This window comes from Muntiacus reevesi, chromosome 5 (assembly GCF_963930625.1).
Source record: "Muntiacus reevesi chromosome 5, mMunRee1.1, whole genome shotgun sequence".
NCBI lineage: Eukaryota > Metazoa > Chordata > Mammalia > Artiodactyla > Cervidae > Muntiacus > Muntiacus reevesi.
Window position 1 is genome coordinate 31,507,620 of NC_089253.1, and position 144,179 is coordinate 31,651,798.

General features: G+C 44.0%; 1 protein-coding gene across 1 annotated transcript; it reads left to right on the forward strand.

Annotated features, from left to right (window-relative positions):
* Nucleotides 1-20,286: 20,286 nt before the first annotated feature.
* On the forward strand, nucleotides 20,287-95,584 carry BARX2 (BARX homeobox 2). The gene is made up of 4 exons (XM_065936634.1): nucleotides 20,287-20,810; nucleotides 80,752-81,049; nucleotides 86,424-86,508; nucleotides 94,864-95,584. The coding sequence occupies exons 1-4, from the start codon at nucleotides 20,624-20,626 to the stop codon at nucleotides 95,128-95,130; spliced, it is 837 nt and encodes a 278-aa protein (XP_065792706.1). The 5' UTR covers nucleotides 20,287-20,623; the 3' UTR covers nucleotides 95,131-95,584.
* The last annotated feature ends 48,595 nt before the right edge of the window (nucleotides 95,585-144,179 follow it).

The following is a 144,179-nucleotide window of genomic DNA, read 5'->3' on the forward strand; positions in this document are numbered from 1 at the left end:
CATTGTGTCTCAGTTTTCTCATCTATCAAATGGGGATAATAACAGTGTCTTTCTTCCTCATCTGGTAGGTGTGAGAATTGAATGAGTTAGACATAAAGCATATAGACTTCTGCCTGGCACAAAGTAAGTGCTATGTATGTGTGGGCAACTGTAATTATTTTTACAGCTGAACACATCAAGTGCTGGGGCTTCCCAGGTGGTGCTAGTGGTAAAGAATCCATCTGCCAATGCAGGAGACATAGAGACTCAGGTTCTATCCCCTGGGCTGGGAAGATCTCCTCGAGAAGGGCATGGCAACCCACTCCAGTATTCTTGCCTGGAGAATCCCAAGGACAGAGGAGCCTGGCGGGTTACAGTCCACGGGGTCATAAAGGGTCAGACACAGCTGAAGCAACTTAGCAGGCATGCATACCATGTGCTAGATGAGCAAGGTGGAAGGAGCAGATGATTGTGGAAGGTTTTATGAAAGAGGTAACATTTGACCTGAGCCTTGGTATAGTTTGGCGGCTCAGACAGTAGAGTCTGCCCGCAATGTGGAAGACCTGGTTTTGATCCCCGAGTCGAGAAGATCCCTCAGAGAAGGAAATGGCAACCCACTCCAGTATTCTTGCCTGGAAAATCCCATGGACGGAGGAGCCTGGTGTCTACAGTCCATGGGGTGGCAAAGAGTCATACAGGACTGAGTGACTAACACTTTCACTTGATATAGCTGTTTGCTGGCAGAAATAGGGCAGGATTAGGTACAAGAGAGGGTGATCCATGCAGGGAGAAGATCACTCGCATGAACAAACACTCATGAAAGAGGATGGGGTGACTGGAAAACACAGTCCACGGATTACTTGTAGGTCCTTAACTACATTTCCTTTCTTTTAAAGATGTAGTAAAGGAAAATGACTAACTTACTTGGAGAAAATACATGTTACTGTGTTTTGTGCTGCTGTGGTCTTGAAAGCACTGAATGCTCATGTGCATGGGGAAGATAACTCTCATAAGTTGATGAAAGCTGTCTTTATACCTACAAGAGTAGAGAGGACATCTGTATGCACACACACACCAATGTCTACACACAGAGACAATTGTCCTTTGTGGCTGGTTTGGAAATCATTGTGTTCCCGGTCTTGCAAAGTGCAGACTTGTATTGATTGTCATGATCACAGACTTCTAGACCACAGAGATGACATCATCCAATGACCTCATTTTATAGCCAAAGCCTGAGGCCCAGAGAGTGACTTGCTCAGCATGACTACATCGCCCAGTTACTTAGTGGGAGAACCAGGATGAGAACTGGCATGCTGTTATTGGAGGAGCTGTGTCAAACAAGTCCATATGCAGAAGTCCTGACTCCCAGGACCTTGGAATGTGTCTGTATTTGGAGATACCGTCTTTAAAGAGGTGATCAAATTAAAATAAGGTCATTAGGGTGGGCCCTAATCCAAAATGAGTGGAGTCTCTTTACAAAGAGGATATATACATTTTAAATTTTATTAATCTTTGGAAGTAGAGTTGATTTGCAGTGTTGTGCTAATCTCTGCTCTATAGCAAAGTGACTTAGTTATGCACAAATAGACATTCTTTTTTAAAATATTCTTTTCCATTATAGTTTATCACAGGGTATCAAATATAGTTCCCTGTGCTATATAGTATGTATGTGCTCAGTCTTTCAGTTGTGTCCAACTCTTTGTGACCCCATGGACTATAGCCCTCCAGGCTCCTCTGTCCATGGAATTTTCCAGGCAAGAATACTGGAGTTGTTTGCCATTTCCTCCTCCAGGGAATCTTCCTGACCCAGGGATCGATCCCGTGTCTCCTGCATTGGCAGGTGGATTCTTTACTGGGAAGAATTCTTCACCTGGGAAGCCCTGTGCTATACTGTCAAAACTTGTTGTTTATCCACTCTATGTATAAGAACAGGATCCCACGTGCCACAATGAAGAGTCTGCCCTAAGACCTGGTGCAGCCATATTAAAGAAAAAAAAATAATGGTGATTTAACTTTTGTACAGTGACTATCCATAAATATTACTGATGTATTTGCATGTCTTTATCTTGATTGCATGTCTTATCCTTGGCAAGGACTATAATAATGTACACCTTTTGTGTTCTTAAGAGTCAATAAAAAATCCTCGTTAGATAATAAAAAGAAAATCTATCAGCAATAATTCAAACAAACAGTGCCTCTGCTTTGGCATCAGCACAAGTTCCTGTAGTTGGTACCTCTTGGGCACGCTGTCCGACTCCCTATTGACACACTGCCATCTGGTGGAGCGGGGCCTGTGGACCGTCTTTCACAGTCTGATGTTGCCTGTGTCTTGACATATGTTTGTTTCCCTTTCCTGCTGATTTTCCTGACAGCTGTCCAAATCCAGGGCCGAGACCCAGGCAGGCCCAGGCCTTTGTAAAATACTGCAGGAGGTAAAAACGGTCTTCAATTTTCTCCTGTTTTGCCTTTCAATGATGCTAACAGCCTGGTGTTCCCCGGTTTGGGGATGAAAACTTGAATTCCATTCACCAAATTAACATCTCTCTCCCTTCCTCAAATCCCCTTTATTTGCATAAAGCTCACAGTTTAGAAATTTCTTCTGTAACTACTCTCTCATTCGCTTCAATTTTTTCTGAAGTAGGAATGTCTAGAATATTGCCTTCACGCAACAAAGATTTACTGAGTATTGACTTGCTCAGTGTTAGAACTAGGGGTACAGAGATAGTGGAAAGACCAGGGCCAACTTAATTCATGGATGCAGAAGGCCCAGTACCTGGAGTTTTTCATATTTTTAGGGACCTATGAAAATGTTTCAATTTCTTTTAAAATCAGAACAAAAAATAAACTTTTAAGTGGAACAAATATAATTTGATTAGCTAGTATTTTGTTGAGATTTTTTGCATTCATGTTCATCAGTATGGGGCTTCCCTGGTGTCTCAGATTGTTAGGAATCTGCTTACAGTGTGGGAGACCTGGGTTCAATCCCTGGGTCAAGAAAGTGCCCCTGGAGAAGGGAATGGCTACCCACTCCGGTATTCTTGTCTGGAGAACTCCATGGACAGAGGAACCTGGTGGGCTACAGTCCATGGGGTCACAAAAAGTTGTACACAACTGAGTGACTAATGCTTTTTCACTTCATCAGTATATGGGCCTATGATTTTCTTGTACTGTCCTTTTCTAATTTTGGTACTGGGGAAATACTGGCCTTGTAAAATGAGTTAGAAGTATTCTCTCCTCTTGTATTTTATGGAAGAGTTTGAGAAGATTGGTATTAATTGTTCTTTAAACGTTTGCTAAAATTCAACAGTGAGGCCATCTGGTCATGGTCCTTGTTGGGAAGTTTTTGATTACTAATTCATTCTTCTTATCACCGATTAGTCTGTCTAGATTTTCTACTTTTTCAAAATTCAGTCTTGATAGATTGTGTATTTATAGGATTTTATGCACTTCTGCATTGTTCAATTTGTTCATAGTAGTCTCTTGTGATCATTTCTATTTGTGTGGTATCAGTCGTGATGACGCTTCTTTCATTTTTAAAATGGCATTGGACAGTCGCCCCTCTGCAGACACATAGATTCGGAGATCCAGAGAGCTAGTTGTTCTCATCGATAACTCACTGATTTTTTAAAATATAATTTCGAATTCATAGATTTAAACCTGTTTGAGGAGCTCCGAAGACTTGCAATTATTTTCATTTTGAAGCTCCAGTTGGATTTTCTTTGGCCAGTGACAGTCTCTTTATCTTTGTTCTTGATTCTTTCTGGCAAGATCCTAGGAATATTTGATAGCTTCTTTGTTATCTAGAAAGACAGGATGTTCTAGTCTTACAGCATTTCCTTCCCTAGACCTGAAAGTCAGCCATTTTTTCAAGAAGTACTAGTTTCTTTTATTTTTTTAAAAACTTATTTTATTTTTTGGCCACATGGCATGTGAGATCTCAGTTTCCCAACCAGGGATTGAACCTGTGCCCCCTGCAGGGGAAGCACAGAACCCTAAGCACTGGACCACCAGGGAAGTTCAAGAAGTACTAATTTCTTCAATTAATAGTGCAAATGGTATCAGGTTTCAATTGACAGGTATCATGGGTTTCCTTGGAGGCATGAGTTTGATCCCTGGGTTGAGAAGATCCTCTGGCAGAAGAAATAGCAACCTACTCTAGTAGGAGAAGGGGACAACAGAAGATGAGATGGTTGGATGGCATCACCGACTTGACGGACATGAGTTTGAGCAAGATCTGGGAGTTGGTGATGCCTGGCATGTTGCAGGCCATGGGGTTGCAAATAGCTGAACATGACTGAGTGACAGAACTGAACTGAACTAGTATTCTTGCCTGAAAAATCCCATAGACAGAGGAGCCTGGAGGGCTACAATCCATAGGGTCACAAAGAGTCGGGCACCACTGAAGCTACTGAGCTTGAGCACTAGGTACTATGGTCTGAATTGTGTCCACTTACTTCCCCAAGTTCATGTATCAAAGCCCTAGGCCCCTAATGTGACTGCATTTGGAGCTAGGACCTTTCAAAGGTAACCAACGTTAAATGAGGTTAAAGGAGCGGGCCCTACTCTGATGACCAGGCAGTTCTTTCTCTCTTGTGAGGACACAGCAGGAAGGTGGCCATGTATAAGCTGGGAAGGGGAGTGAACCAGCCAGCACCTGGATCTGGGACTTTTAGCTTCCAGAACTGGGAGAAATAAAAGTCTGTTGTTTAAGCCATACAATCAATGCTTTTTTTTTTTTTTTAATGGCAACCTGAGCTTGGGATTCTCATTGTTACTGGATTGGTGATTACTTTTAGCTTCTTTAGTGGACAAGACCAAGTAAAGTTTATCCCTCATTATAAAGTTTACAGTCCCAGGATAACAACACTGAAACTACCAACTATGTTACATAATGGAATATTTTCATCATATAATCACTAAAAAGGCTGAAAGCTCTTCCTTATACTTTCCTCATATAGCTCTACTATATTTGTATAGAGCATATTACCATTACACAATGTTCTCTCCCTTTTAATTTTCATTTAGCCTTAAATTTACAAGTAAGTATAGGCTTAATGTTCATCATCAGTTTTGGGGTTACTTTTCTGTGTTCATGGTGCTGAGGAGCTTTATTTTTTCCCAGCTTTATTGAGGTATAATTGACAAATGAAACATATTTATTTATTTTTAATTGGAGGATAATTGATTTACAATGCTGTGTTGGTTTCTGTCATATAACAACAAGAACAAGCCATAGGTGTACACATGTCCCTTGCCCCTGAACTATTTATTTTTAATTAATTTATTTTTTGGCTGCTCCATGAAGCATGTGAGATCTGAGTTCCGTGACCAAGGATAGAACCTGTGACCCCTGCAGTGAAAGCATGGAGTCTTAACCACTGAACCTCTAGAGATATCCCCAATACGTGTATTTATTTAAAGTGTATAATAGAATGATTTGATACATATTTATATATAATATCTATATATAAACTGTGAAATGATGATGACCACAGTCAAGCTAATTCACACATCCATCACCTCACGTCGTCATCTTTTGCATATGCATGTTGTGGGAACACTTAAGATTTCCTCTCAAAGGTGGTTGTCTGAAAGCCAGGAAGAGGGTCTCACCGGGAAGTGAATCGGCCAGCACCTTGATCTTGAACTTCCAAGCTCCAGAGTGGTGAGAAATAAATGTCTGTTGTTTAAGCCTGTGGTTAATCTATGGTATTTTGTTATAGCCTCACAAGCAGACTAACATGTGACTGTGTGTGCACACGGGTGCACAAGGTCACGCACACACACACACACACCTATATTTACATTTTCTGCTTATATAGAAACCTGTGAGTGCACATCAACACCCCCAATTCCAATCCAACAGCGAGTATTCCTTTTGCCTTTCCCTCATTTCAAATCTCAGACAATGAAAACTATGACTCCTGCCGTCCTCATGATTTTTGTCCTCAAAATTACTTTATTTGCTCAGTCACCTGAGGCAATCAATCTTTTCACCCCTGACCCGTGGGTCTCACTTGGCCATTTTCCTCACTCTGTCCTAACCCCCTGCTAAGCCACCTCTCTGCCCAATCTCCTTCTTTGCTTGGGTACCCTAATGGCTCTTCCCAGGTGGGGCTAGTGGTAAAGAATATGCGTATAATGCAGGAGACAAGGGCTCAATCCCTGGGTTGGGAAGATTCCCTGGAGTATGAAATGGCAATCCACTCCAGTATTCTTGCCTGGGAAATCTCAAGGGCAGTGGCCCTGGCGGGCTACAGTCTATGGGTCGCAGAGTCAGTCATGACTGAGCACCAGTGACTCTTCTCTTCAATTCTTTTTTTTTTTTTTCCTTCAATTCTTTAAGAAGGAAATAAACTTGTATTATTTTAAAAAATGGATTTAAATTTATGTTGAAATAAGAGATTCACTGTTCTCTGTTGTAAGATTATGCCATGTTCTTATCTGTAAGGGTGATATTTCACTCCTTATTCTTTTTTTTTTCCTTGTAAGAATTTCCAAAAGGTTTGATTTTGATACTTTTCTATTGCTATTTTTCACATGAGGTTAGTTTCTCTGAATTTTTAGAAAGAGGCAGAGTTGAGAGGCCCATCTAACTTCCAAAAGCATTAACAAACATGGTAGCTTGCTTTCTGAGATTTCCCATCTCTCTTCCTCCGCCCCAACTTTGTCTGTGCCTTTTCTTCCATTGTCTTTTTTATCCCTGTCCTGTGAAATCTGATTTCACTCTTAGGACTTTCTCCTTATATAGGTTCTGTTCTGGATGTCAGTCTTTTTTTTTTTTTTTTTAATGGTACAGTCACTTAAAAAGTGCTCCTGCATTGGGAACTTAAGAGTCTTAACCACTGGACCACCAGGGAAGTCCCTGGGAGGGATTCTTGGAGGTCCGTTTTGAGAATTTCAGAGGCTCTGCTCTCTAGACCTTTCTATGTTCACCTTGGACTCCTTGCACTCACCTATTACCCATGTAAATGGTATTACCATGCAGTTAAAACTGTTCAGTGTCAGGTGCTGCTCTCAAGTTAGACGATCACAGATTTTAGGGAATACTAGCTGCTATTTTGGGGCCCACCTTTTGTCAACTTCTCAGATACCCCATTGTTTCCATCTGCACAGGTGGCAATGCCTTACTCATCTGTGCCGTGGGTGGGTTGCCCTCAGGGCTTGCAGTTTGTAGTTCATGGGGACACTTTATCATTTAGTTTCCCTGTAAAGTCGTGGCCAACTTGCACAATCCCATGGACCATAGCCAGCCAGGCTCCTCTGACCATGGGATTTTCTAGACAAGGACACTGGAGTGGTTTGTTATTTCCTTCTCCAGGGATTTTGGCCCCTGGTTGACAACTACCAATCACACCTCCACCTCCACCTCCACTCCTATCAGAAAAGATAAGCAGAAGCAGTCTGCCCTCACCTGGGTGGAACGAAGGAAGACCTTTACAGTCCTGTCTCAGAGCCTCGCCACATCTGCAGCTCTCTGACACATAAAATCCAGAAGGGTTTGACCATCCTGCTCTCCCATGGGACATCATGCTGGCCCCTGACATTGATGATATTTTTTTCTAGTTGAATCTGGAAGAAAGAATTAGGGAGCACTCTGACAAGATGGATGCACGCTAGAGGGGAGCTCAGAAGTGCTTGCTCCATCAGGGACAGTTCCAGGGCTCCTAGGGTCTGGGGCTCAACAGCCACTGCTAAGTGACCTGCACCTTGCATGCTCACTGCAAAGGAAAAGTACCCCATTTGCGGGACTGTTTGGGTTGTGGGGCTTCGCATCTGACATTTGGCTGTGCTACTTTGACCCACGCACTGGGTCCCCCATTAGGCCACTGATTTCTTGGCAGAGCTACAGCCTTCATTTCAAACTGTCCTACCAGTTTCACTGTAAAATCCACTGTAAAAGACCTAAAATTATGGCATCTCTGGCATACAGAGATGCAACCTCTACCCAGCTCCCACGGGAGACCCCAGGGGCAAAGCCATGCCTGTTCTGTGAACAACTACACTGTATTTGCAAATACAGCCACCTCACAGCTTGGTCCTGGCAGAGACGAGATGTCTGATGATGGGATACAAGATGAGTTTGTAACCTGAACTGTTTGACTAAACTACATTTGTCATACAACTAAATGCAACCACAGAGCAGCATGTCAGCATAGGATGGAACCAATATCTATGAGGTCAGGCCTGAACATGTCCAGGAGACACGTTTTCCGTTGCCGCGCAAGAAACTAAGTGGTTCGAAACAATGACTTGTTATTTCTCCTGATTCCGTGGGCTGGGGATTCAGGCAGTACTTGGCAGGGGAGTGCATGAGCTCCCTGCCCATGTCTCCATGCTGCGAGGTCATGGTGGGGCGAGATCATCCGAAAGCATTTCACTCACATGCCTGGCTCCTTGAGACCCATCTGCATGGCCACTCTCCTCCCAGGAGTTTGGGGTTCCTCACAGGTCTGTGGTCTGTCAGGGGAGCTGGATTTCTTGCATAGTATGTGCTTTCCAAGGGACAAAAAGTGGAATCGCCGGTTCTCTGAAGAGCCAGGTCCAGAACCATCACTTCTGCTGCATGTAGTTGTGTCCAATGCTTTGTGACCCTATGAACTGTAGCCCTCCAGGCCCCTCTGTCCGTGGAATTCTCCCGGCAAGAATAGTGGAGCGGGTTGCCATTTCCGTCTCCCAGAAAGGAGGCCTGATCTTCCCTATTTCAGGATGTGATAGCGATCTGTGCTACTTCTGAGACAGCCCTGAGGTCTGGGAGCCCCTGGAGTGGAGGACTGGGGAACTAGTTAGCCAGGGAGGGCATTCCTTAAACGTCCGCATTGAAATACAATAGAATGTTACCTCCTGAGGACCTCGGGCGCTGTTCTGGGCCCAGGTGATGCTCTGAGCCCACCGGCGCCTGCTCCGAAGCCAGTCTTGGGCGCTGGAGATTTTTCTGCCAATAGAGGGAGACGTGGCTCCACAGCACAGACGCAGTTCTGCCTTTCATCCGGGAGGGGGCAGTGCCGGCCACGCCGCCGCCCGAGACCCCGCGGGCTCCGGGACAATCCGCGGCTGACTCCCGGCAGGGTCCCTCCGAAAGCCAAGGCGATTGGGCCCTAAGGCCCCGCCGGGGGCGTCGGGAAGGACTGCTGGGAGGTGAAAAACTTGTGAGAACTCCGAGAAAGCTCGTTGACAGTCTACCTTCTACATGATTATCAACTCATTTTCCTTGCTCATGAAATTTCTGTTAGCTTTCAACAGGTGATTGGGACTGTCTATATTTAGAGTAACCGAAGCTGCAGGACACATGAGATGCTTCGGCTTACCATCCGAGACCAACTTTGCTATTTCCTGACTTTAATATGTTTTCATATCAGCCTCCTTAGTTTTCAGTACATCTCAGTTTTATAAAGTGCTGAGCATTATTCTTAATGTGGAAGATGAAAAACAGATATTTGCATAACTGTAATTATAACTCTTCCCACCCCCTTCCCTCCTGTTTGGAAAAATAAACTGGGATTCTTGAAGAATCATTGTCCAGTGGGAGGTATAGTGAATTTGAACTCAGAAGACCTGGGTCTGGGTTGTTTCGTCGCTAAGCCCTGTCAGACTCTTTTGTGACCCCATGGATTGTAGCCTGCCAGGCTCCTCTGTCCATGAGATTTCCCAGGCCAGAATACTGGAGTGGGTTGCCATTTCCTTCTCCAGGGATCTGCTCAGCCGAGGGATTGAACCCCTGTCTCCTGAACTGGCAGGCGGATTCTTTACCACTGAGCCCCCTGGGGAGCCTGAGGCTCTGAGATTAGGGTCTGCAACATTCTTCGCTGTGGGTGGGGTCCTCAGGTAAAACATGGATTGCTCATACCTGAAATACAAATGATGAGATACGTCTCTTTTCATTCACAGGGCTTTGTAAGCCTCCAATGAAATAAGCTACTTGGAAATTTTCTGTAAATGTTAAGTGTTCTGCACATGTAAGATGTTTTAAAAGTGCACAGTATTTTTGAACTTAAATGAAATGCTTTTGAGGAAAAATGAGAAATGTTATATTGAAAAATAATTCAAACAATATGCAAAACTACAGAAAGGAAAGTAAGTCCCTCAAAATTTCACTATCAAGAAATTATCACTGTTAATATTTGAACATGTTTTCAGACAACTCTGCATGTCCATATTTACGTATGTATGTAAACAGTGTTTCAAAAATTAAATTGTATTCCACATTCTCTTATTTAAATGCCTTTTCCTCCACTCTATTGCATGATATCTAATATTTATTGATCTTCAATAATGTGTCAGGCTTTATCTAAGCCTTTTAAGTGAATCCTTATTTAATCTCAGAGCAGTGGCATTGAGTATCTACTTTTATCGTAAAGATGGGGAACTGAAGTTCAGAGAAGTGAAATAACATATTTTCCAATTTCCTGCCACTTTAAGGAGTCTTACAACTAACATATTTGCTTCTGCTTATGGCTTTTTCTACTTTTATTACTATGTCTTCAGCACCCTGTTTATTGGTAGTCAAATCAAGAGAACTACTTATTTAATACGTCTATTCTCATACCCGCAAATCTCTGGGGAAAGAGACTTAGGGGTTGAGAAGTTTTTAAACAAGCTCTCCTTGGAAGTTGTTATGTGTACAATCATGTTTGAGAACCACAACCTTGGTTTAAATTCCTAGGTTGGGTTTGCTGGATCAGTTTTAAATCTGAGACATAATGCCAAACGGCCCTCCAGAAATGTCAACTAGTTTACATTCCCACAAACCGTGTGACTAATTCAGGCTCTTTTGCTTGGATCTCTTTTTGTATTCCACAATATTATCTTATAAATTGCTTCCTAGTTTGCCATCAGGACAGTAACCTACTTGTTGGCTATTTAGCGTATGTGTGTGTCTGCTAAAGTTTCAATTTAAGGTTGAGCACTTGTATTGAAATATGCTAATTATTTTGAAGTTCAGGAACCTTTGTGCATATTCTGTTCAGTGCTACTTTCTCTTCCTGTCTCATCTCTTCATCACCTTGCCTCATGCTGTTCTCTTTCTGGTCTCCAAGCCATTGTCTTCAGGGCTGTAAAACATATTTTTCTAAATCCTACTGGATAAATGAAAGTATAAACTGCGTAATTAGTACCTCCAGGTGGAAAAAAGTTTCTTGTTATTTTCACAAGAAGTCAACTACAATCTACCTTCCGCCCCGCTGTTTGATCTCTCTCGTTTATCCTATTCTTAACCCAGAGTCCTGCCAAATTCTCCAAAATGTTTTGATCTTACCAACCTCCAGTCTCCCCACGTCAGAACTAAAGTTCTCCCCCTTGGCTACGTGAACATCATTCCTTTACTGGATTCCAGAGTTTCTGAAGCAAGATTCTCCTTGTACTAAAGTTCTAAATAAAACTTCTTTTCTCCTTTCTCCTTTTCAAAAACCATCTTCTTCCTACCTAGGAAACTGTATTTCTTTGAATTTCTTTGTCCTCAAAGTAAAGAGTTATTTTCTCTCCTAAAGACGACAGACTTTTATTTTTTTTACCCATTCATTTACAATTAGCCTTTAACAATTAAGATAGGGACACTTCATAAGTTATACACAGACAGCCTCTAAATGACCATGTACTCTGGAATATTCAGTAGGAGGGTGAGTTCATCTCAGACTTAAAGTTTACATTATTCATTTAAGACAGTAATTGTTTCTGATTATCTGTATCTTAAAAAAAAATTTTGAATCTATGCACAGAGAATAAAGCCCTGTAAAATTAAACATAGGTAGGTTATCTGGATTTCATTGCCCAAAAGAATATAAAAATGTCTTCTTTTTCTAACGCATTTATGCAAGTGAGAGCTTTCATTCTGATACAGTTTTCTGAACCAAATTATTTTATAAACTGTTTCAGATCAGAAGGTTTTTAGTCTGTGAATGAGAACATGAATGTGAAAGGAAGACGGGTTAGTACAAGCAGAATGTTGGGCTGAGGTTCTGACTTTCTCTTCCCTTCTCTGAGCATTTGTTTCTCCTTGGGGCTGTCTCTGTGTGATCTAGAAAGGTAATGATTTGAAATCACAAATATTCATTGACAATTCCATATAGGAGGCTGAAAAAAATAAAAAGATTTCATTGTTTTGATGATTTTACAGAGAAGCATTCTATGCAGCAGTGATTCAAAGAAAAGGCTATATTCTCATATATGTGTCGTTCAAATAACGTATCATATTTCCTTTAAGTGAGGACATAGGCGGACAGGAATGCTAGTAAATTCCTGGGGAATAAACACTATTTGGTGATTTCTAATTCTGCTGCTTTCATTTTCAACATTTAACAAACACCAGTCTGGCTTAATTCTAGCATGATCCCAACCTCGAGAACATCGAATTCAAATCAACACAGAATTGTCTCAGAGACGTGGCTAAGCCATCTTCATACCCATGACATTTTGGACTGAAGATCTGTCAGAACACCTCCCAAACATTAACCGATAAAAATCGCAACCTCCTTCAGGAACCGGTTTCAGAAGAGAAAATTAAAACCTTTTGAGCTGTATCCACTTACTGTCTACTCTGAGAAAACAACCCATTGTTCTGCTGTACAAATGACTAATTTGACTAATTTTTTCCCCTGACTTGGCAGAATCTTTTATTGAACTGATTGAAATGACCAGATGTTTTGGCAGCTTATGTAGACATAATCTAAGAAACTCAGTAATTGACTTAAGTAAACGTATCAGGATGTGGACTGGCAATAGAATTGGGGATTCTCTGTTCTGTGATGACTTCAAATCCCTCTTTAAAAGGAAAGCTGCTAAAAAAAAAAAAAAAAAAAAAAAAAAAGGAAAGCTGCTTGTGTAATTGAAATGCACAACAGAGATTGGCACCAACTCATTCATTTACTTTAGTAATTTATAGCCTATGTAGATCTGAGCATCTCTGTAACTTTCAGAAAAAAACCAAGGAAAAGCTTCAGCATTAGAGAGTTATAAAAATTGTCTGTGAGTCTGTCTGCGCAAATGAAATGAAATACTTCTTTGTATAAAAATCCCCAGATGAAAAGATTGAAGCAGAATTTCATTTGACTCAAATTATCTAGAAAATGATACAATTGCATTGCCTTAACTTTTTGAGTGTTTTTTTTAGAAAATATTTAATACCAGAATTTTCCATGTTATTTTTTGATTCTCCATTTTGCTTTGAGCACACTTCTGTGTTATAATCTCTACTGGTAATAAAAATATTCATCATAAATAACTCATTAAAGTCAACTTTCTCTTAAAAGCCTATAACCAAAAGAAAAATTTTAAATTGTGGTTTATTCCTTAGAAAAGGAAACAGTCTAATGAAAAAAAAAAAGTAAACAGTCTACATGTCTTTCTGTGTCCAAAAGCCTGCCAAGGAAGAGCAGAGGGCAGAAGGAAAACAAACGTCAAATTTTGGGCTGGACAATTCACTTGGCCTCAGTTTTTTTTTTTTTTTTAAAGCCTGTTTTTTCCCTTTCCTCTAAGATTAAGGATTCCTCTTGAATTTATTTAGGAAACAAGGTTTTTGAGTATCTCTTATTTCCTCCTTTTCCTGTTGTTTCCTACTCACTCATTCATTCCTATATTTTACAAAATGTATCAAACCTGGGCTCTGGCAGGTTTGCACACCCACCTCCTCTGCACTTAGAACTAAGTAGGTGATTAGCACCTGTGACCAGGAGTCTGAGCAAACTTCCTCTTCCTTACCAGCTTGGAGAGCAGAGGCCATTACGTTCTGACTGGCACTCTGTACCCAGTGTTCTTGGTAAATATTGGTCTGTAAGAGCATAATAACCATCCCACCAGAAAGTTAATCATTCGAGCCTTGTTTTCTCTTCATGTGGTCAGAGGCAGACTGGCTCCACAAGTCTTTCCCCTGCACTGGCTGACACAGGAACCTTCCTGTCCTTGATAACAGCCCATGCCAACAACCAAACGACTGATCGCTCTCTTTGAAATCTGGCCTCTCTGGGTTGGTTGCTGGCCGGCCCTGTGTTAGGGCAGATTATGGAGAATTCACATGAAACCTAACTGAGGCCTGCTTGAAGCAGAGGAGAGAATAAAAATACTTTATGAGATGATTTGGGTGAGCTGTCACCCAGTGGGTGCAGGATCCTAGCAGGATCCTATGTTTCTGCAGACAGAAAACATAACAACGATAAATGAGCCAGTCTCTTGTGAAGTGCTGGTTAGGATGATTGACACCTACAGATGTGCTGAGTCTGGGCTGCAGGTGCCAGATGTTGAGTAGCACTCAGGGACACTTGGTGGCCAGCGCCATTCCCCTCAGTTAACGATAGTCCCTTACTTTTATACTGGTTCCTCCCACTCTTCATTTCTTGGTTGATCCTAGGTTCTGAACATCGAACAAAAGCCTAAACCAGACATATATGAAACTGCAGTGGCTCTGACGCTTTTTAAAATATGCAGTTGTATTTTGTGATGGTTTCTTACCCTAATCTTTGTTGTTTATCTATAAAAAAAATTTTTTTTGGCCACTTCACAAGGCGTGTGGGATCTTACTTCCCTGACCAGGGATCGAACTTGTACTCCCCCTGAATTGGAAGCTTGGAGTCTTAAGCACTGGACTGCCAGGGAAGTCCCTTTGTGATTTCTTTATATATATATATATTAGTTCATTTATTTATTTTTGGTTGCACTGGGTCTTCACTGATGCACAAAAGCTTTAATCTAGCTGCAGTGAGTGGGGGCTACTCTTCACTAGGGTGGGCGGGCTGCTTATTGCAGTGGCTTCTCTTGTTGCTGGTCACAAGCTGTAGGGTGCATGGGCTTCAGTAGTTGCAGCTCCCAGGCTCTCGAGCACAGGCTCAATATTTCTGGCACATGGGCTTAGTTGCCCTGAGGCCTGTGGGATCTTTCCAGATCAGGAATCAAACCCACATCTCCTGTATCAGCAGGAGGATTCTTTACCACTCACTGAGCTTCCAGGGAAGCCCTGTGATGGTTTTTGAAAGCAAATTGCTTCCTAGGTTCTGAACATTGAACAAAAAACCAACCAACTCCCCATACACATGAAACAGCAGTGGCTTGGATGCTTTTTGAAAAATGCAGTTGTATGTGTGATGGTTTTTGAAAGTGAATAGCTTATTTTATTGAACTCACAGTAAAGGCAGTGGGAACACCGGCTTCTCATGAATTAGTGCAATGCATACAGTCCTCCATGGAACCCTCCAGCAAACCTGAGTTGGCTACCATCATCCCACGTTGCGGGTGAAGACAAGAGGTCAGGGAGATTACTAACTAATTGGGCTGTGAATGGAACACATATTTGCCTGATTCAAAAGTTCTTTCCACTTACCCCAGGCTCAGCGCACTGCTCCCTGACATATTGAAAAATGATTCTCCTCTCTTGTGGCAGCTTCCTCATGAGTGAGGGGTATCATTTACAAAAAAGAACAAATCAAAACCAGTGCTGTCCCAAACATCAGTATCCATTTCTACAACATTGTGAAAAACATAGGAGTGCTTAAATTTTATTTTCCTGGCTATATCCAATGGGATAATTGAGAAAAATAGGCAGAAACAAGACTGTTTAGCCTGGATGGAAGGGAAGGTTGAGGAAGAATGGATACATGTATATGAATGACTGGATCCCTTTCCTGTCCATCTAAAATTTATAACAACATTGCTAGGTGGATATACTCCAATATAAAATAAAAAGTAAAAAGAAAAGAAAAGAAAAAAGAAGACTGTTTAATGTTAGGATAGAGCAATTTAAAAAAGGAAATAATCAGCAAAACAAATGTTTTTTGAACTTTTTATTTTATATTGGTGTATAGCTGATTCACAATGTTGTTTGTTTCAGGCGGACAGTAAAGGGACCCAGTCATACATATACATGCATCCATTTTCCCCCATACTTCCCTCCCATCCAGGTTCCCACATAACATTGAGCAGAGTTCCCTGTGCTATACAGTAGGTCCTCAAAACAAATTTGTGTGTGTGTGTTTTAATTTTTAAATCTGTATACCAAGCTTCTAAAAATTTGGAAACATTTGGATGATTCACTGCATTTTCACTTTTCACATAAATGTTAGGTGCCCTGTAGATACAGCAATCGTCTTTTTTTTTTTTTCAGTTTTAACTTTTCCACCAGAAAGATGTTTCGAGAAAGAAGGACCTATTCAGACATTTCCAAGCCCATTTGTCAAGTGGATTGCATTTGTACCTCTCTGAAAAAGATGCTTTACAGAGTATGAGAGCAGTTTTTGTAAATTAATATCATCATTAAAAATAAGCTGGCTTTCTTGTCTGCCTCCTTTGACTTCTTGTGCAAGACTGCTGAGCCGGGCTCTGCAGGCAGCAGTTTTGGCATGGCCCTGGAGCCCAGGGGAATATTAACTTACAAGGCTTTCCCTATTTTGCTTTTACATGTCTGAAACTATTTCAAAACTTAGCGACTGAAATACAAGTTATTAAACACACTTTACTGGAGTGTAAGGAGTGCTTTCGCTCCCCTCCCCCTACTTGGAGAAAAGATGATGGGGAATGAATTCGTTTACTCAGAAGACTTACTTATGTACTGGCCACTTCTGTATCTACCTTGACACATTGCCCAAGGTTATAAGATGATAGTTACACAAAAAATGAAGCTGAGTTCATTTACCTAGGGTTAGCTCCTAGAGGCAATTAAAATGCCACCCTAGGATTTTAAAATACTGTTTTGTTTTGTTAAATTTTCATGTATTCTAGTTGAGTAGAGACACTGGGTGTCAGCTGAAATGGGAAAGAGCAGGTCTTTGGTTTCTAATTGTCAAAACCTTAAACTTTACACAGGTGTCTTGGCCCCTTATTTCTGGCTGGGCCCTATCCCCAGGAATTAGGCGCCAGATGGAGGAGGGGAGTCGAGCTCCTGAAGCCTCCTGGGGGTGTGCATTTTTATCCTTTTCCCTGCCTGCCTGAGCAAGAATGGCTGGGTACAGACGGGTCTGTTTCTCTCCGTGTGTGTTCCTCCCGGTAGAGGGGCAGACACCGCCGGGGCACCGTCGTCACAGGAGGCTGGGAAGTGTCTGTGGGTCTCCAGCAGCTGGAAAAGGTTTGAGGCTCTTTGGCAGATGTTTGCTGTTCCAGCCACTTCATTAATGTTGGAAACTAAACCCCGGACTATTCCTGACCAAAGCCCCACTTTGTGATTGACAGCTGGGGTGTGCTTCCTTCTACGGAAGCCCTTTACAGTCTGATCAGGAGAAAGGGAGTGAAAAGAGAGAGATGAGAGCAAAATGGGAGCTGGGCTGGATGCTGTTCCTGAAAAATCAAAACTACAAAGGAAGGAGAGATGGATTTAAGGAGAAAGACAAATTCAGTACAACTAGTTATGATCTGAAGTCCTACCAAGTTCTTGAGTCTTACACACATTATATAATGATCCAAACTTTCATGCATTAACTTATTCATGACATGTACTGAGAACCTACTATGTGCCAGGTACTACGCTGGTCTTGGTGATACAAGATGAATTGTTCAGTGGGTGAAATTAACACACAGAAAACAGTAACTTGGTAAAGAAACCCCTAAGATAGCAACAGCAACCACAGTCTTGAGAAGTGGGGGATATTTTTTGAGAGGTGACATATGAGATGGGCCCTGAATTGCTTTTTCAGGCAAAGAAGGAGGGAGGGGATGGGGTGCCTTGGGCATTCTCACTGAAGTCAAGAGCTGTAAAAAAAGGGCACGGATCATGAAATGCCAACCTTGTGAAATAGATATTATGATGGTCATGTACAAATGAGAAAACAGGCTTGTCTTTGATTATAAACAACACAGAGCTGGAGGCTCCAGACTCCAAGATCGGGCATCCCTCTCCACTCAACCTGGAGACTTGTGCTGTCAGACCCCTTCTGAGATTTCTTGCGTCTGTGGTAGAAAATAGAAAAGACGGAAAGTCCAAGAATTATTACTTAATTTATTATGTAGCTATTTGGATACGCTGCAGATTTCCAGTGGCAGGACCAGTTGCGGGAGAGTCGGAGCGAACGTTGTGCAGTGGTCGAGTGCACGCCGGGAGGAACGCGGGCTGGAGGGCGCGGCGGGTAGAGGCGAGGCCGGTTCCCCCAGACCGGGCGGCTGGGGCTTTGGGGCAGTCCAGTCCCGCGAGCCACCCGCAGCCGTCCGGGTGGCAGAGCGGCGATGCAGGGGCACAGGAGCGCGGCTGCAGATGCGGGTCTGAAGAGAGGACAAGAAGGAGCAAGGAAAGGAAGAGAGGAAAGAAAGAAAGAAATCAGGCTGACAGATGGGGAGAAGGGGAGAAGCGGGAGTTCGCTCGAGCAGAGGAGGCCCGAAGGGCTGGGAACCGTGGGGGAAGGAGAAATGGGCGCAAGCGGGGGAAAGGGACGGTGGCGGTGGAAGGGCCAGGAAGAGCCGGCCAGGGGAGGACGAGGCAAGAGGTGGACGAAAAGACAGGGGCCAAAGGGCGCGCGCGTTCCGTGAAAGCCCGACAGGGGGTCCAAGCGGTTAACGCTCGATCCCTCGCCAGGGTCGCTGGGTGCGATGCAGAGCCCCCCACCGCCCCCCCACGCCGCGCCCTCCGCTCCCACCGTACAGTTTCTCGTCGCCGCAGACAGCGCTGCACTTTACAGCAGGAAATTTAGCTCCGCACCCAAAAATGTCCTCTGCTTCAACGCCGCACCCCTGGGACGGTCCCCAGCTCGTGGCGCAGCGTGTCCTTGCTCCGCCAGCGTTCAGAAGGCGCCCGGCGGCGCTGCCCAGACTGAGCCCGGAGCATCCTCGGCCCGGTTCCCGGCAGCGGACAGGCCGTGGAACCCGCCACCACGGCCGGGGGCGCACCGGGACCCAGCAGGGCGACCTTCAGGCCTTGGGGCGGGACGCGCGCCGCCACCCGGACACGTGGCCGCAGCTCCCACGGGCCCTCGAGCTGTCTCTCCGGGGGCGGGGGGGAGAAGAATGAGCATAAGGAGATATGAGAATAAACGAAAATTGTATTAAATTGGAGGGGAGGGGCGGAGGGGAGCCAGGGTGCACGCAAACACTTTGGGAATGAAGTTCCTCAAAGGCGCGTAGCGGGCCACGTCTAATGTAAGGCTATAATTCGGTTTATTACTACTTTTTTTCTAAGTGCTTCGTTATTAGTTCTCCAGTCGTGGCGCTTCCCTCGGAGTCGAACCACTCGCCCAGGCGCGCGCGTTCACTTGCTTCGCGGCGACTTGGGCCCCGGAACAAGCAGCTCCGCGGGGAGCCCGCCGCGATAGAGACCGCGAGATGTCACCAGCCACAAACTCGGTCTCTGCGAAGGCCATCCGCATCTGTAATTCTTAATACCCCTTCCGGCCCCACACAAACCTTTTCCCAGACAAAATCGCGCGGAACTGGCAGCACCGACAGTTTCTGCCGAGCGCGGGCGCGCGGGGAGGATGCCGGCAGAAGGACTGTCAGTCTGGGTGCCTAGGCTGGGTGGGGTCCCCTCGCCCAACAATTTCAACTGAAAAGAAAAGTTCGTTCAGCTACTAACTGGAATAGACTCGGAAGTTAGGCATCCAGGAGGGAAAAGACAAAACACTTCATGAACGCGTGTCCTCGAGACTGCCCGATCCCTGCGCGTCTCCAGGGACCTGGGGGAGAAACGCTGCGGTGCCCGAGTATTCGGCTCCAGGAGCCACCACCGGGCCGGCTGCCCGAGGACCAGCCGCACCGGTAGTCACGCTCCGCTGGCCCTCCTGGAGGCGAAAAAAGGTTTATAAACAGAGTTAAAGAATAAAAAAAGAACACATGTTTTTACTGATTCCTTTTTTTTTTAAGTTTACTGGTGGGATAACGGACAGCACTAGGGTCATTGATGGCTTGGGATTTCCGCGGAACCATTAACTTCGCGATCCCAGCGCACACTCCGGGTGCTGGAGCGCGCGGGCTGGGCGCGGGCTGCGAGCCTAAGGAACGCGAGGGATGCCCTGGTCCTCGGGAAACGGCCTCCGGAAGTCCAGATGGGGAGGGAACCAGATGCTGGGGGACGCCGGTTCTGGGGTCCGCAGTCTCAGGAGCCACGGCGAGGTCTCCCCTTCTTTCTACTAACAGACCAGGACGTGCCGGCCGGCTGGGTGTTGGCGATGGGAGCCGGACCCGGAGCGCAGCATGCCCGGAGCGCGGGACTCGGCGGGGGCAGCGGCCAGCCGAGGCCTGGCCGGCAGGCGGGGGCGGCGCGCGCTCCCCGCACCGCGCGCACACACAGGCGCGCACACTGCACTCACACACACACCTGGAGCTCGTCCCGGGAGGGGGGCGGGGAGGACAGCCAAAGAGAATGTCTTAAAATAGGCAGGCAGAAGAGCGCTAGACGCTGAGAGGCGGGAGGAGGCGATCGCGAGCGGCAGGCACTAGGCGCCCGGTTGCACAGGCGGGCTGGGCGGGGTGGGCGCCGACGCCCCTCGGCGGCCAGCCCTCGGCGCAGCTCGGCACCCGACCCCGCAGGAAGCGCGCGCTGATTGACAGCTGCGATGTCCCCAAAAGGCTCCGCGAAGATGCTGATCCGCGGGTGGGTCTAGACGCGCGGCCGGCGCGCCCGGTGCCGCCTCCCCTCCGCACCCCTCCTGAGCCCCGCCGCCTCCCGGCCGCGGAGTAGCCGGGCCGAGGCCCCCGCCGGCGCGCCAGCCCCACGGCCCCGGCTGGCGGGCGCTCGACCGGGCTCACCATGCACTGCCACGCGGAGCTGAGGCTGAGCTCGCCCGGCCAACTCAAAGCAGCCAGGCGGCGCTACAAGACTTTCATGATCGACGAGATCCTCTCCAAGGAGACCTGCGATTACTTTGAGAAACTTTCGCTGTACTCCGTGTGCCCGTCGTTGATCGTGCGACCGAAGCCCCTGCATTCCTGTACCGGTAAGACGGCCCGCGGGGGCGCCATGGGGTGCGGCAGCTTTGGCACCGGGGTCGGGCGCTTGACCACTCTGTTCTCCCACCCGAGGGCGAGAGGAAGCAAGCCGGGAACTCTGGGCCCCTGCAAGGGACTAGGCTTCTCCGCGGCTAGCATGGCAGAGGCCTCTGCAGCTTGGGGAAAGGCCCCGCAAGGTGTCGATGGCCAGGTTGGAAACGCAGTCACCGGTAGCGCGCCCCGGAGAAACAGCGGCTCCGCAGCGCCTGGGATCCGCCGGCAGGAGAACCTTCCTTCTTCCCCGCGCCGCTGTGGTTTTCCGGCAGAAAAGGCTTGTTTTCGGGCACAAAAGGCTGACCTGGTTCAGCGCCTAAATCATTGTTTCAGGAAGTGGTGGTGTTCTCACCTGAGTTAACTCGTCCAACCGCCTCCTGTCTCCAGTGAGAATTTTACGTGTAAATCAGTAGTATCCTGAGGTTCCCAGAAAAATCGTGGATCCACTGAAGTTTGCTTTAAAGGATCGCCTTCTGGGGAAGTAGTACTGGAAAGTGTGGCGTTGTGCGGCAAGCTGAGGTCAGCCCCCTGAGTTCTAAGCGAGTGGGAAACAATGCTCACAATAAAAACAGCCCTCAGGTCTGGTTTCCTTTCTCCATAAGAGCTAAGACCCTTGGGAAAGATAAAGAGCACTTAATAAATATATTTTAGAAGTCGTAGGTTTATGTAGAAAATAAATCCAAAGGTATTTAAAAAAAAAAAACTTTACTTTTTAAGAGAAGCTCCAAGTTTCATAGTGCCCTGGTATTATAATTATGAAATCATTATAATTTGGATTTAGACTATCCAAACGTGGGTATAGCAAAAAAAAAAAAATTTTTTTTTTTTAATCAAAGAAACCTGTTGACTGTGCCTTCAACTGAAGGCAAAAAGTTCAGTATTTCCAAACTGAAAGACCCTTTGAGGTTATGTTTGTTGCATGGGTGATATGAAATAAATGAATTTAATTGTACTAACATTGAAAAAGTAAAGGGAAGTGTTAGCAGTGGTTTTTAAAGACAATTTTGTAATACTCGGGCCAACTGCTGGTACACAATGCTTGGAATACTACATTTTCTGTTGGCTCCATTGATGGGCTCTTTAGGGAAATCAGTAAATAAGTGTGTGAATAGATACAGTAAAGTTCTTTCACAACCAAGTTGTTCCTACATGTGTTTGGTAATAAATGAGTATTCTATTCAGTTACTCCTTTGTAAAATACAATTTGTCTGTAAGGTGGAGTTAGGTCTGATAGCCCAGAGCAAGACTTGAAATACTGAATTTCAAAAGCCAAGAAATTTATGAAATAAGAAATGAAGAAGAAATTTTAGAAACAAGACAGATATGGTTGATGTTGTTTTTACTTTTGTGTGTCTGTTGTGCATTAACCCTGGGATGAATTGTTCACATAGATCTTGAAGAGAGGAGGTAGGCTGAACCTTGTTTTGAGCATGTGGAATCATTTCCTGAAAAAACTCAAATCCCTTAAAGGAAAAAGAGAGGATCTGTTTTAATCATAAATCTCCGTGAACCCTGCAAAGACTTTGCATCCTGGGGTTCCCTAGGACAAAGCAGAATAGCTTCTCCTAAGCACCTTGGCATAGATAGACTGATGCCTGCAAACTTTTTAGTGACTTTGTACCATGCGTTGACTTGAAGGCAGCTTTTCCTGGCTTTTAGCAGTCACAGAGTTGGACCAGAGAAGAAATCATGCCAGAAAAAGAGTAATAAATAGCCTCCAAAAACAATGATCCAGTCTTCAGTTGAGGCTGAGTAAGTTCTGTGTTTTATTGAACCTTGTGCGGGACATAAATCAGAGGAAAATACAATGATTCATATGTACTTTTATGAGTGTTAAGAGTGAATTGCACATATTTCACAAACTAAAAGTTTTGCTCAGTCTTGTGCTCTTGATGTTCTTTGATGGTTTGTCGGGAAGCATGGTTGTTGGCACTGACGTTTGTTCCCTATCATTCCCGCTCTTGATTTCTTTAGGTTGTTGTTTTGAAAAGTGTGTTATGATTTTGCTTTAGTTGAGATTTAAAATACAGAAACTGGGATTGGCCAGTGGAATTAAACCCAAGAAAACTGGCTACAATAGTCCATCCTTTCAGATCATAAGCTTTCAGTGGGTTTACGATTACAGTTAAAGCCTTACATGTATTAGATCATGGGAATACCATTAACGACTTCTCAAAGGCTTTGCAAATACCACGCTTTGAAAGTTTTGCTTTTAACAGTAATATTCAGGTTCACAAATCTTAGATTGGATGAACTTAATTTTTATTGAAAAAAACAGCAGTAAGTTGCTGGCATCCATAGTGAAACTATATATACATATGTATATATAGGATAGAAATAAATACCTTAGCACTTTTGGTGGAACCAATGAATAAAATGTTCAAATCAAGTGAAAGGCATAAATTGGAATTAAAGTTACTGAACTGTCTCATCCTTTGGTTTTGCTGTTTTAAGATTTAAATAACTAAGAGAAGTGAACTTTGTCAGATAAAATAATGAAAACTAAGATAGTAAAGTGACCACCCTCCACAGTAAGTACATAAAATTGTAGAGAAAAAGTTACAGCATTTTAAAAGCCTCTACATAATTAAGCAATCTGTGTTGTTTAGATTTAGCAATCCAAATGTCAATTTATGATACCGATCTCCTAGGCAGAAGAGCATGTATTCAAGTAAAATGAGAAATGGAAACGTTTTTCATCAGGCAGATAATCGCTTGACAGTAATTTATTATTAGATACCCTAACCTTGACGGAATACTCATCTTCAAAAAAACTGTTTGAACAGGTCTTTTCTTATTAAAATATAGTAAGTTTAGTTTTAGAAAGCAATCTCTAAATGGATTTAAGTTTCCTAATAGATCTCTTACATCATATAATAGATACTGAGTGAAGCAATCCTTTTCTTAAAGCCAAACTAAAGGAACATTTGTTATTAAATTTAAAATTATATAACTCAGTCTCCATTTGAAAAAAAAATTGTTATTCCGACCATTGATGAATGTGGAACATGTTTAGAATTGAGTTTATAGCATGTTGTTCGTATTTTAAAATCTGATAACAGTAATCTTTATTCAGAGGGGAACGATATTGTCATTTAGAAACCAGTGATATCTCTTATGAATATTAGAATGTTGACAGTGATTGAAGCGAAATATGACTTGTAGTGTATGATATCATATTTAACTCTCTGGTGCCTTGTTTTATTTTTCTGGTTGTGATGACTGTTTCTTGGTGGGAGAGTCGCTTGAACTGGCTTCTCAGGACAGAACATTGCAGAGGTATCGTCACGGTTCCTTTGGAAGAATCTCTGTTTCAGTTTGATCTTTAGAAATGGGCAGAGTTTCTAAATTTGAGGAGTGTTTGGAAAAAATGAGTAACTTTTATCACAAAAATGAGTTGTTGCAATTTATCCTAAGAGTTTTCATATGAGGATACTGAGAAACCAGTGTACTGTGCATAATTACATATAGCATTATAATTATTGATATTTATAATTAGAATTACCCTAGGTCTTGGACACTCACATTTAGGGGGAGCTGACTATGATATTTGAACATTTTACAACTCGTGACCACTATATGACTTTTAGTGATCTTACTGAAACCTGTAGTTTAATTCCTTTTCTCTTCTCTGGGTTCTGTTGACTATCTCCGGGACCTTCAGTGGTCAGTCTTATAGAGCTGCCTGGTGAGTTTTAGAGCTGGAAGGAAACATATCAATCACAGACCAAGCTTCCCAAGTAGACATACTTTTATTTTTTGCAAAGTCCCCAAACTCCCCTCCCATCCAGGCTGCTACATAATATGGAGAAGAGTTTCATGTATTATATGGCTGAGACCCTTCATTTCACCTGAAGCTATCACAACATTGTCTGCTAATTGACTATACCCAGTACAAAATTAAAAGTTAAAAAAAAAGTGCTGTGGTCACATCAGTGACATAAGACAGCTTAAACGTACTTTCAGCCTGCACCGTACATTGCTGTCTTTCATATTAGGGTACTCAGAACTCAGGAAGATTTTTCCAACTCAGTTACACACCCGGGATAAATCCGCACAGTCGCACCCAAGAGACAGTCAACCAGTCAATTAAAGGGGCATGTGGGGAAGGGTGTTTATCTTAGGAGGTGGCTTTGAGAACATTTTATTCTTTGGTGGGTCTAAGAGAAACAAGTTCTTTTGGGTGGTGTCCTTGGGTTCATTTTTTTATCATAAAGATTGAGTGTCATCCTGGTTAAGAATGAAATGAGGTGTGGACATGTTGATGACTTCTTTGGGAGTTAGGGAGCTGGCTGCTGCTTCATGAGTTGGCTCTAGTGAGTCCCCAAATTGTAGCTCAGTTTTTTAAAATTAGAGCCCAAGCCCGTTGGATCTTGGGAGCCTGGCTGCTGGGCCCTGAGATGTTGATGGAGAAATTTAAACTGTGGGTTTGTAAAATGGTCTTTATCAACAGGCATTTGTATTTCTGCCAGAGGCAAATGGGCTTTTATTAGCAATTACTCATCTCTGTCTTTCCTGTTCCCATTCTCAGGGTAAATAAACTGAGGAATGCATGTGGTAGAGGACTCAGGGTCAGAATATATTTGGAGCGGAGCTCTTTTGGGATATCGAGCTCTTTTGGGATCCTCAGCTGTCGTCTCTTTTCTCTTTAAATTTTATAACACCTCTGCTAAATAGAGAGGCTAAAGGGATTCCTTAGGAGTCAGTTTTAAGGAGTTTATTAGCAGTTTCTTCTCTGGTTCTGCTTTTTCTAATAGGAAATGGGAAAGTGATTCCAAATTTAGCAAGTTAAAAATGCCTTTCCAAAAGTCTATAATCTTCAGTGTCATTTAACTCAGTAATTTAATTCAACAAATATTTACACTTGGTTGGTGAGGGCAGTTCCATTATTTTTAAGTTTATTTTAAGTCTTGACTAACAGTGGGGATATGTTAAACCTTTCTCTGAAGAACCTGTAGAGCCACTGCCTAGCTTTCTTTGTGGTCCTCTGAAGTCTGTTCGGGCACTTTAGAGTTGTGGACATTAAGGGCATAGTAACCCACTCCAATATTCTTGCCTGGAGAATCTCATGGACAGGGGAGCTGGCAGGGTTGCAGAGAGTCGGAGATGACTGAACTTCATGACTGAAGCGACTGAGCACGCACACATGACAATTAAATCCTTTTGCTTACCATCAGGAATTTTCTCTTTGAGCTCCACCTGAAGGGTATTATCAGCACCAAAATTGTCACATTAACCTCCTTAAATGCAGCTCAACTGACCCTGTATGTATAATAAATCTTTTATGAAATCAGTTTCCTACAGTGTCAGTTGTACCTCTGGGTTGAAAATAGAATTTGTGATCCCAGCATAGCATACAGTTGCTAGTTTTAACATACCTCGGAAATCTAAATGAAAAGATTGTTACATTTTTACATCCAAGAAATCTATGTAAAAAGCAGTAAGGGTGGTAAGATGTTGTTGAGATTGTAAAGAGAGATGAAAATGAGAAAAGAGATGGAATAGGGACAAAGAAAAAGAGTAGGTTTCTTTGAAACTCTTGAAGCCACTTGATTCTGTCTTGTATGTAGCACAGTGTCCTTCAGGATGACCGTAGGGGTGACCCAAAGGTGGCTTCTAAGAATCTTCTGTCCCTGTGTGGAGAGGAAATGACCAATGCGGATTTTACTTAGACACTTCCCTGGGGACCCGTCGGGGAAGAGCTTGGCGACAGTACCCTGCCTGGCATTTAGGCCTCACAGTGCAGGACTGAGCCCGTGTGAACCAGGGCATTTTAGGTGCTGTTTGCACTTGGTTTTGAGGTCAGGAGGAGGAGGATCAGGGGTGGCAGCTAGGCGGGGCACGGACCAGAATCACCCTTCTTTGTAGGAGCCTGGGGACTTTGGTGTTGGAGCCTACAGGCCGCACTCACCACTCATCCATGCAGAGTGAAGACACTTTGGGTCCCCTGGTGACACCGTTGCTGACCTCTTAGCTGGAATATGATTAGAGGCCGTGGGGCTTTGGATAGATGGATAGATAGAGGCCTCATTCTGCATTCTCTTGGGGAGTCTCAGTGTCCATTCTGATCTTGAGATGGTGGAGTTTTTCTCATGGACCCCCGACTCTGCTAGATTCACCCCCTTCTAACCCAGAACTTGCCAAAACCAACAGGTGCTCTCTGGCCTGTTGCAAATCTCTGGGCTGCAGGTCTTTTGGGAACAGTACAACAAAGAGGAGGAAAGAGAGAAAGAAAAATAGAGAACCTTCGGGTATAGACTTCCCATGTGAGGCAAAGGCCCTCCGTCCCACCCGGCATGCCTGCCTCCGTTTCAGCTGCTGTGATGTTGGAGTGGTTGTTTCTCCTTCTGTAACACAGATGACAGGATTAGAACTGGCCTTAGGATTGATCAAGAGTGGGGTTCAGACCAGGACCGTGCATCAACTTAGTGACATTAATAAAATCAGAAATATTCTTGGTCCAGGAGGAGAGCTGTTTGTTTGTTTTTCGCCAGAAATGCCTTGCAAACCCTCAGAATTTAATTTATTTTTATTGCAGTTTAATAACAGTTAGAAAAAGAAATGTCTTGTTAAAATGAATGCTCTAAATAAAAACACAGTTAATTTTCCATTACAGTGTCTAATTACTTATCATCACCAGGGCATTTTTATATGGCGATTTAACTTCTTGGAAGCGGAAACTTGGCACACATTTAAGGAAGAAAGCAGTACACCCAGATAGATATCCGAAGAGGGTCTAATTATATTTGGGCTGGAGTTGACGCTTACACATGATTGCTCTGCAGAAGGCAGGAATAGGGTCACTGAGGAAAGTCTCTGGTTTCTTGAGTGCCGGTTGAAACTGAATCTGGAGGGAGAGATGAGGTGCCAGTCACCGGTTGAAGCTGATGTCAGGACTTCTTGATCGGCCTGGAGGTCAGCTGTAAACGCTTCCTGACTCCCCTGGCAGAATTCATGAAGATGAACATGGCTCTTCTCCAAGGAGAAGCCAAGATGCAACTGAGTAGAAGCCAACCTGGGCACAAAATTAAATATGTTAAGAGTCTGAGCAGAGAGGCTTACGTGATTCCTTTTTATTGCATCTCTATAGCTCACCACCATGCCTTTAGAAACATGTGCTTCTGGATAGCAGGGATAGATAAGTATTTTCATAGAGTGCTTGCCAACCGAGGTAATATCAGTGTAGTTTTGGTCACTATTGAAAAAAAAAAAAACACTTCTGTGTTTGATACGTGATAGGATGATTGTCTTTTTGCTGTTCTTATGTGAGGAACATGCAGAGGCCTTGGGCTTGGTGGCATCTCATGAAGTCAAGGTGTGCTTCCATCCCAGGAACACCAATAGGTCTCTAGCACTGCCTTACCTTCCAGCTTCTACCACCTCCTGCCCTCCTCCCTTTTCATGCAGGTACTTGAAATTCAGGATCATGGTCCTTTTGCAGACAAGATCACAGTCACTTGTAGATTGGAGGATGTGTCACTTTGATGTTTCGTTTAAGCTCTGTCTGGGAGAATCAGCACTGCACACGTTCCTCATAGAAACTTGTAAACAACAGAATCCTGATATGTTCTTGTATCTAGGGGAAGTTGGAGTAAGAGATGCTCAGAGTCCCCTTCCCGAGTCCTACAGCATTTATCCCAAAGGAGCTGTGAACTGGGGAGGAAGGCTACAAATGCACACTCTAAACCTCATTCTTCATCTTCATCACAGTAATGGAAATAGTGACTTGTTTTGAGGCTCTACTTGTAACAGGCACTGGACTCAGTGCTTTTTGATCTGCTTCCGATTGTTCCTAAGAGATGTTATCTCTACTTTTCTAATGGGAAGCTGAGAAATAAGTAACTTTCCCAAAGTCACAGAATATATAAACATTTCTTCCAGACCAACTAAGTAGGACTTCCCTGGTGGCACAGTGGATAAGAATCTGCCTACCAATGCTGGGGACTGGGTTCATCCCTGGCCTGGGAAGATCCCACATGTCAGGTAACAACTAAGCCCATGTGCCACAACTACTGAAGGCCAAGCTCTAGACCTATGCTCCGCAACAAGAGAAGCCACTGCAATGAGAAGCCCTTGCACAACTAGAGAGTAGCCCCTGCTTGCTGCGACTAGAGAAAAGCCCACGAAAAGTAACAAAGACCCAGCTCAGCCCAAAATAAATTTTAAAAGACAGCTTAAAAAAAAAGGAAAAAATGCAAGTAGAAAAATTGGCAGTTCATAGAAATGAAGATCTATGTCCAGTGAACATGAAAAGGACTTTTCTTCCTGGTAATCAGGAAAACACAAATGAAAACGAGGTACCGTTTCATACCCATCAGACAAGCAAGCATGAAAGAGTCTGATGCTATCGCTTGATGACAAGGGTGCGAACAGTAGGCACTCTCGTCCCCTGACAGTGGGACTGTTGTTTGGTACAATTACTTTGGGAGCCATGTGGCAGCACCTGAAACTGCACATACACACAGAAGCCCTCAATCTGGCGCTTCCACCTCTGTTTATGCCCCGAGAAATCACTGCATGTGGGCAACGGGACCCTGGGAGAGGAATGTTCATGTCTCCGTTGTTTATGCTAGTGAAAAATCTCAAACAGTCTTAACTGCCTTCAGAGGAAAAAAACATGTGCATTATAGTCATGCAGCTAAATTCATGCAATAATGAAAATGAACGTGTGTGTGTGTGTGCACGTGTGTGCTCAGTCGTGTCCAGCTCCTTTCGACCCCATGGACTGTGGCCCACCAGGCTCCTCTGTCCATGGAATTTTCCCGGCAAGAATACTGGAGTGGGTTGCCATTTCCTTCTCCAGGGGGTCTTCCCGACCTAGGAATCGAAACCTCGTCTCCTGTCTCCTGCATTTCTGGGCAGATTTTTTCCTACTGCGTCACTAAGGAATCGTGAAAATGGATGTCCCAGACCTAACTGTATTAAGATAGATAAGATTTAGAAATACAAGGCTGAGGAAAAACAAGTTGTAGATTGATACCATGTGTATAATGCTGGAGAACCTGCAGACTGATACTGTTATATTGTTTAGGAAAGCAGGTGCATGGAATTGGGAGGGTTGCACAGAGATTTTTTACTTTCCTGTGTAGTTATTTATTTATTAAGGAAAAGAAAAGGCCTAATGTCAGTATAGCCAGGCATAAATATTGGACAAAGCTTGGTCACGGGCACAAAAACGTTCCTTACATTATTTTCTGGACTTTTCTGCATGTTTGAAATTTTCTATAGTATAAACTTTGAAAATGATAGTAGAGGAGACTCCACATATTCATACACCTCTTGATCTTGGGGACTTTTGATGGTTTTCTTAATAGCTTTCTATCCTGAAACAGAAACTTTTAAATACAAGCTTCCTGTATTCAGACTCACAGTAGGGAAAGAAGAACTTTATAATTAGACATGTATGTACTGCTCATCCTGAAACAACCAAAGCAGCTTCTAAAATTGGGTTTTGGATCTCACTCACCTACCCTGGCTGGATGGGGATGTCGTTTATCACCAAGATAACTGCTGTTCCCCCAAGTAATTCTTTGGCATCTGAATAAATGGGCTCTGAGTTGGGCTTGGAGGCAGGAGGGAATTGCTGATAAACTGTGTGTTTATTTTCTCTAAATACCCGTCATTGATCATGCAAGCAAGAGTCGTGAGGTTCTTTCCTCTCTTTCTTAATGATGTTTTCAAAATCCCAGTAAATTGCCTTTGATTGCATCCTGCTTTGCTATTTATCTGCTCAAATGATATGCCACCCTTGGCTTTTGACCAGTGGTCATTGCTATTAACAGTTTAACTTAAAATTTGTCTAGGGACATTGGTGAATGTCCAAAGAATCCAAAACTGTATTAAAAAACGTATCTTCTTAGCTGGGAAGAATCATGTGGATGTTGGCACATAAGCTGGTGAGTTCTCTTTATGATTTGATTTTAAACCATTTTTAACCATGATTTGATTTTAAAACTTTGATGTGTGGTGTCAGGGATGGTTAGGAAGGAATGAGACCTGTTACCATGGTAATCACACAGCGCGCTGTCTGTTAGGGGTGATGGATGGTCGTCCTGTGGTTTGGAGAGGTTAACCTGGACCGCATTACTCTCCAGTGACAACTGTGGTGGCAGGTGCTTTGTTCAGCCTCTCTTAACAGCCCACACATTCTTCTTTTCTCTGCAGAATAGTTGCAATGTATAAATGTTGCTTTCAGGTACTGTGACAAAAACCTGACACTTTGGGAGCTCTATCTTTCTATGTCCCTTCAGAGGGAATGCACTCCTTGGTGTGAATGAAACAGTTTGTACAGTCAAGAGTTTGGCAAAGCATTTCTCCTTCCAAAACCACCCCTCTGTCCAAAGGAAGGTACAGGGTGCATGAGTGCTCAGTCATGTTCGACTCTTTGCGACCCCGTGGACTGTAGCTGGCCAGGCTCCTCTGTCCATGGGATTCTTCAGGCAATAATATTGGAGTGGGTTGCCATTTCCTCTTCCAGGAGATCTTCCAGCCCTAGGGATCGTACCTGGGTTTCCCTACATCTCCTCCATTGGCAGCAGATTCTTTACCAACTGCACTAGCTGGGAAGCCTCTCTCTAAAATCCATGTATAAATGGAGAAGCAAATAGATTAAAGCACCCAGAGCCCACATCCCATCCCTACCGTCCATAGCCAGGGTCGCTGTGCTATCTTTGGTTCTTGGCAGTGTGGCGAGGTCTGCAGGAATTAGTGACCGCATCTGGAGGGTGGTGGCCAAATTGGACATGACTGAAAGGCCGGTGGATCTGGCAGACCTACTGCCAGTGGACAGACTTTCAGGGCTATAGGAGCGAGGCCTTCTGCATTTGATCTTATCTGTATGGAAGCACAGAACAGCCGCGGTGAGAAGAATAGATTGAAACTTTATTTGTGCCACACTCTGTCCCCTTCCTGAGTCTCTCCAGTGAAATGTTATTCTTTTAAAATGGACTTACCAGGCTCGAGGCTCTGAACGGAGTGAATGCTATCGAGAAACACACTCCACGGGCTGTATGGGGCTGTCCAAGGAAGATAAAATGCAAGTCTTGCTCCTGCTGCCCTGACTGCCCACTTAGTGGCAGCAAATCTAACAGCTCCACCTTTGTTCTTCTCTTTGGAATGACTTGGGAAAGGATGAGCAAGGATTTGGGGTATTTATGGTAACTTTGAACAAGTTTCACTGACAGAAGAGGGATGTATCTTACTAAGGTTCCAACCCAAGTCCTTTCTTTGTCACCACTGAACATTTGATTGAAATAATTGGTAACTCACCCCAGAGGAGATTTTTTTGGGAGGGAATGTTGTTAATTTTGTTATTCCTGGATATCATGGCAACTCATTATTGCTCTTAGCATGTTAGACAGCTGTGTGTCTTGGAAGCATGCTCTCAGCCCTTAATTTGAAGGACGGCAGAAAGGAATGTCCTATTGGAGGGCTGGAGTTTTACTTTTTTTTTTTTTTTAAATGGGACATTGAGCCCGGGCAGTTAGCTGCATAAACAAAATGTGTTTCACTTTTCAGAGAATGGGAAAGTAAAAATAATGACAATTATAAATGGTAACTGTAAGTCATTTGTAGAGAAGCCAATGGTGCTCCTCTATACTGAGGAATTTAAACTTATATGGAGACCCTATAGGAAGTAGTTATGGTTATCACTGTTTTTCAGAGAACAGTATTAATAAAACTCAGAGAGGTTAAGAAAATCATAACACGATTCTGTGAGGAAGTGGCAGAGTTGAGACTGGAAGTCAGGTCTGTCTCTTTCAATATCAGGTTTCATCCTGTGATCATATGTTGATGTTGTTCAGTCACTAACTTGTTTCTGACTCTTTGAGACCCCATGGACTGCAGCATGCCAGGCTTACCTGTCCTTCACTATTTCCTGGAGTTTGCTCAGACTCCTGTCCACTGAGTCAGTGATGCTATCTAACCATCTCGTTGTCTGTCGCCCCCTTCCCCTTTTGCCTTCAATCTCTCTCAGCATCAGGGTCTTTTCCAATGAGTCTGCTCTTTGTATCAGGTGGTCAGCTTTAGCATCAGTCCTTCTGGTGAATATTCAGGGTTGATTTCCTTTAGGACTGACTGGTTTGATCTCCTTGCAGTCCAAGGGACTCTCAACAGTCTTCTCTAGCGCCACAATTTAAAAGCATCAGTTCTTTGGCACTCTGCCTTCTTTATGGTCCAACTCTCACATACATACATGACTACTGGAAAAATCGTAGCTTTGCTTGTATAGACATTTGTCAACATAATGATGTCTCTGCTTTTTAATATGCTGTCTAGGTGTGTCATAGCTTTCCTTCCAAGGAGCAAGCGCCTTTTAATTTCTTGGCTGCAGTCACCGTCTGCAGTGATTTTGGAGCCCAAGAAAATAAAACCCAACACCTTTTTCATGATCATATGAAGATGTGTCAATTAGGAGTCAAGTATGCCTTCTTGTGTGGAGGCACCATGCTCTGTGTAAGGAAAGGTCCGGTGAGTGCCAACTCCCTAAGGATTTATTTTGAATGTATTAACTCCTTTACACATGTATTATACAAATGTATTTATGATCATGTCACATGTTTCTGAACAATTCCAGATGAATCTTAAACAGCAGTGCCGTCTTTGGAGGAAGTGGGCGGTGGGCAGATTTTGGGCCTGCTGCCATCTGGTTGGGTTACCCTGAACTCATCTCTCACTGTTTCTGGACATCAGTGTTCCCTGACCAGGGACCAGACTGACACCCCCTGCATCAGAAGTGCACAGTCTTAACCACTGAACACCAGGGAAGCCCCTGGAAGCTTCTTCTTCTGGATAAAGCTTTTCTGTGGGAGTCCAGAGTGGAATTCCCAGCCATGCCTGTGTTCATTCATTTATTCATTCTTGTGAACCAGAGAGAAAGTACTGAACAATGGAATGCTAGCCAATTGCCTTGAGAGTTAAGATTTGGAATATTTTTCATGAAATACTCATTATTAAGTTCAATGAAAAAAAAAAATCTAGGACTTCCCTGGTGGTCCAGTGGCATCTGTCTTGGAATGCAGGAGACCTGGGTTTGATCCCTGGTTGAGGAACTAACATCCTATGTGTCAAAGGGCAACTAAGCCTGGGCAGTATTACTGAGCCAAGAGAAATTCAAAGTGAGAGAAAAAAAAATCTGGCTATTTTTTTTGGCCTTGCTGAAAACAAAAGAATAAGAGATTAAGTTCTTTAATATTCTATCCAGTTGGGTTGGGGTGAGTTCTGGGAATCTCTATTTTGAAAAAGAGATTGTAATGAAAAGTCAAGTTTGGGAATCACTGTAGTAGATGGCAGCTTAAGGATGAGATTGAGGTAATTTATATCCATGACTCAAATATATGAAGCTGTTGAGCAGAATGATCCTGCTGGGTGGATTTTGAGTCAGATGGTCCTGGATTTATTTGTGTTTTATTATTGGTGTGACCTTAGGCAAGTCATTTAGCCTTTCTGACACTCAATTTCCTCATCTGTAAAAGGAAGATAGTAATAACTACTTAATAGGGTTAGTCATATAGGTTAAATGAGATAATGTGTATAAAGCACTTAGCATTAATTCCTGGCACGTAAGTACTTGGTAATTGATAGCTTCTATTACAAATAATTATCTTATAATAATAACCTCATCTTGGTTGGCTGAAGCACAACCGTTTAGAGAATGATTACTATTCCTGGTGAATGAAACTCAAGAAAAATTAAATATCCTTTAAAAACCACTTCACTCTAGGGCATTCTTATGGGTTATGTCATTGCACTGGCTGCCTCGTAAGTCCTCTGCAACCAGGGTGGTCTGTGAGCTGTTGAAGTCTTCATGAGTAGGTATGTTTCATTCTTTCCACCATTCTGGTTTATAGTGTGAATTCAGAATTTTGTGAATTCATACATGAGTGGCACAAACAAGTCAAACACTACGGCATCACAAAATGTGCTTTGTTACTTTACTTTTTACAAGAATTGCTCGGGATTCATTTACCCCTAGGAAATGTTTCATCATACAACTGTGCATCTCAAGAACTGTTTTAGAAAAGTGGCAGAATTTCTCAGCATGTTTTTTTTTTTTTTTCCTTTGAAGAATAGAGTTAGGAAAAGTCTTTTCTTTTGAAAGAGAATATGAGTGTTTTTATTTTCTTATCTCAGAGTACTAAGAGAAGGAAAGAAATGCAATTGATACCTTTCTTTCTAATTGGTGGTGTGGAAAGAGGTGGCAGGTTGGAGGGTAATCCTTGTCTTCCTATATTATTGAGTCTGTGATTCAGGGGGAGTTCTAAAGGAAACCCTTATATTACAGCTTTCAGTTGCTCATGGGGATCTTTTATGATTGCCTTCTGATCAGTAATGATGACTACTGTATAGAAGGGGCTGAATGCACAGGGTTCTGTATGGATTTTTCCTGGAATTGTGTTTCTTAACTAGTCACTGGTTTCTTAGGAAGCCAAGTATCTGCCAATGAAACTAACTGGTGGATCCCCTTCATAGGGGTTCCCATGGACTGAAGAAAGTCACAGTGACCAGGGCAGCAGCTCTGTCCAGCTGTTTATAGTGGTGATTCCTGTAGGCAGTTTCTAGTGACATCATCCAGGTTCAGAGCGGGTGGGGGCTGGCTGGCAGCAGGTGGATAGGAAGGAGGAGGTATCGTCCTGGTGCCTTGGGGTGGTGTTAATTTGCGGAGAGAATGCCAAAGTGGTCCCTTAAGCTCCTCAGAACCATTGTAGAAATAGGACTCAGTTGGAGATACGGATCTTTCTCCCCTCTCTTTATGTTTACTTTTTAAGACCATTATTTATTTATTTATTTGACTGCGCTGTGCCTTAGTTGTGGCGTGTGGGATGTAGTTCCCCAAACAGGGATCGAACCTATGCCTCCTGCTTTGGGAACGAGGAGTCTTAACCATTGGACTACCAGGGAAGTCCCTATTTTCATTATTTTTTTAAACCTTTTATTTTGTATTGGAGGATAGCCGATCAACAATATTGTGATGGTTTCAGGTGGACACCAAAGAGATATGGATCTGTGGCAGCTTGCTGAGAATACCCTGTTCCCGGTGAATTCGGAGAAGCAAAGTGTTTCTACACTGGCGGGAGGGAAGCGGGTAGGGATGGGTGGCGGGGTGAGAAAGAATGAGGGGGGTGGGGAGAGAGGAGTCAGTGGAAGGCTTAAACAGGCTATTCTCCTGACTCGTGGATCCTTATGTGCTTGTTCAGCACTTGTTGTCCAGATTTGAAAATGAGAATGGAACATTTCATTTGGGAAATTGCCCTGTGAGTACGTGCTGCTTCTCAGAGGCGTAACTCAGAACTGACAGCAGTGATGACTTGGGGTTGGGCCAGGACTTGCTCAGCCACGTAGGTTGCCTCATTATCATATATATTATGATAATATATATTAATGATGCATTAAAGAGTTTCACCATCCTGGGTCATGGAAGATACTATTATCCCATTAGGATGCAGTAATAGCGCTCTTGCAGTGCTCTGCAGATGTGTGCACTCAAGATAAGCAGGCAACGGGGGCACAGAGTTCGAGATGGAATTGCTCTCAGAAAGCCTCCCCCGGGACTTCCCTGGTGGTTGAGTGGGTAAGCCTCCGCTCCCAATGCAGGAGGCCAGGGTTTGATCCCTGGTCAGGGAACTAGATCCCAAGTGCAAAAACTAAAAGTTCACGTGCCGCAACTACAAGATCCTGCATGTTGCAACGAAGACCAAAGAGCCTGCATGCCATAACTAAGACCCAATAAACATAAAATTTTTTAAAAAAGAAAACTTCCTCTGGGGCCCTCTTTCTCCGGGCTCATTCTGGGTCGGCTCAGTGCCTCAGTTTCTGCATTGATAAGACAGACCTGCCTCCCCGGTGTGTGGGCAAGAGTGGTTAATTAAGGATTATTAACTTAATGCCCTGAGAAGATCAAGGTGTAGTGAACAAGCACAGTCTCCACGTGAGGACAGCTGTTCGGTGTCAGGATCATTCTGTTTTTCTAAATGGCTGGACCCCAGGGAGGCCAAACCTGGACCAACACCTGTCTTCCTGTTGCCATGAGCTCACGATGGCTTTTACATCTGTGCACAGAAGTCAGAACAATATTCCATGATGTGTGAAAGTTATATCAGGCCCAGGTATCAGTGTCTATGCAGTTTTACTGGGGATAGCCATTCCCCTTTGTGTACATACGGAGTCCTTTCGACGGAGAGAGTGTGGTCCACAGGATCTAAAATATTTACTATCCTGGCCTTCATGGGAAGAGTTTGCAGACCCTTGAATGAGACTGTTGAAAACAGGGTCCCTCGGTTGTGAAATGAGGTTGTTACTGATCCACACGTGGGATGTCCTTCTAGGCTACAATCTGATGCCTCACACACCGGGCTTGTGTAGTCATCTTGAAATGTGTGGAGGTCAGAAAGTGGGAGCTTAGTGGGGAATTTTACACAGACTCTCTGAACTTGGGATCAGGCTCTTAGCTCTACGGAGACATTTCCATGCCTTTATAGAAATAACACTAGATTATTTTCTGCAGAGAGACAGGGGTCAAAAATATTTACAGGAAAGTGGTTGGGATTCCACTGAACTGGGGGTACTTTTCTTTATAGTTCTAAAGAGGAAATCTTTAGATTTCCCAGAGGAAATATGAGGATGACAACTGATGAGAGGCTTGGAGCAGCAAAATTACTGGCCTTTTTCCGTTTGAGGTTTGGGTGACTTTCATATGCTTCTTCTCTGACTTTAATTTGTTGCCTGGCCCTTGAAGTAATAATAATAATAATAAACATTGTGCAATCACGGTAGCACAGCCCCACCTGGAAGGGTGTGTATCGCTGGATGATGTGCTTAATTGCTGTGGTCCTTTCTGCTATGGTTTCCACACACATCTGTGTGTGTCTGTCAGAACCATCAGCTCACCAGGCTCAGGGCCACCAGGCCTCTGCAGGGACCAGTGGTGATTCTCTCGGTGACTTGTTCCATCCTTGCTTTTGTCTGGGCACTTGAGTTCTGGTGAGGCTTCTGGGTTCCAAAGCAGCCTTGAAGTGTTAGGGGAATGGGAGGCTGAAATTAACCTGATGAGGTGCTAAATTCCTATTTGTGTTGGGTTTCTCTAGCCACCAGCCTGAGAATCCTTTAGGTTTAACCCTTCCCACTGGGATGGAGTGGAGAGTGTGAGGACAAGTGGAAAGCAGAGTAACTTCGAGGAGGAAGTGGTTGATGTTGCAGGTAAAATTCTATCTGGAAGAGAAGTATGTGTGGGACGCGCTTCATCTGATTTTCTTACACCAAATCAGAGGTGAAGTCAGAAAGCAACAATAATAACAATAATAAACAAAAGAACTATAAAAACAAATACACATGATAGCAGACACTTATGTAATTGTTCCTATGTACCAGGAACTGCTCTGGATGACTTACCTGAATTAACTTATTTAATTCCTAATACAATCATATGAGACTATTTTTTTTTCTTTTTTAAATTTTTTTTTGAAGTGAAGTTGAATTGCAGTGTTGTTTTAATTACTGCTGTAGAGCAAAGTGATCAGTTATACATACACATATACTGTTTTTCATAGTCTTTTACATTATGGTTTATCACAGGATATTGAATGTAATTTCCTGTGCAAACTAGTTCTCTTATCATCCATGTTTCACTTGCAGCTGAGAAATGAAGCTTAGAATGTGGGAGAGGGTAGAATCAATGACTCTCCTAATTGCTGTTATCCAGCCTCCTTGCATTTGAAACACTATTATTCTTCCTATTTAATAGTAGTATCTGACTCTTGGGACCCCGTGGACTGTAGCCCACCAGGCTTCTCTGTGCTTGGGATTTCTAGGCAAGAGTACTGAAGTGGGCTGCCATTTCCTTCTCCAGGGGATCTTCCCAACCTGGGGATAGTTACCTTGTCTCCTGCATCGCAGGCAGATTCTTTACCAACTGAGCCACCAGGGAAGCTCCTAATAGAGGAGGAAGCAGATAGAAAGAAGTAGGGAGATAGACCTCTTCTTGGGTGGGAGATTATGGAGAGAAGAGGAGAGACAGCAGGATTCTAGGTTGTATAGAGATTTACTACATTAAGGGATAATCTCCGAGCTCTATGATGCTAATACAGAAAGACAAAAACTCTACTGAAAAAATATGTGAGGGAAGGCAGAGGAGAAATCGAAACCTTGTCATGCATTGGGAACTGTGTTGCCTCATTTGGAGCTTAAACATCTGAAGAAGAGCTTATTTTCAAAATCATGGTGCTGGGTACAAAGTCGGTCTTCAGCAATATTTAAATTTATTTTTCTTTTATTACAACTGATTTGACTTTCCTTACCTTGTTCTTTATTTCTGGACTATCAAAACACCCCTAGAGTGATGAGGACATGTTCCCCCCCCCCCCCCCCCCAAGGATCAGTAAAGTTCTTACATAGCTGGAGTGCCCTAGGCAATGTCTAGATGTCCAAATTTGCCAGGTGTGCTAGTGATGGACGAGGTTCACTATTTTGTCCATTATGCTTCACTTCCTTAGGTGTTGTTCCAGGGTGGGTATGATTTAAATAAATTTTACCGGATTTTTGGACACCAAGGGGGGAATGGAGGGGTGGGATGGGTTGGGAGATATATACACCACTATGCATAAAGCAGATAACTAGTGAGAACCTGCACTATACCACAAGGAGCTCTACACCATGCTCTGTGGTGACCTAAATGGGAAGGAAATCCAAAAAAAGGAGGCTATATGTGTATGTATAACTGATTCTCTTTACTGTCCAGCAGAAAATAACACATTTTAAAGTGACTATACCCCAATAAAATTTTTAAATAAATAAATGTCACCTGATTATTAATGTTGTTAATATAAATATCAGGTAGATAAAAATATTTATATAAGATATGTAGGATAGAAAAAAATAACAATACAGAGGATTGGAAGAGGGAGGGACTGGAAATTTGGAATTAACAGATGCAAATTATTAGATAGAGAATGGATAAACAAGGTCCTACTGTATAGCATAGGGAACTCTATTTAGTATCCTGTGGTAAACCATCATAGAAAAGAGTATGAAAAAGAATATGTATTTATACACATAACTGAATCACTGCTGCTCAGCATAAATTAATGCAACATTTAAATCAACTACACTTTGATAAAAAAGTAACAGTGAATAGCTGAGTACCCGCCACTCAGTTTAACAAAAAGGGCATTTTGTCTCAGGCTCCTTATTCCCTTCCCTGACGCTGTCCTCAGCCCTTTGCCCATTAAGGAACCCGTATCTCAGTTCTCTATGCACACCATGTGGTTTTCTGTAGTTTTACCATGTATTTGATGGCTCAGCTAGTAGAGAACCAGCCTGCCAATGCAGGAGATGCAAGAGATGAAAGTTCTCTTTTCTGGATTTGGAAAAGGAGATGGCAACACGATCCAGTATTCTTGCCTGAGAAATCCCATAGACAGAGGAGCCTGGTGGGCTACAGATCATGGGATCCCAAGAGTTGGACACAACTCAGTGTATACACATGCACATCATATATTTATATCTCTTAATCACTTTAGTTTTACTGTATATTTATCTTTTTTTTTTTTTCTTGGACGAATTCCTTCTTCCCTTTTTATTTAAATGTGAACTGCAAAACAAAATCACTGAGTCAGTTGATTGATTATTCATCAGAGACTTGTGACAGGTCAAGAAATCAATTACTTATTTTAATTGTGAGAGAATGGTCCATGGAAAGAATAAAATAAAATTGTTAAGGGAAATAGTGTTGGGTTTCATACCCACTATTCCCTTTCAAATTACAAATTTTGCAGTTAAACCACAGTGCAATTAAAATGTGAATGGACTGATTGCAGAAAGAGTCATCATCTCTTAGTCACATATTGTTTAGCTCTGCTGGTTTTTGAACTTGTTATAAGTGTATTTTTGTGACTTGTTTTCTCACATAACATCCAAGATTTGGAATCATATAGATTCCAAGAATTACCTATGCTGTGTGTAGCTGCAGTTCACTCGTGTTCGTTACTGTATAGAATCCGGCATATAAATGTTATACAATATGTTTATCCACTCCATTGACTTTTGCATTGTTTCCAGTTCTTATTACCGATATTGCTATTTGAATATTCTTGCTAAAGTCTTTTTTAAAAAACAATGACCAGGAGGACTCATTTCATTTTTTTTTTATTAAAAAAACAGTCTTAGAGCTTAATGAAAATTATAATGTCTGTTCTTTGCACAGATAAATGTAACTTTCATTTGGGGGCACATATTACATGGGTTTATTTTTAGTTGCTTTTTGGGTTAATTTTTTTCCCGAATTGACAATGATCTGTGTGTTTTATTTGATAAACAAATTGAAGCATTGATTGTAAAAAACTCTGCCCAATTTTAGAGGAAAGGCTTTGTAAATATTTTGATAAACAAGTTTGAAAATAGTAGTTAAATTAGAATGTGAAGGACTTTCTTCTCTAAATTAAACATGAAATAAACTTTTGTCATCCAGAGCAACAAACAAACAATGTTCCATTATGTAGCTCAGAGGGTCATTGCCCCCTTCTTTTATTTGGAGACTAGAAAAGAAATTTTTAACATTTTCCAACTTAAAAAGATAGGACTGAAAAAACTTGTGAAATCACTGGTAGAATTGTGCACAGGCACAGAGATTTAATCAGAGAAGGATTTAGAGTTCACTCTGCTTTTTTTTTTTTTTTGACTGGAAGGAAAACCAAAGCTCCGAATAATTAGATGACTTCACCACCATCACAGCAAGCCCTTCTAGCCTTTTAGACACAGTTTCTCTAAAACAGCATTGTAAGCTATAATTTCATTTCTAAATTAGAAGCCACAGCTTCTTCTTTTTTTTTTTTTCCTTTTTAAATTTGTTGACCATCTTCTGTGCTTTTTTTTTTTTTTTTTTTTTAACTTTTGGCTGTGCAGCATGGCACACGGGCTCTTACTTCCCTCACCAGGGATTGAACCTGCACCGCCTGGATTGGCAGCAAGATCATCTGAATCAGGCTGCGATCGCAGGCAGTGGATACCGGGTGTTTGGGGCTGGATGTGAGGCTTTTTGTGTTTCTGGAATCGCCTGGCCCTCCTGTCACTCCCTCCAGCGCCCCACACAGCTCCGCCCTCTGCCCCATGGTGAAATAGCCTAATTCAGTGGGAGGTGGGGGAATTACCAGTAAGCCCTGCATTTGCCCTGGGGTGGCTTTTGACTTTCTTTTCCTTTCAGGAGAATCTGAAAGCTTAAAAGCTGTTTATAAAGACCTGATAGGAATGTAACAGAGCCTGGCGGCCCACCGTGGAGACTGAGGGGCCAGCCCAGTTCCTCTCTTGGTGACTCTGGGCCAGCCACCAGCCTTTCCTGGGTCTCTCCTTTTCGATTGTGAAGCAGGTATAATAGCACCAATCCTGCTTTTTTGAGCTGAATCTCCATCACTTTACACAAATAATTTCACCTCTGAAATACATCTGAGGGGAAAAAAAAAAAAAGCCCCTACATATTTCCTTATGTTTCTACATCAGAACCAGGAACACATTTGCAAGAGGCCAGAGGGCTAGTGGTTGGTTGCTGGGCTCACGGCCGGTCCAGCCCTGTCACACACCAGTGCCCCCCTCCTGCATTCCAGCAGCAGTGACTCAGTGGGGATATTATATTGAAACTGTCAGACTGTCCCTCCTGTGGGGCTCTGAGCTTCCATCAGGCAAGGTCTGTGCTTCATTCTTCTTTGTGCTTCTAGCATCTAACATATTAGTGGTGCGTGGTAGGTACTCAGCTTCCCAGCTAGTGAGAAAGAATTAGCCTGCCAGTGCAGGAGATGTAAGAATTGAGGGTTCGATCCCTAGGTCGGGAAGATCCCCTGGAGAAGGAAATAGCAACCCATTCCAGTATTCTTGCTTGGGAAATCCCATGGACACAGGAGCTGGACCATGGGATTGCAAAGAGCCGGACACGACTGGGCAACTGAACAACAGCAACAAACTCTTGAGAATTGCCTGTCCCTGGTGTTTCTTTACAGGAACTTGTTTTTTTCCTTAATATTTTCTTGTCCACACCTTAGGGCATGTGAGATCTTAGTTCCCTGGCCAGGAATCAAACCCATATCCCCTGCGTTGGAAGTGCAGAATTCTTAACCACTGAGCTTCCAGGGAAGCCCCTTCAGAAATCTTTCTTATGGTACTTAATGGGTTTCTCTCTCAGCCTTCCCTGCTTCCTCCACACAATTGACTTTTTTCCCCAGTCTGGGGACCACCCAGATCCTGGTTTTCACACATTACTGCTCCTTTGTACACCCCCTTTTATGGGGGTGGGGTCTAAAAATTTATAATATGTAGGTTGCCACACTTAGCTAATTGACTTTATTATCTGGAATGGTCTGCTTCAGCGTGAGAATCCTTAAGTTGAAGGCTTTGTTTGTCTATTTTACAGTGTCTGCTGTTTTTTTAATTCTCTTAGTTTACCCTAATTGTACTTCACCATGAGGGATAACGGTTCCTTTCCAGTTAATCTACGAGACTAAAGTGTAGCCTATTTGATGGTAGACCGGAGTTAAATAGCAGCTGTTAAACAGTGCATAGCAACTCCTCACAAGGGCTTAAACATGAAAAAGGAATCGGAGTAATAGAATATGCTGGAATTTGAGGAGGACACTGGGTGCTACAGGACGGGGGACGTGAACTTGCAGTTGCAGACAATGACCATGCTTCCAAAAGCTCCTGAGCCCTTCAGCACCCCCCCGCCCCGGCGCCCCCAAGAAGGGTTGCTGGGGTTACCAGCGAGTTTCTGGTGTAGCTCCCTGATCCTTTAGGCTCTGTCCTCACACACCACCCGTTCCTTTCTTCCTTCAAGTTCCCTGTGATGGAGACATACAGACTTGCTCCCTTCCTGAACCATAAGGCTGATGATCAAACCAACTGCAAAACCTTTTAAAACTTTCAGAGGTGAAAAGTGATAAGAAATGGAAAGAAGTCACCCAGTGCACGTAACTGGCATTCAACGTTTTTTTCTTGGAAGAATCTAGTCTAAGTTAGTGGCTATCGAAAAATGCCCTAAAAATGTTGAAAGCATCATTTTAAGAGTGTGGACGCCCTGGGGGTGGGGGGTGGGAGGCAGACCCAAGAGGGAGGGGATATATATATACTTATAGCTGATTCACATTGTTGTACGGCAGAAAGTAACAGCCTTGTAAAGCAGTTATACTCCAATTTAAAAATAGATTTAAATAAAGAGTGTAGACCTATTTGGAAATAAAAATTATTAATAAGCTTGCTTGCCTATTTTTTTGTGCACAGGAAATTTTGCTGATGGCTGTTATTCTTTGGATTTTATACAAACTTAGGTTCTAAACAAGTTTATCAAAAACTTAGTGTCTACATTGAAAACCTTAGTGAATTCAATCTAACCCTTAATTGATGGAGTGATCCATACTTAACTTTCTGGCTAAAACAAAGAAAATAGCACTTGTTGTTTCAACTAGAGTTCATTAAAAACAAAACAGGTGTTGTGCTAAGACTGTGGTTATGTTGGGGACAGAACCTCAGAGCTCTGCCCTTGTGGTTGTGGGAGAAATATGCAGAGGAATAAATGTGGAGTCACCTCACCAACACAACAAGACATGACACGTTCCATGATGGGGAAGGTCGGTGTGCGGAGGGGCGTCTAACCCAGGCTGGGATGGCATAGCAGTTACGGAAGGTAGCATTAAGATGAAACTGTAGGATGAAGAAGCAGGCTGAAAGCAGTGCCCCGACAGAGGCAGAACATTGCTAAACTGAGTTCATGTTCCTGAATGCTCTAATGAATGTAATTGAATTTTTTTTTTTTTTGATGGTTGAAGATTTTATGACCTTCAGGGTAATTATTATTATTTTTTTTTAGTATTTTTAAAATTGAAGTATAGTTCATTTACAATGCTGTGTTAATTTCTGCTGCATAGTAAAGTGATTCAGTTACACATGTTTACACTTTCTTTTTTGTTACAGTTTATCACATGTTATTGAATATAATTTCCTGTGTTGTACAGTAGGACCTTGTTGTTTATCTAAATATACTCGTTTGCATCTGCTAAACCCAAGAATAATATTTTTATCATCAGTATTTATATAATATTGCAGATGAAATTATATCAAATGTAGTATTATTAATGATAACATGGTCTGAAATGCATCTTTAGAAGTTGTATTTTAAAAATAAATCTCAACTTAATACTAGTGTGGTAAGACAGTGAAAACCATTAGGGTGAATTGTGTGTTTTTGAATCATGACTTATTGTTGCTTCATAAATCTATTTTTCCCCCCTTTTCATCATTTTCCCCTTGGAAGGTCAGAATATTTTTCATGTCTCTTGATGAAGTTAGGACTTTGTGTTTTACCAGGAATGAAGGTTCATTGATGTACTGGGTTTACTTTTAATTTTATAATTAAATTTATAATTACCCATGGAGTGACACTGGTAAGCTGTTTCACTTCTTTTGAACTCTTTTCTTTTAGAACAGACACAGTATGCTCATTAGTCAAGTGCTTGGAGGTTCTTAAATATCAAACAGGAAACTTAGGAAAATGTAAAGTATGATTCTCTACATACAAATGGGTTTGTCTGTTCCAAGCAGATGTATGATAAATGTGTCCTGAAGTAAGTCTGATAGAGAATTTAACCATTCATAGTTCATTGTAAAGCATTGGAATCCTAGTTGCAGCAGGTGAAAAAAAAATCTCACTGATATGCCTAATAGACTTTGAGAGCATCTTGTGAGAGTATTTCTTGGGCATACTACACAGCTTGTGGGATCTTAGTTGCCCGATCAGGAATTGAACCCTGACCCTTGGCAGTGAAAGCATAGGTGTATGAATATTTTTTATTCTGGTTCATTCATCATTTGGTTAGCTCAGTTCATCAAAATCTGCATGGGAGGTCAGGAAATATGTTAGCTCGGTTTGTGCAGGACACAGCTCAGCACCATTTGCAAAAGTTGAGTTTGAGTTCTAATACTTGCTTTATGGAACCTCAGGAGATCCCAGTGACCATGCTGGGGTTTGTGAGAGAAGGAGCTGTGTAGCCACAAGTTTCCTTATCCTCAGAGGCTTAGGATAATTGTTTTGTTCCTTGGTAATATAGTGGCTCGGAGAAAACCGTTTCTGACTACTTTACCTCCCTAATTTACTTTGGGAATTACAGTTCAACTCTTGGGATATTTTCAGAAAGAGAAAACATATAGCCACTTTTCCCCATAACTCTTCTTTTTTTTTTTTAAATCATTTTGAAAGTATAGTAACATTTCCTCATACTCATTTCAAGCCATTACCAGTTTCTTTCTCTTCTATTCTGTCCTTTTAAAAAAAAATTATCTTTAATTGGAGTATAGTTGCTTTACAGTGTTCAGTAGCTCTTCAAGGAACATCATACAGACCACTTGGCAGTCTGTGGATCAGCTCATGTCCACCTAAATGGAGTAGTCCATCAATATTGCATTTATAGGGGCTTCCCTGGCAGCTCAGACAGTAAAGAATCTGCCTGCAATTCTGGAGACTTAGGTTCAGTCCCAGGGTCAGGAAGATCCCCTGGAGAAGGGAATGACTACCCACTCTAATAAACTTGCCTGGAGAATTCCAGGGACAGAAGAGCCTGGTGGGCTACCGTCTGTGGGGTCACAAAAGAGTCAGACACGACTGAGTGACTGACACTTTCTCCTTTTTCTTGATTGCATTCATAACACATAGGGCTTTGGTGCCATAGGCGCTCCTGAAGTAGAGTTAATTAGGCAGCTTATTTTTGAGATTACCGTTCTCATGGGAAGACTTGCAGATTGACTGGAGGGGCAGAGTGGGAGGACTGGCTCTAGAAAGCCAGGAGAACAGATTAGACTGTAAGCCAGCTGCTGCTTGTCCCAATCATGGAGAGTCTGTGGCTCTTTGATTAGAACTGTAGACCTATAGACTTAAAAGGTACTGAGGCTGCTCATCTTAAGGACCTTTGTTTGGCGTAGGAGAAACAGGTGTGTGTCAGCTCAGAAGACATTCTTGGAGCGCCCACTCTTTGCCAGGTTGAGGGAGCAGCTACAATGATGAATTATTCCCTCATAGAGCTTCCTGAGCAGTAAAGGGCTGCAAACATAAGTCAATTTAAATGCTCTTTGGAGGTGCCATGGGAGCACAAAGGAAGAGATTCAGCCCCGTCCATGTAGGAGGCAGCGGGAAGGGCTGGGGGAGGCTTTATGGATGAGAAAACCTAAGCTGAATCTTAAAGGATGAAAAGAATTAGCCAGGGGTATGAGAGTCCTGGGGTGAGGCTAACAGCATCCTGGGAAGAGGGGAAATAGAACCAAAGATGCGGCTTGGGATAGTATGTGTCTGGGAGCTGCGGGCAGCTCAATAGTAATAGGAAGTGAAGTGCAGAGAGCAAGTGCTGAGACGCAGGGTGGGAAAGGACCACACCAAAGAGGTTTTGTTTTGTAGGCTCTGGGGAGTCCCTGCCTGGCTCTAAGCAAGGGAAGAGCAATTGAGTTTGGGTTTGGGGAGAATCACTATGGGAGATGACTTTGCAGGAACAAGACTGAACATAGGAGGACTAGTTAGGAGGTTCTTGCCATCATCCAGGGAAAAGATGATGGACTAGCACAGTGGTACCTTCCCATTGTCAGGTGGCTCAAGTGGTAAGAAATCTGCCTGCCTATGCAGGAGACGCAGGTTCAGTTCCTTGGATGGAAAGAGCCCCTGGAGGAGGAAATGGCAACCCACTGTGGCAACCCACAGTATTCTTGCCTGGAGAATGCCATGGACAGAGGAGCCTGGTGGGCTGCAGTTCATGGGGTTGCAGAGAGTCAGACACGGCTGAGCACACATGAACGCACACAGGACAGTGGTAGCATTGGGCCAAGGATGGAGCCTTCATGGGCAGGAGAAAATTAGGAGCCTAAGCAAAACCCCAGAGAGATAAAAGAAAAAATCAGCAAAGAATGTCATGAAGAGGATTTCAGAAGCAATGGGTGATTGGAGGTGTTAAATGTAGCTGAGGGATCCAGTTGGCTAAAGACTGAGAAGTGTCCAAAGTGGTGGTCTGGGGCCCAGCAGTGCCAGTAGTATCGGGGGCTGGCTACAAGAGCAAACTCGTGACCCACACTTGAGAGAAATAGTGTGGCTGTTGATGATCTGGACAGATCATCTTCATTGGAGTGGCTGGGACAGGATCAACACTGCAGACAATCTGGGAGTTAATATAAAATGAGAAATGAGACAAGTGCTCAGGGCTGGTGCACTGGGATGACCCAGAGGGATGGGATGGGGAGGGAGGTGGGAGGGGGGGTTCAGGATGGGGAACACATGTAAATCCACGGATGATTCATGTCAATGTATGGCAAAAACCACTATAATAGTGTAATTAGCCTCCAACTAATAAAAATAAATTTAAAAAAAATGAGAAAGTGGAACTAATATTGCCTTGAAAGAAACTTGACCTAGACAGGAAAGTGACTTTGTTAGAGATAGATATAAGTCAACAAGGCACATTTCTGGAGCTTCCCTGGTCCAGTGGTCAAGACTGAGCTTTCAGTGCAGGGGGAATGGGTTTGATACCTGGTTGGGGAACTAAGATCCCACATGCCACACAGCATGGCCAAAATAAAATAAAATAAAAATTAAATGTTAAAAAAAAGAAGACACATTTCTTAGCATGGCTGAGACTTGAGCACCTGTTTTTTTTTTTTTTTTTGGTCTAAAGTAGGAAGATTGAGGTTTATGGTAAGGAGGTGGCTAAAGAAAAAAATATGTAGAAGACATACATATCCTTTCATAGCAGTGTAAAAACAAATGTAAATTACTGTACAGTGGGATTGAGAGAAATGGCTCTTGCCTTGGGGTTGTGAGGCATGGGGTTTAATTCTGGCTCTTGTTTTCAAGGTTTCTTTGAGAAATCTTGGGTATGAATAATAATACATTGCAGGAGCCTCCCTGGCAGTCTAGTGGCTAAGACTCTGAGCTCCCAATTTGTGAGGCCTGGGTTCAATCCCTGCTCAGGGAACTAGATCCCACATGCTGCAGCTAAGAGTTCAAATGCTGCAACTAAGACCTGGTGCAGTCAAAGGAATAAATAGATAATAATAAATATTTAAAAATGCCATATGTTTAAAAAAATAGTACATTGTGTATTAATAATAGCTCATAGCTATTTATGGCACAGACCTGGTTTGAATTCCAAGTCCCTAACCATTAAGTGTATAAATCATCTAGATACTCTTAGCATTTGTATCCTCATTTCTAGAAAAGGCATAATAATATCCACTATAGTGAGTTAATGTGGTGATTAAATGAGAAAGTGTGTATGTAAACTCTAGGGTGTCCCGTATTAGCATAGACAGGATAAGCACTCAGCAACTGTTTGAAGGAATGACTAAGAGAATTGATGTAAAAATCAGCACGTGACTAGGCAGGCTGTTTAATATTGGAATGTTGCACTTTCCCCATCTGTGGAAAAGGGCTAATAATAGCACCTTTTCATTTATAGAATTTTATTAAGAGAAAAAGGAGCTATTTATGAAACAGTTGTATGAAATTTAATACTTCAGAAGTTAAAGGAAATGTTTCACAGTACTGACGATTAACTGGTTGGTTATCTTTTTCTGTGTCAGTTTCCTTGTAAATCCTCTACAGGAGAAATCAGTCAAGCATCAGTCAATCAGCGATCGTTCACGCGTATGTGCATAGTCACTAAGTCATGTCTGACTCTTTGCAGCCCCGTGGACTGTAGCCCGCCAGGCTCCTCTGTTCGTAGGATCTTCCAGGCAAAAAATACTGGAGTGGGTTGGCATTTCCTTCTCCAGGCAGCAATGACTCATTGAATGTCTAACGTATGTAAGAGAACATTCTAGACACTGAAGGAGAGCCACAATAAACAAACAACAACAAAAGTCCATGAGGAGCTTCAAGTCTAACAAAAGACGTGATGTTCCAGGGTAGAAGTGATTCTAGTCATGTCAGGAGCTCCAACAGTTCACGGTCAGGAACTTGTTCAGAAGAGGAGGAGAGCATTTGCATCCTTTTGCAGATGTGCTATGTTTGGAGAAAGGGCAGCTGCTAAGACCAGCGGTGCCCTTGGAATAATCCCAGTCCTTGAGCTGCAGTAGTCTCCCTGGCAGCTTTGCGACTTCAAGGCACTCTGACCCCAGCGGCTTCCTTGGCCTCTTTACATTTCTTACTCAGGAACGAGCTCGTTTGGAATGGTGGTCACTGGTTACTCTGAAACTTCTTCCTTTCCACTGCTTTTTATATACAGACTAGGTAGTGGGAGAAATAGAAGAGGATTGTAACAGGGCGGGGTTGTGAACTTCATTTTCATCATGGAAACTGGATGACTGCTGCTTTGTCTTCTTGGACACCCTTGAAGGCTGTGTGAAATTTGCATCTGCCTGGAGATGTTATGCCCAGTTCACCTGTGAGGCTGCTCCTGGTTTCTCAAGCGTCGGCTTCCCAGTGGCAGCCTCCACTCTTGGACGACCATGTCTCAGTATACTCCCCACCCTGCGCCTTTGGTCACGGTGCTCGCTCAGCATGCGTATTTCCCAAGCTGGTGGTGACTGTGGAGTGCACAGTACGACTACCACATGAGGTTCCATCGTATGTTTCCTGTATGAACAGTTGCCATGTTGTGTTGTAGAGCTGATGTGGAGTGGTGGGTGCCTGGATGTGAAAGCAGTAATAGAGCCTCCACATGTTTGTTGCTGAGATCTATCTGGATTGCTTCCATTGCAAGTGGATTTGGATCCAATGGAAATTTGTACTTTTCTGTAGGCAAAGAAAGGTCAGTAGGAGTAAGGACTGCATCAGAACAAGTGACGGGATGCTGAACCAAGGATCATTTCTTTTCTGGAGGTTTCCCTTGTGACTGAGTGGTAAAGAATCTACCTGCAATGAAGGAGACTCGGGTTTGACCCCTGGGTCCTGAAGATCTCCTGGAGACGAGAATGGTAACCCGCTCCAGTATTCTTCCCTGGGAAATCCCATGGACAGAAGAGCTGCAGTCCATGGGGTTGCAAAGAGTTGGACATGACTAAGTGACAAACGCTGATTTACAATGTGTTAATTTCTCCTGTCCAGCAAAGTGACTCAGTTATACACATATATACATTATTTTTCAAATTCTTTTCCATTATGATATATCACAAGATATTGAATATAGTTCCCGTACTATATAGTAGGACTTTATTGTTTATCCATCCTATGTATACTAGTCTGCACCTGCTAATCCCAAACTCCCACTCCATCCTTGGCAGCTACATATCTGCAGGAACCTGTTCTAAATAAGGATTTGATCAAAACTTCCATGAGAGAGAATCCAGTGTCCATTTCACCCTGAGATTTTCCAGAAGGAGCATTATTGAGACCCACAAGCACACCTGCCAACACAGCCAGTTTTGTTACAGTTCTGACTGCTATTGCCACATCCTTAAGTAAACCCAGATCGGAGAGGTCATCATGAGAGGCTACAGGCTGATGTGGGAACAATGCCCCATTCACAGGTTACAAGGGCGGGCCTATCTCCTGCGCCAAGCAAAATGGTGCCCGAGATAGATGTCACTCTTCTGATCTTGCTTCAGGTGATTAGAACCAATTAAGAGGGTGACACATAGCAGAGATGGAGAAGGAAAACACAGAGTGTCAGTTGGTTTCTCTTGGCCCAAGAGAGAGAGCAAGCATTTGCATCTGCCTGCTTCACAAGTGCCCTTGTAAACTGTTGGACACCTTTAGCTTGTCTGCTGACCTTTCCGGGTTCTTTTCCCCCTTGGTTCTTAAAACAGCAGAGTTACTACTTGCTCAGTGAGAGTCATTTAGTCCTAAAGAATCTGGTGGGAAATGCTTTTCTCTTTGGAGAGAGTACTGTTATTGCATGCTTCCCTCCCAGGAGCACACAGAGCCTGTCCATTTGGTGCGAGCAGTGGAGGGAGGAGGCCAACAGGTGCCATTGGGGGAGCATTCTGGTCCATTCGGGGGGCACCAGGCTTGTTTTGATCTTCACTCAGATGGGAGCTTTAGTGGGATCCCTTCTTGGGCTGGGAAGGGGACTCTTTGATCTCGCTTCGCCTAATAGGCAGAACCCTCTTCTCTCTTTCCTCTAAGGACAAAAATAAACAGAGAAGCTGAGTTTGTGGACAGCTGCATAAACAATGCAATTTGGAAGTATGCAAAAAATATGTGGGTTATATATACATTCGTACACATATCCTCTTGATCTGGTCTTGCATCCTTGTGACCATCGCTGGATCTGAGAGAGATTTCCATCGGATGCAGTAAAATCCAGTCCCTTAATGCTTCGAGGAGTTTAAGGACTCAGAGCACTTGGGCAGAAGCATTTCTCTCCCTTGGACATGCAGCAGTTCTGAGACATTCCAACTGTAATCATTTCAAGTGTAATAAGATAGCCCTCCTTAATATGCCAAAAGCAGGCTACTCACACTGTAGACGGCAGGTAACTTGATTGAGTAGCAGAGGTGATGAGTTTACACTTAGACAACAGAGTCTGCAAGTCTGAGGCCAAATTCATCTTCTTTTCTGTGCCCCTCCCTCCCAAGGAGATCTTTCTTCTGACACTTACCACTTTTTTAATGGGACCACCATTTGCCTGCTCACAGGCACAAAACCCTGGGTGACCTAGTCTCCTTTGCTCTCAACCTCCAATCAGTCTCCATAAATGTTCTCTATTAGTCTCTGTCTTCATTGACACTGAGTTCAGGCCTTTGACCTGATCAGAACTAATGCAACAGTTTCCTAACTGATAGTATAACTTTACGTTTAACGACATACATAAAATATTTTGGATAATAATAGGATAGGATGTGGAAAGCTCATACACTTTAGACGCTCGGGAGAACAGAGAAGAGACAATGACATTCAAAAGACGGCAGTGGTTAAATGTTTAGAAGCGTTCCACTCCTGAATGCTGGTCTCTAGTTATTTTCCATGGCTTTTCCTCCCTGACCAGTCCTGCAAGTTTTTGCCTTCGTACCTGTGTCACAATGCTCCCTCTGCCTAGAATGCCGGCATTCATTGGTTCCTTCTGCTGATCAAAATCCTCTCTGTTAATCAGAGTGGCTCATAGCGTGTCCTTCCTGAACATTCCAGGCAGAAATCTTCACTCCCTTGACTGAATTTCCAGAACTCTTATATGCTTTATTCCACATTTAATTGAACACCTTGCTTTCTAGTTTCCTGTATATATTTCTTACCTGTCTCCTTACTAGATTATGGATTCCTGGACCAAAGAGGGGTTTATTTTATTTACTGTGCTTTTTCTTAATTGAAGTTTAGTTGATTTGCAACATTGTGTTAGTTTCAGGCATAGGGCAAAGTAATTTGATATTTTTTCAAGTTATTTTCCACTATAGGCTATTATAAGATACTGAATATAGTTCCCTGTGCTAGACAGTATATCCTTGTTGCTTATCTATTTTATGTATAGCAGTGTGTATTAGTGGTATTCCGTATTCCTAATATATGCCTCCTCTCCCTCCCTTTTCCCTTTGGTAACCATGTTTGTTTTGTATGTCTGTGAGTCCCTCTCTGTTTCGTATAATGTATAGGTTCATTTATATTATTTTTTTAGATTCCACATGTAAGTGATATTATATAATATTTATCTTTCTCTTTCTGGCTTACTTCACTTAGAATGATAATCTCTAGGTCCATCCATGTTGCTGCAGATGGCATTACTTCATTCTTTCTATGGCTCAGTAATATCCCATTGTACCACACCTTAAATTGGTCATCTGTTGTTGGATGTTTTTACCCTTAAACATATTTGCTACCTGCAGAGCATAGCTTGGTGCCCTGCATAAGGTAACCCCTAAACAAATACTTTAAAAAGCAGAGGGATGGTACCAACCATCATATCCACACATTTATCTAATATTCCTTGGGAGGGGGGAAGGGATAAATTAGAAGACTGGGGTTGACATATACACAGTACTATATATAAAATAGATAACTGTTAATAATAAGACCTACTGTATTCACGGAGAACTCTGCTCAGTATTCTGTAATGACCTATGTGGGGAAAGAATCTAAAAAAGAATGGTTATATGTATATGTATAACTGATTCACTTTTTTGTATAGCAGAAACTCACACAAAGTTGTAAACCAACTATAATCCAATAAGAATTAATTTAAAATTAAGATAAAAAATAATATTTTTATGCCCATCATTTTGTGCCTTTGTGCCCATGATTTCTTTTCCTAACCTTATTGAGACCAGGCTTTTTCTCCAGGAGCTCATAGCCTGATTCAATTAGCAATTCTTGACAGAACATTATTTCTAATTACCCTGATCCCATCACCCTCTCCTGGAGAGTCAAGTCTCATTTAAAGGATGCTTTCAACAGTTGGGCCCAATGCTCTGTGAGATCGGTCTTTAGTGATTCAAATTGTGATCAACTCACATCCCCCCTTTCACCCATACCTGCTCCACAGACAGCTGTTAAATCGTGTTTTCCGTGTTATATCTGTTTAATTCATTTATTCATTCTGTAAACTTTGCTCCTGCTCAGTTGCTTCAGTCGTGTCCAATTCTTTGCAACCCCGTGGACTGTAGCCCACCAGGTTCCTCTGTCCGTGGGATCCCCCAGGCAAGAATACTGGAGTGGGTTGCCATGCCCTCCTCCAGGAGATCTTCCCGACCCAGGGATCGAACTCTCGAATCTGTGTCTCCTGCACTGGCAGGTGGATTTTTTACCCGCTGAGTCACCAGGAAGCCCAGTAAACTTTGAGTATCTACTAAATGCTCAGTACTCTACCAGATGCTGTCTCTAAGATTTAATTCTGGACTAAGATGCAGTTTTGAAATTGAGCTCAGGGACTTTCCTGTGTGGTTCAGTGGTGAAGAATCCATCTCCCAATGCAGGGGACACAGGTTTGACCCCTGATCTGAGAAGAGCTCACATGCTGCAAGACCTGAAGCCCATGTGCCACAGCTACGGAAGCCCTCGCTCTAGATCCCGTGCTCTGCAACAGGAGAAACCACTGCAACAAGAAGTCTGTGCATTGCAACTCGAGAGTAGCCCCCTGCACCACACCTAGGGAAAATCAGCCTGCGTGCACCAATGAAGACCCGGAGCAGCCAAAAATACAAAATAAAAATATTGATAAATAAATAAAATTTCTTTACAAAGAAATTGAACTCAGTCTAGTAGGAAAGACATACATAAATAGAAATTACCCACAGAGTGTGACAGTGCTGTGACAGAAATGTGTTTGGAAGGTGTTATATAGTCATAGGCCCCTTCCCTGGTGGCTCAGTGGTAAAGACTGCCTGCGGTGCAGGAATCTTGGGTTCGATCTCTGAGGTGGGAAGATCCCCTGCAGGAGGGCATGGCGACCCACTCCAGTATTCTTGCCTGGAGAACCCCATGGACAGAGGAGCCTGGCGGGCTACAGTCCACGGGGTCGCAAAGAGTTGGACACAACTGAGTGACTGACACACACATACGGTCACAGAGGAGGGATATTCCCTGGAAGGGAAGAAGGTGGGGAGAGTGCAGAGAAGGATTCCTGGGGATTTGGTAATTCTGTGAAAGCTTGGAGCAGTAAAATAGAAAAAAAAAAGTAACTTTACCAGGGGAAGGAGGAGAACCGGGCAAATAGGACAACCTTTGTAAGAGTGTGTGTGGGGGTGGCTGAGAAAGCCTGAGGGTGTTTGGAGGACTGACCAGAACAGGTTCTGTGATGAGTGAAGAAGCTGCAGAGGTGGGCAGGTTTTGCATGCTTTGCTAGAGAGATTGGATTTTATCTGAAAAGCTACTGAAGGATTTATTTATGTCTGTGGAATTTAGCCTATGCCAAGCTTTACAAATTCTGATAACATCATGCAGCTTGTTACTTTTTTGTGGCATGAGAGGATGGTTTGGTAAGAATACCTTTTCTATTTCCATATAAATTTTGGATAAAAATATTGGAAAAGGAATAATAAAACATGGACAGAGGCCCCTGACATGAAGGTAGCCAGTCAACAGCATTGAATATGGGTGGTCAGCGAGCAGCTGCAGGTCTTACAAAACCTGCTCATTCTCCTGACCTGGCCCTTCTTGTCTCCCCAGACACCTGCTCTGCTTCATACACATCCTCTCAGCTGTCCCTGGGACGTGCTAAGCTTTTCCCTGTTTCTGGTCCTGTTCCTCAGTCATTCCACATCCTGACACACTCATTCTTTCTATGGCTGGTTCTCCTCAACCTTGAAATTTCTTCTAAAAGCTCTCCCCAGACACTATCTCAGACTTCTTAATCCCAAACCCCACCTGGATATTCTCCATCATTCCACCTGAACATTTCTTGCGTATACTTATTACGAGTATGCTTATATATTTGTTAACTTTTTACCGTATTATTTATTCATCTTCTGTCTCTTTCTCTAGATGTAAGCTTTCTTTTTAAATTTATTTATTTTTAATGGGAGGGTAATTGCTTTACAATATTGTACTGGTTTCTGCCATTCATCAACATGAATCAGACATAGGTGTACATATGTCCCCTCCCTCTTGAGGCTCCTTCCCACCTCCCACGCCTTCCCACCCCTCTTGGTTGTTACAGAGCCCAGTTTGAGTTCCCTGAGTCATGCAGCAAATAGGCTGTAATCTTTCTGAGAGGAGAGACCAGGTCTCTCTGTCTACCACTGGTGCTCAGGAAATATTTAGGTGCTTTTAAATGTGGAGGTTTCTATGTGAACACCCATCAAATATGGTGGAACATGAACCCTAGGATATGGGCAATGACCTTTGCTGACCTCAGGCTGACCAAAGAGGAGTCTAATCACTATCCAAAATCCATAGTGATGGCCATGCTATAGATGAGGCTAAATTATAGCAAGATTCTTTCCAAGTATATTCTTGGACAGTCTTGAAATAGATCTGTGATTCAGGGGATGTCACAACCTTTCTGGTTATGCTGTGGTGACCCTCCCTGTAAAAGTGAGTCTATAAAGAGAGGCAGGGGGACTTCCCTAGTGGTTCAATGGTAAAGAATCCTTCTGCCAATGCAGGAGACAAGGGTTCAATCCCTGGTCTGGGAAGATCCCACATGCTGCTGGAGCAACTAAGTCCATGCACTAGAACCATTGAGCCTGTGCTCTGGAGTCCATGAATTGCTACTACAGAAGCCTGTGCACTCTAAAGCCCATGCTTCATAACAAAGAGAAGCCACTGCAGTAAGCCCACACGCCACAATTAGAGAATAACCGCTGCTCACTGCAACTATAGAAAGCCAGTGCAAAGCAAAAAGCCAGTGCAAAGCCACTGCAGCCAAAATAAATAAATATGATTTTTAAAAAAAGGCAGAGAGTAGATATAAATGAGAATAATATGGACATGATGGAATTATGCTCAATAACTTGCCTTTTAAATATGGCAGAGCCATGTTTACATGGAGATTCAGTAATGGAATTATGGGGTGATGAGCTACGTGAAATCAGGAGTGGAATTGCCATGAGGCTCCTGTAAGGCAGAATTCAGAGAAAAGACTTAGAGACAGGAAGACTGGGAGGCTTCATGATAGTTTGTAAGCGTGTCAATCAGTAAATCAACAAGCATTTGTTGACTTACAGTTTGAACTTGGTGATAAGTTGCTTTTCAACCCTGGCTGTACAACAGACTCCTCAGGGCCCACCTCAGGCCATTTAAATCAGAACTTCTAGGGGTGGGGCCTGGGAATGAATATTTTTAAAAGCTCCCAAGATCGTTTTAATTTGCAACTGGGATTGAGATTTACAGGCACGGAGTCTTTGGAAGATAATCAGATGTGTAATAGGACTCCTGTCCTTAAGGGGCTTGATTGGAGCTTGAAATTTAACAATGACAACTCAAGTGATAACACAAAGCTTGTGCCAAGTGAGTAGTTTGTAACATGTATAGATGAGGTTAGAGTAGGGACATATTTTTGTCCTTGGGATACTTAGGGACAATTAAATGTCAGTTATGTACCCAGCCTTGGATAAATTCTGAAGGAGCTACAGAGGAGAATAACACACAAGAAACATCTGTTTTATATAGAGGAAAACAGAATTAACAACTTTGAAAAAACCAGAATGTTATTTGCTATGCTAAATTATGGTTGGGAATTTAAGTGCATTAAGATATTGAAAAGGAATTCCCTGGTGGTTCAGTGGTTAGGACTTGGGCCTTCACTGTGTGATGCAGGTTCAATCCCTGGTTAGGGAACTAAGATCCTGCAAGTTGTGCCTTGTACCCCACTGACCACCCCCCCGCCCCGAAAAGTACTGAAGAGATACCATTAAATATATTTGGAGAAAGTTTCTAGTTGGAGGTAGAATTTGAGCTTTGCCTTAGAGAACTGCAAATAATTTAATTTTACAATTTAAAGAGCAAACAGGGAGGACATACTTCTTCCCAGGCAGCATGCTAAGCACTTTGCAGGAATTATCTCATTCAGTGATCACAGTATACTTATGAACTATGTTATTATTATCTCTCTTTTCTGGGTGGCAAAACCAAGGCTTATTGAGGAAGACATTTGTCAAAGGCCGCACAAGGTATAAAGAGTTAAATTCAAAACCAGGGCTATGTGGCCCTTGGCCTGGGCTTGAACTCATGTCTGTAGGACCAGCATGAGCAGAGAGGGGAGGCCAGGGTAGGCAAAGTACATTTCTTGCATGTTGAGTAAGTAGCAGGTGAGGTTGAGTAGACCTTTGATTGGAAAAGTGAGTTGGGGCCCAGTTCAGTTTATCAGGGATTTTGATGTCCGTTTTATGGAATGTAACTTTATATAGATCTCTCAGCTGGTGAATGGATAAAGAAGATGAGGTACATTTACACAATGGAGTACTACTCAGTCATAAAAAAGAATGAAATAGGAATTGCCCTGGCGATCCAGTGGTTGACTCTGCTTCCCAATATAGGGTGTGTGCGTTCAAACTCTGGTTGGGGAGCCACATGCCCCGTGGCTAAAAAACCAAAACCATAAATCAGAAGCAATACCGTAACAAATTCAATAACGGGTTTAAAAATGGTCCACGTCAAAAAATATCTTGAAAAAAAAGAATAAAGTAATTCCATTTGCAACAATGTGGGTGAACCTAGAGATTATCATACTAAGTGAAATAAGTCAGAAGGAGAAAGGCAAATACCATATGATATCACTTATATGTAGAATCTAAAATATGATACAGATGAACTGTTTTACAAAACAGAAACTGACTCACGGACAGAGAAAACTGACTTGTGGTTGCCTGGGAGAAGGGGGCAGAAGAGGGTTGGATTGGGAATTTGAGATCAGCAGATGCAACTATTATATACAGGATAGACAAAAAACAAGGTCCTACTATACAACACAGGGAACTATTTTCAGTATTTTATATATATTTTATATATATAACTATTTTCATATATATATATATATATATATATCTGAATCACTTTGCTATACAACAGAAATTAACACAACATTTTAAATCAACTGTACTTCAATAAGGGCTTCCCAGGTGGCACAGTGGTGAAGAATCCACCTGCCAAAGCAGGAGACACAAGAGATGCTGGTTCAATTCCTGGGTTGGGAATATTCCCTAGAGTAGGAAATGGCAACCCTCTCCAATATTCTTATCTGGGAAATCCCGTGGACAGAGGAGCCTGGTAATCTTATACAGTCCATGGGGTTGCAAAAGAGCTGGACATGACTGAGCTACTGAGCACACACACAGGTACATACTTCAATAAAATACATTTTAAAAAATGTCTCAGAAGTCAAGACATGAAGGCCAAAGGGCCTGAACAAGGTCAGTGACAGAGGGACAAGGAAGCATTCAATTTGGGGCACCTTGGAGAAGAATATCTGTTCTTCATGTCCAAAGATGGCAGGGCATGTGGGATTGGACAGTAAGTACCTGGGGGCTTATTTTGGTTCGATTTGAGTTTGAATTTCCTTACATTATGTTAAGGAAAGGTGGGATTCCCTGGTGGCTCAGATAGTAAAGCATCTGCCCGCAATGCGGGAGACCCGGGTTCCATCCTTGAGTTGGGAAGATACCCTGGAGAAGGAAAAGGCAACCCACTCCAGTACTCTTGCCTAGAAAATTCCATGGATGGAGGAGCCTGGTGGGCTACAGTTCATGGGGTCACAAAGAGTTGGACACTACTGAATGACTTCACTTTAAGGAAAGGTAGGGAGATTTTGGAGTTGAGCATGTTTCTGCTTTTAAGAAAAAGGCCAATGGCAATTTTTCTGAAATTGTTTAACTTTTATCTAAATTAGCTCTAGGCTTGTAAGGATTGAATGACCTTTGATTCAATTCAGTCCTGGATATTATTTAATTTAGGTCCTGAGACTAAGCTACTTCACATGGCTTATCTTAGAGTTTCTGAGATAAAGGAATTACGTAAGTTCAACCTTTCATTCTGATGTAAGACTGGTAATATTTTCTCAGCGAGCCAATAAGCCTTAGTTCTCGTTTCCCCTGTTTTCTTTAGTATTAATTACAGCTCTGGGTTGTATACAGATCTTTCTTTAATATCCTAAGACTTTACCAAATAAGATCTTCTCCAAGTCTTGGATGGGAAGCCTTTCCAGATCTTATCTTGGGCTTCCCTAATGCTGTGCTGACACCTGTGTCTCCAGGTATTGTGCTCGCACTACCTGGGGTGACAGCAGGGAGAAGCAGGGGACAGTTCAGAGTCTGCCTGGAGCTCTCTGCTATTGCTGCCCTGTGCTGGTGTAAGAAAGACCCTGTGCCTTGATTACTGGGATCCTGGTTGTGAGAAAATACTAGGTGAGCCAGGAGCGTTATTACTAATGATTTTCACAAGGGCCCAAGTGTTTGGGCCAAAAATAATTAGAGTGAACAATAGAGCTACCAGAAGAGCAACCAAATAATGAGATGGCAATTAATGAACCGGCTCATTCTTCTTTTTGGCTCCAGGGCATTAAGCCTTTCATTCTGTCATGATGATTAGTAGTAATATTGCTCATTTATACCTTTATTTAATAATTATTGTATACCTTTATTTGATAGTTATTTTACTTTTATTTCTTTTAGTTTTAATTTTAATTTAATATCAAGTCTTTTATTTTATTAATTTATTTGGCTGCACCAGGTCTTAGTTGCAGTATTCGGATTCTTACTTGGACCATGTGGGATTGAGTTCCCTGACCAGGGATCGAACCCAGGCCCCCTGCATTGGGAGCATGGAGTCTTAACCACTGGACTACCAGGGAAGTCCCAAGTCTTTTATTTTAATTAAAAAGTTAGATTCCATCCCTCATACCCATCCCATCATACACCTTATGAGCAAGAATGCTTTTGGTACTTTGTAACTTTCTGATTTCCTTCCCTGTGATAGGCCCCATAATAAAGGTCCTATAGGTGTTTTAGTGTGTTGATGATGATCCACTCCAGTATTCTTGCTTTGGGCAAGAGATCCCATGGGCAGAGAAGCCTGGCGGGCTACAGACCATGGAATCACAAACGAGTCAGGCACGACTCAGCAACTGAGCATGCTGTATGCTGGACCTGCCTTTATTTATTTATTTATTTATTTTTGGACCTGCCTTTAGATATCCATTTCCTCCTCCCTTTAGATCCAGAAGTATTGGGAAAAGCCTTTCACCTTACTTTCATAGCCAGCCCTCCAGGATGTCATGGGAACTGCGGGCACACAACTGACCCAGGAAGCAAGCTTCCCTTCCTACAACTGACCAGAGATTCCAGACAAGCAATGCTGGCTGCTGCCTGGAGCCCATTTCTCCTAATTTGTCTATTAAGTGCCTCTCCCTTCACCTTCAGCATCTAACCTTTCTCCTCAAGAAAGACCAGATTGCTTGCAAACCTTTTCTCAGGCCACAGAGTACTGAGTCCTGGAAACTTTGGGCTCCTTTCCGTAACTAACGTGTTCAAAGAGTCGTAAGCTGAGGACTGATTGTGTCCTTTGTTGCCCAAGTTATGTTTGCACAAGACATTTATCAAGATTTGGTTGAACAAATTCCTTTCCCCCCACCCTAACTTTTTTTTGTTCTCCTCCTTCTGAAGAAAAGAGGTTAATAGGCCAGTTTAGGTCTTCTCTGAAGCCTTAGCTGACCTTCGCTGGTTCTGAAGTAAAAGTGTGGCTGAAGACCCACTAATTTCCCTGAATCTTTCAAAGATTCTGTTTCTGGAGGCCCCTTCTTCCAAGGTCCAACCTCCTCTGGGCTCTTCTCTCCTTTTTTGGCTTCTCAGAGTTCACACCCAGAGAGACCCTTTGGTTTCAGAGATGTGGATTTTTTTTAGAAATCTCCTGTCCCTCCCCCTTTAAAAAAAAGATTTATTTATTTAGCTAGATCCCCTGGAGGAGGGCATGACAACCCACTCCAGTATTCTTGCCTGGAGAATCCAACGGAAAGAGGAGTCTGGCGGGCTATAGTCCATGGGGTTGCAAAGAATTGGACCCCATTGAGCGACTAAGCACGCATATCTATTTATTTATTGGCTGTGTTGGGTTTTCGTTGCTGTGCAGGCTTTTCTCTAGTTGCAGATAGTAGGGGCTACTCTCTAGTTGTGGTTCGTAGGCTTCTCATTGTGGTGGTTTCTTTTGTTGCAGAGCATGTGGCCTTCAGTAGTTGTGGCTCCTAGGCTCTAGAGCACAGGCTCAATGACTGGCACGTGGGCTTAGTTCCCGAGGAATGTGGGATCTTCCTGGACCCAGGGATTGAACGTGTGTCCCCTGCATTGGCAGACAGATTCTTTACCACTGAGCCACCAGGGAAGCCCAGAAATCTCCTGTCCTCTGTTTCATCTTTGTCTTGTGTGGGAAAGGTTGGATTAGATGGGCTGGCTGACCTCCATGTAGACACTCTGTTTGGTCTGCAGGTGGCTTCAGGGCCGAGGTCGGCATGGAGGGTAAGGCTGGGGCGTGCTTTTTTGAAATTTCATTTGTTTTTTATTTTTTGGCCACAGCTCTCATCAAACCCTCATCCCCTGTATTGAAAGCAGAGAGCCTTAACTACTGGACCACCAGGAAAGTCCTGGAGCTGCTTTTTTGATCCTTATGCCTGACTCTGGGTTGGGTCTCTTGTCTCTCATGCTTGGGATCACGCTGTGTGTGGATTCTGAGATTGCTTACCGGCCTTGACAAGAGGTGACAATGGTGGCGGCTGTGGGGAGAGTAGGGTGTGACTGGGGTGGAGGTGGGAATGCTGGTTATGAAAGACTAGCAAACATTAGTGTGTGGACAGTGGGAGGAGCCACGTGGGGGATGGAGAAGTTTGGCAGGACAGGCTCTTCCTACATGAACTTTCTCAGAAATTCCTTAGCAGAAACGAGCTGGCTTGGTGCTTCTGAAGGAAGCTATAATAGCTTCTTATCTTTGACTGTAATGCCCAAAGAGTTTTGAAACTCAGAATTATAGCGATCCTTGCTGGTTGTGGCTCCCATGACCTGCACTGGAGTTGGTGTGTTCGCGCTGATTATTTCCCCTTTGAACTCTGACGAGCCAGGCGCCCTCATCAGTTAAGTGAGCAGGATAACAGATGTCACCACGAGTCTGTATTTAATTGCTACCTTAGAAAAGTGACAGCCTGAGCGTGACTCTAATAGCTTCACTATAGGCCTAAAAATATAAAAGACTAACTGTGCTTCTTCATCTTCTCTGTGGATGGATGTTTGCCACTGAGATCCTTGTGGGGTGTAGATTGGCATGAGGCTATTTTGGGAGGCTTTTGCAGTGTCCAAGGAGTTCATCCAACCAGGGTCTTTATCTGTACTTTAAACGACGTGACCACACTCCTGCCTCTGCCAGCCCTCTAATGAGCTGTGGGGTAATGATATGGATGCAATGGACCAGTGAGGGACCCCGCTGTGTTCTGACTCTTTCAGCTCCGTTCCCAGGACTGAGAAGATGCTTCCTGGGGCAGCTCTCAGCATAGCTCTCAGATGTGTGATGAGGGAGGGGAGGCGGGTTCTGGCCTGAAATAAGGGATGCTGGGCGCAGGGCCTGCGGGGTTGGGCCACTGGAAGAGCGCTCGTGTCTACAGGGTACACTGTGTGTTCAGCTCTTCTCATTGGGGCCAGAGTTGCTTTGGTCAAAAACTCTCTTTTCTGTGTTGAATCTAAAGAGTGGAGATGAATCTTTTTTGACTGTCGAACCTACTGCAGAGTCCCGTTGAGTCTGAGCTAGTAGTTAGTTATGCTTCATGTGGGAACTGGTTTCTGTCATGTTGACTGCAGGAAGGGAGAAGTTCTGGGGAGGACTGTGCCTGTCTGGGGGTCCCTGTCAGATGATAACTCTCAGTCTATAGGTGTATTGCCTTTTCAGTTTAGAATAGTACATATAGTAGTATAATAGTATAAAATAGTATATGTAAGTGAAGTACATCAATTATTACATTGACATTTGTATGATTTTCCATTTTCTGATTAAATTTCAAAATCTTATTCTAATATTCATCTTATAGGCAGAAGAGACCCTAAATTAGTATATATTTAGCCTTATTTTATTTATTAATTTATTTTGTTGAAATATAGTGGATTTTCAATGTTGTTTTAATTTCAGCTATACAACAAAGTGATTCAGTTATACATACATACATATGTGTATATATATAGCCATTCTTTTTAAAAAACATTCTTTTCCATTGTGGTTTATCTCAGGATATTGAATTATATATCTTTATTTTAAAAATTTGTGCCTTTGTAAATCAACTCTACTTCAATTTAAAAAATTCTGTGCTTTGAGATATCTTGGTAGAATTCTACACTGCAGTTTATTGACCTTATTTTTTTTTCTGTTAATAATTGACAATTTTTGAACCAGTAGTCCTGAGCTTAGAATCTAGTGAGAAGTAGTGTTTATCTGTGCTTGTACAACTTTTCTACAGCAATTGTTAACTCGTTCCCAGCTCTGGAAATAAATTTGACTAATCGGGAGAGGCAGTGTTGATGTGTATCTCTAGGAATAAGAGTTGCAAGTTCTATAAAAATGCCTGTCTGCTTCTCACATGGTCAGTGGAGAAATGGCTCATGGAAAATGAGAAAATACCTGGGCATCTGGCTACAAATCTGAGTTCCTTGCATGCGTGTGGCTTGGCTCAGTTCTTTGGTCTTGGTAATAGGCTCATTATTGCTGTTAGATGGATTTCAGAATGTCATACTTTGTTTCCATCCAAGCCGTTCCCCAGGAAACACAACTGTTTGCCCTCTTTTTCTTGTTGAACTAAAACCATGGCACCATCTTTCTTCCAGGCAGACCAGAGTCTATCCAAATAGGACCTCCTGTGTCTTTCAGAAATCTGTGAGCTTTGCTGGTTTTTCTGTATGAGGGAATGTACACAGCTTTCTTTTGGTGTCTGTGTCTCTGTAGATTTAAATTTTCTACACTGAAACATGTTGCTTCCTACTGGAAAAAATTAATGTGATTTAAGATGAAACAAAAGGTATCCTGTGCCTTTTTCTTTTGGAGAAGGGTAATAGGGCACTGAGTCATGAAAATTATGGAGCCTTGAGATAAGAATAAACTATTTGGATGTCATGTAAGCCAACATGTGTGCCCCATGCTAAGTCGCTTCAGTTGTTTCTGACCCTTTGAGACCTAATGAACTGTAGCCCTCCAGGCTCCTCTGACTATGCAATTTTCCAGGCAAGAATACTGGAGTGGGTGGCCATGCCCTTCTCCAGGAGATTTTCCCCATTCAGGGATCGAACCCACGTCTCTTACGTCTTCTGCACTGGCAGGTGTGTTCTTTACCATAGTGTTACCCGAGAAGCCCATGTGAGTCAACATTAGTGCCGAATTCACAAGCACACCCTTGAAAAGGCAGAGGTTTAACTGTGCTGGAATGTGCATCAACTGTGTGGAACAATAAAATGCCATAAGGGAAAGTCCCTGGTGAGATGTATTTTAGGATTTTGAAAGGTAGCATGATATAATAACGAGCATGGACATGAATCAAACAAATTTCTGTACAGATTGCAGATATTTGCCCTCATCATCAGATAATCTTTGTGAGAAGTAAAAGAGATATGTATGTGCGAAGTTTAGCCCATGGTAGTGGTGCCAATAAACTCTCCTTCTTTTGTCCCCTCCATCTGTCCATCACCTTGAGGTTATGGGTGGGATTTAAGGGATGTGAGGTTGACTTAGCATCTTTTGGGCCTCTCTTCTTTTGGAGAGATTGGGTTATTATTTTTTTCTTATGAACAAATCGATGTCAATGTTTCGGGCCATTGAGCTCTAATATAGTCAGAGATCTACACTTATTTCCACCTTTCTCCTAAACATCTACTAGCCCAGTTTAGGAAAAATTACCAAGCAGAAGTCTTTCAGACTGGTTGATAAAATATCAGATTATTAGCTGTTAATATCTAATATGTTCAAACTTCCTAAAAACTGAACCACATGATTATAGCCATTACAGAAAACAGTATGAAAGTTCCTAAAAAATGAAAGATAGATCATATGATGTGATAATTTCACTTCTGGATGTGTATCCAAAGAAAGTAAAATCACTATCTTAAAGAGACAAGTGTACCCTCATGTTCAGTGCTGCATTATTCACGACAGCCAAGACATGGAAACAACCTAAGTATTCGTTGACATATAAGTAAAGAAAATGTGAGATACACATTCTCTATGCAGTGAATTATTAGTCTTGAAAAAGGAGGAAATCCTGCTATTGTGACAACATAGATGAACCTGGAGGACATCATGCTAAGTGAAATGTCAGACAAAGACAAATACAGCATGATCTCCTTTATAGGAGACGTCTAAAATAAGTAGGGCTGAGAATTTCCTGGTGGTCTAGTGGTTAGTTTCCACTGCAGGGGTACAGTTTCCATCCCTGCTCTGGGAGCTAAGATCCCACCCACATGCTGCACTGTGTGGCCCCCAATTTTTTTTTTAAAAACACTGTATAACTCATTGAAACAGAGAAAAAAAAGAGTGGTTGTAGGGAGCTAATGGGTGGGGGAAATGGGGAGATGTTGGTCGAAGGGTACAAACTTCAGTTATGAGATGAATACCTTCTGGAGACCTAATGTGCAGCAAGGTGACTAAGATAATCATAATGTATTATATACTTGACATTTGTTAACAGAGTAGCTCTTAAGGGTTCTTACCACGCACCCGAAAGAAAACAGTATGAGGTGATGGATGTGTTAATTAGCTAGATTGCAGTGATCATTTCATAATGTGTACATATACAAAACTATATAAAATCATGTCATATACTTTCAGTAGATACAGTTTTTATCTGTCAATCATAATTCAGTAAAACTTGAAAAAAAGAAGTGAAATGGCAAAACCTTAGTAACTTCCAAGGTAATATTTACCATGTCTTCTCAGATTATTAAAACCATAGTGCTCTTAACACTAGATTACAGAATAAAAGCATTAACTGTTAAAATAAATAGACTACATGAAAGAGGAAGAATAAGTATCTGAAGCCAAACAGTACTCAGCACTTTGGCAGGCTCTTGGCTAGAAAGGCAATACGTGACGTGAAAAAAGTGGCATTAACCAAACATTTGTCTCTTCAATGGACATGAGTCTGAGGAAACTCTGGGAGATAGTGAAGGACAGGGAAGTCTGGCGTGCTGCAGTCCATGGAGTTATATAGAGTCAGACACAACTTAGCGACTAGACAACAATAACAAACTGGAGGTCTGGGCTCTGGTCCTAGTTCAGACATCGACTTTGTGTGACTTTATCCCATCCAAGGCCGGGTTAGAAAAAACCACTCTCTGTGTTTTGTTACTCAGCATGTCATTCCCTATAAATCAAATAGCGTCGAAGTCTTAATTGTGCGTGGTGAGATTTATTCAAAGATAGTCTTTTGCCTTTATAGTTAAAATCTGGATCACCTATGAGGATATCAGATGAGTAAATAGTTCATCACTCCACTCCCTTGTGAACTGACAAGATTTAGTGGTTCTGGGGAAGTTTACAGGCATTAATACTCTGGCTCTTAGCTCACTCATTAATTGCAGCTAATATTTATTTAGTTGATACCATTTGCAAAGCTTGGGAAGTACATCGTGGGAAAGGAAGTATAAGACAAAGACTTTACAATCGAGTTGACAAATGTGAGAGACTCCATGTGCCTGAGTGTGGTTATTGCTCATAAAGTCATTGTATCTTGGTACCGAAAAGGACCCTAGAAACCAACCAACTCCCCCAACTACTGATGAGGAAAACTCAGAGAAAGAGAGACCTCATCATGGACTGAGGCTAAGGCAAGGGGAATGGCATTGTTGACAGTAGAGTTGGATCTTAGACAGGATGGGGCTCAGTGCAGGGAGCATCTTGCTGTAGGATACAGCTCTCTTTGATCCCAGTTGACCAGTTAGTTACCATGGTCCACATGATTCACAGTCAGTGTGTTGCAGAATTTTATTACTGTTTTCCCTTATTACCTACAAGAGCAAGACTCAAGCATGAGTAAATATTGATATCTGTTGTATAATTTTCCCACTACTGTCTGGGGGTATGCTGGCTGCCATTTGATCTTAACTCCTTGAACAAAAGAGAAAAGGAGAGGAATTATTTCATTCTAACAGGAGCCTTCCACTAAATAACATAACTCTATCCCTCTCTTTTCAATTAGTAGATTCCTCCAAAGTTTGAGTGCATTTTGCAACACAGTTCTGTATCTGCATAAACTTCAAGAGTACACTTTCATCAGAAAACAATGGGGCACCAGGAAGAGGAGATTTAACCATTGAAATCACATGACTATTTGCATGTCATTGAGAAATCTTGATGGAAAGGCCTGCGTTAATGCTCCTCATCACAGCAGAGAGAGATGTGCTGGTCATTCACTGTACTGGGGGCTTACTGGGCACTGGATTGAGAGGCCTCCAGTTTAATGGTTTGCCTTCATGTTCCAGGGTTTCCCAGGTGACACAGTGGTAAAGTATTCATCTGCCAATGTAGGAGACATGGGTTCGATCCCTGGGGTAGGAAATGGCAACCCACTCCAATATTCTTGCCTGGAAAATCCCATGGATAGAGGAGCCTGGTGGGCTACAGTCCAGGGGGTTGAAAAGAGTCAGACAGGACTGAGTGCACACACAGAGAATGTATAAGGAGAGGAGGAAAACTAAATTGGACTTAGAAATTCACATTTTGGCATGAGATGCTCAGTGTTTGGCGGCTGCTTCTCCTCCTGGGTAAGCAAGAGCTTGCCTGGGCCCCACGGGACCCCTGGCAGAAAGCAATCTTCAGTGGCTTCTCCTTGACACTGCCCAGGGTCCTAGCACAACGCGTATTTTCCCAGTCTGCCGGGTGGAGATTCCTATACCATGAAGATAGATCTGAAGTATCAGAGAAGGGGAGAAATTTTAAGGTCAAAAGATTTCCTAGTGAGTAACCTTATTGAAAGTGGATCCTTCTTGAAATTCTCTGGCCATTTCCACTGACCCTGTCCTCCTGCTTGCGCTGCTTGCTTCTGGTTTATTGGTCCTATTTCCTTTCCCAGCTCCATTGATGAAGATGTACCCCAAGGCCCAGTCCTTCACCCCCTGCTAGTCTTAAATCTTTCTTCTTGGGAGATGAATTCTACTTTCAACCCTTCAGATATGTGCTGACCAAAGGTCAATGCCTTGTTGAGGAAAACCTCAGGGTCTTTGAGGAACTGACTAAAAGCTAGTGAGACCAAAGCACAGGAGTGAGAAGAATGTCCCACGATTCAGAAAGCAGGCAAGGTCCAGATCCTGCAGGGCCCTCACAGGCCTTGGTGAATAGTTTGGGTTTAGTTTTAAATTCAGTGGAAATCTGCGGAACAGTTTTAACCATGAAAGTAACATGTTTAAATTTGCATTTTACATCATTCTGGCAGTTGCTACCACAATGGCCCAGGTACAGCAGCTTGGGTTATAGTTTGGTAATAACAGAGCTGGAAAGAGTTGCTGTCATTCACTTGCTAAGTCATGGTTTAGGGGGTCTTTGCGACCCCATGGACTGCAACCTGCCAGGCTTCCCTGTCCTTCACAATCTCTTGGAGTTTGCTCAGATTCATGTCCGTTGTGTTGGTGATGCTATCTAAACCATTTCATCCTCTGCCACTCCGTTCTCCTTTTGCCTTCATTGCTTCCCGGTATCAGGGTCTTTTCCAATGAGTCAGCTCTTCAACTCTTATTCTATGTAAAATCCACAGACTCATCGCTGAGTCCTTCAGCAAAAATGAGTTTGTGACCATGCATGCCTGCCAGGAATCATATGTCAAAATCAGTGTATGATTTTACCACAAACTAAATAAACCTCTGCAAGCCATATCTCTTCTAATGAAACACTGTCATGTGACAAAGGTGGAAGCTCTCTGATCCCAGCAGTTCTGCTGCAGTATTGAATCTTCCAGCATCTTCTCTGTTTGCCCTCCTCTCTCTTCCCAATCTAGTGCTTCTCCAGGTCCTGTGGGTTCTTCCTAGACAGTGACTCTGGAATCTGTTCCTTCCGGCCCTCTCAGAACCCTAGCTCCTTCTTTTTTCATGACCAGCCACTGTACACTCTGGAGCGCAGAGATCCGTCCTGAATTCCCATGAGTCTTCTGCCATCCAGCATTTGCCATACGCTTCTTTGTCTACTTATTAACTTTTACTGTAATACCTCATGTCTCCAGTGGGATAATTAGCTTCTGGAGGCAGAGCTGTTCGGTGGGCTTCACGGATGATGGTGACAGTGAACCAGAGGGCCCCTCCTGGTCAGTTTTGTGTAGCCTCTATCCCTGTGGCAATAGGGCCGTAACCAGAAATGACAGCATACGAGAGACAAGACAAAGAGGGGATTAGGTTGACAACGAAAGCTGGATTAACATTTGTTTTTTCGATTGTTTTCTGGGCCACATCACACGGCCTGTGGGATTCTAGTTCCTTTACCAGGGATTGAACTAATGCTCGCTGCAGTGGAAGCACAGAGTCTTAACCACTGGACTGCCTGTGAAGTCCCAGGATTATGATTTCTTTGGAAATAGAGGCATCTCTGAAATTTGGAAAGCTAGTGCTTTTTTGACTGTTGGGGAAAAAAAAATGGCTGCCTTTTTTTGGTGTAGTTCTTTGTTGTTTACCAAATTGTTTTATACTCATTATCCATTGCTATCTTTCAACAAGCTTGGGAGAAGTATTATTAGTGTCATTTTTAGGAAAGAAAGTTGAAGGTTGGAAGGATGGTTTGACCAAGGCCACAGACCCCAAATGTGTAAGAACCATGCCTCCAGCCCCAGTCTTCTGATACCAGGCAAAACCAGTTCAAGTCAGGCATGGCATTTTCACTGGGAAGATGCACTTAAAAAAATTATTTTTATTTGAAGGATAATTGCTGTATAATATTGCTTTGGTTTTTGCCATACATCAACCTGAATTAGCCATAGGTATACCTATGTCCCACCCTCTTAATCCTCCCTTTTACCTCTCACCCTTTCCCACTCCTCTTGGTTGTTACAGAACCTCGGTTTGAGTTTCCTGAGTACATTTCCGTTGGTTGTCTATTTTACATATAGCAGTGTATATGCTTCCATGCTACTGTCTCCATTCATCTCACCCTCTCCTTTCTTCCCCCGCCCCAACCCGTGTCCATAAAAGGATGCACTTTTTAATTCTGTCCTGAAGAAGTTTGCAATCTAGTGAGCAATGGATGGGTAAACACATTAACTCTTGCTCCAAGGTTTGAATTAAGTGAGGGTGAATAAGGACATATACAAAAAGCTGGGGTGGGGGTGCCTGGAGGTGGGAGTGATGAATTCAATCTCTGTACTAAACAACAGCTGCTCTGGGAAGCTTTCCATCCGTGAGTGGTTACGAGGAATGGCTGAAAGCAGGTGTGGGTGTATGGAGATAACAGACTGGCCAGGAGGAGAAAGACAATGTCATTTCGTATGTATGCTTTGGTGCCGGAGGTCGTGGAGCAGTGACGGCTAGAGGGTGGTTGATGACCACATCTGGGTGGGTCACTTTAGGCAGGATGGGAAGGTCCACACACCTATCTTCCAGCTTAATTGATTTCATGGAGCTCCCTGTGAAGCCCTGCGGTTTTGTGGGCGTTTGTCGTTTTGATGATGATGCAGGTTGAATGTGGTAAGACTGAGCTTGTCTCTTTGTGAAATCAAGAATCTGAAAAGATGGCGTGATGCAGTCCAGCCTGCTGGGGTTGCTCTCATGTCTCCTCTTTGTTTCCCAAATCTTCATTGCTCTAAATACCCAAAATGTCTTCTCACTCCATCCCTTTGTCAATCTTTGTGAACCTTCTTCAGTTTTTAATTTAACTAGATGCTTATTTCAGAATCGACATTATGGCAGTTGCATGTGGATGGTGGAATAAATTTATCCCACATGTTTCTAATTCGTTTACACTTAACTCATCAAAATGCCCACCCGCTTTTTTTTTTTTATGAGGTAGTTAATGGCTAAGATGTTTTGTTAGCCTTTGAGTTGGCCTCTTAAAACATTTTCTTTTTTCTTTAGTAATACAAAGCCATAGCCTGTAAAGGGAGCATGTATTCCATTAACTCTTACTGAGCTAAAAGCTTAGTGTGTCAAGGAGTTAAATGGCCATTCAGCCTCATTATATCCCATTTCCTCCCTTCCTTGCTATTCTTTCTCTACAGCCAAAGAAATAGATAAGCACATATTTAAATAAAATTCACATGCCATTTGGTCCAGAAACTTACATTTAAAAATGTACCCAGCAGGGATAGATTTTCATTGCAGCATTACATGTAGTAGCAGAAACAACTATCCTAAATGTCCACAAAGGGAGGAATGACTGAATAAGCATCAGGTGCAATCACAGTGTAGACGGCTGTATTTAAAATGTTTACATAAGTGTGTCTTTAGGTATTGGGATGAATTACATCAATTATCAACAGAGACAGAGAATGATTTTTAACATATGATACTATTTTAATAGATATAAACTCACTTTCACCTGCTGTAAACAATTTGAAAATCTTTATGTGTGTTTTTATTAAGAAAAATAATTTAAAAAATTATTTATTGGCGGCATGGGCTCTTCTCTAGTTGCAGTGAGCAGGGGCTACTCTTTGGTTGAGGTGCCTGGGATTCTTATTGCAGTGGTTTCTCTTGTGGAGCTCAGGCTCTAGGTTGACCTGCTTCAGTAGTTGTGGTGCATGGGCTCAGTTGCCCCACGGCATGTGGGATCCTCTAAGACCAGGGATCTAACCGGTGTCCCCTGCGGTGTCAGGCAGACTCATAACCACTGGAACACCAAGGAAGTCCCTATATGGATAATCTTCAAGAATGGTAAGGGAGGAGGCTTCCCTGGTGGTCCAGTGGTTAAGACTTCACCTTCCAACATAGAGGATTCGGTTCGATCCCTGGTTAGGGAGCTAAGATTCCATATGCCTCAGGGCCAAAAAGCTAAAGCATGAAACAGAAGCAAAATTGTAACAAATTCAATAAAGACTTTAAATAATGGTCCACATTAAAAAGAATCTTAAAAAAAGATTATTCTTATAGACAAACAAGCACTGAGCTTTCATGTCTGGTTGCCACTTACCCTCAGCTCAGCCTTTTCAACATAAGACGAGGCACATTAATTTTAACCACGGATCTGTTTGCTCTGCAATTTTTAGAAATTGGTACAGTCCTGTGTGCCACCACCTTCATCCTTCACCTGCAGCTAACCTTGGAAAGGGCTGTGACTTGTTTATCCAGGTGTGCAAAACCACAGTAGTTATTCCTTGATGGTTTTAGGGGGATTCAGTGGCACTAGTGGTAGAGAACCCACTTGCCAATGCAGAGACATAAAAGACCTGGGTTCAGTCCCTGGGTTGGGAAGATCCCCTGGAGGAGGGCCGGGCAACCTGCTCCAGTATCCTTGCTTGGAGAATTGCATGGACAGAGGAGCCTGGTGGGCTACAGTCACAGGGTCGCAGAGTCAGACATAACTGAAGCAACTTAGCACGCATGCACTGGCTAGATTAGCCCTCTCACTGATTTACTCTAGCTGCCTTGTTTTGCTGTTAGGGCATTTGAAGACCACCATTTGGCAAAGAGAAGCTGACATATTGTTGCTGAATCTTGCTTTTCATGTAAATGTGCAGAGGATAAGAAGATAACACATGCGTAGCTCACAAGTAAGTCTGCTTTCTTGATTAAGTCCAACTTCCACTGAGCTCATTCATGGAGCATCAAACCCCTGAAGTGAAAAGAGGAAAGAAAGAAAGCTAATGGCAATTAAATGCATTTCATCTTTACAGTAATCTACATGGGGAAACTATTATTAGTCCTGCTTTACAGAAGAGGAAATTGAAACTAAGAGTTTTGCTAACCTGCTCAAGGTCCCTCCAGGAATCAGTGAGGTCCCGTTCTTTCCATTGTCCTAGATTACCAGCCAATGTGTAGGTATGTGAGTCCATGGGAGCCATTTGGTGTGGGTGGTTTTATGATTTTTCCCAGGAAACTCAGCCAGAGCTTCCCAGTTGTTCCATCAAGTCTGTCTTTTAGGTTAACTGAATACATCTCTACCCATGCCTCTGTGTATGCTGCCTCTGTTCCTCGGAAGCTTTCTGCGGGTATATAGGTCACACATTCCCAGGACATAAATCAGTCAAGCAGGCAGCTTAGAGATCCTTATCCACTCAGACCTTTGACCTTCGCTTGTGTCAACCAGAATGTGGGTGTAGAGAGCCAATGTGGGGACGTGGTGTCTTGGAGGAACGGAAGAAGAGCCCCCAGGAGGTGTATGGGTGCTGGCATGGTGCTCTGGGGTTCAAGTCCTGCTGTAGCTAGGGGTAGACTAGTCTTTGTGGGGAAGGAGGAATTATGTTGGGGAGCCATGCCTGGAATTGGCCATTCTGAACTGTGCCCACACTTCACCTAGTTGCATTCACATGTGTCACGTCCTCTCAGTTTTCAGAATCCACTTGGACTCCCCAGGTGGCTCAGCAGTAAAGAATTCAATTGCCAATGCAGGAGATGAGGGTTCGATCCCTGGGTGGAGAAGATCCCCTGGAGGAGGAAATGGCAACCCACTACAGTATTCTTGCCTGGGCAATCCCACAGACAGAGAAGCCTCAGCTACAGTCTGTGGGGTCACAAAAGAGCTGGCCAGGACTGAGCAGCTAAACAACCACTTGTGGAATCCATGCGATGGAACATTCTGTGAAGCCTCCTGAATGTTCCACTTCTCCCCAGGCTGCCGGGGATGTCCCTGAGCATCAGTCTATCACAAATGTGCTCAGGTTTTCTAATCCCAAAGCAGATTCTCAAAACAGTCCAACACTTGGCAGGCAGCTATTTCTAGGTCGACAGTACACGCAGTTACGTGATACCCATCTTACAGCCTTATTGGTCAGGGAGCTGGGTTGAAGAAAACAGCTATTAGAAGATGCATTCACTGTGGTCATGTTTATACTCCTTTTGTCAACTAAAATGTGTTTGTTTAAACAAAGTCTTTGGTTTATGACAGTCATTACTCCCTCTCAGTAGCAGATAATGTGCTCGAATTTCACAAGTGTATGTAAATGATCCAGGGTGGCTGGGCAGCTGTCTTCCGTCAACATTTCCACATAGCGATAATTCTCAGGAAAAGAGAAAGGCATACTTAATACATAGTGTTGTACATCATCTGCCTTCTCAGCAACCCAGGTGGCCCCTCTCCATTGTATGTGCTCATTTATTATTTCCCCTCTATTTTTAAAACCTAAATTTGACTTTTTTAGCCAAAATATAAATAGGGGACTGGATGATTTCACAGAACTTCTGTGAGAATGTGAAATGGGAGTGTGTAAATGCTTTGTGGAATGAAAGCTCTGGGTACTGTTTTGTTGGAAATCAGGTCATATATTAAAACAAGGAAAGAAAGGGAGCAGCTGGCTGGAGTATATTTGGTCTCACTTTTCTGCTCCCATTGGTTTACCTCTCAGGAGACGCACCGCTTTGCTGCACACACAGAACCCACCCTGTGTCCCGGTGCAGCCACGCTGTTCTTTCCTTAGGGACACACATCAAATACTAAAAACACAACGTGGTGCCTCACTGCGATTGTGTTTATTTACAATGACGGCTTCCTTGAACCCCCCAAACATTTGTCAGCATCCCAGAGGCCTCGTGGGTATCTCCAACATCAGAAAGTGCTCTTTCCACTGAGTGAAACTGTTAGTTGCTCAGTCATATCTGTCTCTTTGCAACCTCATGGACTGTACCCCCCCCCCCCCCCCCCCCGTCTTCTCTGTCCATGGAATTCTCCAGGCAAGAATCCTGGAGTGGGTAGCTATTCCCTTCTCCAGGGGATCTTCCCAACCCAGGGATCGAACCTGCACCTCCTGTGTCTCCTGCATTGGCAGGGGGGTTCTTTACTGTCTGAATCACCAGGGAAGCCTAGTGGGGGAGTACAATTTTGTCACTGAATCTGCATCAGAGTGTTGGGTAAAGATTCCTGAAATTATAAACTTTGGTGATTAGAATGTTGCCTTAAATCTCTACCATTCTTCTGAAGTTTTTTTATTTTGTTTGTGTTTTTTAATGTGAGGTTTTCATTGGGTTTAAGCTTTGTGGAACCAAATATTATAAATCTCCAAAAGCCATTGTTAAATACCCACAATTGCTTTCAGACAAAATGATTGTCAAAAGAATCATTTTTCCCTATAGTAATCTATAAGGTCAGTGGAAGTCTAATACATCTTTAGTAGGATTTGCTTTTTTAGAGACTAACAAGGTGATTCTAAAATTCAATTGAAAAAATTAATTAATGACAATAGCCAAAAAAGTTTTGTAGAAAGAATAAAAAGGGGAAATTTGTTCTATAATAAAACTTCCCAACACCCCACAATAATAAAAGTGGAATGGTCTTATAACAGGATCATATATTAGTTCAGTAGATAGAGTCCAGAAACAGATACATGTATATATAAAGTAATCCATCTATATCTAAGGCTCCATATGACCCAATGTATCTGTAGAATTCTACTCAATGACAACTGAAATCTGATTATAGAAGCCTTGAACATGAAGATCTTTAGTTTTTTTTAAAGGAATATTTTCAAGGATTTTATGCAGTACACCTCTAAAATGTTTTTCAGAAATCCTCTCAAAGTAGTCTTCACTCTCCCCAAAGTGCAGACTCTTGGAAGCCCCCTCAAAACCTGCCCCTTTCTGTTCCACCTGGTTTCCTAACTCTAACCTCCCCAAACCCTTCTCCTGCACACCCACCGCCCTCATATAGCAGCTCTACACCTATTTATAACCATACTAATAGAGGACAGCCCTTGAGAAGGGTGGTTCTTGTCCTAGTTTGGCTGCTTTTCTACAAAGCAGGAAGTTCTCATACTTATGGTGACTAAAATTCCCCAGTAGACTCTCAGAATTCTGATAAACAGTAATTCCCAACTTCATTTCTTTAGGAACTTATTGTCTCAAAGCTGACATTTTAAGTAATGGACTAGTCAGTAAAGGATTTGGGGAATTGTTGTCTATCTGCTTAGAAAAAAATAAACCAATAAAAATACCAAAAGAATTTGGTATATTTTACCAAATAAACACTTTGTAACTATGGGTTGCAGTAGATTAGAATATATATTATTAGATTTGGAACTTATGTATGTTTGTGAATATGTGCGTGCTAAGTCGCTTCAGTCATGACTGACTCTGTGCAGCCCTATCTCTGGACTGTAGCCTGCCAGGCTTCGCTGTCCATGGAATTCTCCAGGCAAGAATAATGGAGTGCCAGGCCTTCCTTCAGGGGATCTTCCTGACTCGGGTTCCCCGTGTCTCTTAAAGTCTCCCGCATTGGCAGGTGGGTCTTTACCACCAGCGCCACCTGGGAAGCCCATGTTTGTGTATATATAGGAGCAGTTATAGAAGTTTACCTCTAAGATTTGGGGTTGAAAACTGAGAGAGGAGACTTGTATTTTATATATTTCCGATTGTTTTAAAGTTATTTTATAACAAATTGTGTTACATTGGTAATGAGAAATAAAGTAGTGGATTTTGCTGGTGGTCCAGTGGTTAAGAATCCTCTTGCCAATGGAGGGGACACGGGCTTGATTCCTGGTCCAGGAAGATTCCACATGCCTCGAAGCGACTAAGCCCATGTTCCACAGCTATTGAAGTTCATGCATCTAGAGCTTTTGCTTAGCAATAGGAGAAGCCACTGCAATGAGAAGCCTGCCCGCTACCAGAAAAAGTAGCCCCTGCTCCCTGCAACGAGAGGAAGTCTTCGAAGTAGCAAAGACTCAGTGCAGCCATAAATAAAGAAAAGAAATAATTTAAAAAATGGTGGTATAAGAAGCTTTTAGATAGTCTGTTTTTGAAAAAGCATCATTTCATAATGTATACAGATGCAAAACCACTGTACTAGGTATCCTACTTTTATTATAAAATATCACTCCCAGATTTTGTTTTCATTAAAAGAAAGAAGAAAACCTTAAGTGTTAGCCTTGCCTGGATAGTTATTGGAAGTAGTAGCCCTTGATGATTTATTGTTTAACAACTTTGTGGTTTCTACTGGGTCTTAGATCAGACATGTGGTCAAAGAACAGGAGAAGTTACCTGTTTTCATAGCTGTGACTGTGGTCCAAAACAGAAGCATGGAAATGAGCAAGAAGAGAAATGCCAGCCTAGAGGAGAGAGTATACACATAACACCCAGGAGCTTTTGTGATGTTCGTTTTTAACCCTAAATGAGTATGAGTGTTATCTGGCTCAGATATTCGCCTTGCTCTTGTAGTGAGTTGTCGGGGCTGGGCTGAGTCCCAAAGGGCACCCCAGAACTTCCTCTGTTTTCATCACATGTCAAGATTGGCTTGGGATGAAAGGTGCTTTCATGACATCAGCATGAAAGTGTAAAAGTGGAAGTATTAGTCGCTCAGTCTTGTATCCTCTGTCCATGGGATTCTCCAGGCAAGAATACTGGAGTGGGTAACCATTCCCTTCTCCAGCGGATCTTCCCAACCCAGGGATCGAACCTGGGTCTCCTGCATTGCAGGCAGATATTTTACCATTTGAGCCATCGAGGAAGTCCCATGCAGGGACTTCCATGGAGGAAGAGTTTGAAGAATTCTTTGAAATTATCTCCTTTTACTCACTTGTACAGCTGAGGCCCAGAGGGATAAAATGATTGTCATAGGTAATGATAGTGACATTTTAAATGCAATTCTATGGAATAGTGGAAAGGAAGAACTTTTTCACTTGAGTCTTAAAAGTATCAGCAAACAAAAAAAGGTGCAGCCCTCAAGCCACTCAGCCCTCAGCCACTACTCCTGCCCCTTGGCGAGCCTGAGGGAACTCGAGAGGGGGACCAGCAGGCTGCAGGCTGCCACTGCCCTTGACCACTGCAGCTGCCCCCAGAGGTGCACCCTGAGGGGACTCGGGAGAAGAAGGAACCAGATACTGGTCCCAGACAGCTAAAGTGCATATCAAAGGAATGACTTCAGTGAGTCCAGATTTGTTTTTTCCTTGTGTGGAAAAGTGCTAAATCCATTACCTTGAGATGTCTGTGTTTTCTCTCTCCCTCTCTTTTTAAAAACTTTTATTGGAGTATAGTTGCTTTACAATGTTGTGTTAGTTTTGGCTGTATAGCAAAAAGAATCACCCATACGTAGACATATATTCCCTCTTTTTTGGATTTCCTTCCCCTTTAGGGCGTCATGAAAGACTGAGTGGAGTTCCCTGTAGTATACAGTCGGTTCTCATTAGTTGCGTATTTTATACATAGAAGTGTATGTATATCAATCCCAATATCCCAGTACATCCCACCAACCCTTCCCCTTTGTCATCCATACATTTATTCTCTATGTCTGTGTCTCCATTCATACTCTGGAAATTTAAGTTCATCTGTACCATTTTTCAAGATTCCACATATAAGTGATCTTATAGGATATTTGTTTCTCTCTTTCTGCCTTACTTCACACTGTATGACAGCCTCTAGGTCTGTCCATGGTTTTCTTTAGTTAATAGGAATCCTTTGATGTTGTGACCACCTAGACTTTGTTGCAAAAATTCCTGTATATCCTGGCTCCTCCCTTACCTCTTCAGAGCAGTCCCTTGGTGCTATCTGCAAGGATGCTCCTGGGCTTCATGTCTTAAAGTCCCTAAAATATAAAACATAACTCTCAACTTTTAGGTTGTGCAATTCTTTTCAGTCAACAAAAGAGAGAACATACTTTTGGACAGGAAAGGTCTCCTCTCTTAAAATTCAGAAGAGGCACGGAACTGTAGTGGGAACTACCACACCCGCTACCCCCGCCCACATCGGGCCAGACATTGCTAATCAACCCCAGCTCGCTTCCATCAGCTGGACTCTGACCCAGCCTGAGATTCCTCGGCATCCACTATAACAGATCTGAATTTTCATGTGAATTAAAATATTTTGGGCCCCTCTTCTAAATGATGCATCTGTGTGATTCATGGTGTGGTAACTGCCCCGTAGTTCAAGCCAGAGGAACCTAGTTTGACTCCTAAATGTGCTTGTTTCTAGCTCTGTGACACCATCTAAGTCCTTTAGTCTTTCTGGCTGGAACTGTTTTCTTGTCTCTTAACTTTTAAGCATCTTTCTACCTCTGAAAAATGTTCTGATTCAAGGTTTGTAGACATCCCAGGAAGAATTTACAGTTACCATCATGTATTTTTTATAAGGACCGGAGCTGGTTCTCAGGTACTTTGTATATTACGAATCTATTTTGGATTCCTTAAGTCTTCAGTTCCTTGCTTTATCTGACCACTTCCTTCCATCTGCTGTGTCATTGACCCATATCTGTGAAACCAGAATTTAGATATTCAACTGGAAGAGATGAGGAAAGAGTCACTTAAAACCAGAGGAATTTTAGGACCCTCTTCTTTGTCGTGGAAGACTTGAATGTTTTCACTCATCAGGCTGATCTAACCTGCATGTGTCCTGCCCACTCAGCCTCCCCCATTTATACCTGCATGTGAACAGGAGGCTCTGCCAGGCAGACGGGCCTCAGTGTGGGTCCTCTGAGATCTCTGGTCCCCTTCCTCTCCCCTGCTCCTATGTGACCCACCTCCGTTTGTCTTCCAGGCCCCGCTTCCCTCCGGGCATATCCTCTCCTCTCGGTGATCACCCGACAGCCCACGGTCATCTCCCATCTGGTCCCCACCACCCCGGGAATCGCCCAGGCTCTGTCCCGCCACCCGGCCGCCGAAGCTGCCTCTGCGGAGACCCCAGGTGAGAACCACGGCAGCAGTGAGTCTGAGACGGAGCAGCCCACGCCCCGGCAGAAAAAGCCCCGCCGGAGTCGCACCATCTTCACCGAGCTGCAGCTCATGGGCCTGGAGAAGAAGTTTCAGAAGCAGAAGTACTTGTCAACCCCAGACAGGTGAGGACACGGGGAAGGGACTGTTCCCAGTCCTTGAGAAGGGAGACTTCTCCCTTGAGAAGGGAGACTTTTTTGCTGTCAGTGTGGCACAGAGAGCCACAAGGACTGTTCTAGGGTTTGTGCAGGGCACTAGGGCAGGAGTCTGTCCATGTCTTGGCTCATGTAATCTCAGCCTTGGTTAAACAAAATCCAGCCCACCTGAGGGCTTCCCAGGTGGTGCAGTGGTAAAGAATCCGCCTGCCAATTCAGGAGATGCAAGAGACCCAGGTTTGATCCCTGGGTGGGGGAAATCCCCTCGAGTAGGAAATGGTCAATTCATTCCAGCATTCTTGCCTAGAAAATTCCACAGACAGAGGAGCCTGGTGGGCTACTTATAGTCCATGGGGTTTCAGAAGAGTCAGACACGACTGAGCCATTAAGCACACACATAGCTCACCTGAATTCATCATACTTAGCCCCAGAAGCCTGCCTGATGCTGCAGTTTTACTCCTCACTGCATCTCTGTATGTTAACTGCTACAGTACAACAAGCATGGTGAAAGTGAAAGTCTCTCAGTTGTGTCTGACTCTTTGTGACCCCATGGACTATACAGTCCTATCCAGGCCAGAATACTGGAGTGGGTAGTCCTTCCCTTCTCCAGGGGATCTTCCCAACCCAGGGATCGAACCCAGGTCTTCCACATTGCAGGTAGATTCTTTACCAGCTGAGCCACAGGGGAAGCCCAGCAAGCTTGTTTACCATACAACAAGCGTGGTAGAGCTTAGCAAATGGTTGCCCAGGCGCTCAGAGGGGCAACAGGTTTGGCATTTAAAACCACTGACACTTAGGATCAGATGCACTGGGACTAGACCTGGAGTTGAGGTCCATGATCTTCCTAGGCTTCTCCCCACCCTCTAACCCCCAACTGGCTCAGCAGGCGCATCTGGCTCCTGCATGGCAGCCTGGATTAATGGGGCTGCGGAGCTGTCAGATGGCCTGATGGACTTGACAGGTAACAAGTCAGAACCATTTGGCTGAGACCAAGGAGTACCTGGATGAAGGTCTCTTCTCTAAGCTCTTTTGAGATCTCAGTGAAGGTGGCTGTGACCCCTGCTTTACTCAGAGGCTTCTGTACCTCCCCACTTTCTTTAATTTGGCATCTTAGCAAAGAAATATGCTGTAAGAGTGTGTGTTCTAATTTGTTCTTTCAAACTCATGCTGGAATGACTGGCCTAATGTGTGACCCTGTTTATTGGAAGGATTTTCCAGGTACTTTTTCTCTTTCTTTGCTTACTGCTTTGTCCATTTCAGGTCTGACCCTATTAAAGAGAAGGAAAGGAAACTCAAAGGCATCTCAAGCTGTTTATTAGCTGCTCAATAAAAATTTGAGAGAGAAGACTGCAAGTCATTGACTAAAAGGGAATTTGTTTACTGATTCAGTTAGTTGAGCTCCCAGCAGCTGTGTGTAAGGCACTGTGGCAGGGATTATGGGTCCAGAAGATAGAGGAAAAGAGACCTGCTCTAAAGGAGGTCACAGGGAAGGATGTAGCTGTGGTAACCACATCACGACTTGGGGTGTGGATACCAACATGTTCCCGAGGGCTGCAGGAGCACAGAGATATTGCTGAGTGTGTCCGGTGGCAGCCGGAAAGCCTTCTCAGAGGAGGCAGCACTTCAGAAGCACTTTGATCCCAGGAGGGAGAAGGCATCTCACAGAGGGAAACAACATGCAAAAGGCACAGAGGTGCTGCTGGGCATGCTGAGCCCTGCAGGTGGTCGGGCGTCTCCAGCTTTCAGGGGGGAGGGGGTGTGGGGGGAGATGAGGCTGCAGAGATGGGAAGGACCCTGTATGTCTGACCAAAAGATGTGAACTTTGTCGTGCAGGCTGTGCGTCAGCAGCCGTGAAGAGCTGCAAGTGCTGTGGCCAGATTTACGTTTTATTTTTTTTAATTTTTGTTTATTAAAAAAATTTAGGCCATGCCCTATAGCATGTGGGATTTTAGTTCCTTGATCAGGAAGCAAACTTGGGCCCCCTGCATTGGGAGCATGGAGTCTTAACCACTGGACTAGCAGGGAAGTTCTGAGATTTACATCTCGGAACCCTCATATTGGTAGCCCCATAAGTAACAGAGAGAGAAGAGTGAGAAGAGATGGAGCAGGGAAAGCAGAGTCCAAGGAGGGTCATTGAAGACGTGAATTAAGGTGGAGACGGTGGGAACAGAGACGAGAGAATAGGTCGGAGACCTGTTCTGAAGCTGGAACAGACAGAGTTTCCATTGGCATGAGGCAGAGAGTGGAGAATTCTGTGGCTTCTACATGGGCCACCAGGGAAAGAGGGACAAGCTGGAAGGCAGAGGGCAGAGTGAGTTTGGTGAGGAAAGAGCATGTTGTTTTGGACATGTGTAATTTGGGGCACCTTCAGGCAGAGGATGTAGGCAGGTCTGTGATTTGGGGGTTAACAGATGAGATCTCTGGGCTTCCCTGGTGGCTCAGATGGTAAAGAATCCGCCTGCAATGATGGAGACCTGGATTCTATCCCTGGGTCAAGAAGATGCCCTGGAGAAGGGAATGGGTACCCACTCCAGTATTCTTGCCTGGAAAATCCCACAGACAGAGGGGCCTGGTGGGCTACAGTCCATAGGGTTGCAAAGAGTCGGATACAATTAAGTGTCTAAGCACACACACATGGTGTTCTGCTAGTCTAATGCTCCCCAGTGTAACGAAGTGCCTCCTGTACTCAACACACATGGAGTAGAGGAGGTGGAGTGGGCATCTGGGTTTATGAATCAGCACACTCAAGATGACATTCTAGGCTTATTTTAGAAGAGAATTTTTTTTAGCAGAAACGTTACTTCTAAATCAACCTCCCAGGGCTTCCTGCTACCTGCCCAGGCACCTCTCAGGTGAGCTTGATTCACTTGCCTGCAGAGGAGGACCATCTGGCTGGCGTGGAGGCTGCCGCCCGAGCTGCCCCGCCAGCTGTTCCTCACCTCGTACGTGACCGGGGCCATGAGCACGCCTCCTCCCACGGCGCACACCCTCTTCCCCTGTGTTTGTTTCTCCAGTCTCCTAGGTGACCCCATTGAAGCGAATTTGCGCAGGGAAGTGAGAATCTGTAACCGCGACAGGTAATGAGAGAGAGCTGATGACAGCGAAGTGTGTTTCTGGGGCCAGCATGAGTCAGGAGTGCATTTTTCCCAAGTGAGCTCATCCTGGTTGGCCAGTGCCGTGGCAGAGCTGTGAACTGATCCTTCCATTCACTGATGCACCTGATGGCCTTAGGTGAACTGGCCGGGAAGGCTGTGGGGAGGGGGGAAGCCCTCTGCCTCCAGGGAGATCTGGGAGACCCGTGGGATGGCCCTCCTGGGCTCTTGGTGTTTAAATGAATAGCTATCTGGGATGCCAAATTATGGCCAAAAAGGTTATGGTGCAGAATTTACCTATACCCCCCAAAGAGCTATCTAGAGATACCATGAACTGCTATATGGTTGTTAATAACACTGTTGCTTATAGTGTACCCACTGGGTGACAGACACTGTTAGATACTTTACATTAGCAGTTCTCAAAGGGTTTGATCTTGGGACCCTTTTACATTCCTAAAAGTTTTTGAGCCCCACCCCCCCAGAGAACTTTTGTTGGTTAAACTATTGATATTTACCAAATTAAGTATTAAAGTTGAGAAAGTTCAAAAATATTTAGTTATTCATTATGGGATAACAATATTAGGCCTATCGCATTAACATAAATATCAATTTTTAAATTAAAAAACATTTCCAAAAGAGTGAGAAAAAAATGGTCTTATTTTCACTTTTTCAATTTTATGTCTACCTTAATAGAAAAATTTGAGATTCTCATATGTGCTTCTTGGGCTTCCCAAGTTGTGCCAGTGGTAAAGAATCTATCTGCTAATGCAGGAGACCCAAAGGGCGCGGGTTCAATCCCTGGATCAGGAAGTTCCCCCGGAGAAGGAAATGGCAACCCACTCCAGTACTTCTTGCCTGGAAAATTCTATGGACAGAGGAGCTTGGTGGGCTACAGTCCATGGGGTCGCTGAGTTGGACACGACTGAGCACGCACACACACCTGGGATGCAGGGCTTCATTAGTGGGGAGGGTGAGGACTGCTAGCACTAGGAATTTATTGGCTTCAGTCTGTTAATGACTTTCAATAAAACTGTCAGCTTACAGTAGCCCTTTTACTAGGCAGCAGATAGGTGTGAATGGGGATTGAAGCCAGGAGCTGAAGTCCTTGACGGAAAATGGTTTTTATTATTGGAGATTGAATTGGGCACTCTGGTCCAAGCAGGGGGTCTGAGAAGTGTGCCTGGCACGCCAGGAGCCACACCTGGAACCTTCACTCCTGTACCACTGGTCTTCCTGATGGTGAGGTGTCGCTTGTTACTCCTCAGGTAGAGAAAGTTGAAGCTGAGGTGCTGTGCTTGGTCGCTCTATCATGTCCAACTCTTTGTGACCCTGTGGACTGTAGCCGGCCAGGTTCCTCTGTCCATGGGGATTCTCCAGGCAAGAGTACTGGGGTGGATTGCCATGCCCTCCTCCATGGGATCTTCCAACCCAGGGATCGAACCCAGGTCTCCTGCATTGTAGGCGGATTCTTTACCAGATGAGCTACCAGGGAAACCCCAGGGAAGCTTGGGTGCAGCTGAGGATGTGTACCCAAGTCCCCGTGGCCCAGGCTGGCGGCTCTGCAGGCTACAGAGAAATGTCGGACCATCCTTAGCCGTGGAATGGGGAGCAGGAGGGGTACGGGTGTAATGTTCCTTTTGGAATCTGGCATCATAACAGTTGAGGGCAGGGATGGAGGATGAGTCAACCTGTCAAAACGTATTTTTGAGCCTTTGTTCTTAATGTAGAATGCGGTAAACACGGTGATTGTGAAAGAAGCAAGCAGTGGAGTTAGGGAGGCAGAAATAACCCATGAGAAGTAGAGACCAATGAGAACTCAGAGCCCCCGGGGTGAGAGGTGACATGTGCAGAGGAAGCGACCTTTAAGGGGGTGTGGCGAGATAGCAGGGCCGGGGGAGAGGGTGGTGGGGGACTCACCCCCCTGAAAAATGCGACTTTACCTTTCCTCCCCAATTTGGATTTGGGGTCAGAGCGTTCATTTTATGCAGGTTCAGAGAAAAGAGTGTCGGGTCAGGGAGAGGACTTTGCAGTGAAGGCTCAGAAATTCTTTTCAGGTTCAATGTAGATAGTTCTTAGGTTTGGGCATCTATTTCATAGCTTCACAGAGTTTCCTCCATAGGATTCTGGGAAGGAAATCAGAGCTCTTTGGGAGGAACTGTTTTAAGGGGAGGTCCACGTGTTGGTAACAGGCCCCCACCTCTGCTGCCCCTTCCCCTCTTCCTCATCCTCCCCCTGTCTCTCGTGCCTTCTAGGTTGGACTTGGCCCAGTCTCTGGGACTCACTCAACTGCAGGTGAAGACCTGGTACCAGAACCGCAGGATGAAATGGAAAAAAATGGTAAGAAAGAGAGTAAGTCCTAACCACGGGCCCATCGTGATGGGGACAATTCTTACTACAGGGCTGGTGAAGAAGGCAGGAAGGACCCTTTGTTGGGTTGAGCTTCAGAGATTGGAAGGCCTTTTACGACGCTGGCTGGGAGGGAGGCCGTTTGAACAAAAGGATAAGCAATTCTTTCTGACCCGGATTTCCTGACCAGAAGGATATTCTTTTTCACAGTTTCATTGGAAATAAAAGAAAAAGAAAGGCTCCAGGCTTGTCAGTTGCTGCTTTTAACCCCACCTGCTAGCCTTTTCAAAGAACTTCCTTCCCACACCCACCAATAGCTAAGAATAGAAGTCAGTCCTCTGTGTTTTTAGAGGACTCGCAGGGTGCACCTGCTTTTATAGCTGTGTATCTCCTGACACAGGGATTCTCGACTCCAGTGGGCATCAGAGGAACCTGGGTTTGCTGGCCCAAGGCAGGGCGTGTTAACTAGCACCCAGGTTCCTCTGATGCACATGGTATAGTGACTCTGGTATCCCAAATACCACTCTAGTGCCTTACAGATGAGCCGTTCGCTATTTGGTTTTTAAATGAACTTATATAGCAATAGAAGGGGAAAACGTGGAAGCAGTGACAGATTTTATTTTCTTGGGCTCCAAAATCACTGTGCACAGTGGCTGTAGCCATGAAATTAAAAGATGCTTGCTCCTTGGAAGGAAAGCTATGGAAAACCTAGACAGCATATTAAAAAGCAGAGATAACCCTTTGCTGACAAAGGTCCATATAGTCAAAGCTATGTTTTTTTCATTAGTCATGTACAGATATAAGAGCTGAACCATAAAGAAGGCAGAGCGCCGAAGAACTGATGCTTTAGAATTGTGGTGTTGGAGAAGACTCTTGAAAGTCCCTTGGACTGCAAGGGGATCAAACTAGTCAGTCCTAAAGGAAATCAGTCTTGAATATTCACTGGAAGGACTGATGCTGAAGCTGAAACTCCCAATACTTCGGCCACCTGATGTGAAGAGCTGGCTCTTTGGAAAAGACCCTGATGCTGGAAAGACTGAAGGCAAGCGGAGAAAGGGCAGCTGAAGATGAGATAGTTAGATAGCATCACCGACTCAATGGATATGAATTTGATCAAACTCTGTGAGATGCTGAAGGAAGGAGAAGCCTGGCACACTGCAGTCCATGGTGTTGCACAAAGTTGGACATGACTTAGTGACTGAACAACAACAATAAATTGCTGTAAACATCTCTTTAAAAAAGAAACATCTCTACATTTTAAGGAACTCATTTCATAATTGTTTAGCCCGCTCTCTTTTTCTTATTAAAAAAAAAGCAACAGTTAAATTCAGATTTTCCAAAGTAGTTGTCTCACTTCCAGTTTTGAAAACTCCAAGGGTCAAAGTCAAAGCCCAGAGAAAATAGAAGGGTTGAGAAGAGAGTGGGAAGAAACCTTTGACCCAGGCCTTTCCATGTTCTTGGTGGGTTTTCTGGGCCCCTCTCCTGTCCTGTGGACCGAACATCTCAGACCTGCCTGCCTGCATGATGTCCTAATTGCTAAGACATCTGATCACAAGCCTTGGTGTCTCAAGGGCTGGAGTATGAATTTTCTACAATGACCAAATAACCAAGACCCCCTTCCCCTGCACCAGCCACCGAGTTTTTAGAAACAGAAAAAGTCAATAGGCACTTTTTGATAATGCGTAATAGATTTTGAGTTTTCTCCATTTTGTGTTTTTATCCAATATATGTATCTTTTTCTCTGAAAACTTTGGTTCTTGCTATTGCCTGCTAACAGGCTTCCAGATGGCGCTAGTGGTAAAGAACCAGCCTGCCAGTGCAGGAGACATAAGAGATGTAGGTTTGATCCCAGGGTCAGGAAGGTACCCTGGAGGAGGAAATGGAAACCAAGTCCAGTATTCTTGCCTGGAAAATTCCATGGACAGAAGAGCCTGGTGGGCTGCGGTCCATGGGGTCACAAAGAGTCAGACATGACTGAGCACCCACAAGCAAGAGTCCAGAGGAGAAGTGAAATATTGGGACAGCTTGCAGGGAGAAGTTGAAATGGAAAGATAAATAAGATTCAATTAAACATGTTGTTGCTCCCCAGTTCTAGAATGCTCAGACACCCATGGAGCCTTTCAGGGGACTGATCTCTAAGGGAACCAGATCTGGGACCTGGAAACACTGGGCTGTGTTTTCAGGCGTGCCCCTCCCCGGTTGGCTTTGGGCAAGTCTCTTCACTGCTTTCTGTGCAAGTTCCACCACCCACCTCCTTCCCCGTCCCATCATCATCATCAAAATTGATGTCTCCTGAGTGGCAGAGGCATTGTTTGAGTTGGTTATCAGCGATCTTTTCGTGAGTCACACGATGGAGGCACTGACAGCCCGCTGGCTCTGCCAGCACCGCCCAGTGCCCGTGGGGAACACATGTGCCCCTGCCGCTGACGTCAGCTGTTTTCCACCAGCCTCTGCACTGCTGGCACAGCTGCAGGCCGCGTGTTGATGGTTATCAATGTCATAGAAAACAAAATGGAAGTAACTGCACAGATTTAAATCTCCAAGCAGTCCACAAGTCAACTGAATGCAGGCCCCTTCCGGAAATTCGAGTCCACTTCATTTCACCTTATGAGCAATAAGGTGAACTTTTCACCAGGCAATAGAGATGTGGCTATAAGACACCAGTTGTTGTTGTTCAGTTGCCAAGTTGTGTCCTACTCTTTGCGACGCTGTGGACTGCAGCACATCAGGCTTCCCTGTCCTTCACTATCTCCCATAGTTTGCTCAAATTCATGCCCATTGTGTTGGTGATACCATTCAACCATCTCATCCTCTGTTGCCCCCTTATGTTGCCTCCTACCCTCAATCTTTCCCAGCATTAAGGTCTTTTCCAATGAGTAAGATACCAGGCCATCCATTAAAAAAAATTCAAAAAAGGTACTCAGTCAGTGGGGGTAGCTGACTTGTAAGTCGCTCATTATTCAGAGTGATCAGGGCAACAGTGGAAGGAAATAAAAGGTTCAGCATCAGTAGGAGAGGGGAGGGCTTCCTGGAAGAGGTGCCATCTAAGTTGGGTTTAATGGATGAATAGACGCCTGCCAGATGAAGTTGAAAGGGTGTCACAGGCTCAAGGAAGGAGCAGAAGTACGTGGGGGCACTGCAAGGACCTCAGAACGGCTGGAGTCAAGAGGAGAGGATGGTAGCTCAGGTGTGGGTCACGTTCTGACTCTCCCCAAACAGCGAGGCATTGTTGGGATCCTGATTGCTTCATAGTTTCCCCTGGTAAAACTTTCAAGGCTGTCTCCTCAAGGACTGGGGAAGAAAAGAATAATTGAGCAATAAAGATGTCTCAAGGCAAGTAACCTCAGTGGAACTGGAAAAAGATTAGCGTTCGCTTCTCAGAGTTACTCGCATGCTGCCAGAACTGAGATAGCATCTCTGACTAGTTTTTACCAGTCAGCGTGTAGAACCTTTAGCAGGTTGAGTAAATGTGGTCTCCCACATTCGGTGGGATGCTCACCCTCCCTTCTGTGTCTGCTTGGCTTGGGTTCCAGTAGGGTCCAGTGGGCTTTGTAGCGGGCCAGAAGTACCTCATCATTCAGGGGTACTTTTCATCTCCAGAGTAGGGTTCTGTTCTGTGAGAGGGTCCAGACGGTTGGTATCGTCCTCTCCCAGTCACAGAACTGGGTGGGCCACATACCACGCACAGCGGTCATCTTGTGCACTGAAAGTCTCCAGCTGGTCAACAATTCTGTGAAACGGCTACCGGTTTCTACCTATGTAATCGTGGGCAAGCGCCTGTTTCCTCATCAGTAAATGTCTGATGTCCACCTTACAGGGATGCAGATGAGGTCAGTGAGCCAATCTGAGCCAGTCCCTATAGGACTCAGAACAGTGTCTGCCCCATAGGATACAGTCAAGTAGCGTTAGCTGCTGTTTGTCTCGGTGTTGTTGTTGTTGTTGTTTTTTAATTTCTTTACCCATCCCCAAAATTCATGTCTCTAGAAAATCTAAACTTTTGGAGGCCAGGAGAGATAATCTGAAAATGAATTCTGCAAGCTTCCGGGATGCTGGTTAAGACAGTCAGGTGTTTTTCTGTATCCTCCCCACTTCCAAGCCTTCCCCAGTCTGTTGGTGCTTTAGCATTCAGGCTTGAGTTGAGTGGAACATCCCATCTTCTGGCAGAAACTCTGCTAAACAGTGAGCTGGGGAAATATCTGTGCTGGAAATGGTGAACGTCTCAGTTTCAGAGAAATAGCATCAGGTACATGGCTCTCCAGACTTCCTTGGTGGCTCCGTGATAAAGAATTCACCTGCCAATGCAAGAGATGCAGGTTCGATCCCTGGTTCAGGAATATCCCCTGGAGAAGGAAATGGCAACCCACACCAGTATTCTTGCCTGGGAAATCCCATGGATAGAGGCGCCTGGTGGGCTACAATCCACGGGGTTACAAAGAGTCAGACACGACTGAAGCAACTAGTCAACAACATGGCTCTCATTATTCCCATAGAGCTGCAGGTAGAGAAAGAGAGCAAAGAGGCAGTGGGTAAATGAGTCCATGGTCTAGGATCTCTTGGGAGGTTAGGAGGTCGGTAAGATAAATGTGGTAGAAATATCAGTTGAACCCTTCCCTTGCACATTACGTGCAATGAAATACTGATATGAGTGTTAGGTTCAGACAATTGAGGTTTTGTGTTCAAATCCCAGCTCTGCCTTGGGTTGCCTTTTCACAATGACAAACCACTTCTGCCTGAAAAGTGAGGGAGGTAGAAGGTTCCTCTCTGCACTGACAGCTGGGCCCTCCCGTCAATGTGCCCATCACCCGCCCACCTGTGCAGGTTGAGAAGGAAGGTCCTGACATCCCCAGCAGGAGGGCACGGGAAAATCTAGTTTTAGAGTTTGGAGGAAGGCTGCCAGCGGGCCAGGTTAATAAAAGTAGGTGGTGTGCTGGGTGTTTTTGCCAGAGGCATGTGACCTCACGTGCAACCGATTGCCTGGCCTCTCTGGACGAAGGAAAGTAAATTGGCTCCAGAGATGCCTAGGGAGGAGGGGTCCTGAGAGAAGGGCCGCAGGGTGCATGTGAGTGTGTAGTCCTAGCGTGGGGTGGTTGTGAGATAATTGCATGTCTCAGGTGTGCTGGGAGGCAGGGGCCAGAGGTCAGGTGCAGAAAGCAGCCAAGAGTGTAGTTATATCCTAATTATTGCTTGTGCTGGAATGTTTTATTCCATTTAGAAAATGGTCTGATTGTTTTGATTTTTTTTTTTCTTCATGCTGTAGGAAAACAGCCAGGTGGGGTCTAGCCAAGCTGTGTGGGTGGTGTTCCCTAATTGCTGGGCTGGACTTTTCTTTTGCCAATTAGGTGGCTTCCTTAGACCTGCTCTTTTATAACTTGATTACTACATGGGGCAACTCGATTTTGTATAACCTCTTTCATACCCAGTGGAGCTGCTTTCAACATGTCAATTTCATCTTGGCACATTTGGGTGCTTTCAACAGCCTGTGCTCACATTGAAACCAAAATCAGATACTGACACATGAAAAGGAATATAGAGACGTCTTTTCCCCAGAGATTGATTCTGTCAGCATCTCTATCTTTTTAGAACTCCCCTTCACATCTCTGTGTTAGCTGTTTGGGTTGAAAGTACAGTGGCTGAGTAGATGCCCAGCTAAATGGAGGTGTTTAGTGCAAATTTATGGTTTTCCTTATACCATAAGCAAAAGTTAACTCAAAAGGAATCATAAGCCTAACTGTAAACATTAAAACTATGAAACTCCTATGGCTGATTCATGATGAGGTTTGACAGAAAACAACAAAATTCTGTAAAGCAATTATCCTTCAATAAAAAAATAGATTAAAAAAAAGTTATGAAACTCAGAGGGAGGGGACATACATATACCTGTTGCTGATTTATGCTGATATGTGGCAGAAACAACACAATATTCTAAAGCAATTTTCCTCCAATTAAATTTAAATATTAAAAAAGGAAAAAAGAACTATGAAATCCTTAGAAGAAAATATTTTCTTTCAGAGTAAATGCTTATGACCCTGGGTTAAGGCAAAACCTTTTTAGATAAGATACCAAAAGCACAAGCAATAGCAACAAAATTGGACTTCATGAAAACTAAAAACTTTTGTTCTGTTGAAGGACATCATCAACAAAGTGAAAAGGTGGGACTTCACTTCTTATTTTCCAGGGGTTAATAATCTGCCATGCAGCGTAAGGGATATGGGTTCAATCCTTAGTCAGGGAACTAAGATCCCACATGCCAAGGAGCAATGCAGCCAATAAATAAATAAATATTTTTAGAAAGGATGTGAAAAGGCAACACAGAACTAGAGAATATATTTGTAAATCTCCTATCTGATAAGGGGCATTCATCCAATGTATTAGTATTAATAGAGAACTTATGACTCAGTAATTAAAAAAGACAACCACATTTTTAAATAGGCAAAGGATTTGAATAGACACTTCTGCAAGGAAGATATACAACTGGCCCATAAACACATGAGAAGATGCTCAGCTTCAGTAATTATCAGGGATGTACAAATCAAAACCACAGTGAAATACAACTTTACAACCGTTAGGATGGCTGGAATCAAAAAGACAGGTAATAACAAGTATTGGGACTTCCCTCTGGTCCAGTGGTTAAGATCTAACCCTCCAATGCAAGGAGTGCAGGTTCGATCCCTGGCTGGAGAACTAAAATCCTACTTGCCTTGAGGTCAAACCAAAACAAAACATAAAACAAAAACAATATCTTAACAAATTCAATGAAGACTTTAAAAATGGTCCACATAAAAAAAAAATGAGTTTTGCAGAGGATGTGGAGCACTGGAGCCCTTACATACTGCTGATTGGAATGTAACATGGTGCTTCTGCTTTAAGGGAACAGTCTGGAAATTCCTCAGTCTTGGACTTCTCCTGTGGCTCAGATGGTAAAGAATCTGCCAGCAATGCAGGAGACCCAGTTTCTATCCTTGGGTCTGGAAGATTCCCTGGAGAAGGGAATGGCAACCCACTCCAGTATTCTTGCCTGGAGAATCCCAAGGACAGAGGAGCTGCTGGGCTACAGTCCATAGAATTGCAAACAGTTGGACACAGCTAAAGTGACTTACCACACACGTATGCATTGCTGTTTTACAGAATAGGAAACTGAGTCCCAGAGTCTTCAAAGGACTCTCCCAAAAACAAAGTAGACAAGGGACACAGTTGGTATTTAATCTAGTTATTCTACTTTCAAAACAAGAACACACTCTCTCCTATGCGTTACTGCTTCTTCAAACAACATAAAACTGTATGTTTCATGATATCTCCTTTTCTGATTACAGAAATACTTATACATGATCATTATTGAAAAATTAAGAAATACATAAAAAAAGAAAAAGAATTGAAATTATCCTTGATCTTGAGACTACAAGCAGGGTAGTGTGTAGCTGTCTAGCCACCAAATTAAATTATGCTGGTTTAGAACCCATTTTCACAAAAATGTATTAATAATATTTCCCATGTTATTATATGTTCTCCTATATAATGATTATAATGGTTGTTAAGCTTTATCTCTCTGACGTATACTATAATTATGTACTCAATTATATGGTGGAAAGTTTAGAGTATGTTTTTTTTGCTGTTGTTGCCAATTTTGTGATGAACATTTTTGCACATCAATCACTGTCCCAATCTTTGATGACTTCCTTAGGCTAAATTGTTAGAAGTAGAATTTCTGTGTCAAACATTATGCACATTATTTTTTTTTAAGACTTTTGATTTGCATCCTCAGGTTGTCTTTTGAAAAAGCTGTACCAATTACACTTTTACACAGGCATATGAGTGTTTATTTTCCTGTTTGTGACAAATACTGTCTTTTTCTTTTAACTTATCAACTTGCTGTCACATACATATTTTAATTTTCGTTTATTTCCTTAATTTTGAAGTTGGATTTTTAATGTATTTATGATCATTGTATTTAATAGAAATGATATTGACTAAAAGTGCATTGAACCTTTCATGAATGAAACTGTCTTTGTAGACTGCAGGTGACTCTTGGAGAATATTTTTTGCCAAACTTTGCAACTTCACTGCTGGGAAGGAATGGTTTAGAGCAGGGGTTCCTAGCCTCTGTGATCTAATGCTTGATGATCTGAAGTGAAGCTGATGCAATAAAAATAGAAATAAAGTACACAATAAAATGTAATGTGCTTTTATCATCCTGAAACCCTCCCCTCCCCGGTCTGTGGAAAAACCGTCTTCCACAAAACCAATCCCTGGTGCCAAAATGTTGGAGACCACTGGTTTAGAGGTGGGGGAGTGGGAAAGTGGAGGGAAGAAGTTATTTCTTAGATATGATCTCGTTTGTCTCCCACATAGGTTCTTAAAGGTGGACAGGAAGCACCCACAAAACCCAAAGGTCGTCCCAAGAAGAACTCCATCCCCACATCAGAAGAGATTGAAGCTGAAGAGAAGCTGAACAGTCAGGTTCAGACCCAGGAGCTCCGGGAGCCCTCCCAGGGCCTGGAGGGGTTCTGTGATACACTGGAACCAAAGGCACGCGGTGTCCCCGTGGAGGTGGCCAAGTCCCCAGGCCAGGCCCAGGAGTTGCCAGTAGCCTCTCCGGAACCCCCACCATCAAGCTAAGATAAAACTCTTGGTGGGGGGGAAGGGGGAGACTGGGAAGAAGGGAAAGAGAGAGGGCAGGGAGACCAGGGAGAAGAAAGCTGCCGAGAGCCCGAGACCTGGGGGAGAAGACCACGGCTGGCTCCCTCCCTCCTGCCCGTGGCTCTCAGCTCCAGCTTTTGAGGAAGACTTGCTCACCTTGGCCTGCTCTTCCTGAAAGGCTGTCTAAGCCACACAAGCCCTTGACTAAGGGACATAGTGCCTTGGAACTGCCGGCCCCAGTGGGGGTGACGCCGTGGAACTGCCCGGGTCCAAGCTCCCCCTGGCATGATGGGGGACACTGCGACCAGCCTCGGAGCAGCTAGCCATCAAAGCAGAGAGAGATGGAGGAGTGGGCAGCATGCCCAGGTTCCTTGCTGACTCAGCACTTATTTCTGTAGTTTTAAAAGAGAATTTAATGTTTTTGATTGTTGTTTTTTTTTGGGGGGAGGGGTGGTCGGTGAGGGTGGGCAGATAAGAGTTGGGGGAAGGGAGTTTTGAGTTAATAGAATAAAGTTTGTTTGTTTGAAGACATGTGTGCCTTTATGCCCATTATATGGTAGTCAGGTGACCCAGGAACTGATAAACCTTGTTTTTCTCGCTTCATTCAGTTGCCATCCCTGAAGCTGCAATGCAGATATGTTAAGATAACTTTTATTTTTTAATTAAAAATAAATCTTTCAAAAAGGATGGGGTGTGTTGTTTCTTCCGGGGAGTGTATTTAGATCTTCTTGAATACATCCTATGCAAAGAGGGTGGTGCTGGTAGTAAAGAACCCACCTGCCAATGCAGGAGACACAAGAGACTCAGGTTCGATCCCAGGTCTGGGAAGATCCCACATGCCGAGGGACAACTCAGCCCGTGTGCCACAGCTGCTGAGCCTGAGCTCCCTAGAGCCCGTGCTCCGTAACAAGAGAAGCCAGTGGTGTGAGAAACCCGTGCACCACGACTCGAGAAAGCCCACACACAGCACCAGAGCCTCGGCACAGCCAAAAAATAAAGTTAAGAAAAAAAATAAAAACTCATAAGCCTGAGAGCTTGTAGTACACAGCTCCTTCGACAGGACTGGATTCAAGCGACGTGATGGCCACTTTGACTTTGCTAAGGCCGTGCCTTCCCCTGGCCTTTGAGATCAACAAAGAGAAAGAAGTCTCTCTCTTAGCACGGAGGTAAGGACTTGGCCTCCGAGAACCAGTTCGTGCAGCCCACACCCAGCTGTCAGGCACTGCCTCCCTCACCTGAGGCTCCCCACCCCCCCGCCACCGCCCGGGGCTTTAGGATCTGCCCACCAGGCAGTGTCCCCACGGCCAAAGTAAGCAGGTGAGTCCTGCCAGCTGGGTCTCCCGCTTGAGGAATCCTTCTGTCCCGTTCTCCTGCCCCGGGAAGGCCCTCATTAGGACGCAGCTTTCTTAGGCTGGTTTTCGGTCTCTGGTCTGGGCTCTCACGCTGTCCTTCTCGTAGGTGTCTGACCGTTCAAGGTCTGAACCACCAGAGTTCAAGGAGAGGAGTGTGCACATGCTCTGGGTTTCCCCCAGCCTGGCTCTGGGCACTGTTTCTGACTTCCAGCCCTGGGTTCCTGGCCCGTCATCTTTGGTATTGTTTCTTGGCCCTATGTAAGAGACAGGGGTTTGATTCCTGTATTGGGAGGTTCCGCTGGAGGAGGAAATGGCAACCCACTCCAGTATTCTTGCCTGGAGAATCCCATGGACAGAGGAGCCTGGTGGGCTACAGTCCATGGGGTCGCAAAGAGTTGGACATGGCTGAAGCCACGTAGCACAACACAGCACGTGGCCCTGCAGGTTGGAGGGGGTGAGCGGACAGTCTTAAGAGCTTGGGTTATCTTCCCTCCTGTTTTCGAGGCCCCGAGCTCAATGTCACCTCCACTGACCAGCCTTGAGCTTGTCTTCCAGCCTTCAACTTGTCCTCCAGCCTTCAGCTTGTCCTCCAGCCTCAGCTCTGTGGAGTTCAGCCCCATGATCCAGAGGTGGGTCTGGGCTGGGCCTTTCCAAAGCCGGTGGGCACAGATTCAGGTGCCAAGTCAAGCTCCTTCTCCACATCCATCCTTCCCTTTTCCTTCCAGGTCTCGAGCCTCATGACTGGCACCCAGAAACCAGCTCCACAAGTCCCTGTGGGGGACTGCCTCCTCTCTTTATCAGCAGCCGCTGGATGTCTACATTTGAGAACACTGCTGGGAAAAAAGCATTCTCTCCTCCAGCATCCAGAGTGGTGACCCCTGAGGGTTCAGGGTCTTATTTCGGGGTTTGCTCACCTGCTGCCTTTTGCTTTTCAAAGGATGGAAGAGGGCTGAGTAAACTCCCTTCCACGGAGGGAAGCTGACCACACGAGATTCCTGCATCTCTGTGAGGATGGAGGAGTCTCTCACAAACACTTGTAGCTGATGCTGCCCCTTGGGCTGCAATGTGGACTGTTTTTTTCCAGTTTTACCGGAAGCTTATTCATTGGAGTGAGGTTGATCATCTAACCCTGGTCATGCAGCTAGTGGGGAGCCACACTGAGAACCAAGCCTGGTGGGCTTCGTCTTTGCAGAGGGTCTCCGTGGCTGGCCTACCCTCTTTCCCCGCTTGGAAACCACCTGCGCCTTCTCGGGGTGGTGGTGGGGAAATTGCTTCCAGCAGCAGTCCTCTCCTGCACACAGCTTCGTCCTAATGCAGGGTTGGGAGGCGGCCTCCCTGCCTCTGCTCCCACCACCTGGATTCCCAGGGCAGGTCTCAGCCTCCCAGGGTGCCCAGGCCTGCTTGCCGAGCTCTGCATTCATGTTCTGGGGCATGGCACCCCCTGAATGGCTTCTCCACGGTCTACAAAGTCTCACCCAGCTTGACTCACACAGTCTCCCAATGGGTCACGCTGTGAGCTCTGAGCCCTCACACTAGCCCAGGCAGATCTATCAGAAACCAACCTTAACTGGGCTGGAATCCAGTCTGTCTCAGAGACTGGTCAGTTCTAGAGCCATCTTAGAGAAGGGAGTCTGTGGACCTCAGTGATCTGCCCTTCAAGCTGAGTATAGGTTCCCCTGCACTTGTCACCATATTTCAACTTCATCGCCCGGCCTTGCCCCATGGCCTGAGCCGGGCTGGGGCTGGCACTGGACTGCAGCGCAGGAAGCCCTTTCCTCAAGAAGCTGTGATCTGTCAGCCTGCTTGCATGTTGTCCACTCAGCAGAAAATAACCAGGGACTTTACAGGACTGGGTTAAAGACTATCCCTGGGGGCTCACCCTAGGGAGCTCCTGCCCGAGTCACCCGCTGGATGATTGCCTGAGCCCCTGGTGATTTTCTGTAGGTGCCACAGAAATCTTACCCCATCGCATTTGAAGACCAGGAAGTACTGGGGTTAGACAGCTGAAATGTGCTTTACACCCCCTCCGACACACACCCCACACCTGTTTCTCAGGATTTCTATACACTCAATGCCTGTTTGTCTAAAGCTCAGGGGTCTGCTGCTCTCTGTCCACACAGACTCCTGGTGGTCCTCTCTCTGCTCCCTTCGTGGAGGGAGGAGCTGCATCGTCCAGGCTTCTCCAGAGGCTTCTCCCTCCTCTTTGGACCCTTCCAGTCCCGCTCCTCGAGGCTGCGCCCCTCCCTACCCAGGAGACAATATCCTCCTCACCGCTGGCTCCCTCTCCCTTCCCCTCCTCCAGCGTAAGAGTTTGAAGCCACGTCTTCGCGTTCTTTCATTAAGCTCTCCTCTACGCCAGTCTAACCTGTTCCTTCCTCTCTCCCTGCTTCCTTTTAATGCATCTTTTGTCATCATCGTTGTGGTCCTGCCATTCTTCCAAAGAGCACACGGATTTGTTTGGTTTCCCTGTTAGAGCATGAATTCCTCCAGGCTGTTTTCCAGTTGATACGTTCAGTTTCTGCACGGAGGCTCCCAAGAACCACACACAGGCGCTGGAAGATCAGGACCTGCTTACAGCGCTCCTGGCCCAGGGCTTCTGTGTTCTCAGCAGGAGGGTCGGTCTGGCTTTGCTCCACGCACCGCCTCTCCCATCACTGACCCCTGTTAGCACCTAGCTCACTTGTGGCAGGGCAGGGGGCTGCCAGCACTTTTCAGAGACGAGAGAGAAGGCCGAGCAAAACATCTATTGTCTGCAAAAAGAGTCCCACCAGCCAAGGGACGTGGTGCTCGGCTGCTTCCCCAGGGACAGAGGCACTGGGGAGGGTGATGGGGAGCCCCCACTTGCTGGCCTGCAGGGCCAAGGGTCAGCTCACCTCCATTTGGCTAACCCTTTGAGGGGAAAAGCATTGAAACGGCTTTGAAGAAGAAACACTTGGAAGATTCTCCAGATCACAGGCTAGGATGCAGCCAGCAGCCTGCGAAAAGGATGCATACAGAGGTGTTTGTCTAAAACAGAATTAAAATCCTATTTAGGGCTTCCCTGGTGGCTCAGTGATAATGAATCTGCCTGCCAGTCCTGGAGACACAGGTTCGATCCCTAGCTGGGGAAGATCACACAGGCTGAGAAGCAACTTAGCCCATGAGCCACAAATACAGAACCCACATGCTGCCAACTATGGAAGCCCACATGCCCTAGAGCCTGTGCTCCACAACAAGAGAAGCTCCTGCAATGAGAAGCTAAAGCACTGCAACTAGAGAGTAGCCCCCATTCACCGCCACTCAAGAAAAGCCCATGCAGCATTGAAGACCCAGTACAGCCAAAAATAAATAAATAAATAAATAATTTTTTAATCTCCTGCTGCTGCTAAGTCACTTCAGTCGTGTCCAACTCTGTGTGACCCCACAGACTGCAGCCCACCAGGCTCCCCCGTCCCTGGGATTCTCCAGGCAAGAAGAACACTGGAGTGGGTTGCCATTTCCTTCTCCAATTCGTGAAAGTGAAGTCGCTCAGTCGTATTCGACTTTTAGCGACTCCATGGACCGCAGCCTACTCCATCTGTGGAGTAGCCTCCTCCATCCATGGGATTTTCCAGGCAACAGTACTGGAGTGGGGTGCCATAGCCTTCTCCCTTTAATCTCCTATTTAGACGCAAATCGTATTTGTAGCTAGTGGTGGGTGGGTGAGGCAGTCTGATCTGGCTCCGGAGGCGATGTGGGAGGTGGCTGAAGGGAAGGCATTGGTCCTGGAGGATTGGGGGGACAGGGAAAGGGGAGATGGCAGCTGTGCCTAGGGCTCAAGTCTAAAGCCTTGGGGCTGGCAGCACTTGCAGGTTGTGGGAAGGGAGGGCTGGGGGAGACAACAGAGAGAGGCCTGACACTCAGGCGGGAAGCCAACAGCGACCTCTGCCCTCAGAAAGCGGGGTGTCCTGGCCTCTGGGCCCAGCAGCAGTGTCAGCCCCATTGAAGTCAGCAGGCGCTTCCCGTGCCTGCCCAGGGCTGGTGCCAAGGGCAGGGGAGCTGCAAGGGGGCCAAGGAACATGTCTCTGTCCTCAGTAAGCTTGCCAGAGACACACCTGAGTGAGTGTTGGAGCAAAGGTGGGGATTCCAGCTAGAGCTCTGTGTTTCTACCCTGCCCCTACCCAGGAACTGGTGTTCTTTGTGGACAAGGAAGGTGATTCATGGAGGGCACATCCCCACCATGTTCTTACCAGGCTAGGTCGCTAAGGTAGCATTTAGTCCTTAGGTTGGACCCTTGTGCACCTGGGAGGGTGATTAACACTGGAACAACAGGTGTGCGATAAGTCACCTGAACCTGCCTCTAATCCCAGATTGTTGCCCAAATCCTGGGCGGAGGGTGGTTTGGGAGGCAGAAAGGTCCTGGTAACACCGCCTCTAATCCGGGTGCAGATGCTGAAAAGAACGGAGCTCTGCACCAGCCTGCTTCGGCCTCCCTGCCTCCTGTGGACAGGAGGACGCCTGGTCCTCCCCCCCCTCCTCCCCATCCAGCTGTGTGTGCCCCTGCAGATGTGTGAGCCCATCTAGGTGTGTGTGTCCGTGCAGGTGTGCGTGCTCATCCAGCCATGCGCACTCTCAGCCCCTGACTGCTCCAGGTCAGTGGTGGCCAGGAGGGCACAGGTGGACGCTGTGGTTGCTGAGGGCTGGTAAGTCACCGTGACAGGCCCTTTTCATACTGACCTCCTTTCCTTCCCAAACTCTCTTCCCTCTGTTTACTCTGGGTGCAGATTTATTAGACACACAGTTAAGTGCCCATTTAGCTCTGCAAACTGTCAGCACCCCTGCTTTATGAATAAGATTATTCACTGACAAAACCTTTTAACATTTTTTTAAACAAGAAGGTGGGGAGAGGAGAGAAGCAGGAAGTAACGCCCCGGGTCAGTGAGGAGGCCAGGAGCGACCGAAACCAGTGTGGCCTCTCAGCTCAAGAATGCAGCCAGTGCCTGGAGCCGCCTCGCACTCACCCTGTCCGTCAAGACAGGTGTCATTGTGCCCGCGGGGCTTCGGGGTCTAGAGTTCACTCCTTTGTCTCGGCTGTGTGCGCCTGCTCTGAGTGGTCCCGAGAACCCTGAGGCCTGCTGGGTGAGTCGGTACCCCTTGGGCGTCCTCGGTGGATGGGCCGGTTCTGCCAGGGCTCCTCTCTTCCATCCAGTTGGCATCTCTTCCCAAGCACCCGCTCCTTGAACACACAGAGGGTAGCAGACCCTGGTCTGTGTCTCTCGATGCCCTCTGACCAGACACCAGGCCCTGCAGTGGGGACCACTTACATCATCACCCCTAACATCTCAGCAACCCTGTGATGGCGGCATCATTAGCATCTCGGCTCAGAGACGGGGAAGCGAGGCCAACATGGTAAGCTCTCCCCAACACAGCTGTGGGTCTGTCTCCCCCACAAACCACGCCTGGGCTTACTTCTAAGAAGGCTGAGGTTACCGAGTTTGATCTGAGGGCAGTAGCACCCTGTAGGTGCCCTTGCCCACAGCTGTCACTGGGGTTCCCGTCATGGCATGCTGTTACAGTGTGAGGTACGGAGAGCAGACCACAGTCCTCCCCTCGGTGTGAATGATCAAGTTCTCCATCTACCCACCTGTGATGGAGAAAACCCGCTTTCCTCTCCCACTTCTTCTATTGTGTTTTCAGAGGCTTGGAAAGAGTCAGAGTTTGGGGGTGTGTTGTCCTTGGCAGTGACCTTGGAAAGGCGTGCTGGCATCTGGAGGAAGCTCGGTGGGAGGGATCACGTCTGAAGCAGAGAGGCAGCATAAGTCCTCGCTACCGAGTGGCAGGCAGTTCTCCCGGGACACCGGCTTCCATCCCGGAGTGGGGGGGGGGGCACAGAGAAGCTGGGAGACCCCCGGGAGGATCCGCGTGGAGACCCGAGACTTCCATTCTGGCTCCGGACGTGGACTCTGTGCCTTCTTGGCGGTCTTGGGTGCCCTCTGAGGTTTAGGCCAGCCTTGGAGATTGCCTTCTGGACCCAGAAATCCCAAAGCTAGTGTTCCTTTTCCTGCTCCTCCCTGTCCTCCCCCTCTTGGTTTCTCCCTCAGTCATTTATTTCTCTTTATTTGTAGTATGTGTTTAAGACATAAACACATACTAATATGTGTTTATTTCTTTATTTCTTCTTTCTCCCTAATATGAGAAAGTCACTGAATCAGAGCATCGTTACACAGATACAAGGATGATCCAAGCAGATGTTCCACACGTGAATATAAAGCAACAAGAGGAGTATTATGAGGCATACAAAAGCTTGAGATGTGTTGGAGACGCTTGTTTCATACTGTTTTCTAAGAATGGCAAATATTTGCTTTTGTTATCAAGGCTATACGCCTGTCTGGACCCTGGAACACCAGAGTATGGTCAAGGTAACCAGAGAATTCAATGAGTGCATATTTCTAAAAACAGGCTTCTGCACACACAGGCTTTCCAGAATCAAGCTGGTTTTAGACCGGGTGTCAGGTTCTAACCATTTAAAACACTGGCTGACAGAGTGTGCTTCAAAGCTAGCCTTATTCATAAAGGTGGAAAAAGTATTTATAAAAATAGCGTAAAAGAATTTTTATGAGCTCAATTCAGGTAAGTTTCCAATGTTCAATTTACCTCAGTTTTTTTTTTTTTTTAATTTCTTTCAAGATTTACAAAAAATGCTCACTGGATGTTTTAAATTTTTATATATACTGAAACAAAGGCACTAATTTAAAGTTATTTGGGACTTCCCTGGTGGTTCACTGGTAAAGACTTCACTTTCCGTGTGAGGGGTGTGGGTTTGATTCCTGGTCAGGGAACTAAGCTTCCATAAGCCTCAGGGCCAAAAGACATAAAACAGAAGCAATATTGTAACAAATTCAATAAAGTCTTTAAAAATAGTCAAAAAATTCTTAAAAATAAATAAATTTATTTGGGGTCATATTCTCTCAGCCAAAAGAATCTGACTCTTTTGGTGAATGGGAATATGTGAAGGGAAATGCCCAGTTTTCAACCTTTTTGGCTTAAATGCAAGATTTAGTAATTATCTTCCCTTTGGGGTAGTTTCCAATCTATAACTACTCTGGCACACGCCAGTTACTTTCAGCAAGTCAAGTGCAAAACCCTGGAGGAAACAACTTAGTTCCCAACAGAACAGTGAAGGCTTATCAATGGAAACCTTTATCCAGAGTAAGTCAGCATTAAATCAGTGCTGCTGAAATAATACAAAGATGCTTCAAGGTAGAACCTGGAGGTTCCCTCCACTGTGCACAAACATAAGAACCTGGAAGTTTTCATACTACCTAGTTACTTTACAACTGTATAGATTTCACCAAAGTGAAAACTGAGTCTCCATTCTACATACTGTTCTTTTATTCTAGATCAAGGTAAAGTCTTTTCATTTCCACCGTGGGGTTTTGGGTATCCACATTTTCTAAGCCATATTATTATACTTGCATCTCTTTGATTTTGTATGAGAAATCGCATTTTCCAGGTTTTTAGCATTAGCGTCTACCATAAAATTAAATCCCTCAGATGTTCTTCAAACCAATCACATTTAGAAGTCTCAATAACTAAGTCACTGCTCTATAGCAGAAACTAATACAACATTGTAAATCAATTATTCTCAGTAATTTTTTTTAAAAAGCCCCAAAACACCCCCAACCCACCCTTCAAAAGAGAGAGTAAGTGCTAAATAATGTTTGATATGTGGGACATGGACAACAGTGAGACCCTGTAATGATTAACTTTATGTGTCAAAATTAGCTAAGCTATAGCTCTGTTGTTTGGTCAAACATCAGTTTAAATTGAGCTGTGCAGATAGACATGATTGCCATTTATAATCACTGGAAAACTGTATGAAGTTTCCTCAAAAAAATAAAAATAGAACTACCATAGGATCCAGAAACTCTACTTCTGGTATTTATCTGAAGAAACCAAAACAACAAAAATGATAGCTATACCCCCATATTCATTGCAGCATTATACATGCTAGCCAAGACATGGAAGCAACCTAAGTGAATACTGATAGATGGATGAATAAAGAAAATGTGGTATGTATATATATGTATAATAATATAACGAAATATGATTCAACCATAAAAAAGAATGAGAGATTGTCATTTGTGACAACATGGATGAACCTTGAGAGCGTTGCTTTAAGTGAAATAAATCAGACAAAAATCAAGTATCATATAACCTCACTTATGTATGAAATCTAAAAAAAAAAAAAAAAAACCACACATACACCCCCTTCAAAAAAAAAAAAAAAAGAAAAACAAACTGAGCTCATGGATACAAAGAACAAACTGGTAGTTTCCAGAGGTAGGAGTGAGCAAAAAGGTAACCAAAATGTACAAATATCCAATTATAAGATAAATAACTCCTGGGGGTGTAGTGTGCAGCATGGTTACTACAGTTAACAATTCTGTGTTGCGTATTTCAAAGTTGCTATATGCAGAGTACATCATGAGAAATGCTGGGCTGGAGGAAGCACAAGCTGGAATTAAGATTGCCGGGAGAAATAACAATAACCTCAGATATGCAGATGACACAACCCTTATGGCAGAAAGTAAAGAAGAACTAAAGAGCCTCTTGATGAAAGTGAAAAAGGAGAGTGAAAAAGTTGGCTTAAAGCTGAACATTCAGAAAACTAATATCATGACATCCGGTCCCATCACTTCACGGCAAATAGATGGGAAAACAGTGGAAACAGTGGCTGACTTAATTTTTCTGGGCTCCAAAATCACTGCAGATGGTGATTGCAGCCATGAAATTAAAAGACACTTACTCCTTGGAAGGAAAGTTATAACCAACCTAGATAGCATATTAAAAAGCAGAGACATTACTTTGTCAAGTTCCGTCTAGTCAAGGCTATGGTTTTTCCAGTGGTCATGTATGGATGTGAGAGTTGGACTATAAAGAAAGCTGAGCACTGAAGAATTGATGTTTTTGAACTCTAGTGTTGGAGAAGACTCTTGAGAGTCCCTTGGACTGCAAGGAGATCCAACCAGTCCATCCTAACGGAGATCAGTCCTGGGTGTTCTTTGTAAGGACTGATGTTGAACTTGAAACTCCAATACTTTGGCCACTTGATGCGAAGAGCTGACTCATTTGAAAAGACACTGATGCTGGGAAAGATTGAGGGCGGGAGGAGAAGGGGACGACAGAGGATGAGATGGTTGGATGGCATCACCGACTCAATGGACATGGGTTTGGGTGGACTCGGGGAATTGGTGATGGACAGGGAGACCTGGCGTGCTGTGGTTCATGGGGTCACAAAGAGTCACGGACATGACTAAATGACTGAACTGAACTGCAAAAGAGTAGATCTAAAAGGTTCTCATTACAAGAAAAAAAGTTTGTGACTATATATGATGACAGTTGCTAAGAAGATTTTCGATAGTGATCATTTTGCAATATACACAAATATCAGATCATTATGCTTTACACCTGAAACCAATACAATGTTACATGTCAGTTCTATCTGAAAAAAAATTGTTAAAATAGTCAAACTAAAAAATGTTCTACAATCAGCAGCAGACTTTGAGTGAGGCAGATAATATTCCATAATGTGGGTGGGCTTCTTTTAATCAGTTGAAAGCTGCAAGTAAAAACATTGAGGCTGCCAAAAGAAAGAAATTCTGCCTCCATGCTTCCTGAAGACTCAAAACTGCAATCAACTCCTGCTGGAATTTTCAGCCCACCAGTCTGCCTCACAGATTTAAGACTTGCCAGTCTCACAATTGCATAAGCCAATACATATCTATCTTTTTCCTTTTTTTTTTTTTAGTTCTACCACTTTATTGCTACCAACCCATCTCCCTCCACCCTCGTTGCACACATGCTCAGTCATGTAACCCCATGGACTGCAGTCCGCCAGGCTCCTCTGTCCATGGACTTTTCCAGGCAAGAGTACTGGAGTGGGTTGCCATTTCCTTTTCCTATCTTTCTCTTTATCATGTCTATCCATAGATGATCTCTATCTTCCACTGGCTCTATTTCTTTGGAGATCCTTGAGTAACTCCCACCCCAAGTCCCAAATGCAGCTCCTAATTCAGAGGCTGCAGAGGAAGAACTTTCTTTCCTGCCCCGCACTATCTCTTCCCTCTGCCTTTTCTTTGATTTGTCTGTCTTTCATATTGGCAGCTTTTCTCATCCATGATCCTTGCCCAACTATATAAATGATGCATGAAGTAGTTGATGGAGACCACAGGTAGAATTATCAATTGGTGGGCTTTGTTTACCATAGGGCTTTCAGGCTTGGACCTGGCGTCTTTTGGGGGCAGGGGGTACCTATGTTTGTAAGTTGTTTGCAGTGAAGGCATTTATCAAAGAAATAAATGTGATAATAGTTCCAAGAATTTGAGTGTGTTCATTTCTAGATGAAGAAAGTCTACTTTATGCTTAGTGTGAATGAGAAAAGACCCACATCAAGGCAACTGTCATGAAAATTTGGAACACAAGGAATATGAGAAAGATGCTTATATACATCTCCTGGGGCATGTTTGCAAGCATCTCTAGAATAGACACCTAACTCTTCTAGCGTCTGCTAGGGTGCACATGGCCAACATAATAGATGTTGCCAAATCACTCTCCTACATGTCCCAACTGAAAGCAGTGAATGACAGTGTGATCAGACTTAATGTTTTGCAATCTAATTGGGGTGAAATGGTATTTAATTATCATTTTAATTTGCATTTTCTGTTTATTAGATAGGTGTGGCATATTTCCACATATTTATTGTTCAGATCTATTCCTCTGTGAATTGTGTATATATATCCTTCATTCATTTTTCTTACTAATTTGAGTAGTTGTTTAGATATTATAGATATTAATTCTTTTTCAGTTATAAAGTGTTACAAAAGTCTTTTCCCATTTTGTACTGTTCACTTTGTGTTTTTAATGTTTTCTTCTATAAATTTGAAATGTTTCTTTTCAAAAAATTGACATCTTTAGACTATATCTTTTTTATATATCATGTAGGGTGTTGTTATTTTTGTTTAGTTGTTAAGTCATCTCTGACTCTTTGCGATGCCATGGACTATGGCAGGCTCCTCTGCCCATGGGATTCTCCAGGCAAGAATACTAGAGTGGGTTGCCATTTCCTTCTCCAAGACATCTTCCTGACCAGGGATTAAACTCGAGTCTTCTGCATTGCAGGCAGATTCTTTTACCGCTGACTCACTGTAGGGTAGGAACACATTTTTCCTCCCATGTAGACAGGTATCATGCCTTAGATAGCCGTCTTCTACTGACTTTTAATGACACCAAACTTATGGATAAATTGATATATTCTTAGATCTATGTCTAGGGGGGTCTCTTCTCTCTCAATTTGCCTTTTGTCTATCCATGTTATAATACTGTGCTCACTTTATTTTACTTTATAGTGAGTTACTTTAATTTCTAGTGAGTCTTACTGGTAAGTTTAATTCGTCTCCATAGACTCTTCATCTACACAATTGTTTTGCCTATTTTTAAATGTCAAATTTGGAATTAGATGATCAATTATGTGGGAAAAACTCTACCAGTAATTTTATATTTTGCACTGAATTTGTACTTTAATTTGGAAGATATATTGGCCATTTAAAGTTGTTTTTAAGTTCTTTAAGTTCCTTTTCATAATTAAAAAATAGTTTTCTCCACAAAAGTCTTATGCATCATTGTTAGAATTATTCCTAGGTACTTTATAGTTTTTGTTGGTATTGCAAATGGTGTGTCTGTGTTAGTCACTCAGTCGTGTCCAACTCTTTGTGATTCCATGGACTGTAGCCTGTCAGGTTCCTCTGTCCATGGAATTCTCCAGACAAGAATACTAGAGTGAGTAGCTATTCCCTTCTCCAGGGGATCTTCCTGACCCAGGGTTCAAACCCAGGTCTACCAAATTGCAGACCGATTCTTTACTGTCTGAGCCACTAGGGAAGCCCCATTGCAAATGACATCATTTTTCAAAATTTATATTTTCCATTTGATAACTGTTGGTCTGTAAGAACACTGATGATTTTATATACTGATTTTATGTAGAACTTTGTTAAAATTTTAATATTAGGATTATAGACATTCTCAAGTATTCTAAATAATTATATCCTCTGAGAACAATAGCAGTTTTATTTTATTCTTTTCAATCTCCTTTCTTCCTACTCAATCAATTTTAATTACTCTAGGTTGATTCATGTTCTCTTTTTTCTTGAATTAGTTTTAAAAATTATTTTCCTGGAAAATTGCCTATTTGGTCAACCTTTTAAAATTATTTCATTTGTTTATTTATTTAGGTATAATTGACATATATTGGTTTCAGGTGTACAACATAGTGATTAGATATGTGTATACACTTCCAAATGATCACCCCATAAGTCTTGTTAACAACAATTCATCACCATACATAGTTAACAGATTTTTTTCTTCTGATGAGAACTTTTAAGATCAATTTTCTTAACAGCTTTCAAATGTGCAATATAGTATTGTTACCTATAGTACCATGTTATACATTATGTTCCCAGGACTTATTTATTTTATAACTGGGAGTTTGTACATTTTGACCATTTTCACCCATTTTGCCCCTCCCCCCACCTCCCCACTCTGGGAATCAACAATCTGTCTCCCATATCTGTTAATATTTATAAGGTTGTTTGTTGTGTGGTTTTGTTTTGTTGGCTATTACTTATGAGATCATACAGCATTTGTCTTTGTCTGACTTATTCCACTTTAGCCTGATGCCCTCAAGTCATATGACAAGACTTCATTTTGTTTTATGGCTGGATAATATTTCATTGCATATATATAAACCACACCTTATTTATCCATTCATCCATCAACGGGCACCTAAGTTGTTTTCATATCTTGGTTATTGTAAAGAATGCTGCAATGAACAGGGTGACACATATATCTTTTTTTCCCCTTACCATAGTAATCTACCGTAATCTACCTTTTTTTAATTTTTTACTTTAAAAAGCATATATCTTAAAAAGCATTTATCTTTTGGAGTTAGTGTTTTCATTTTCTTTGGATAAATATCCAAAAATGGAATTTCTGGTTCACATGTTAGCTCTATTTTTATTTATTTATTTTTATTTTCTATTTTTAATTTTTTGAGGACCCTCCATATTGTTTTCCATAGTAGTTGAGCCAACTGACATTCCCATCAATACTGCACAAGGGTTCTCTTTTCTCACATCCTCAACAGTTCCTGTTATTTCTTGTCTTTTTGATAGTAACAGGGATGAGGTGATACTTCATTGAGACTTTGATTTGCATTTCCCTGATGATTAAAGATGCTGAGCCCCTTTTGAGTACCTGCAGGTCACCTGTATGTCTTCTCTGGAAAAAAAATGTCTGTTCAGATACTCTGTCCACATTTTGTTTGGATTGCTTTTTTTGCTATTGAGTTGTATTGTTCTTTGTGTATTTTGTGTATTAACTCCTTGTCAGATAGATGATTTGCAAACATACTCTCCCATTCAGTAGGTTGCCTTTTCATTTCATTGGTGGTTTCCTTTGCCTTTTAGCTTGGTGTAGTTTCATTTGTTTAGGCTTCCTTTTTGTTGCCTTTAGTTTTGATGTCAGATCCCCAAAGTCTTCACCAATGTCAAGAATGACTGGTTTAAAAAAACTGGTTGACCTATTGTTTCCATAGAATTTTCCTAAATTTAAAAAGAAATCTTATTTTATTTGTATTTATTTCACTTTTAAAATTCATGGTATTACTTACTGTATTTAAACTTTTTTTCAAGTTCTGCTCTTTCTTTTATTATACTTTCTTCTTTTTTTCCCTCTATATGCCTATGTGTGTATGTTTAGTCCCCTGCATTATTTCTAACTTATTTGTCTATTTATCTTATTAATGTTTAGACTGTCTTTCACTATTTTATACATACATGTATACAAATATATAAGCTAGGCAATGGGTTTTCCTGTTCTTATCCTGTTTTTCTTATGATTTACTTTTAATTATTTTATAATTTCAATCTTTGCTTTTTCTTTGACCTATGAAACAAAAACATACTTTAAATATTAAGAAATACTTTTACTATTGTCAGAGAACATGGTTTGTGATATCAATTCTTTTGATATTGGTTAAGATTTGTTCAGGAATACAGAAGTAGTCAATTTTTATAAATATTATATGTGTAATTAATAAGAAAGTATTTATCTAATATAGATTTTTCAGTCAAATGTTAATTTCACTTTTTTGTGTCCTTATGATTCTGGTGTGTTTTTATGATGACTATATAATAATTTAAATTACTATATATATATATAAGTAATTTAAAAGTATTATTCAGGGGTTTTTCTTTAACATCAATATATCTCTGATTATCAAACTAATTTAAGAAGTTCCTCCGGGAAGAATATGCTTTATTTTTTATCTGATGCTAGCACTTCAGGTTGATATTATTCAACAGAACACAATTAGAGCAGTGTGGGAAAATGTCAAATTTTTCATTCAATAAAACAAAGCTGGTTATTTTTGTGGGCTTGGAATTCTAAAGATGTTTATGATTGTGCCGTAAAGTTAGTTTTAAATTTTGAGCATAAATAGTTAAATATGAGAGCTTCTATAGTTGTATGTTAGATATTATTCATTTATTATGATATTTATTTTTATGCTGGGCTTTATGTTATTGCATCAAAAGTAGGAATACTTGCTCTATGTACTGCAGAAATGTTCTTGGAGGGTAGTTAGCAAGTAGATGTGGTGTTTTGGTCATTAATATCATCTAACTCAATAAGTTGGACTATTAATGTTCAAAAACAATTTTCTAGGTAGTGAAGTATAGACTGTGAACTTCCAGATGTTCAAGCTGGTTTTAGAAAAGGCAGAGGAACCAGTGATCAAATTGTCAACATCCGTTGGCTTATCGAAAAAGCAACAGAGTTCCAGAAAAACATCTATTTCTGCTTTATTGACTACGCCAAAGCCTTTGACTGTGTGGATCACAACAAACTGTGGAAAATTCTTAAAGAGATGGGAATACCAGATCACCTGATCTGCTTCTTGAGAAATCTGTATGCAGGTCAGAAAGCAACAGTTAGAACTGGATGTGGAACAACAGACTGGTTCCAAACAGGGAAAGAAGTACGTCAAGGGTTCTTTGTATTGTCTGTGTATTGTCACCCTGCTTATTTAACTTATATGCTGAGTACATCATGAGAAACTGATGGGCTGGATGAGGCACAAGCTGGAATCAAGATTGCCAGGAGAAATATCAATAACTTCAGATATGCAGATGACACAACCCTTATGGCAGAAAGTGAAGAACTAAAGAGGCTCTTGATGAAAGTAAAAGAGGAGAGTGAAAAAGTTGGCTTAAAGCTCAACATTCAGAAAACTAAGATCATGGCATCTGGTCCCATCATTTCATGGCAAATAGATGGGGAAACAGTGGAAACAGCGTCAGACTTAATTTTTCTGGGCTCCAAAATCACTGCAGATGGTGATTGCAGCCATGAAATTAAAAGATGCTTGTTCCTTGGAAGAAAAGTTATGACCAACTTAGACCCATATTAAAAAGCAGAGACATTACTTTGCCAACAAAGGTTTGTTCTAGTCAAGGCTATGGTTTTTCCAGTGGTTGCGTATGGATGTGAGAGTTGAACTATAAGGAAAGCTGAGCACTGAAGAATCAATGCTTTTGAAATGTGGTGTTGGAGAAGACTCTTGAGAGTCCCTTGGACAGCAAGGAGATCCAACCAGTCCGTCCTAAAGGAAATCAGTCCTGAAAATTCATTGGAAGGACTGATGCTGAACCTGAAACTCCAATACTTTGGCTACCTGATGTGAAGAACTGACTCATTGGAAAAGACCCTGATGCTGGGAAAGATTGAAGGTGGAAGGAGAAGGGGACAACAGAGGATGAGATGGTTGGATGGCATCACTGACTCAACGGACATGAGTTTGAGTAAACTCTGGGAGTTGGTGATGGACAGGGAGGCCTGGCGTGCTGCGGTGCATGGGGTTGCAAAGAGTTGGACATGACTGAGCGACTGAACTGAACTGAAATTATAGATACACGGCAGAGTTAGAGCACAGGTTTGGAATTCAGCTTATACCTGCCTTTAGTTCCCTCCTTACTGAGTTAGCTCTTTGGGGAGACAGCTAGTTAAGTTCACGCTTGAGGAGACAGGCTTTGGGGGCTAGTGATGCTTGTCCAGGCTGCTTCCTCACCCTTATATCACCCTCTCCTCCCAGCTCTGGGGTTCCCATTCAGGGGCCTCAGCTGCGAAGTCCTGCTCTGTGACCCTGGCCTGGCAGAGCCTCTTCCTGCTTGGACCTTCCCTGGCACTGAAGTAGACATGAGCTGTTCTTTAGCCAATGACTCTTACCCCGTGCCCCCCACCTTTCCCAGGCTGTTGACCTCTTCAACAGGGGTTGTCCTGCAGAGCCCGTCACCCCCAGGACCTGGGCTAGGGTTGAGCCCACACTCAATAAGTAACAGTGATGGATGGGGTGATAGCTTCATCCAAGAGAAAGAAATGACAATGTCCTTTTCTCCTGATGTTTTATAATATCCTTATTGAGCAAAATATATATGACACCAACACTGAGTCCCTTGATTGTATGTGTACCTATGTCAACCTCGTTGCCCTGTGAAATCCAAAAGTCTTGGATCTGTAGCTCTAGTGGATGAAGCCTAAGTCTGTGGGACTTACGAATCATTTAGGGCAATAAAAAATAGATTCCTGGACCTTGTCCTGACCCAAGGAACTGGAAAATGAGAGCCCAGGAAAGCTGTTTTTAAAAAGACATGCAGATTATTCTGATGTGGGTGGTATTTAAATTAGGCCTCAAACACTGGGGAGAGTTTGGACATGGGGTGTTGGAGGGGGTTACTGGCAGGAAGAGGCCTCTAGAGTGAGTGTGTGAGCAAAGGCAGAAAAGAGGAGAAGCAAGTTTTGGAGTGGCCAGTGGACCACACGGACCAGAGAGATGGCCTGTACAAGGGAGCAGACGAGGTGCTGGCCAAAATGTAGGTGGTGGTTCAATTGTGACAAACTGAACCTTTACCAAGAATTTAGAACCTCCTCCAAGGGAGAAGAAAGAAAAATTACTGAATTCCTTACACGCAACAGTCATTGTCTTTGGGCAGAACAGATAATGTCCCCTGCATTATTTTAAACGGATATTGTTTGGATTAACGAAATATAAGTTACTAATATATAGAAAAGCTTTGCTGAATTCTAGGTAGTGTTTGCTTATTTTTAGCAGATCTTAGAGTACAATTTTCATGATGTGAGATGCTATGAGTTATTTTAACCAAAAGATTGAGAGGGGCTTGTGGACTCAGGGGGACCCTCTGTTTGTTTGTTTGGTGGTGGTTGTTGCTCAGTCACTAAATCGTATTTGACTCTTCTGTGACCCCATGGACTGTAGCCCGCCAGGCTCCTCTGTCCATGGGATTTCCCAGGCAAGAATACTGGAGTGGGTTGCCATTTCCTTCTCCATTGTTTGGGTGGTATCATTCTTTTATTAATTTTTTGAATTGAAATATATTTTACATATCAATATGTGCAGCATGTTAATTTGATATGTTTATACACTGTAATGTGATTGCCATTGTAGCAATAATTAACACTGTATCAATTTACATAATTAACCTCTCTTTTGATGGTTAGAATAATTAAGTTCTACCCTTAGCAAGTTTGATGATTATAGTACATTATTATTGTCTATGTTAACTACACTGTGCATTTGATCTCTAGGGCTTATATCCTAACTTGTTGTAGATTTGTACTCTTAACCTTTATCATATCCCTTCACCCCTCATCTACTGGTAACCATAATCTTACTCTCTGCTTTACAAGTTTGGCTTTTTTAGATTCCACATGTAGTAGTATCATACCGTTCTTGTCTTTCTCTAACTAATCTCACTTAGCATAATGTACTTTTAAGGTCCATTCATGTTGTGGCAAGTGGCAGGATGTCCTTCTTTCTCAGACTGAGTAGTATTCTGTTATACATACCAGAATATACAATACACAATCAAGGGACTCAATGTAGATGTTATACATATATATGCACATATATATAAAATGGGCAGTTAAGTTATTTCCATGTCTTAGCTACTATAAATAATACAGCCATGAACATGGGGGTACAGATACCTCTTGAATAACCAAAGAAACCCTGAGAAAAAAGAACAAAACTTGAGGTATCCTGCTTCTTGATTTCAAACTATATGCCAAAGCTATAGTAATAAAAACAGTAAGTGCTGACATAAAAACAGACACAGAGACCAATGGAACAGAATATAGAGCCCTCAAATTAAACTTCTATGTATAGAGTCAGCTAATGTTCACCAGGAGAAGCAAGAATACCCAGTGGGGAAAGTATATTCTCTTCAACAAATGGTGTTAGGAAAACTGAATAACCACATGTAGAGCATTGAACTTGGACCCTTATCTTATACCACTCACAAAGAGTAAATCAAAATAGATCAAAGACTTAAACCTAAGACCTGATACATTAATACTCCTAGAAGGAAACAAAGGGAAGAAACTCCTTGCCTTTGGTCTTAGCAATGCTTTTTTGCAGATGAGACCAAAAGCACAAACAAGAAAAATGAAAAACAACAAATGGGACTTCAAACTTAAAAGCTTTGGTACAACAATATGAAACAATATGGAAAGGCAATCCTGGGGGTTTGAGCAGAAGACTAATGGATGCTCAGGGTGAAGTAAGGAAGGGCACTACTGAAGATGGAGACACCAGGGAGAAGGTCACTCAGATATCCGGAAGGAGGTAATGAGGACCCGCAGGACATGAACAGCAGTAGGTTTCAGGACAGCATCATATCTTGTGGCCTGGCTAGGAGTCAGCTGCTCTCTTCTTCTTTTTTTTTTTTTTTTTAAGATTTTTTTGATGTGGACTTTTTTCTTTTTTTGGCTTTTATTTAATTTGTTACAATATTGCTTCTATTTTTTTAAAATGTTTCTTTTTGGCCATGGGGCATGTGGGATCTTACCTCTGCAACCAGGGATCAAACCTGCACCCCCTCCATTGGAAGGAGAACTCTTCTCCACTGGATTGCCAGGGAAGTTCCTCCCTGCTCTTCTCATCACAGGTCTGTCCTTTACAGACCTGCCCAAGCCCCCATGTCTGCACCAAGCTATATGTCTCTGAGGCAGGAGATGTGCCTTATGCTTCTCTGTATGCAGAGGCCTGGCAGACCAGCTAGTAATAAGGTATTTGATTTATCTTGCTAATAATGATCATTCCACATAACCCTTCTGGCTTGAAAAGACCCTCCTGAACCCAGAAATGTATTTCTCTGGATCAAAGTATAGTCCTGGGTGAATGAAGGTAGGAGAAAATGGGCCAGAGAACAGTCTACTAATAACTCTAAGAGATCAGATTTAAAGAAGCAGCAATCCTTTAATCCCACGCGATATTGCTTCTGCTGCAAACCCTGGAGTCCACATCATCATACAGATGAGCCCTGGCTGCAGTCTTCAGCCACCTGATCCTCAGAAGGGTCAGGGAACATTAGCTGTTCCAGAAGGGGGTACAACGGGCTGGTCGGGTGGGGCTGGACACTGTCATTTAAGCCACAGCATGCCTCTGTCTCTCTAGGAGCAATTGGTGTGATGGAGATGTAGAGAATCTTAACCCTAGCTTGGCACAGAGGAAGCCTGATATTCCCCAAGGCTCTTCTACCCAGAAATTCTGCCTTATAAACAGAGGAACCAGTTTGCAAGCCTGCGGTGAGGAAGGGCCACTGAGGCATGTGGCATGGTGACAGAGCAATGGAATTTTCTGGAGGAGGGACATTTTTTGTATCAGATCTAGACTTCCTGTCTCAGGAAAGACTGCACTGTGGTCTTATTTCGCCTCTTTATGTCACCTGTATTTCCATTTTTCTGGAGGAAAGTAATGCATGCATGTTCAGTGGCTCAGTCGCATCTAACTCTTTGTGAACCCCCGGACTTCAGCCAGTCAGGCTCCTCTGTCCATGCAACTTTTCAGGCAAGAATACTGAAGTGGGTCACCGTTTCCTCCTCCAAGAGATCTTCCCAGCCCAGGGACCAAACCCGTGTCTCCTGTGATCCCTGCATTGGCAGGCAGATTCTTTACCACTGAGCCACCTGGGAATCCCATACATAGAAAAATGCTAAATTCCTTAACTTGGGATATCTGGTTTTCTTTAATTAACAACAATCATTTTGACATTCAGACTACCTCCCCTTTGTTGCAAAACTTCTGTATAACCTGGTTCCTCCCCTCACGTCCTTGGAGTCATTCTCTCAGAGTTACTTAGATGCTGTCTCCTGGGCTTAAAGTCCTAAAAATTTGTACCTAATAAAACATAACTCTCAACTTTTAGGGTGTCAATATTTTTTACATCAATATAGGGCTAAAGGAGTAACTAGAGTGATCATTAGCAGAGACTAATTGACCGTAGGTTCTCAAGAACTGAAATAGTCAGTTCATTCATGTTCTGTTTGAACTCCTGAAGAGAAAACAAATCCTAGGGCTGATGAAAAGAGGTGTGTCTTTAGCAATTACTATAAAGTTTTATGGGACCTTAACAAATTCCCTGTTCTCAAAGTTTGAAACACAAGCAATTCTTCAGCCCCAAGGACATCACAGAAATTTGTGCCTCTCTAAAGACTAAAAATGCAGGTGCAGTGATTCCTGTGTGTTCCCATTTAACTCAGCTCTTTGGTTTGTGTAGAGGAGAGATTGCTTTAGAAGCCAGCACTGAAAAATATCCTTTCACTATTTTGCTACTCTCCTTTATTATAAGACCTACTATTCTAAGGAAGAAGCCAACTGAGTTACCTGGAGAAATGTGATCCAGATTCTACCAACCAGCTCCACACTGCTGGGACTTGAATTCAGAAGTGAATCCCATGAGGAGGCAGCTACACATAGGGGGATGCTTATCCGAACAGCAAGCTTCATGAAGGCAGGGGATTCCTCACATGGGCAGTGGTAACCTTTCCAGCATTTGGTTCTAGGCATTACAGGGGCCAAGCAGCACCTGGTTGTAATGGTTTTGCTAGAAAAGCTGTTGTGTGTGGCTGCTTCCTCTCAGATTCTGTCTTTCCAGCTTTCCTGGAAATTTGCTGAGCTCCCTAACATTCTTTGCTGGGAAAAACACCAACAACCTGAGATATACAGATGATCCACTGTATCATGGCAGAAAGTGAAGAGAAACTAAAGAGTCTCTTGATGAGGGTGAAAGAGGAGAGTGAAAAGTTGGCTTGAAACTCAACATGCATAAACCTAAGATCATGGCATCCAGTCCTATCACTTCACAGCAAATAGAAGGGGAAAAAGTGGAAGCAGTGACAGACTTCATTTTCTTGGGCGCCAAAATCACTGCTGACAGTGACTGCAACCATGAAATTAAAGATCTTGCTCTTTGGAGGGAAAGCTATGATAAACCTAGACAGTGTATTAAAAAGCAGAGATATTTTGCTGGCAAAGTTCATATAGTCAAATCTATGGTTTTTCCAGTAGTCATGTACGGATGTGAGAGTTGGACCATAAAGAAGGCTGAGCGCCGAAGAACTGATGCTATAGAACTGTGGTGCTGGAGAAGACTCTTGAGAGTCCCTTGGACTGCAAGGAGATCCAACCAGTCCATCATAAAGGAATTCAAGCCTGAATATTCACTGGAATGACTGATGCTGAAGCTGAAGCCCCAACACTTTGGCTACCTGATGCAAAGAGCTGACTCACTGGAAAAGACGCTCATGATGGGAAAGACTGAAGGCAAACGGAGAAAGGGCAGCTGAGGATGAGATAGTTACACAGCACCAACTCAATGGATATGAATTTGAGCAAACCCTGGGAGACAGCAGAGGACAGAGTAGCCTAGCATTTTGCTGTCAATGGGATCTCAGAGTCAGACATGACTTAGCAACTGACCGATGACAACGATGACAATTTATGACGAGATAGCTCTGTCCCTGGGGTTGCAAAGAGTCGGACACGACTGAGCCAGTAAGCACAGCCTAAAATATACACTGGTGAAAGGATAGTCTCTTCAATAAATGGTGTTGGGAAAACTGGACAAATACACACAAAAGAATAAAACTGGACTCCTGTCTTACACTATCCACAAAAATGAACTCAAAATAGATTAAAACCTTTAATGTAAAATCTGGAACCATAAGAAAGCCATGTTTCTTCTTAGAAGAAAACATAATGAGTAAAATTCCTAAACATCAGTTTTGGAAAAGATTTTTTTTTAATTTGACACCAAAAGCAAAGACAACACTAACAAAAAGCAAGCATAAACAAGTGGGACTATATCAAACCAAAAATTTTCTGCACAACAAAATGAAGACAACCTGTGGAAGAAAATATTTTCAAATCATGTATCTGATAAGGGGTTAATATCCAAAATGCAGAAAGAATTCAAACAACCCCCAATAGCAAAAAAACAAAAAAAAAAACAAAAAAAAAAAACCTGTTAAAAACTGGGCAGAGAATCTAAATAGACATTTCCCCCCAGAGAACACATAAAAATGGCCAACAGGTTCATGAAAAGGTGCTCAGCATCAGTAATCATCAGGGAAGTACAAATCAAAACCACAGTGAGATATCACCTCATACATGTTAGAGTGGCTGTCATCAAAAAGACAAGAGAAGAGTGTTGGTAAGGATTTGGAGAAAAGGTAGCCCTAAGTATGCCCCTGATTTCAGTTCATGCTCTAACATGCCCCTCTGTGCAGCTCCTCTCCCCCAGCTGCCCCTCTGTTACTTCTGACAGTGAGAGCTTGTAAAGGATGGAGAACACATGTGGTGACAAAAGTGTCCTGTCTTAATGCTTTTCCTGTTGGCTGTTTTGTACCCTAACCTGAATGTTACTATGTCAGAGGTCCTTGACAGTGCCTGCTGGGAAAGGCAGAGTGTGCCATGGCCTAGAGCAAAGAGAAAAGAAGTGTTAGTCGCTCAGTCGTGACCGACTCTTTGTGACCCCATGGGCTGTAGCCCATCAGGCTCCTCTGTCCATGGAATTCTCCAGGCAAGAATACTGGAGTGGGTTGCCATTTCCTTTTCCAGGGGATCTTCCCTACCCAGGGATCGAACCGAGCATTCCTGCATTGCAGGTAGATTCTTGATCATCTGAGCTACTAGGGAAGTCCTAGAACAATGAAGGCCTCCATTCAAATATTCCAAAACACCCCAGGCTTCCAGAAAGACAGAATTCTGAGTGAACACTGCACTTGGACTTGACCTCTCCCTGGGGCATCTGAAACTGAGGTAATTGATCCCAGAGTATTGTGTGGACCAGATAGCTGAGTGTGGCAGAAAGAGTGCAGGATTTAGTTGAATCTTGGCTTTGAGTTTGTTTCTGCCCAAGCATGTGTCTTTCCCCCTCCCTTTCAATGGTCTCAAGTTTCCCTTTTGATGGTTCCAAGTGTGTCAAGAGAGGCATTACATGCCCAGCAGCCTAAGAGGAGGCCCAGTGCAGACACAATCAGAGCAGACGTAAGAGTAATCCTGGAGACAGATACGCCAACCCACTCCAGTATTCTCACCGTGGGAAATCCATGGGTGGAGGAGCTACAGTCCAGAGGGTTGCAAAGAGTTAGACATGACTGAGGCAACTTAACAGGCAGGCATAGGAGTAATCTGGGAGGGCTTCCTTTAGGAGGTGAGTCTTACCAAGGACTTTGAATGTACAAGACCACGTTCACCCTGGAAAACACACAGATGCCAAGGTTACCCCAGAGGCCACCGGCAAGTCCCCATCCTCCATTTCATCTGGACTCGGCCTCCTTGGCTCCCACTTCAGGCCTCTGGGGAGAGGTTGACATTCACTAACAAAGGGATCCTTTGAGAATCCTGGGAGCCCAGAAATAAAACCACAATCTGGACTCTCCATCTGCCTGGCTGGCTGTTGTGTAATAGCTGCAAGGGGAAGAGGAGCGGTTGGCGCAGAGTGGCTCACAGTGGCTGCAGTCAGTCCCCAGCTGCAGAGAAGCCAACTCCACTGACAGGCCAGGCCTCTCCCACAGGCCTTCCCCGGGACTAGACAAAGGAGGAACAGAGAACAGGAAAAGGGCGGAGGCCGCAAATAAAAATTAATTAACATTATTTTTCTTTCCCTTTCTGAAGGTAATCCCTTAATCCTAAGAAGTGGGATGCATGCCTGCCCCTTGGTCCATAACAAAAAGGGAAGGTCAGGAAGAATCCATCATGTTCAAGGTTCTCACCTGTTAGATTTACTTTTGTCAATGGCTTTTTGTGTGGCAAGCTCCTGTGGAGTGAAATGGGCCTTCGTGGCTTAGACTAAGATGGGACAATTATGGCCAAGGATGGCCATCACCAGGGAAGTTTTGACTTGGACAGATTGGCAGCTCCAGGGAAACTGCATGTGAGGACTTGAGTTACTGAGGGAAAAAGAGAGACTATGATTGTTTCTCAAGTGCTTTCCAAGTAAATCTTTATTCCATCAACAAGTTTTTCTCTATAGCCCATTACACTCCACTTTTTCTCTGCTTCCATCCAGGGACCTTGTTAGGGATTAAGAAGGTTCTTTTTGAGGTTTTTGTCTCTAGGCTCCAACATAATCAATATAGGAAAGCCTTTACCATCCTGGCCTCCACCATTTGGAAGTGGGCAGAAGGAGGAAAAAAGAGATGACTGGAAAGGAAATACGAAAAGTAATTTGGAACCAATGGGGAAAACGGAAACTACTCTCATGCTTAACCTAAGTAAATGGACCACCATTCCCTTGGTTGTTCAAGTCAGACACATGTGTGAGCATCACTGGTCCTTTTCCCCACCCCCTCTGCATCCTCAGTGAGGGATTCAAGCCATTGTGACCTCTTGTCTGGGTTATTGGAATGGTCTTAAATGATCTCCCGATCTAATATCTCATTGTTCTTCAATCTAACTTGCAAATCACGACCAGAATTTCATTCGACTACACAACTTGATCATATTTCTTCCCTGGTCTAATGGCTCCCTACTGCTTTCAGAACAATTTCCAAACTCCTAAGTATGGCAATACTTTGGTTAACCTGATACAAAGAGCCAACTCATTGGAAAAAAACTCTGATTTGGGGAAAGAGTGAAGGCAGGAGGAGACGGGGATGACAGAGTACGAGATGGTTGGATGGTAACACCGAGAACATGAGTTTGAGCAAACTCCAGCAGATGGTAAAGGACAGGGAAGCCTGGCTTGCTGCACTCCATGGGGTCACAAAGAGTTATACATGACCTAGTGACTGAACAACAACAAAGTATGCAATGTCTGTGACTCTAAGGTCCAAGCTCACCAATCATCTGGTCTAATCCCTTCTTATAATAGATGAAGACAGTGAAGCTTTGGAAAATGTAGTGACTTGCCTTTGCCCAAGGATACCAAGATACTCCAGCAAAACTAATCCCAGAAGCACAAAAACCCAGTCAAATATTCCTTCCACGCCATTCATGGCTTCCTGTCACCATCAGAGAGAAAGTGGGGGCAGGGACTGAAACCCTACAAGGCTCTGAAAAAGCCCCTTCTCTCATCTGTGTCTGTCATCTCCTTGGCAACCTAGGGAGGACACCAGTGAGATGTCACAGGGCATGTGGAGGTGTTTGGAAAATACAAATCCCTCAGTTAGGAGAGTCCAAGCAATTATTTACTTGTCATCTTGGGAGGATTAATCTGAGCTCAAAGGATCAGGGTAAAAACAAAGGTGTCATTATTACTTTAATAATGATAATCATTTACTAATCTGCGGACTCTAAACAGGTATTACTCCACCCTCGAGTAGTTAACCTGTTACAATCGGGGCTAAGCCAGTGGTGAAGGTGGGGATGAGAAGGAGCCAGGTAACCGACACCTTGAAGGTCAGAAGGTAGGAAAACAAATTGGAGAAAGAAAGGATGCTGATGTGCTGCTGATGGAGGGAGAGTGCAGATGGTTCGACAGGCAAGACATTTTACAGTCATAAGAGTCATAGGCTATTTCTCTTAGGGAAGACTTTACAGTGGAACTCAAATTTCTCATTTTTCTTTAAAAAACTATAAAAAACACGTTGGGTGTTAGTTGTGACTTGCAGGATCCTTCGTTGTGGCACATGGATTTTAGTTGTGGCATACATGCGGCTCACAGACTCAGTACCTGTGGCTCACAGGCTTTGTTGCTCTGTGGCATATGGGATCTTAGTTTCCTGACCAAGGATTGAACCAGCGACCCCTACCTTGCAAGGCAGATTCTTAACTACTGGATTACCAGGGAAGTCCCTCTCATTTTTCTTGTTGTTGTTTAGTAGCTAAGTCGTGTCTGGCTCTTTGTGACCCCATGGACTGTAGCCCACCAGGTTCCTCTGTCCATGGGATTTGCCAGGCAAGAATATTAGAGTGGGTTGCCATTTCCTTCTCCAGGGGATCTTCCCTTCTCCAGGGATCAAACCTACATCTCCTACATTGGCAGGAGGATTCTTTACCACAGAGCCACCTGGGAAGCCCCTCATTTTTTCTTATTAGGAACAAAAAACAAGAATGTTAGGTGAACTGCCCAAGATCCCACAACTTGTCAGTGACAGAACTTGAACTAGAACTTGAGTCTTTTTACAGTTAGTTGTGTGCTGGTCCAAGAAGAGCCCACATGTGTGCTGGAGAATGCAGCACTTTGCAGAAGAGAAGGGCCAGAAGATAAGGTGTTAGGATACAGGTCTAGGGGCTAGTTCACTACCATCAAATGCCCATCTCTGTTTTCCACTAAAACCTTCCCCCCTTCCCCCAGTGCATTTCAAAAAATATAAAAGGTTCCAAGTGTGAGGAATGGGCTTCCCTGATAGCTCAGTTGGTAAAGAATCCACCTGCAATGCAGGAGACCCTGCTTTGATTCCTGGGTTGGGAAGATCCGCTGGAGATGGGATAGGCTACCCATTCCAGTATTCTTGGGCTTCCCTGGTGGCTCAGCTGGTAAAGAATCTGCCTGCAATGGGGGAGACCTGGGTTCAATTCCTGGGCCAGAAAGATCCCCTGGAGAACAGAAAGGCTGCCCACTCCAGTATTCTGGCCTGGAGGATTCCATGGACTGTATAGTCCATGAGGTCAAAAAGAGTTGGACATGACTGAGCGACTTTCACTTTCACAAGTGTGAGGAATAGCCAAAATTCTCACCACTGGGGCTGTCCAAATCAAACTGGTGTCCAAAAGTGGGAGACAAATTGTTGGCTCTCAGTAACAGAGTGTGGTGCTACCTCTGGAGCTTTTCAATTTTTCCAGGGGTGAGAACCCATATAAAGGAGGAAGAAAATAAAAGACATCATGAAAAACTGCCTTCTAGCAATTGTCCTCTTTCCTCGAATCAAGCATCCTCAGGGCTACATATTCTCTCGATAATGTGCACCTCTTCTTGGCAGCACCTACCCCTGAGGTGACTTTACCTGGAGTCGTGGGGCTTCTTGAGTTACACCTGCCTCCCTTGCTGGACTGCAAGTATGGTCAGGGCAGGAATGCCCTTGGCCTTTTCTTTGCTGCCTTATATGGAGTTTGGCACTCTGCTATAGTTAAGATGTGCCACCCAGGGTGCCACCCACCCAGATCTGCTTCAGGGGAGAACTTGCTGCCCACCTGTGGGGAACACAGTCAGCACACAGCCTCCTGCTGTCAACATCTTTAGGGTCTGGCTCAGTTGCAGAACAGCATCTCTGAAGGTCATACCTCCCAGGTGAGGGGCAGTGGTGACTGAGTGGAGCAGGGGGTAGTGGATTGAATGGTGACCCTCAAAAGATACATCCGTGTCCTAACCCCCAGAACTTGTATATGACACCTTATTTGGAGAAAGGGTCTTTGCAGATGGATTTAAGTTAAGGTTCTCAAAATGAGGTCATTTGGGATTTAGAGTGGAACCTAAATCCAGTGACAGAAGGCAGGGCTTCCCTGTTGGCTCAGTGAAAAAGAATCCGCCTGGAGTGCAGGAGACATGGGTTTGATCCCCGATCCAGGAGGGTCCCACATGCCGAGGAGTAACTAAGCCCATGTACCACAACTACTGAGCATGTGCTCTAGAGTCCGTGCTCTGCAACAAGAGAAGTCACAGCAATGAGAAGCCCATACACCGCAACTAGAGAGTAGCCTATGCTCGCTGCAACTAGAGAAAAGCTCTCGCAGCAAAGAAGACCCAGCATAGCCAAAAAAAAAAAAAAAGAGGCAGAGACTGGAGGGACGCTGTTCAGGGACACCTGGAGCCACCAGAAGTTGGAAGAGGCTTAGAAAGTTATTCCCCATGAGCTTTAAGAGAGAGCACACCGGCCTTGCTGACACCTCATGCTGAACTTCCAGCCTGCAGAACTGGAAGGGAAGGCATTTCTGATGTTGCCATTAGTTATGAATCCCTAAGAAACCAACACACGGGCATAAAGGACTGCATTTGGGCCACCGATGACTGGTTTCTGCTCCAGAGCTCACTGCTGGGTCCCTGAGGTTCTGCCAGGCCTGAATCATGCAGTCTGCTTTCTTCCTGCCTCCTTTCACAGATTTTGATCCCTAATAAACAACTCACACTCCAAAGTTTGTCTCACTGACTGTTTCTGGAGAACTCAGCATGGCACGCTATACTAAGATATTTGTTACATGAGTAAATCAAGTAGACAGTGAGTTCCTGTGAAGCGAGACAGAATGGAATGTTGTGCTCAGTCATGCTCGACTCTTTGAGACAGCATGCACTGTAGCCCACCAGGCTCCTCTGTCCACGGTATCCTCCAGGCAAGAGTATTGGAGTGGATTGCCATTTCCTCCTCTAGGGGATCTTCCCAACCCAGGGAATCAAACCCAGGTCTCCTGCATTGCAGGCAGATTCTTTACCAACCGAGCCACCTGGGAAGCCCTTGGTTGGGAGGGGAGAACTACGTCTTATTCAGGCTGACAACCTTAAAATTTAGGACAGTGTCTCACACAGAATATGTGTTCAATAACAACATCTTAAAGAAAGAATGCATGAACATATAAATAGTTTGAATTGAATTGATAGATTGAAATGAATTTTGGTAAAAATATTTGAGTATATTTCATGTGAGTCTACACTGAAGAAGGAAGGAAGGAGAGAAAGGAAGGAGGGGGAAGGAGGGAGAGTGGTCATGACTCCCTGTGTCCTGAACTCAGCCAAGTATTGTCTTCAGGCTCCTGTGAGGGTGAGAACAGAGGACACAACCTCCGTGAAGGACAGCTTTCCCCCTTGAGGGCAACATTTTTGTTCCTGCAGCACGAAGACTCTCCCTATCAACATGCAGAAATCATTTCACCACCGTGCCCCTAGCCACTCTGACATAAATCCTTATGGATAAACATTTTAGTGTAAAGAGCAAAAATAAAGGGACATGTTCCAACAAGGCAGTGGAATGTGGGCAAAGGAGAAAGAATTGCCACTATTTTCAACAGTTGAAAAGTCTCTGTGGAGGAAATAGGATTTCAGAATGACTTTCTGTCTCAGCAGGTTTCAGAGGATCAGGACCTCAGAGGTCATGGGCCGCAGTGCCTTATTGTAGAGATGAAGACACTGCAGCCCAGAGACAGCAGTGGGCCTGCTACCACGAGCACAGAGAAACGAGGCTAGAACCTCAGAGTGCTTCCCGCCAACTCTGAATGGGGCAGAAGGAAGGAAGGAAGACGCACAGGAGGAAGTGGAGGAGAGAAGGGGTACTGGCAAAATGAACAGGGTTTTATCACATGTAGGACTTTCCATGTGGCTCAGTGGTGAAGAATCCACCTACCAATGCAGGAGACACAGGAGACCTGGGTTCGATCTCTAGGTCGGGAAGATCCCCTGGAGAAGGAAACGGCAATCCACTCCAGTATTCTTGCCTGGAGAATCCCACGGACAGAGGAGAACCTGGCAGGCTACAGTCCATAGGGTCCAAAGAGTCAGACACAACTGAAGTGACTTAGCACTCATGCAAGGGAAGGAAATCATCTGATTCTGGCTCGGGGCTTCAGACAGACTATAGCATTCATTCCCTGTAACAAGAATGTTCACTCTTCGTTTCATCATCCAGGAAGTGAACTCAGAAACATTGGGTGAGCTTCCCAAGTAAAGTGTAAAGTTAGGATTCAAAGTCTAGTCTGACCCCCAAAACTGTGCTTTCCTAGAACAGCATGTTATAAGGGAGAAGGTGAGAATAAGGTGGAAATGAAGGATTGACTGCCATAGATGGGTTACCTGGGGGAAGCCAAGGAAGGAGGAGAACAGGAGTGGGGATTGAGGAACTCAGGAACCCCCAGAAAAGAGTCTTAAAGCTCAGAGTGATAGGAAAAGGGCACTAGGAGCCATCTTTTTATCTGCAAATGTCTAAGGAGAGAGGAGATAAGGCGGCAGTTTCTGGGTCTGGAGTTGGAGCTAAAAGTTGGTGTTGAAGGTGGAACACTGGGTGGGCAGAGGGGCCATGATTATCCCCGTGGGGGAGATGCTACTGCCCATCAGTACTGAGGACGTGACTCTGCAAATGGCAAGAAACAAGTTTCTCAGACCTTTGGAAAACAATAGACAGGAAATGGAGAGGGTCTGCTTTGGATCAGAAATAGGAGCTTTCTTAGGAGTAAGGGAGGCCCAGGGGAAATAAGAAGCTATCCTGCCAACCTTCACTGGGGGCCCTTGTTTTAATGTCCATCTTCCTCAGTAGACTGAACCTCTGGATGGAAGAGAGTATCTGTTTCCCAGTCCTAGTGGAGTAGACACTCAAGAAGCAAAGCCTTGGGTGCCTTTTAGCTCAAACAACCTACACTATCCTTCTGTTAGTCTGTTAGCACCATTTTCACTCAGGAAGGAAAAGCGCTCTAGTTGGCCATTATTTTGTCTCTAAAGACGCTCTAAGTAAATAAAAAGTGCTTTCTCTCACCCAGAGAGCTTGTGTCAGGGTAGATAAATAAAGACAGACACAAAAACTTCACAAAAGTTATCTGCCCTAAACCCCTATTGTCTGTTTTTCTAGAGTTGTCTGCAACAATAACAATGAGAGTATTGTTGGGACTTCCCTGGTGGTCCAGTGGTTAAGACTCTGTACTTCCACTGCAGGGGGGCATGGGTTTGATCCCCGGTGAGGGAACTAAAAATCCCACATGCCTCATGGTGTGGCCAAAATAAAAAGACAGTATCGCTAACTTTCATAGCCACAATTACTGAATGCTTACTCTCTTCCAGGCACAGGACTCAAGGCTGTAATCTGAAAAGTTCACATACCTGGCCAGCAAGGGAGTCAAGGAGAATGGGTGTCTTTGCAAGGGTGATGCTAGATTCAGTTGGCTGCTTCACATGAAGCAAAGTAGCCAAGGCTATTGTGGATAGAGCACAGGTGAGCGGACTTCTCAGTGAAAGGCAGAGGTGCCAAGTCACAGATGGAGGAAGTCTGAAGAAATGGGAGCTTCTCTGTGGGACCCGACTCCCCACTAGCTGAGCTGATGGCTTTCCCACTTTCTTGCCATGGGTTTTCCTGTAATGAGACTAATTACTGTATCAATCCTCCCTTTGCCAGCAGCTGAAGATGCCAAGACTGCCAGACGCTCCTGCAGCTTCCGCTGCTGCTCCAGGCCAGTCGCAGGTTAAAGCTCTGTTGGCAAGAGCTACCTGTGGAGCTGGACTCCCAGTGTGGGGCCACGGGGTGGGGGAGTCGGGTGTGACAGAAAGAGTGGAGACTGAACGGAGACCCTTCCCCCACCTGCTGTTTTTCTGCTTCTCCTTCATACTCCTCCTAATGACATCAAGGAAACCCTCCCAAGCTGAGCTCAGAAAGCACATGTTAAGCCTGAAGCCCTGTGCTGGGCAGTGGCTGTTCCAGCACAGAGAGAATCACACCGGCTTCTTTAGGTCTGCCTCCCCCATTCCCCAGGAGGAGGTGGAACTTCAGTCGCTAGGACGTGTCTGACTCTTTGTGACCCTATGGACTGTGGCCCGCCAGTTTCCTCTGAACACGGAATTCTCCAGGCAAGGATACAGGAGTGGGTTGCCATGCCGTCCTCCAGGGGAACTTCCTGACCCAGGGATCGAACGTGCATCTCCTGCATTGCGGGCAGATTCTTTACCGTCTGAGCCACCAGGAAAGACCCTCACCTTTCTCAACTCCATCCCCAGTTGTACAGGACCCTTTAACATCTCAGCGTCTCTGGGCAACCCTCCCTTCTCTGAATTCTCTAACATTTCACCTCTGGCATGGGGTCTAGCAGAGGTTGCACTTTACCCTTGAGATTCAATCCATCTGTTCAATGTATGCAGGATTGAGCGAGCACCTGATCAGAACTGCGGTGGGTGTTGGAGACAGGGCAGGAGGGAAGACCCAGCTCCTGCCCTAGCAGGGAGACAGATTAAACAATAAATGGCAAGTGGAGTGTTAAGACAGGGCAGGTAAGGATTTCTGGGGTGCAAAGAACGAAGGAACTTATTTGAACCAAAGGATTCAAGGGAAGCTAGCCATTTCCGAATTTTCTTTAAAAAAAATTTATTGGAGTATAGTTGCTTTACAGTGTTATTTTCTGCTAGATACCAAACTGAATTAGCCATATGTATACATATATCCCCTCTATTTTGAATTTCCTTCCCATCTAGGTCACCCCAGAGCACTGAGAAGAGTTCCCTGTGCTATATGGTAGGTTCTCATTAGTTATCTATTTTATACATATAGATATATGTCAGTCCCAATCTCCCAATTCATCCCACCCGCTTCCTTGGCATCCCTGTCTGTTCTCTGTGTCTGTGTCTCTATTTCTGCTTTGCAAATATGTTCGCCTGTACCATTTTTCTATTTTCTCTTTAGTCATTTGTGTCTGGAAATGTGTCTTCCATGTAAATCATATGTGCTTCAAGATCAAGAGTCACACATGATTTAGCCTGAATGTCCTTTGTGATTGTTAGTCCATGAAAAATCATCCAAAAACACTGGTGGGTTGCAACACGGTTAATATGCTTATTAATAAGCATATTAAAATATTAACATGATTAATATCCCTGGGTTGGGAAGATCTCCTGGAGGAGGAAATGGCAACCCACTCAGGACTCTTGCCTGGAGAATGCCATGGACAGAGGAGCCTGGCAGGCTATAGTCCATGGGGTCTTAAAGAGTCAGAAATGAACAATTAAGTGACTAACACTTTCATTTTCATGTGTTGGATTTACAGATTACTTAGGGAATTACTGCCGTCTTAACAGTATTAAGTCTTCCAATCTATGAAGATGGGATGTCTTTCCATGCTTCATTTCTTTTTATTGATGAATAATATTCCATCGAATGGATATAGAACATGTTATTTATCTATTTGGATATCAGGGTTTTTTCCCCTACTTTTTTGCTATTATGAATAACATTGCTGTGGGTATTCATGTACATGTTTTTGTGGGGATTATGTTCTCATTTCTTTGCATTACAGGGTGAAAATGCAGGGTCATATAGTAATCCTATATTTAACATGTTGAGGAACTACCAGATTGTTTTCCAAAGTGGCTGCATTATTTTACACTCACCATTTACATTCTCAACAATGTATAAATTCAATTTCTCCACATCTTAACTAACATTTGTTATCATCTAATTTAGGCATCCTGGTGGGTGTGAAGTGGTATCTCATTGTGGTTTTGATCTACATTTTCTTGTTGGCTAACGACATTGAACATCTTTTCATGTATTTATGGGCTATTCTCTCCCCTTGCTTCAAGGGTTTTAAAAGTAATGAAGAGCTGCAGGCAACTCAGGGTGGTTGACTGGTCACAACTGACTTGAGCGATGGGCATTTAAGTGCAATGAGCAGTGCCCACCACCCTTCTGGTCAGTTCTGGGAGGTGTGGTATGATATGGTGTGGTGTGGTGTGTAGTGTGGTATGATGTGGTGTAGTGTGGTATGGTGTGGTGTAGTATGGTGTGGTGTAGTGCGGTGTGGTGTGGTATGGTGTGGTGTGTGTGATATGTTGTGGTGGGGTATGGTATGGTATGATATGGTGTGGTATGATATGGATAGTGTGGTGTGGTGTGGTGTGGTATGGTGTGGTGTAGTGTGGTGTGGCGTGGTATGGTGTGGTGTAGTGTGGTGTGTTGTGTAATGGTGTGGTGTAGTGTGGTGTGGTGTAGTGTGGTGTGATATGTCCAGAACAGTTCCCTGCAGCCCCAGTGCAGCTGGTCATCCCAGCATAGTAAGCAGAAATGTTCTGATTTAGGAAGTAGTTCATTCTGAGCCCAGCTAATCACTGAACTGCTTCCAAAGGAATCTGCCTATTTCCTCCAGTCTAACACAGATAACACACAGAACCACACAGATCCTGGAAACTTGACAAAGTCAAACAAGTGACAAAATGCGGCATCCTGGGAGATCCTGACAGCAGCAGTTAGCCCATCTGATACGGGCTTTGTCAGAAAAAGGGGAAGGGGTGGTCCAGAGAAGTGATACTGCCTCCTGAGCATTAGGCGAGCCCAGCAGGGAGGCATCTGAATACATGGGTGCTTGCTGGGCTGCCTGGGGGCTAATGATGAGGTCTGCTAATGAAGAGGTCCAGCTCCTTTCTCAGGGCCTGACGATGTGGCAACTCTGAGAAAGCTCCAGTCTTGAAGCCCCTCGGTTATCATTGGTCAGCACTGCATTCCCAGTCAAAACCCACTGTGGGAGGAGGTTCAGAATGAAAATCTAGCTGTGACCTTCTCTGCCTTAGAACGCCGTGAGGCTCAGAGGGAAGCTAGACTTGGGTTGCCACAGTCAATCACAGGCCCTGTGTGCTTGGTTGGCATGCTCCTCGATATGTATCATTATTAGGAAGTGAGGGTGGCTGAGTGGCTCAATGGTAAGGAATCCGCCTGCCAGTGCAGGAGACACTGGTTCCATCCCTGGGTCCAGAAGATCTCCTGGAGAAAGAAATGGCAACCCACTCCAATGTTCTTGCCTGGAGAATCCCATGAACAGAAGACCATGGAGGGCTACAGTTCATGGGGTTGCAAAGAGTCAGACACGACTTAGTGACTAACCAACAACAAGGTCATTTCCTGCTCTAAAGTAGGTCTCCAATAAATGCTAAAGGAAATAATGACATAGTCACCTGATGCCTGAGAAAAGTCCGAGGCAGAAATCATGACCAGCAGGGATACCACAAGAGCCCAAAACTGGTTTTTCCCAAAACCTAGAAATCATCACCAAAGCATACCTGAGCTCACAGGCAATGGGGAATTAATTAGCAGGGTGCCCTTGGCAAGCTTTTGGGGCCAATGGAAATAGATGATGGGAAGTGACATAAGTCAATAGGAATCAGAGACAGAGTAGAAGAGGTAAGACAGTTTCATACTTCCCAAGGTCTCAACAAACCTTTCTGATGCCGTGGATGACAAACATGAGCCGTTCACATTCAGAACCAGCCACCTCCAAATGAGGTGTGCTCAGTTCTGACACAGGCCTCCCAAATTCCCATTTCTTTTTCTCCAAAGTTCTCTGTTACTTCCTCAACCATTAGAGCACAGTTGCACACTCCTATCAACCCCAGTTACTCTGGCCTCTTACTTTATCCTCCAAGTCCTAACCTGAGCTTCCTGTATCACTGAGCCACATCCTCTTTCACACACTGGTGAGCAAGACACCATTGTGTGTAGTGGTAGACATGAGGGACCCAGGAGTGGTCACCATATGTAAACGGCATAAGAAATGTAAAACCAAGTTAAGTGTCAGCACGTTCTATTGACTAAGCAAACAGGAGGACCTGGTAGTAACTGACAAAAGATCAGCAGACTTCCAGAATTAAAGAGGCCCCGTGATGTGTGTGTGTGTGTGTGTGTGTGTGTGTGTGTGTGTGTGTGTGTGTGTGTGTGTGTATGTGTGTGTAGGAATGAGGGGGAAGATTCTTCCACAGCTGACTCAGCTTCCCGGATTTCGCCTGCTCATCCATGGAGCACACAGATTGGCCTCTGCGCACCATCTGTTCCAGGGAACCGGCGTGTAGAATGCCGTCCATCACCCGGCTGTCCTTGGTCTTCTGGTCGGCAGTCATCAGTACATGTGCAGCCGCACCCCCAGTTGCTTTCACTTGGCTCAGTCCCTTCCTCTTTCCCTCCCCCCAAGCACCCCAAACTTAGCCTGAGACAGGGTTACAGCCCCAGCTCCGGGAGCTCTCATCTCATGAGGAAACAAAAGCGGGGAGCAGGACTCTTTTGCTTAGAGTCTCAGATCAGGACAGAACTGGAAGGAATCTCAGTAATGCCCTGCCGAGGCCCAGAAGGGTGGTACCACTGACCCAAATTCACACAGTGGACCTAAGACAAGAATTCAGGTCTTTGCTACTTCTTCTAAGCTGTGGTTGCTTCAATAACAAGAAATTCACATGAGCCCCCTCCTTGCCAACCTCCAAGTCTTCTAGTTGACTCAGTACCTCTGTCCATGACTCCAGGGGCCAAAGACTTGAAAACCTTCTGTCATCATCCCCTTTTGCCTCCCCAGGCTGCATCTTTGCCCTTGCTCTCTGGGATCCCCTGCTTCCTATTGTCATGATTGCTTGCCTTTTTGACCAAAACTGCTGTAATGCCTTGGATAAATCATCTGTAGAGTAAAACCCCAGCTAGAGTAAGAAATTATTGAACTAACCAAATGTTGCCATATAGACTTGAAGCCCCATTTCCACCAGAGCAGCCTACCCAGCCCCCACCCCTCATCCCTCTTCACATCTTTGTTTCCAGGGCCCCCGGCTGCTCTCTTTTTTTCAGCGAAATGACTGAAATGCCCTACAAGGGACAGCTCAAGATTTGAAATGACTACTATATTGATTCAGGCAAGTTCTCACCTTAGGAATTTTGAACGGATCTGGGCAAAAATGTGTGAACGTTCCAACACACCGACTTTAATCTCATTAGTGCAAATTCAACTGACAGGCACCGAAACAACCCTGGTGGTGGATGGGGGGAGTGGGGGCCTGAGACATGCAGACACTTACAAGGGGCAATTTCCTTTGCACCTGGAGATGAGAAATCACAGTTGTCAGCCATCTCTTTGAAAGGCAGAAAGATGGGCGATCAAGTCCGAGCTGCATGCAGAGCTTGGACACCTTTTATTCCCTCCCAGGGAGGGGGCAAGAGCACAGAGCAGAGGAGGACCAGGAGGCGGCTCGAATAGCTCACACCTCTCATGAGGAAGAGCAGGGATTAAAGCCATCAAAACAGATCAAACTGTCTCTGCCCTTGGCTCCCCTACAGCCTCCACCGTGAGCATCATTCCATCTGCCATCCTCATCAGTGGAAATTGCCGAGAAGTTCTAAACCTTTCTCTGTCCTCCTAAGAGATTAATCAACATTGTACCTACTCCTTATTTCCATATATCTCAATGACTCTCTAGTAGCAGCTTCAAGAATTTGGACCTGGAAACTTCCCTTCTGGCATAGAATTGCCAGATCTTTATTTTGTTGAGTCAAGATAAATAAAACATTTTGCTAAAACAAAATGAAAAACAAATATCTCTCATCACCAAGATTTCTTTCTTTTTTCTTTTTTTAAGGGCGCTTTTGAATAGAGAGGCAGATGTAGAGAATGGACTTGTGGAAACAGCAGGGGAAGAGGATGGGACAAACTGGGAAGTAGCATGGACATGTGTACACTACGATGTATAAAACAGCTAGTGGGAAGTTGCCTTATGGTACAGGGAACTCAGCTCAGTGCTCTGTGATGACCTAGAGGAAGGTGGGAGGGCAGCTCGGGAGGGACGGGATGTGGGTATACTTACAGCTGATTCACACTGTTACACAGCAGAAGCTAACACCACATTGTAGAGCAATTACCCTCCAATTAAAAATTAAAAAGGGGGCACTTTCATGCCAAATAAATAAATAAAGCTCTTTATGTAGCTGTTAATTTTCTCATTTGGACAAGGTCTTCATTTGGATTGAGGGGATAAAGACCCCACTGGGTGTCTCTGGATATGCCTTTGGATAACTGAAAACTACATTTCCAACTTCAATCCCTACTGCTGAAGGTGACCTGCTTCCCTCCCCTAAAATATACCCTTTAATCGGTCTCAAGAAACCAGAGTGCATGTGTCTTCCCACTCTCTGTGTCCTCGGAAGTGCCCTCCCCATCCTCGCTGGTGGCTCCTGCTCAACTTTGAACTCCCCTCCTTCTGCAGGCAGAGGGCCACCCTTCCTGCACCTCTGCAATGTAATTAATCATCCTGCAGCCTGTCGTTTACACCCAGACATCTGCCTCTTCTTCTGCAGCTCCCTGAGGACAGAGGTAATCCCTCCGCCATCCTCAGAGTCATAAGCATCCTGAACAAAATCCCCCCACCTCCCACCAGCACGGATGCTCAGCCACTGGTTGAGGAAGGAATGGCCAGCACAAGGGCCACTAGTTCATCAAACAGGCATCCAGAACAGCGCAGGTATTACTGAGGCTACACCAAAGTAGCCAACGAGGGCCGTGCCCTTGGGGAGTTTACTTTTAGGGAATTGAGCAAATCAAACAGACTTAAATGAGACAATATAAACCATTCAAAATCCATGTGACTCAGACTGTGGGCAGAAGAGCTGAGGGAGTTTTAAGTGCAGGAGAAGTCATTGCAGGGTGGGGTGTGCCAGAGACAGTTTCATGGAAGAGTTGAGTTTTAATCCAGGCCTTGAAAGAAGTGCAGAAGTCAAGTTGGCAGAGGACGGCAAGGAGCATCAAGGAAGGTAAAGAGTAAGACTGGAGGCTGGAAGGAATCAGGCGGTGGCTGAATCTGGCTGGGTGCCAGGCTTTGGGCATGTGATAAAGAAAGAAGGGACCCCACAGGGGAGTCCAGGTCGGGTGGGAAACCTTGGACCAGCCAATAGGGGAACCTGAATACCAAGCAGGGTAATCAGATTTTACAGCTGGAAACAAAATTTCAATTTTATTGAATAGATTAGTCATCCTCTTGTCTAACCGACCCACTTCACAGATGAGAAAACCAAGGCACAGAGATGGTGTGCGTGTCTTCCCCAAGATGCAGGAACAGTGGCATCAGTAGTAAAAGTCAACGCAGTGGCTGACGTTTAGAGAACTCAGACCTGCGGAGCCTTGCTCCAAGCAGCTTAGCTGCACACCTCACTTAATCCACACCATACCTCCAAAGTAGGTAGTCTACTGATGCCCATTTTGCAGACCAGGAAGCTGGAAAGTTCAGCAGCTTGCTCGAGTTCACAAGGGAAAAAGGACAACTGACGCAGTCAGCACTTTGGAACTGATCTCACCAGGTAGTGGTGCTAATGGAACGAACACAGGATTTCCAACCAAAGGACACGTATCTGAATTCTGGCTCCACCTCAGTCATCATATGACCTCCGGTGAGTTACCTAACCTTGCTGATCCTCTGTATCCTCACCAGTACAAAGAGGATAATAGTTCCTATCTTACAGGACTTCTGTGGGGATTAAATAAGATTATATGTGTCACATTCCTGGCACCTAGTACATGCTCAGTCAACACTGGTCTCCTCCCCATCTCCTTCCTTTCAGGAGCCTTGATCCCACCTTCTACGGTCCTGTGGCTGCAACTCCTCCCCTCAGCCATGTCTCCTCCCAGGCTCTGCTGTCCAGCCCTGGAAGTAACTGTAGGGTAGGTAGAGTGGAGGGGGAGTGCGAGGGGAATTGGGCTTTTTGGGTGGCAGGACAAAGCTGCTCCCCTCCTTAGGCTTCCCAGGTGGTTCAGTGGTCAAGAATCCACCTGCCAATGCAGGAGTCCTGGGTTTGATCCCTGGGTTAGGAAAGTCTCCTCGAGGAGGAAATGGCAACCCACTCCAGTATTCCGGCCTGGAGAATTCCATGGACAGAGGAGACTGGTGGGCTACAGTCCATGGGGTCACAACTTGTCAGACACAAGTGACCGATTGAACATGCATGCTTAGGGGGAAATGCAGAAAGATCCACAAATGGACCAACAGAAAGACACAAGCTGAACCTCACTAATGCTCCATGGACTCACCCCTCCGTGGCCCAAGCCCTTGACTTCCTGGGTTTCTGGGTTCCTTGAGGTTCTTATCCTCTGCACACACCGTGCCTCCCCACCTCCCCGACATACCCTGCCTTCACTCAAACTATCTTATAAACCAAGTTGTGCTGTTTAATTATTCAATAGGAGGCCTCCAAAAATATGTCTAGGGAGACTAGTTGGGAGAGGCAAGCAATTATATGAAGAACTTTGCTCAAACAAGGCTGCTTGAGATGGAGAGAGAAGATACATATATTCTTTCCTGGCTAGGAGATGGGATAGGATGAATAATTCCTCCTTGTACATTTTAAATGTTTAACAGCATCTTGGACTCTCAGTTGCAAAGTGCCATCTTCCACCCCCTCAAATACCAGAAAGTTTGAAATTCATTCACTGGGTTACCAAGTCCCTCTGAAGGAAAGGTTACTTAAGTGAACCAAACGGTAATAAATCTGGATGTTATAGACCCTATTTCTATCAGGTTTAAATGATGATGAAGGAGGACTCAGAGAAGACATCACAGGGATGGGACCGAGCTTTCTGAAAGCACCCACTGTGTACAAGACACCGGGCTAGACTTTAGGCTTGCTTTTTCTCACTCTTTCCCACAACCCAGGAAGTCGATGACACTGAAGCACCCAGCCAGTCAGTCCTGGGCTGTGGTCGGCCTCACTTCCCAGCTGTGGACCCAAGACACACTAACCTCTCCCAGCCTTGATGTCCACGTTGAAAAGGAGGGATGACAGCACCCATCTTCTGAAGGAGCTCCAGGGATAAAGACTGGAGGGAAGGTACCCTCCTGGCCTGGGGCTGGTGCTTGGGACTGGCTGGGGCTCAGCAGAGAGGCCAGGGAAGTCTGGGGAGGGCTCACCTGGGCCTGGCTCTGAAGCTATCAATTGTGTCTTGATGCATCGAGTTGAGTTTCACTCTGCTGAAAACAAATGTGAGCTGTTCAGCTGAGCCTGGAGTGCTTGGGAGAGTGTCAGAGAGCCCTGGGGCTGAGGTTAGGCTGGCCTGTGGCTGCCCGGTCCAGGTCATGGGCCTCATTCTGCACATCTGTAAGTGACACGCTGGACCCAGTGATTGCTACAGTTCCTTCCCGCCCAGCAAAGAACCCTGTGTTCCAAAACGAATTCATTTATAGAATCTTAACAGTCCCGTTCCGGCTTTTCACATATGACAGGCAGCTTAGGAGGTACAAGGAAGATCTCTCTCAAGCAATTTCAAAACAAAACAAAGCAAGCTGCAGGCGCTGCCTCGGCCCGGGGTGTTTTCCACTTCTTACCCTGTTCACCTGCATGGGGAACAAAAACAAGAAATGTGTTTTTTTTTTTCTCTTAAATAACACACACATTGTCTTTCTACCTGGCTTTCCCTTGGGCTGGGTGCCAGCAAGGTGGATAAGATCTTTCAGGAACTTTTATAATGTCACATACTTATGCAAATTGGCAAAGTGTTTATAGCAACAGGCACCACAACAGCGCCCTGAGGTTTCAATTAGTGAGAATAGCCGGGCAATCTAAGCAGCTCCAGAGCATGGAGGGTGAGGTTGGATCTAGAACACTCGGGACTCTAGCTTGGCTGCCGCCCGGCCAAACCACTCCATCTCCTGAGCCTGGGTTCCCCTCTGTGTATGGAGATGATGTCGTCATCCCATTTGGTGTGCCCGACAGACCCCGGGCATGCTGGCTACACACACCGGCTTGGTTGTCCACCAATTCGACTCCGACTTCCATCACATGGATTCAGAGACCAGTAAGCACTCCAGTCCAAAGGCCCACTGGCCACACACCCACATGCACAGTGGCAGGCAGGATGCTGTGCTTCCAGCTAGGGACAGGTAGGACACTGCCCTTTCCTGCTGGACAGACCTGGAGGGAGGCCTGGGCCATGCCCCACTCTATCACTTAACTTGTTTTTTGACTCTGAGCAAGATACTAGCCTCCCTTGAGTCTTACTTTCCTCATTTATAAAAGAGACAGTAGACCCGTGGTTTGGTCATGCCTACGTGGCATGCACCTGTCTTGCTGGGCTGCCTGGGAGTTAAATGTTGCCCGGGGTCTGTGGTACTAGTGGTAAAGAACCTGTCTGCCAATACAGGAGACATAAGAGATGTGGGTTTAATCTCTGGATCGGGAAGATCCTCTGGAGAAGGGCTTGGCCACCCACTCCAGTATTCTTGCCTGAAGAATGCTATGGACAGAGGAACCTGGCAGGCTACAGTCCATAGGGTTTCAAAGGGTTGGACATGACTGAAGCAACTTAGTACTTACGCACTCAAAGAACCACCACTGTGCTTGACAAGTCAAAAGCTTCAGTGTATCCTGTCACCATACCAGCATCATCTAGGTTGTATGGAGTCCCAAGTTGTATTTGGGGAGAGGGATTAATAGGCAATATATAGAAAATGAATTCTGGGATCAGATTCAGGAGGGAGGTGCCAAGCAATGGAGAAGCAGACGTGGATGAGGTCTCCGGAACTTTCAGAGAGGGTTACAGAACTCTGTTTCCAAATTGATTTGTCTTCAGAAGGCCCTCTCATTGAGTGCCATGTGGGGACCAGCAATCCATGAATCACCCCTGGGAAATCCTAATCAAGGCCTGAATGGGAGAAGAGGAATCCCAAAAAGGAGCATCTGCAGACTTCCCTGGTGGTCCAGTGGCTAAGATGTCATATGCTTCCAATGCAGGGGACCTGGGTTCTATCCCTGGTCAAGGAACTAGACCTTGCCTGCTGCAATTAAAGATCCCACATGCCGCAACTAGGACCTAGCACAGACAAATAAATATTTATTTCAATATTTAAAAAGGAGAGAGAGGTGAAGAGCAGGGTGTCTGAAGAAGAAGCAAAGATAAAGGATTCGGAGAGAAAAGTCAAGGACACCCGTGTACACTGGAGCAATCTGGACCCCCCCCCCCCCCCCCCGTGAGACATGAACACCCAGGGATTTGCTGTTCACAGTAGCTCATTTTGAATCTCCACACAAACCTTTGGGGAAGCTGGGCTGGACTGTCCCCACTTCACCGATGCCCACAGTCAGGCACTGACAGGTTCAGCTGCAAGCCCAGGACCATGGGACTAGCAGGCAGTGTATCTGGGATGCAAGCCCAGTGTCTTAAAGACAAGTTCTAGAGTTTCCTGTGTGAGTGAGAGGAAGACTGATGTAGATTCTAGCAGGCCAATCATTCAAACTCCACTTAGCCTGAGGTGATTCGATCGTTAAGATCACTTTGGGTTTCGTTTTGGCTTGAGATGTCACCCAGTTGTTTCCACTTTGTAGCCTCTTTCCAATGTCTACATTTGGAATGTTGTAAAACTTTGCTCTGTTGAGAGGCATAATTGGAACCTTACCAAAAACACTGCAAATGAGTCTTAAATTTAGTTGAATTAAGTCCTCCCCTTCTCGCCTCTCTTTCTCTCTAACCCCAGCCCTACAGTGGACTTGAGTACCGTCTCCTGGACTCAGGTTACCCTCCTAGGGCCCTGTGACTTCACAGCAGAAATTGCTGAAGTCAGCCTGTTCCCTTCACAGTCCTTAGAGAGAAGGGAAAAATCCCAGGGGCCTGTAAATACTGCAAGAAACAGCACCCCACCCAGCACTCTGTTTAGCTTGGATGAAAAATGTACGCGGTGACAATGCAAAGTGCCCTGGGCAGCGACAGGACCCAGCGATGTTCCTGTATCTCATCGCTGGTTGATTAATTACCAGGCTACATACATGGGCTGTGGAGTCAGGAGTGGTGCCGTGTGTGCTGTGGGATCATTCTTCTCTCTCCTGCTGTGTGTGCAGAGCCAAGAAACCCTGCCTGCCAAGCGTGAGAGGTGCCAGCGATAAACACTCCAGCCAGGTGGTGGGGACCAATGAGGGGCCGAGTGGGAGGCTGCCTGTCACACCCGACCTTCTCAAAGCTGGCTCTCAGCACCTGGGGTGGCATGTGGAGGAAGACCTTCCCCTTTTCTCTCTTTTGATGGTTGGCTTTTGGGTTTTGTTTTTGTTTTCCTTGGGAAACCAAAAGGCATGGCCTTCAGTCCCAGACTCCGAGAGTGGGGTCCCTTTCCCTCCTAACTCAGTCCCTCAAAGACCACTGATGAATGCTTTGCTGTGTATACAGCATTGCGGGTGACACCCTGGAAAAAGTGAGGTCTGAGGGCTGCTCACCAGGAGCTCACAGGCCAGCTGAGTGATGAGATCCTCCAACCAAGCAGAGTGGGGAAAGATAAGACAGGGTAACATCCCAGGGAGCTATAGTGGACATCTGTCATTTGTGTCAGCTCGGTGGGGGCATCACCCTTCCACACGGCAGATGGTCCTGGAGGAGCTGGCCACCACCATCTCCTATGTCTTCACCCCTAGCAGAGGAGTAAATGAGGAAGCTAAGCTTTTCTGCAGAGGATATGCAGAGTGGGAACACAGAGCAAATAAACTGAGGCTCATAAGGGTTTAACTTCCCCCAGGTTACTGCGTGGGAGGACTGAGCCTTGAAACCAGGTTTGTCTCACTCTAAGCCTGTGCTCTTCTCCATGGTGTAACTTTAACCTCCAGAAAATGAAAGAAATGAGAACTAAAGAAGCAGAATCCATCTTGTCTATCCACTCATCTGCTGATGGACACTTAAGCTTCTCCCATATCTTACCAATTGTAAATACTACTACTATGGACACCAGGGTGCATGTTATCTTTTTGAAATAGGGTTTTTGTTTCGCAGATATGTACCCAGGTGTGAAACTGCTGGGTCATATGGTAGTTCTGGACTTCTCAGGTGGCACTAGTGAGAAAGAAACCACCTGCCAATGCAGGAGATGTAGGAGACTTGATTTGATCCCTAAGTCAGGAAGATCTCCTGGAGGAGGGTATGGCAACCCACCTCAGTATTCTTGCCTGGAGAATCCTATGGACAGAGGAGCCTGGTTGGCTACAATATAAGATCCACAAAGAGTTGGACATGACTGAAGCAACTTAGCATGCATACATGCATGGTAGTTCTATTTTAGTTTTTTGAGAAACCTCCATACTGTTCTCCATAGTGGCTGCATCAGTTTTCATTCCCACCAGCAGTGTATGAGGATTTCCTTTTCTCCCCACCCTTCAGTTCAGTTCAGTCACTCAGTTGTGTCAGACTCTTTGCAATCCCATGAATTGCAGCACACTAGGCCTCCCTGTCCATCACCAACTCCCAGAGTTTACTCAAACTCAAGCCCATTGAGTCGGTGATGCCACCCAGCCATCTCATCCTCTGTTGTCCCCTTCTCCTCCTGCCCTCAGTCTTTCCCAGCATCAGGGTCTTTTCAAATGAGTCAGCTCTTCGAATGAGGTGGCCAAAGTATTGGAGTTTCAGCTTCAGCATCAGTCCTTCCAATGAACACCCAGGACTGATCTCCTTTAGGATGGACTGGAAGGATCTCCTTGCAGTCCAAGGGACGCTCAAGAGTCTTCTCCAACACTACAGTTCAAGAGCATCAATTTTTCAGTGCTCAGCTTCCCTCACAGTCCAACTCTCACATCCATACATGACCACTGCAAAAACCATCCACATCCTCATCAACATTTATTATTTGTGATGTTTTTGATGACAGTCATTCTGACAGGTGTGTGGTGATATCTCATTGTGGCTTTGATTTGCTTTTCCCTGATGATGAGTGATGCTGAACATCTTCTCATGTGCCTGCTGGCTATCTGCATTTTCTCTTTGGAAAAATGTCTATTTGGTTCTTCTACCCATTTTTAATCAAGTTGTCTTCTTGACATTGAGCTGTTTATACATGTTGTATATTAATCCCTTATCAATCAAGTCAATTTGCAAATATTTTCTCACATTCAATAGGTTGTCATTTCATTTTATCAATTGTTTCCTTGGCTACCAAAAGCTTTTAAGTTTAATTAGGTCCCACTTGTTTATTATTGCTTTTATTTCCTTGGTATTTTCATAACTATTGTACTAAGTCCATACACACACACACAAACACACACAGGAATACTACTCAGCCATAAAAACAATGACATTTTCACATTTGCAGAAACATGGATGGACTTGAGGGCATTATGCTAAGTGCAGTAAGTCAGTCAAAGAAAGACAAATACTCTGTGATCTCACTAATATGCAGAATCTAAACAACACAACAAGCTAGTGAATATAACAAAAAAGAAGCAGACTCACAGATTTGAGGACAACTAGTGGTTACAATGGGAAGAGGGAAGGAGAGGTAACCTGGGGTAAGGAATTAAGAGATACAAACTATTAGATATAAAATAAGCTACAAGGCTATATTGTACAATATGGGGAATATAGTCAATGTTTATAATAACAATAAATGGAATAAAAATATTTTAAAATGTGAATCATTATGTTGTACATCTGTAACCTATAGTGCATACCAACTATACTTAAATTAAAATATTTAAATTTAATTTAAAAAAGAAATGCAACCCAGAGTTTCCCATAGGAACTGCTCTGTGGAACTGCCAATGCCAAAAGATGATCTGGAATATGCTATCATGAAACTTACAGGGGCCAGAAATCATTTGAAAAGAAAGATCCAATCCAACCCTCAGCTCCTGATATTGAGCAATACACTGAGGGTGCCTCAGTTCACTTTTCTCCCCAGTGTCTAACGCTTGCTTATCAAACAGTCTAATACCACACCACTATTTCCTTGGAACAGCAGAGTGATTAAAAGCATGGGCTTTCAAGGTGCAAAGGTCTAGGTTTAAATATCCACTTCACTGAAAAAAGGTAGCTTTTTATGGAAATCATTGAAAAGGAACCTTATCTCACACCATCAAAAATCAATACCGAAATAAATTAAGAATACAAATGTCAAGGCAAAATTTGAAAACTTTCAGAAGAACTAGTGAGTATCTTAATAATATTGGAATAGGAAAAGATTTCTTAGTCAAGACACAAACATTTCTAGTTATACAAGAAAAGATACAGAAGTTTGACTATATTATAACTAAGAATTTCTGTTTGTCCAAAGAGTCTCCAATGGAAGGGAACCCTCCTACACTGTTGATGGGAATGTAAACTGGTATAGTTATTATGGAGAACAGTATGGAGGTTCCTTAAAGAACTAAATATAGAGCTACCATATAACCCTGCAATCCTACCCTTGGCATCTATAGGGAGAAAAACATGATCTGAAACGATACATGCACTCCAATGCTCACTGCAGCAATATTTACAATAGCCAAGACTTGGAAGCAACCTAAATGTCCATCAACAAAGGTAAGATGTGGTACATATATACAATGGAATATTACTCAGCCATTAGAAAGAACAAAATAATGCCATTTGCAGCAACATGGATGGACCTAGAGAGTGTCATACTGAGTGAAGTGAGTCAGAAAGAGAAGGTGATATATTGTGTGACACCCCTTACATGTGTAATCTAAAAAGATATACAAATGAACTTACAAAATAGAAAGAGACTCACAGACTTAGAAAATGACTTATGGTTGCTGGGGGGAAGAAATAGTTAGGGAGTTTGGGAAGATCATGTACACACAGCTATATTCAAAATGGAAAACCAACAAGGACCTATTTTACAGCACATGGAACTCTTAATCAATGTTACATGGCAGCCTGGATGGGAGGGGTTTAGGGGGAGAGTGGATACATGTATCTGTATAGCTGAGTCCCTTTGCTGTTCATATGAAACTACCACAACACCGTTAATTGGTTATCAGTTCAGCTCAGTCACTCAGTCGTGTCCGGCTCTTTGCAACCCCATGGACTACAGCATGCCAGGCCTCCCTGTCCATCACCAACTCCCAGAGTCTACCCAAACTCACGTCCATTGAATCAGTGATGCCATCCAACCATCTCATCCTCTGTTGTCCCCTTCTCCTCCTGCCCCCAATCCC

Bases quoted from the DNA above. Each gene is read 5' to 3' on its own strand.
- BARX2 (XM_065936634.1), top strand. From the start codon at position 20,624: ATGCACTGCCACGCGGAGCTGAGGCTGAGCTCGCCCGGCCAACTCAAA. The intron at 20,811-80,751 runs GTAAGACGGCCC...TTTGTCTTCCAG, and splicing joins GCCCCTGCATTCCTGTACCG to GCCCCGCTTCCCTCCGGGCA. The intron at 81,050-86,423 runs GTGAGGACACGG...CGTGCCTTCTAG, and splicing joins TACTTGTCAACCCCAGACAG to GTTGGACTTGGCCCAGTCTC.